The sequence below is a fragment of the Leuciscus leuciscus genome (genome assembly GCF_965113295.1).
Source record: "Leuciscus leuciscus genome assembly, chromosome: 4".
Lineage (NCBI taxonomy): Eukaryota > Metazoa > Chordata > Actinopteri > Cypriniformes > Leuciscidae > Leuciscus > Leuciscus leuciscus.
In genome coordinates this window covers 23,814,028-23,929,695 of record NC_138728.1, presented here as the reverse complement: position 1 = coordinate 23,929,695, position 115,668 = coordinate 23,814,028, and the positions used below count along the sequence as shown (strand labels likewise).

The following is a 115,668-nucleotide window of genomic DNA, read 5'->3' as shown; positions in this document are numbered from 1 at the left end:
CCAAAATGAATGGGAGTCAATGGGATGCTAACAGCAGGTGAAGTTCTGCTACAAGATGGTGGCACGCGGCCGGCTTCAACTTCCGGTCGACTTCCTTCCCGCTTGGTGGAATCCAACTCCGATATTCGCTCAGAATTTCCGGTCCAAACCTTAATGGCCAAGTCCCGTTCGGCAATGAACACAAGTATGAAATATCGCCAGGTCACGGCAGGTTGGAACACACAACAAAACAAACAAACAAAAAACTCCTTCGAGGCACAAAATTAACTTTAAATGGACTCTTTACTTATTCTTCTTGTTTTCCTCTGTTTTCAGCAGCAGCTCTACAACGACTGTCTGCGTTTCTCCCTCGTTAACAAGCAGGAAAAAACAAAACAACCTGATTGGCTGTGGCTAGTCTCAGGAGTCACGCTGCAACGTGACTCTTCAAAATAAGAGTCTGAACACATTTTAAACCAGGTTAAATGAAGAAAATAAATAAATAAATAAAATGAATTCACATATTTTTAACCCTTTTTCTATGTTCTTAAACCTAAATGAAACGTATGAAATAAAGCATTTGACTATTTTAATGCATTTTAAATTTCTTTTAACCTATTTGTTGCCTATTCATTGCTTGCAATGCATTTCTTTATGACTGTTTTTATTAACAACTTTAGTTTGAAATGGTGCTTTGTAACCAGGGTTACAGTGTCACTACATCCATCTGCTTTTCTAGGCTACCCTGATAGCAATGGTCTCAGGAGTCATTGAAACTTATAGTTGAGTGACCATTTCTTAGTTAAAGTCTTTACTTTACAGTTAGATTTAAAGTATCCTCTCCTTGAGAGAAAGAACATGTTATCTTAATGTTTTGAGAAGACTCTCCTCCTCACCAAATCCAATCTTGAAGAAACTGTGTCTGTGTGTGTTAGTATTCTTGGTTACAGGTTAAGGAACAAGTGGAAATATAGCTGCAAGCAGCGATACGGGGCCAAGCCCCTGAAGCAGCAGCAAGAGCAGGAATAGTAAAAACAGCAGAAATTGAAGAAAAAAGAGCTGGTTTAGAAGTATAGGTGAAAATGAACTCAAAATGAACAGAAGTTCAGATGAGAATTAAAGCTGCAAGCATCGATGAAAGGGCCCTCGCACCCGTGCCATCGTCACTCGTTGGCTTTAGGAAGACAGAGCATGGTTGGGCAATGTGCATGAAAAGTGGGATTTTCGACAGTTACAGCGCTGTAGATTGTCGTGGAAGTTCAGGTTTACGACTGCAAACGGCAATTTACAGGCAACACTGCAAACTGTCGGAAATTGTCGGAAATTGACGTGGGACTTGCTTGCCCCGTGACCCCCCTCCCTCTAATGCTTTAACATGTAAATGAGACTGCTGTGAGCTTTACAAATGCAAATGAGGGTAGCAGGGGGAGTTTTATCCCAGGTGACTAAAAGGTATTAACTTAATTTAAAAAAAAATACAATACAATACAATATTTATTTATAACGCACAATTAAAAACAGCCCAGGCTGACCAAAGTGCTGTGCAGGGCAATAGATAAAATGCAGGGCAGAAACAGGACAATAAAAAGAAAAAAAAGAAAAAAAAAGGCAATAGTTGTATCATAGTCAAGGGGTATTAAAAGCAAGAGAAAATAAATAAGTTTTCAAGGATGTTTTGAAGATGGAAATTGAGGGAGCTAGTCTGATATAGAGGGGTAGACTGTTCCAAAGTTTTGGGCCTGCAGTCGCAAAAGTGCAGTCGCCTCGTTTTTTAAGTCTGGATCTGGGCACGATAAGAAGACAGTGATCACTGGATCTCAAAGTACGAGATGGAGTGTACGGGCAGAGGAGATTGGTCAGATATTGGGGGGCCGGTTTGTTAAGAGCTTTATACACAAATAGTAAAATTTTAAAATCAATCCTGAATGTGACAGGTAGCCAGTGGAGTTTGAATAGCGCTACCACTTTTGGAGCAATGCACAACATGTTACAGACATTTTCACTGCCCTTTTTGTGATAGCAGTATTATTAAACAGACAAAATGGGACAAATTGAATAACCACATTAAAATCCACTTTAAAAGGCTGTTGTTCATGAAGGAACATCTGGACTTACAGTGTACAGTGGCAATATATATTATTTTACATTTATCCATTTGTCAGACGTTATCCAAAGATAGATGGTTTTCTGCATGATTTAGACAAAATATTAAATTATCTTCATTAAGTCAAGTCAAGTCAAGTTTATTTGTATAGCGCTTTTCACAATACAGATTGTATCAAAGCAGCTTCACAGTATTAAATTAAAATAATACAACAAAGTTTGTTTCAAGAGGAATTTATTGATTGATAAAATTAAATTAAATATCCCCAAAATATCCCCAACTGAGCAAGCCAAAGGCAACAGTGGCAAGGAACCGAAAAACTCCATCAAGTGACCTAATGGTGTCCTAAAACTCCATCAGGTGACCTAATGGAGAAAAAAAACCTTGGGAGAACCCAGGCTCAGTAACCATTAATGTCTAAAGGTTACACAAACAATCCACACTGAAACTTAAGCTAACAAAACACAAACAATTATATATTCCTGTATTTTCTGTATTTATTTTAATCAATCGTTTTTGTTTTTTCAGTCTATCATATAATTATGTTGTGTATGATCTATGAAAAAAATGGTTAGTTGTAAAATGGTTGAGTATTAAAAAATATTTTGAATTAAATCAAATGTTCACACTTTGTTTTCATGTTATATATATATATTTTAGTTTTGCTTAATATATATGGTTCATTTGACTCAACAAAAATGGATAAAGTAATTTTAACGGTTAAAACACTTAACATTTGTTAATAGTAGGCCTAGTATATTGTATTTTGTTAATAGGACCAAAGATAGCCTAATTCTTATATTTTACAATATTTTAGATATATATTTTCAATTAAATCGTTTACTTTTGTTTTTATTAACTTTGTTTTAAACTTTGAAACGTTCCAAAACAAAGAAATATAACTAGCGCAATGCCTTGTTGCGCCCACTTCCGGCCTCAGTCAGACTGTCGGGTCTTCTGTTGGTTCCAGGGACGTGCGGTCAGGGTAGGCAGGGTAGGCAGTGCCTCACCAAAGGAAATGTTGACATTACATTTATTAATTCCAAGAGCTTTATTAATTCACCACATTATTAATTGCATTTATTTTATTCCAAATATTAATTTTTGTAACAAAAATTTTCAGGAATACACATATAATATACTCATTTTGCCATTGTTTGCTCCTAAAACCATTGTTTCATGCAGGAAATTCAAGGCCATGGCCATTGAGGCAGAGGTTAGCAGCATAGACATGTAAAGAAAGGCTAGATGGCTCAAGGCGGAGTCAGCTGTGTCGTCACTTGGCGGCCATCTTAGGTCAGGAGACTGCGCTGCTGCTCCCTGCTGCTGTGGACGGAAGGTGAGTGACATACGCCAACTAAAATGCTCATAACTTGCTGAATTCTTGACGGATTTACAAACGGTTTGGTTTATTACAAACCTTATTAACGTGGCTATGATTTGTGCTGATGCCGTTTGTGGCTATAATTTTTCACAAGTATGCAGTTAAATAGCCGCATCCCTGACGTTTATGACACACCAAGCCGTTTGAAAATCGGTTGAAAATTGAGCAAAATATAGTTATTTCAGCACTACATGCACAATAGACTTTAATGTTATAACTGGACGAGCGGTCCTGTCCTAAGATGGCCACCGTGTGACGTCGTCGGGTCCCATTGGCTCTCAGCGCCGGTAAGCTATCTAGCCTTTCTATACATGTCTATGGTTAGCAGTGCCTCTTTGGTCCATAGAACGTAGTTTACGTAGATTTGCGCATGCGCAGTCAGTTCTCATGCTGTCTTGAATTATCAACATTGAGGCAGAGACGTGATCCACTCGCTCTCACTCAATCCGCGCTTCCCGATACTTAGCATCTAGCGGCGCCTAGCGTTGGCTGTCAACAGGCCCGGGGTGGGTAATCGGGAGAATTCCCGGTGGGCCGCTTCACTTTTTGCCCGGTCGAGGATTTATTTATTTTTGTCACATTTCACGTTAGTTACACACGTTCTGCATTCTGACACCGCAGCGCGCAGCCTCTGCATGGGTTGTACCATGTGAGGGAGTTCTCCCCTCCCCTCCCCTCCCCTCCCCTCCCCTCCTATAGAGTTGGTTGGGTCCATAGCCCGTCATGCTACCGCCGCGGCCTACCGATAGAAATATTTGGTTCCAATGGGTGGAGCTACCATGAATATTTACGATACCATAGCGTGCATGGGCGGGGCGACAAATAGTGGAACGGAAAGCGTGAGCGCCTGCTCGTTTTGTTTTATGGATTATTTATTTCAAACAGGTAATAAAGTTGAACGAAGTTAATCTTAAAGTACTCGTATATATTTTATAAATAATTCATCGTTTTGTAGCATGTGTTTCAGTACTCTGAGTTTACCTGAACTGAACTAATTCTGTAGGAAGCGTTGCAAGACCTACAATAAAGGCATATTTCTCCAAATTCTCCCAGATTAGTTGTTGCTGACATTATAGAACTGTTCGTTTCTCTTGAATTACTGAGATTAGGATTTTTAAAGGTGTGTGATTGCTGGTTAAATAAATATTTACAAATATATTCTTGTGTCTTTATTCTGTCTTCCAAAGTTGTCTGCATATTATTAAAATAGCCTTTAAATTATAGCTCAAGACGCCATAAGAACTTGTTGCATGTTGCATGCTTTGGATGTTGCTTTATACTGACTTAACTGAAAATCTTTTTGATACACAACCTTTACTTTATCAAAAGTTATCATAAATGTTAAGCTTCAGATGCATTAACAGTTGTTTTCTCTAGCAATGCTTTAGAACAGAGGTCAAATTAATTTATAATAATGACTAACCATTAATCATAAAAAATAGGCCTACATCTTATCAGTTTAGTAATGTTATCATTCTTATGTAATCTTTTTGTAAACAAGTGAACAGAAAAACACACTGGTGTAGAAGGCATGGGTATACCAAAATATTAAAGAAAGATATATTTATAAATACATATTTGAATAATATAGTAAATATTTTATTAGTCCTGCTGTATTAATTTTGTCCTTTATCCCTTTTTTTCGCTTGTCTAACATTCTTGTTTTTACAGCTGAATATGAATAAAATATGTAATTTTAAGACACTGTATCTTACTATAAAAATAATTTCGAGAATGAATGCTTTAAAAAACTCAATTTTTACACAGAAATATGTTGAGGCAGATGTTTTTGTTTATCAGTTTTAAACAGTCTAGATCATATTTAGGATAGGTAGATAACTTTATGCATATAGTTTTATATTATACAAATTATATGTATTATATTCTTTAAATGAGAATACTTTTTAATTATATGTCCATATCCCACCACACCTGAGAAACTGACCTCTATTTCTGTGCAATTTACTATTGTACACAGCTTTGGCCAATAAATAATTGGTTCAGTACATATAGTTTGTGAAGCATTCAACATCCAATTAGCTATATGTTTTAAAATAATAACGAGTCTCAACCACAATTCATATAAATAAACCTACCCATCTTTGTTGAATTTGTCACGTGGGCTGTCAATATAGATAAGGAAATGTTTAAAACCTTGTATGAATTGAAAAAATCTGGAAAGGTTCCTCATGGTGTTTCTAAAAATATGTCCTTCTTAGAAGGGCACAGAACTTCACAATCAGAGGTGAGTTAAGTAACACTTAGTGATTTCTGTCTCTTCATGATCAAAACATACTACTTTTAGATGAGGTCTTATACTGTATTATACAGTGAGGTTTTTATTTGCCCTAGATGCAAACACCCTTAATGTTGTACTCCCATGCATGATATCAATGAAAGAAAATTGGAAATTTGGCGTTGCCAAATAAAAAACTAAATTAAATGAATCAATTTGCTAGAGTTTTGTCTCGGTTTTATTACAATTAAGTGCATTTACCTTTGGAATGGTACATTCAAAACTACAAATTGCACAAACTGAGTATAAAATTACTTTAGTTGGGCCTTGTATACATCAATACAATTGAAATAATTATCACTTAATTTGACCAATGTTCTAAAGCATTGCTAGAGAAAACAACTGTTAAAGCAACTGAAGCTTAAAATTTATGATAACCTTTGCCAGTTGTGTATCAAAAAGATTTTCAGTTGAGTGTAAAGCAACATTCAAAGCATGCAACACCATGCAACTCCAAGTAGCCTATGTTGTCTTGAGCTATCATCCTATAAAAGCTATTTCAATAGCCTACAGACAACTTTGGGAGACAGAATCAAAACACAATAATATATTTGTAAATATTTATTTAAACATGCAATAATAGACATTTAAAAAGCTTAATCTCAGTCATTCGTGAGAAACGAAAAGTTAGGAGTAGTTTAGGACAAAACGCTATCTGAGGCGCTCACGCTAATAATTTCTGTTCCACTTGCTTGTATACGCCCCGCCCATGCACGCTATGGTCTCGTGAATATTCATGGTAGCTCCACCCATTGGAACCAAATATATCAGGAACCGAAAATATTGTAACACCGGCCCTACCGTAACGGTACGCGTCAGGGAGGATGGATGGGAGGTATAAGCTTGTTTCCGCCACAGAATAAAACATTTTAAAAGATAATTGTGACTTTTTATCTCGCAATTCTGTCATTATTTCTCAGAATTGCAAGATATAAAGTCGCAATTGCGTGTTATAATTGCGAGATATAAAGTCAGAATTGCGTGAAATAAAGTCGCAATTGCATGTTATAAAGTCAGAATTGCAAGCCTACCCATGACAAGATATCACTGCACGTTACTTGGTTCAAACATTCCTAAATGACGGTACAGAGACTGCATTGCTGGTGAACCGTGGTGAACTCATCGTTTCCTCTAAATTGAATGTAAGTTCGGTCAACCTAATGAATTCAATGTCATTGTGTACGTATAGTCTTAGGTAGTTTAGCGTTATTGTCTTAAACTTCAACTTTTAAATCTTTTATGGTTACAGCAGCCGCGAATGGGCAATGGTGTCTTCACGGCAATCATGGCGTTAGCTTTTGGCGCTTTTTTTTTATTTTTTTAGTTAGCTTGCTGCTCATGGTTCATGTTCAGTTTCCATGTTATTTTAGCTGTACACGAGATAATATGTCAATTTGGGATACTAAACTGCACGTAAACCGATAGCAGCATGGCATAGAGTTCTGAGTCTGACTGGCTAACTTAGCTCTTTGCTAATTAAGTTAGCTTGTCCATATAGCAGCTTGCTACGGGGTTCACGGATGATGCAAGGTGGGTTTGAAGGTGAATTGTCTAATTTATAAATGTGCGTCGTGAATGTGACACCTAACGTAACAACGTTACCAGGCAGAGGAGAAGGACGATGAGGTGATTAGATCTAACGTTAACTTAACGTTACGAGGATCCATACAGAAATGTAATATATGTCAATATATGTAAATTACATATATAATGTTAGTGCCCATGTATGTCTGCTGCATATATGAGAATATATGCAAAATTCATATATGTAAAACACATAGACATATATGAAACATATATTTCAAAATATAGCAAAAATGGCCGTTTTCATGTAAGTGCCATATATTTTCCCGTATATGCACATAAATGTGAAATATATGTAAGACGCATATATGTATACATGCATATATGACGCATATATGTATACATGCATATATGACGCATATATGTATACATGCATATATGACTCATATATGTATACATGCATATATGACGCATATATGTATACATGCATATATGACGCATATATGTATACATGCATATATGACGCATATATGTATACATGCATATATGACGCATATATGTATACATGCATATATGACGCATATATGTATACATGCATATATGTACTTATTTCTATAGTACATACTTTCACATATATTAGGGATACAAATCTTATATCTGAATGCCTTGAAATTAAATGCCTATAGTTGGAGATTTTGTCTATTGTGTAAATACCAAATATAGTATTTTAATACAATAATGCAGTGTTTTCTTTGTCATTTTTGACAAATACATCCACAAAGTACCATAACCATATGCCACAGCTTTAAAAATGCATCAGTATCACATGCATGTACACTGTAAAACTTTTCACTGTAAATTTACAGTAAAATACTGGCAGCTGGGTTGCCATCCACATACTGTATTTTTTACAACATACTTACATACATTTTACATACAGTAAACAGCATTACAGTACTCCACTGTAATTACCAATTATACCACATTTTACATTATTAAACTTGTCGACAGCAATAAATTGTATTTTTACAGGGAATACTGCTTTTATTATTACATAATTAAAATATTATACTTTAAGGTTTCATAAGAGTAGTCACACTAGGAAAAAGAAAACAACATTTTCTGGGTTTTAAAACATTTATTTAGTTAAAATGCCATCTGTGAACATGTTGGCTGAATTACTTTTTAAACATAAAATGCAATTTTAACACTTAACAACAAACAGGTAACAGTTAGCACTTAAAGGAATAGTTCACCCAAAAATTTAAATTAGCACATGATTTACTCACCCTCAAGTCATCCTAGGTGTATATGACATTCTTCTTTCAGACGAATACAATCAGAGTTCTATTAAAAAATGTCCTGGCTCTTCCAAGCTTTATAACGACAGTGAAATGCTGTTTCTTTTTTGAAGTCCATAAAAGTGCAAACGAAATCCCATTCAAAGTCTGCAAGATTTTGCAAAAGTGAGGACACCTGTAGGCTTACAGTGGTGTTCTTGTTTTGCACAACTTGGCCAGTTTTCTTTGAAATTACTTGTCCTTTCTTTGTTTTTGATCCACGTTCAGGATTGATGTCAAGAAAGCGTCTAAAAGGCAGAAAAAAACAACAATTAAATATTATTAACTGAGTGTATATATTTTGACAAAGAGAGACAGCACAAAAGCTGTCTAAAACTGAACAACATGAAAAAAAAAAATGCAATTGTGATCAATAACTGATATTTTTTCTGCCCTGGTAAAATACATCAACTCAATGTGTCTGTTTACATGCAACACTGTCAACTAACTAAATTTTTGGAAGTGGGGTTGCCAGATTTAAAGTTTTATTCTACAACTTTTATTCTACAACTTTTGTCTACTCATCGTCCAGCTCATTAACAATATCATCCCCTCATCCGGTGCCATCAGAGTATCAGTGGAAAGGCAGTCTTTAGACTCTCCGTTTATATAGAGCACACACTGCCAGAATACAGCCCAAACATTTGTGACAGAAATAATTGAACTTATATGCAATAAACATTGCAAGGCTTGCAATTATGACAACATGATTTACCAGACTAAAATGCATGTTTGCACCCAAAAATTTAAATTCTGTCATTATTACTCACCCTCAAGACTTTTGTTCATCTTCGGGACACAAATGAAGATATTTTTGATGAAATCCGATAGTTTTGTCCTTCCATTGATAACAATATCATTGCAACTGTCAAAGCCCAGAAAAGTGGTAAACACATTGGTAAATATATAGCTACAGTGGTTCAACCTAAATATTATGAAGCAGGGTTTCTGCACATTTTTTAAAGTCAAATTTAAGGCTTTTTAAGACCTTTTTAAGACCCGAAGAAATAAAAATTAATACCATGCATTAGGGGTGTGCAATATTGACAAAATATGTCTCGATCGATATTTTCAAAGTTTTCTTGATAATAATTAGATAACATTTTACTGATTGTGTTTCTGTGCTTGGTGCCATGGCTTGTTTAGGCCTGTTGACAGCTGACTGACAAAGATATTCATATTTTTCATATTCTATGCAGTGGTCAGTTTACAGCAGTGACAGAAATTAAGGGGTAATATTTGCCACCTTAAATTGATTTCAAGGGGCATTTTCACCTATATATGGACATTTGTAGATGTTTCAACATCTACTGCATTCAGATTCACCCGTGAAGGAATCACTCACATGGCTGGGCACGACACATCAAGGATATTAAGAGGCTAAAAGCAGGTTTAAACATTGCCCCATTGAAGTCAACAGGGTGCAAATTTTAAAAAGAGGATAACACGGTGTTGGCAACACCAATTTTTGTCGTTGTTCTCTGTATTGACAGCACTCCAAATTTACAAAAAAATTAGCTCAATGTTAAAATTGACCGGAGTTCTCCTTTAAGGTTGCACTAGTTACATGGATTATTTAAACAATATTTTTACTAGCTTTCTGGGCCTTAAAAGTTGCAAAGACGTTGCTGTCTATGGGTGGTTCAGAAACCTCTCAGATTTCATCAAAAATATCTTAATTTGTGTTCTGAAGATGAACGAAGGTCTTACAGGTTTGGAACGACATGAGGGTGAGTAATTAATGACAGAATTTTCACTAATCCTTCAACTGAAAACAACTTGCACTGACATATCTTAAAATATATGACTGCCACTGTTTTATCTCAAGATGCACACCAGTAATGTTTTTTTTTTTTATGATACATTATTATAAAAGCTGCTTAAATACCCTAATTTTATTAAGGCCTAGACCTGGCTTAAGCTAAGCCCTGTATGGAAACCAGGGCCATATTGTTCATACCAGTAGTCAACATAATAAATACTGTCAAGTCAAGGTTAGTGACACAATTCAGTCTAATATATATATATATATATATATATATATATATATGAATGGTAAATATGCCAATGACTAACCTCTGAACAAACTCAAGGTGCTGCCTCTTCTTGGTACTGCAAACTGAGCTCATAGGAGGAGGCAAACAGTGCTGCCAGGCCAGTGATGAAGTTAGACTGTGATCCTTCACACACACCTTGACCTTCCAAACTTAATATCCAGCACTGGTTGCTTAGAGATTGACCTGTAATGGAATAAAAAAAAAATTAAAAAAATTATATTAATAATTAAAATAACTACTGTGGGTTCCACTGTGGTTTGATGTAGTTGTCTATTCATAGTTCTATGAATTACATTTTTCAACAAAAAATTTTAATTGGTTAGAATGCTAAAATGCACTGGCATATAATTATGTTTGTTTGAAGCATAAACTCACTTAATTTTGACTTATTCTTTCAGAAAACAAGACAATTTTTACGTGTCTATTAAATGCTTCATGTAAGAATTGTAGATATCTGGACTGGAAACAAAATAAAAACACTAATTAAGAAAAACATATTTTGCAGTGGAGTGAGTAAATGATGGCTTTTCATTTTAGGTTTCATCTACCCCTTTAATGTTTACATACCAGGAAATAAGTCGTGGACTTTCTGGCAGATGTAGATTGCTGGACATCAGCGACACAAATTCCTGAAACAATTTTTAAAAAGGACAGCACAACCTTGATCAACAGAACCATAAAACATATTACAAATTAATGAGATTTGCTTAATAATCTCTACTTATCTACTTGAAGGATAACACCGTCTAACTTCTTTGAATTAGGGAGTAGTTGTAGGACCATGGGATGGCAATCAGGAATAGGCCCACTACATTTGAAAACAGCATTAGGAACATGGATTTTCATGTGCTAGCAAAATTCTGACAACGATTCAAAAGCACGATTACAGACCTGACAGAATTTGACAGCATTTTTTTTTACCACATAGACTATAACTGTAACACTACTTAAAAGCACTTACATTAACAATGGCCATCAGATTACAAAGCCTAAAACGAAAAAAAGATATATCAAATGCACGTCATGCAAATAGCATGGTAAAGGTTGCCTATTATATGAAATGTCGAAGTTAACGTTACTTGGTAAACAGGTGAACAGAGTCAGTGAATTGCTTGCGCGGCCACGGTAGTAAACGTACTTGGTTACTTACGTAACCTCGGTTCCCTTAGAGATAAGGGAACGAGTACTGCGTTGCAAACGCTGTGGGAAAACTCCTTTTCTCGAGAATATTGAAGCCTTTATTTTAAAACGCATTGCTGCAGCACAGGCGAGAGCATCAGGCTCGCGCGAGCGTGCTGATAGGCTGTGCTGTGGGCAACTGCACGAACCAATGGCGGATAGGCAGAGGCGCGCGAACCAATCAGGGCGCTTGGCACACTGCCAAAGTCAAGCGCGCGAAACTACACGTGACCATAGAATATAAATACAGATAAAATCCGCCATTTGACAGGTACAATCGACTGAAGCGAAAACACCTGACACAAGATAAATAGCACGGCAAGGCAACGCAGTACTCGTTCCCTTATCTCTAAGGGAACCGAGGTTACGTAAGTAACCAAGTACGTTCCCTTACGAGAACGTTCTCTCGTACTGTGTTGCAAACGCTGTGGGAACACTATTTAAAACGCCGTGCTATAATCTTGTGGCCGCTCTGACTCACCAAGTACCGGGAAGTTACAGAATTGGCCAAGATAAACGAGACCGAAACATCGGGCCCAGAAATTTAAACCATAAGAAATGGCCAAGGGCCAGGATAGGAACACCACTCGACCAAGCCCACGAAGAGGCGACACCTCTCGTAGAGTGAGCTCTAACACCTATGGGACAGGATAGGCCCAGTGAGGTGTAAGCCAGAGCAATGGCATCAACTATCCATCTGGACAGCGTGAGCTTAGTGACCGGAAGGCCTTTGGTTCGGCCCCCGAAACAAACAAAGAGCTGTTCAGACTGTCTGAAAGAGGCCGAACGCTCTAGATAAATTCTCAAAGCTCTGACAGGGCAGAGCGTGAGAGAATCACTGTCCTCCTCAGTGGGAAGAGCTGACAGAGAAATAACCTGGGCTCTGAACGGAGTTGAGAGCACCTTAGGAACATATCCATGTCTTGGCCTAAGAATGACCTTGGAGTCATTAGGGCCAAACTCCAGACAGGAGGCGCTAGTAGAAAGCGCCTGCAGGTCCCCTACTCTCTTCACTGACGCCAGTGCCAGGAGCAGGGCGGTTTTCAGAGAGAGGGGCTTAAGATCAGCTGACTGAAGTGGTTCAAAGGGAGGCCCCTTAAGAGCCCGCAGGACCAGTGAAAGGTCCCAGGCCGGTACAGACGGCGGCCGAGGCGGGTTAAGCCTTCTGGCGCCCTTAAGGAAACGAACTATAAGGTCGCTTTTACCTAAGGAGGCTCCGGCTTCCAATACGTGATAAGCAGCAATGGCTGCCACATACACTTTGAGAGTGGAGGGGGAACGACCCGCGTCCAACATCTCCTGCAGAAAGGAAAGCACTTTTGGTACTTCACACGTGTGTGGGTCGAGGCCTCGAGCTAAACACCAGCTGGAGAACACTGACCATTTAAGGTGATAGAGGCGTCTGGTAGACAGAGCTCTAGCCTCCTTAATAGTGTTCAGGACACCTTCTGGGAGATCCTGGGGTACCCGTTGAGTGGCCATACATGCAGGGCCCACAAGTCGGGACGGGGATGCCAGATTGTCCTGTTGGCCTGAGCCAGAAGGTCGCACCTCACTGGGATTGGCCATGGGTCTGTTACAGACAGTTGCATCAGCTCTGGAAACCAAATCTGGGTTCGCCAGAGAGGAGCTACTAAGAGAACTGCGCTTTTCGTATTCCTGATCCGTTCGATGACCTGAGGGAGCATCGAGACTGGAGGAAACGCATAGAGAGGAAGGTTGGGCCAATCGTGGGCCAACGCATCCCTGTTCTTTGAAAAGAAGATTGGGCAGTGACAGTTGTCTTCTGAGGCGAAAAGATCTACTTCTGCCTTCCCGAAGACCTCCCAAAGCAGGAGAACTGTCTGAGGGTGGAGAGACCATTCCTCTGGGGGAACTCTGCCCCGAGAGAGCATGTCTGCTCCTATGTTCATCGTGCCTGGCACGTGAGCTGCCCTGAGCGAGCGCAGGTTGGTGTGAGCCCATAGCAGGAGCTGAGAGGCTATGGCAAACAGGTTGCGGGACCTGAGGCCGCCCTGGCGATTTATGTAAGAGACCACCGACATATTGTCCGTCCGGACCAACACGTGGTGACCAGCCAGGTATGGGAGGAAGGCTTTCAGGGCTAGAAAAACTGCTCTCATTTCGAGGCAGTTGATGTGTAGGCGTTTCTCCGAGCTCGACCAGAGGCCGGAGGCAGGCCTGCCCTCGTACAGAGCTCCCCAACCCAAGTTGGAAGCGTCTGCTGAAATCATCCTCCTCTCCGAAACCACCCCCATGCTTACGCCCTGCTGGTACCAGCTGGCGTCTTTCCAAGGGGCCAGGGCTTGAACACAGCGCTGGTCCACCTTGATAACCAAGTGGCCTGAGTGCCAGGCGTGGGGTGGCACCAGAGGTGCTAGCCACAGCTGAAGAGGACGCATACGCAGTAGGCCTAGTTGGAGTACTGATGATGCAGAGGCCATCAGGCCAAGGATCCTCTGAAACGTTCTGAGGGGTACATGAGAGCCCTCTAAGAACGATGCCGCGAGCTGCTGAATCGTTAAATCACGGGCCGGTGTGGGCCATGCTTTCATAAGTCGAGAACTGTTCCCAGGAACGTGATGCGTTGGCTGGGCAACAGAATACTCTTGGAAAAATTGACCCTGAGCCCCAGACATTCCAAATGGCTGAGGAGCCAGGCTCTGTGAGTATGTGACTCCGCCTCTGACTGAGTCAGTATGAGCCAGTCGTCGAGGTAGTTCAGGATGCGCATGCCCCGCTGTCTCAGGGGGGAGAGAGCTGCATCCATGCACTTCGTGAAAGTGCGAGGTGCCAGTGCCAGTCCAAATGGTAGAACTGTGTACTGGTATGTCTGCCCCTCGAAGGCGAATCTCAAGAATGGCCTGTGGTGGGGGTTCACTTGAATGTGAAAGTAAGCGTCTTTCAGATCTACTGAGAAAAACCAGTCGCCTGGGCGAATTTGCGCCAGGATATGTCTGGTCGTGAGCATTCTGAACGGCCGTGACATGAGAGCCTTGTTCAGATGTCTGAGATCTAAAATGGGTCTCAGGCCGCCGTCTTTCTTTGGAACAAGAAAGTAACGGCTGTAAAAACCTGACTCGCTCTGAGAAGGGGGGATCTTCTCGATGGCCCCTTTTGTCAGCAGACCTAACACTTCGGTGCGGAGGACATGACTCAATGTGCTCCTTACCGTGGTTTGTATAACCGCACGAAAACGCGGTGGTCTGCGGGCGAACTGAAGCGAGTAACCGCGCTTTATGATGTTCATAACCCAATCTGAGATTCCGGGGATAGCTTGCCAAGCTAGAACCCGCAGAGCCAGAGGCATTATCATATCTGGAACGCCCAGTGTCGGGGGCTCGAACTGACATGTATGTAGGTGAGAAATTTTGCTCGATTTGTGCTTTTTGTGGGTCGCTGTTAAAACAGCGTTTGTGTGCAGGGGTGCGTGACAGGTGACGGGCCCATGTACTGCATTTAAAACTGCTCCAACCGCCTGAACTGAAGAGGGGGCTGAGAGTAGCACTCGAGCAACTTTTGGGGCTGGTCCGGCCGCGGCGGGACAATGACCCCTCTTTATGCCAGTTAGGACGGCTTCTTGGGCTCGTGATCGAGCGTGAGCTTAGGCCGCGGGCCCTGGCGCTTCGGGAACGGGAACCGTTTAGCAGGCTTCGGGTGCTGGCTGGTCTCAGCCGCTGGGCGGGGCTGGAGGACCTGTGAAACCACCCTCTCAGGTCGCGGCGTGCTCTTGGGGCGCCGTTGGACCGAGCTAGAGCGTTTGGGCAGAAAGTGCTTCATAGCGCTGGAAGCTTTCTGAGCCTCGGTGAAGCGTTCTGCGAAGCCGCTGACAGACGGGCCGAAGAGACCGGATGGTGTAACTGGAGAGTCGAGGAAGGCGGTCTTGTCTGCGTCCCTGATCTCAGTTAAATTTAGCCACAGGTGGCGCTCTAAAACCACCAGGCTGGCCATGTTGCGGCCCAGGGCTTGAGCAGTGGTCTTTGTGGCCCACAGCGCCAAATCCGTTGCACTTCTGAGGTCCTTAAAGGCGTCTGGGTCAGGGCCTGACTCATCCATGGAGCGGAGGAGCTTAGCCTGGAAGACTTGAAGGGTCGCCATGGCGTGAAGTGCAGAGGCGGCTTGACCAGCGGCAGCATAAGCGCGGCTGGCGATGGCCGATGAGGTCCTGCACGGCTTAGATGGGTGCACAGTCTTAGACCTCCAACTACCTGCAGTGGGAGGGCATAAGTGTGCGGCGACCGCTTCCTCTAGTGGAGGGAGAGACACATAACCTTTTTCTTAAGCGCCGTCAACAGTGGAGAGCGTTGAAGAAGCAAATGAGCGTGTTCGCGCTGAAAAGGGCGCGCGCCAGCTCTTAGTGAGCTCTTCGTGGACCTCAGGCAGAAAGGGGGCGGCGCGCTGACGAGGGGCCTGATGGCGCCCCGGCAGGAACCATTCGTCGAGGCGGCTTCTGGGAGGCTCAGCTGGAGAAACCCAGTCGAGTCCCAGCTCGTTGACAGCGCGAGACATGACGTGGAAGAGTTCGGCGTCGATGTTCGCTCGAGTGTCAGAAGGATCCAACTGAGAGGGGGGGACGGGGTCCGCGGAGCCCGACCAATCCTCGCTCTCAGATGCCGCCACGGAAACTGCGTCATCCATTCCCTCAGCAGATCCGCCAAAAGAGACGAGTCCCGCCGCATCAGACGAGGGGCGTTGGTCGCTCCGAGAAAACAGAACTGGAGAAGAGGGCGTGGGCGAAGCACGTGGAGAAAGGCCCGGCGTGCATTCGCTAAACTCACTGCATTCAGGACGCCTCTGCTCGCGTCGCTTCTTCCTACGGGGCTCGCGGGGCGCCGAAGACGGAAGATGGGCGGGATCACTCACCGACGAAGCGAGGGCGAGTCTCGAGCGGAGAGTAGAAACAGGCATCCCGTCGCAGAAAAGGCAGCCGTCTTTAGTGAGCGCTGACTCGGCCTACTCAGGGCCGAGACAGGCAGCACACTGTGTGTGTCTGTCAGACACATGCAGGGGAACCCCGCAGGATTGACAGAGAGAGAGAGGCATTTGAAACAACGCCTGTGCGCTGTGAAAACAGCGATTTTGCTCTTTTAGAGAGAGGAGAGAAAAAAAGGATACTCGTCGGATGCCACAGGGAAACGCTCAGCTGGCAGATGCCGAGATGCGAAGCTGTTCCGCTGGAAGGCTTTTCAGACGACGAGCAGCTTCTATCCGGAGAAGATCAGCGACGAGGTGAGTCGAGCTGAAGGAGATTAAATCTGTCAAATGGCGGATTTTATCTGTATTTATATTCTATGGTCACGTGTAGTTTCGCGCGCTTGACTTTGGCAGTGTGCCAAGCGCCCTGATTGGTTCGCGCGCCTCTGCCTATCCGCCATTGGTTCGTGCAGTTGCCCACAGCACAGCCTATCAGCACGCTCGCGCGAGCCTGATGCTCTCGCCTGTGCTGCAGCAATGCGTTTTAAAATAAAGGCTTCAATATTCTCGAGAAAAGGAGTTTTCCCACAGCGTTTGCAACGCAGTACGAGAGAACGTTCTCGTAAGGGAACCGCGTTCGCCAAATCAAACCAAATAACGTTACGTGAAAACAATGTAGAAATGCGAACGCAAAAAAAATAAAAAAATAACATATATTGGCTTACCGTATCACTCAGTTGAACAATTCTCCATCTTCTCAAACTCTAAATCCCACTTATCGTCACGCGCAGATTATTCAATGACAAATTCTTCCATCCGTCCTCAGGGTGCTGCTGCTACCTTTAACGTCGTCCATTTTCTGCTGCGTCACAGGCAACTAATGTTTGAAACACGAACCGAACCGAACCGAACCTCAAAAAAGCTTTAAAATTGCTCACAGATTCGCAGACATTGTTTATCAGGAATGATTATTTGTTCAGTTGAATCCCGCTGACAAAACAAGTTTGCCTGTTGTAGCTGCCTAACGTTACTGTCTGCTCGCATGACGCGTCACATTTGAACTGAATTGAGCGCGAAAGAAATCAATCCGACAATGCAATGCCTTTTCAGTCAGTATGATGGTATGCTCCTATATAACGAATTTATCAGGACGAAAACAGAAATGTGCTGTATATTTACAGCTGTTCTGTAAAAGATACAGCTTAATACTGTATTATGGAAATACAGTACAATTCTGTAAGAAATTCGTTGTAAATTTACAGTAAAGGGTTACAGTGTATGTTTACATACATTTATTAAATATGTGGAAAACAAATATGTATGTCACATATTTATAATTAATGTTGTCCATATATGCGAGAAACCAATACTATACTGTAATATATGCAGATATATGGTATCATATATGGATGAACTCAAATATTTTCTTCACATGTTTGTTCATATATGTTGCAGGCAGTGGTTAAATTGGGCCTGGGCTCTCCGGGGCTCAGCCCCGGCACATAAGCCTGCTCGTTTGTGTCCTGATGTGCCTGTTTACAGTCAGTTGCCTAATGGAAATTATGTCACATCAAATTTGATGAAAGTAATGCTTTTGAAAACATATTTCTGACAATAAATGAAAGATTTTTTAAATGGCATGTCTATTTTGTCTCGGCGGAACTAAGATGAGAACAATCGGAACACGGCCGTATTCTTGTTCAGCTGCTTAATCTCGTTGTCAGTCGATCATGATCGCGCACCGCTCGCGCATGCCATGCGCATCTTAGGCTACTACTCAAAACTCCGACACGGATAAATGTACGCAGCAATATATAATGAATGTTCCTGGGAGATCCGTAGTTGCGCGGGATGTGGAAGCGCGCAAAAGTTCCAGAACCTTCAACCTCCTTAAACAATAAATAAATAAAAACTCACGAGCTGCTGTTTTCACAGAATTGTAAATGCAACGCATATGTTTGTTCATTAAAATGTATACATTTTTAGCATTTAGTCATTTATTTGTAATAAACACTTTAAGTGGGCTATTTAAAAATGGTTATTTATATGTTAAATTATGTTTTTAAAACATAAGCGCAGAGTGTTACGTAGTCTATTGTGTGTATGTCGAATGAATTTGTCCGCAGCTGCTCCAAAAAAACAAAAAACTGTCAGTGTTTTGTAAGGAACAGGCAAATATGTAAAATATAGCAGGAGACATTTTAATTGTTTACTATTAAAACAGTTATTTTTTATGTCAGTGTCGGCTAGACAGATGAAGTTGACAACTCGCGATCTTCGCAGCGCCAGAGGGAAATGCACATTTGAATTACATAAGCAACGCAGTCTGTTTTCTTTCGTTTTGAATTGTTCTGCTTAAAAGTAGACATTTCAAGCTATCTATATGTCTCAGGTCTGTGAGGCAATAGGCTACCTTATAGGCCCACGCTGAGTTTCGGTTCATTTATGAGACGAGCTCCAGCCCAGCAAACACAGAACGTTCCCCTAACGTTCCCGTTTGGTTCCCATTTGGTTATTTTTTTGGGAACCAAACAAGAACGTTCTGGGAACGTTCCCTGTAGGTTATTTTTAGGATCTATGTTTATAACATTAAGGGAACGTTCCCAGAACGTTCCCTGTAGGTTATTTTTAGGTTTAAATTTATAACCTAAAGAGAACGTTCTGGGAACATTCCCTGTAGGTTATTTTTAGGATCTATTTTTATAACTTTAAGGGAACGTTCCCAGAACGTTCCCTGTAGGTTATTTTTAGGTTTAATTTTATAACCTAAAGAGAACGTTCTGGGAACGTTCCCTGTAGGTTATTTTTAGGTTCTATCTGCATAACTTTAAGAGAACGTTCCCAGAACGTTCCCTGTAGGTTATTTTTTAGGTTTAATTTTATAACCTAAAGAGAACGTTCTGGGAACGTTCCCTGCAGGTTATTTTTAAGTTCTATTTTTATAACTTTTTATAACCTCCAAATCCGAGACCATGGTCCTCAGTCGGAAAAGGGTGGTTTGCCCACTTCAGGTTGGTTCAGTTCCTGCCTCAAGTGGAGGAGTTTAAGTATCTTGGGGTCTTGTTCGCGAGTGAGGGAAGGATGGAACGGGAGATTGACAGACGGATCGGTGCAGCTTCTGCAGTAATGCGGTCGATGTACCGGTCTGTCGTGGTGACGTCCAACCAAGTTTTATAACTTTAAGGGAACGTTCCCAGAACGTTCCCTGTAGGTTATTTTTAGGTTTAATTTAATTTTAATTTTAATTTAATTTAATTTCTTAAACCAATTGAATGGTTTGCAATGTTTTGTGCTTTAACACCATTTATCAAATGCTTAATTAAATGACCATTATCAGGCAGTAGATAATGCCTAAGTAATCAATAACTTTGCTCATTGGTAGGCAGTCTTTTTTAGTTAATTATTTTTAGGTTTTATTTGTATAACCTAAAGAGAACGTTCTGGGAACGTTCTCTGCAGGTTATTATTTTAATATCACTTAACAGGCAGATTACCAACTGACAACGTCGTCAGTACGGTCCCCTAAGGTTATAAGATAACCAACAACGTTCAGATCTATTCGCAATAACTTTTTATTAATGATATTTTAAATTATGTTATACATTTTAATTCTATATGTTTATTTAAATGCTGCGTGACTTTGAAGTGTTTTAATGCGCATGCGCGGAATCAAACACTGGAGTGCGCACGTGTGCTGCGCGAGAGCAGATGGAAACCAGAAACGTCATCAACAACTGACAAACAACAAAACTCCCGTCTGTCGCGGTTGGTTTCACTGCTTTCAGGTAAGTTTAGTCAACAAAATCTCACAAATAATACACACAAACGTCCCTGACACATTTCTTACGTGTAATTGACACGCTTCTGTTGAATATTTACTTTAAAGAAATGGTTTTGTGTCTTTGAAAAAGTCCGTTAGCATCTAAGCTAACCGGTTTCAGAAGAGAACGTTAGGCCTAAGTTACGTTAAGTTAAGGTCTTATTTATGAAAGTTTGGGTTCTCTTACGAGAGTCCTCTCGTACTGCGTTTTGTAAAAACGCTACGGGAAAAGTCTCTTTTCACGAAATACTGAAGCAAAAAATTATCCTTAATTTTCATACATGTAAAGCGCGTTGCGGCAGTGCTTAGCTATGGCGAGACGGCTCGCTCGCTCATTGGCTGCTCTGCAGCAACTGCATAAGCCTATCGAGCGAGGCCTGAGGTGACGTCAGGCCAATGAGGACGCTTCGCGCCCTCCAAGCCATTTCCCGCCGAGACGGGTGTGGCTAGCCTCTATATAAGGAGCTCGAGAAGGCTGATTCACTTGATTTTCATCTCTTCAGCGAAGCTCTCGCATCGCTGGATCACGAGGAAGCAAGCGTCGTTTGAGGCAAGCACTTCAGCGGGACGAGCCACTCGAAGCTGCTGGCAACGCCGCCTTCTACAGCCGTACCTGCTGCGCTTTCCGGCGCTATATCCTTTATTACTCTGTTCTTGTGTGTGTGTGTGTGTGTTCGCCCCGCGACACTCACCCCCTAAAAGAGCTGCGTCTTTTTCAAGATGCCTTCATGTGGCTCGTGCCGAGCCCCACTCGCCCAGGGAGACCAACATATCATCTGCGTTTCCTGTTTGGGTGAGAGCCATGCAGCACTCGCGCTCGCTGACGGCGGCTGCCCTCACTGCGACCTTTTGCCGATGGTGACTCTGCGGACTCGCCTGGCATCCTTCTCAGAGTCTGCATTCCCCGCCGCGCTGCCGCGCCGTAAGAAGCGCCGCTCGCAGCGGGCCCCGGAACCCGCTCCAGCCCGACCAAGCTCGCCGGTTCGCCCGCCTGCTTCACCGGCTTCTCCTGTTTCACTTCCTGATGCTCAGCGCCCGCAGTCTGCCGCCGCTTCATCAGAGGAAGTCGTTTCCGAGGCCGCGTCGGGAGAGAAGGATTCCTGCTCTCCGCCAGCTTCAGGCAGCGAGGACTGGGCGAGCTCTGAGGACCTCGCGCCTCCTGCCCGCAAGCCCACTGGCCTCGAGTGGTCTGCACCGGAACTCCCCTCTCGTACCCGGCTGGATGGTAGCTTCCTCCCTGGTGAGCGCACTTCTCCGGAATCTAAGCCCGCCCCCTTTCTTCCTGAGCTTCATGAAGAAGTGGCGAAGGCTTGGAATGCGCCTTACTCTGCGCGAACGCGCTCGTCTGTGTCGCCAGCATTTTCCTCCCTGGATAATGCGAAGGAACGAGGCTACCTTTCACTTCCGCCGGTGGAACAGGCGATAGCGACCCACCTTTGCCCGCCCTCTGCTGGACGGCGGACTAAACCGGTGTTGCCTTCCAAAGCCTGCCGCATGACGTCGACGCTGCTCGCGCGAATTTTCTCCGCCGCTGGGCAGGCTGCGTCAGCACTACACACCATGGCTACGCTGCAGATATTCCAGGGTGATCTCCTCCGTAAGTTGGATGAGATGGGACCGGAAGCTATCTGCATCGCGGATCTGAGGAGCGCTTCGGATCTAACACTCCGCGCTACCAAGTCTGCTGCACAGGCCATGGGAAGATGTATGGCTTCCGCCACTGTTGCTGAGAGACATCTATGGCTTACGCTCACGGAGATGGCTGATTCCGAGCGCAACGCGTTTCTCGACGCCCCGCTGTCTTCCACTGGCCTTTTCGGTTCTTCTCTCTCCGAGTTTGTGGAGAGATTTACCGAGGCCCAGAAAGCGTCTCAGGCCTTCAAGCACTTCCTGCCGAAGCGCTCCGGTTCTGCAGCGAGTCGCGAAAAACAGACTCCGCGGAGCTCTCAGCATCAACCCCCGCCTTCCGCCACATCTTCACAGCAGCGACAGCAGCGACAGCAGCACAGCTCTAGGTCCCGCTCTCGCTCTACCAGCCGACGCCCCGCTCAGCGCGGGCCACGACCGAGGATTGTGGTGAAGCCGGAAGCCCCGAAGAAGTCCTAGCACTCCTAGGGAAGCGCAGGTGTGTGAGTCCCGCTGCGGCCGGTCTCTCACCCAAGCGCACCGCTGTTTCAGTCCCAAGACTCGCGACTGTTCCAGCGTTTTCTGCAAGACACAAGCCTGCACAGTTGCCCGCTCGCCTGCACACAAAAGCCGTTTTCACGGCTACCCAGATATATCCCGAAAAGAGTGTATTTTCTGGTGTCCCGGCCACGGCCGATGGTGCTATAAATGTAGTGTCGATGCCCACTCCTCAGTGCCCATCCCTACACACAAGCACAGCCCTTCACTTAGGGCTCGCGCACATAAAATCGACTCAGGTCGATTGCGCTTCCAATATAGTGAAAGTGCCCACTTCCCAGTGCCCACATACACTATGTCTCACAGACCACAGGCTCTCTGTAAAAACGAAACCTGTGCGCGCTCGCTCTGCTCAGGCAGGCAGCGCGTCCAAAGCAGTGAATGTGCCCGCTCCCCGCCCACAGTTACTCGCAGACATGAGTCCCGCGGGGCTCGCTCAGCCCTCCCTCACTCAGTTAAGCACTGTAGTAAGGCCGAGGACGAGCAGAGCGCTGCCCGCTGTATTAAGCGCGCCCCTCGCCTCGAATGCCACAGGCATAACGCCTATGTTATCGCACCTCGAAGCACCTCTGTCGCACGGCGAACAGAGCGCGCTTCGCATCCAGCCCTTAGCCAGCCATGCAGAAGCATGGGCAGCGCTTCCAGGGGTTTCGGACTGGGTGCTAGGCATTATAAAGAGAGGCTTCTCGCTACAGTTTTGTCGACGCCCTCCCCGCTTCACAGCGCGCGTCGAGACTACGGTGAATTTAGAAGTAGCACACCTACTTCGCGCCGAAATATCAAAACTGATATGCAAGGGGGCGATAGAGCATGTACCCCTAGCTCAAAGCGAAGGGGGACTATACAGCAGATACTTTCTAGTCCCCAAAAAGGACGGTGGTATCAGACCCATACTGGATCTAAGACGGCTGAACAAAGCATTAGTGAAACGCAGTTTCAGAATGCTCACGACCAGGAAAATCCTCGCGCAGGTTCGCCGAGGAGACTGGTTCATGTCAATAGATCTGAAGGACGCGTATTTTCAAATACAGATAGCGTCACATCACAGGCGATACTTGAGATTCGCCTTCGAGGGTCAGATATACCAGTATACAGTCCTTCCGTTCGGCTTGTCCCTGGCACCTCGTACATTTACGAAATGCATGGACGCGGCGCTCGCTCCTCTCAGACTCAGAGGCATGCGAGAGCTGAACTATTTGGACGACTGGCTGATCCTAGCTCAATCACGATCACAGCTCGTGGAGCACAGAACCATTTTACTCGATCACCTCGAGAATCTTGGTATCACGGTCAATTGGACGAAGAGTTCACTGAACCCCAGTCAAACGATTTCGTTTCTGGGTACCATTCTGGACTCACAGTCTATGACAGCGCGGCTGTCGCCACAGCGCGTGCTGCACATTCAGCGCGTGGCGAGATCTTTCCGCTGCGGCGCGTCTACCCCGCTCAGGACGTTTCAAAGGATGCTAGGTCTCATGGCCTCAGCATCACCGGTTCTCCAGCTGGGCTTGCTCCGCATGCGCCCTCTGCAGTTCTGGTTGAAAGTGCGAGTTCCGCGCGGAGCGTGGGTGTCCGGCCGGTTGCGTCTCAAGGTCAATCAGAGCTGTGTCACAGCCCTGATACCTTGGTTGGCGGACGACTGGTACCGATCAGGTGTAAGCCTGGGGACTTCCTCGGGAGTGAGGATGGTGTCGACCGACGCATCCACCTCGGGATGGGGAGCGCTGCTCGAGGGCAGACCGTTCTTCGGCCTGTGGTCGAAACGAGAAAAGCTCCAACACATCAACTGCCTGGAAATGCTGGCAGTGCACAATGCGCTAACGCGCTTTTATCCCCAAATCAAGGACCAACACGTTGTAGTCCGTTCGGACAACACGGCCGTGGTGTCCTATATAAATCGCCAGGGCGGTCTGAGATCCACATCCCTGTACAGGCTGGCGAAACGCCTCCTAATATGGGCTCAGCACAATTTGCGCTCGCTGAGAGCAGTGCATGTGCCTGGGCTCCAGAATGTGGGCCCAGACAGACTGTCCAGGAACAACATTCCCCTGGGCGAATGGTCTCTACACCCACAAACAGTCCGGCTGTTGTGGGAGAGATTCGGCAGAGCGGAGGTGGACCTATTCGCGTCCCGCGAAAACGCTCATTGCCCCGTGTTCTTTTCCAAGAACGACAGCGCGCTGTCCCACATGTGGCCGCGCTGCCCGCTTTATGCCTTTCCCCCCGTCTCCCTCCTGCCTCAGGTGTTAGAGCGAGTCAAGGAAACGAAATGCTCAATGCTGCTTGTAGCACCGTTCTGGAAGAACCAAGCATGGTTCCCAGTCCTGATGCAGCTAGCAGACATCGCTCCATGGCCAGTGCCATTGAGGAGAGATCTCCTCTCGCAGGCCGGGGGCTCGATTTGGCACCCGCACCCGGAGCTGTGGTCGCTTCACGTGTGGGCGCTCAACGGTTATCCGTTGACCTCGCAGAGGGAGTGATAAACACCATCACTCAGGCCAGAGCGCCGTCGACTCGGCGGCTTAATGCCTCGAAGTGGTCGGTTTTCTCCGGCTGGTGTACAGCTCGGAGCATATCACCTCTCGATTGTGAGGTGACGGAGGTTCTCTCCTTCCTACAGGAGCTGTTGGATAAGGGCAGATCCCCTTCCACGCTCAAAGTTTATGTGGCGGCTATTACAGCGTTCTCTGGAACAACGCTGGGGCAGTCTCTAGGAAGGAACGATTTAGTCATCCGCTTCCTCAGGGGAGCTAGGAGGCTAAATCCTCCCAGACCTCCTTCAGTCCCTATGTGGGACCTTTCTACGGTTTTGGCGGCCATGAAAGGTGCCCCTTTCGAGCCTATCCAATCTATTAGCCTCAAACATTTGTCTTTCAAAACAGTGTTCTTGATGGCTCTCGCTTCAGTGAAGCGCATAGGCGACCTGCACGCGCTCTCTGTGAGCCCAGCGTGCTTAGAGTTTGGACCTAACGACTCTAAAGTCATACTCAAACCTAAGCATGGCTATGTGCCAAAATCCCTCAACACACCATTTCGGGCTCAGGTTATCTCCCTGTCTGCCCTGCCGGGATCAAGTGAGGAAGGGGACTCAAGTTTTCTTTGCCCCATTAGGGCTTTAAGAGCTTACGTGTCCCGCTCTGCTGTCTTCAGACAGACTGAGCAGCTCTTTGTCTCGTTCAGTGGACGTTCCAAGGGAATGGCTGTTTCGAAACAGAGCTTATCCAGATGGATAGTTGACGCCATAGCGCTGGCTTATACTGCCAAGGGCCTCCAGTGCCCGTTGGGAGTTAGAGCGCACTCCACAAGGGGTGTTGCCTCCTCGTGGGCTTGGTCCAGCGGGATTTCCTTACAGGATATATGTACGGCGGCGGGCTGGGCCTCGCCGTCTACATTTATTAGGTTTTACAACCTAGAGGTTCCCGCCTTGCAGGCTAAGCTACTATCGGTGTAGCCGATTCAGCTGTCTAACTAGAACACTGAAATCGCATGCGCAACGCACTGCCGACTGTCTTATGGGCAGAACTGTGTAAGACCCACATTTCCCACATTTAGCTCAGGTTTCCCCACCCTGTCTATGTGATGTCATATTCGCGTCTGCTGACGCAACCTTATAAGGACAGAGGAATCCCCTCTTGTCTCTAGACTCTCTCCGTGAGGTCATGTTTTACGTCCGCGGACGTCACAATATAGGGAATTATGTAGTCCCAGACTCTTTGTGAGTCTATCTGGTGATTATGCACTGTACACCTGGTTTGCTTCCAGTGATCGGTGTCTTTATCCCAGCACGCACGGCGTTTTACAAGGGGTTCCCGTAGCGTTTTTACAAAACGCAGTACGAGAGGACTCTCGTAAGAGAACGTACTCGGTTACTAACGTAACCTCGGTTCTTTCTAGAAGAGGGAACGAGTACTGCGTTCTCTGCCGTGCGTACGGTTCACTCTGGTTCGCTTCGGCGATGAAAATCAAGTGAATCAGCCTTCTCGAGCTCCTTATATAGAGGCTAGCCACACCCGTCTCGGCGGGAAATGGCTAGGAGGGCGCGAAGCGTCCTCATTGGCCTGACGTCACCTCAGGCCTCGCTCGATAGGCTTATGCAGTTGCTGCAGAGCAGCCAATGAGCGAGCGAGCCGTCTCGCCATAGCTAAGCACTGCCGCAACGCGCTTTACATGTATGAAAATTAAGGATAATTTTTTGCTTCAGTATTTCGTGAAAAGAGACTTTTCCCGTAGCGTTTTTACAAAACGCAGTACTCGTTCCCTCTTCTAGAGAGAACCGAGGTTACGTTAGTAACCGAGTACGTTTTTAAACACATATTTAGTGTAGATAACAGTTTTTTTTATAGTTTTGCTGGTAATTTGTCAATGGGTGATTGGAAGTAAGCTAATTTATTTAACCTAAAAGAATGCACTGTATTGTTAACTTAATCAGTGACGTCACTTACCAATATTGCTAAAATGTGATTTCAGAATAGCGAGAGTGAAAAAAAATCCTCTACAACAAGGGGTGAGTTATTGTTTAATCATGATAATAATTCCATATGCATTTATTTCACAATATATTATCTTAAGATTTTTATATATTTATCTTTTCTGCATTTCACCTCTGTTCTAGCTTGGTTCCTTTTATTAAACCAATCCCATGTAATATTGTTGGCTCTGTGACAAATAGCTTATTATGTTCCTAGATCATCATGCTGTGATGGCCTGCTGCACCCCCTGTCCAAGACAATCTCCACGGCTATGAACCATATGACTAGTAAGCAAAACCACCTCAAACATACAGTGCACTACTGTTCAAAGGTTTGGGGTCTGTAAGATTTATGCTTATGAAATAAGTCTCACATTTTAAAATCATTAACCCCAGGGTTTTTCAGTGAGATTGTCCTTGAGAAGCCTGTAGGCTAAATAATCAGCTAAATAATAGGCGACTAATACAATATTATAATGGTCATAGTTATAATAATAATTCATTTAACTATTATGATAACATGATATCCTGATCATTAGTATATTTTATTTTATTTCTTTAGGTCTGTTTTGAATTATGTTGGCCAATGAGACTGACACCATACTGTCCAACTCAAAGGTATTTATGTATTTGTATGTTTTTTTTTTATTGATCAATACTGAAATTCTTTGTACTTTTAAATGCTGAATGTGGTTCAGGGGGTCGACAACTTTAGGCAGTTATTTTTCACAGATATCTTGGGCAGCTGTGGCTCATACTCTTAGCCTTTAAAAATGTTTGAATTGATCTCCCCAATGCAATATCAGGGGGTAAATATATCATTAGAGTTCTTAAAGTTATGGCTTTGCTCTTGTTACCAGATGAGATATAATCCCTATTGTTTGGCCCTGTGATTCTTCAGGACAAGACCTTGATGCCATCCATAGTCAGTAGATGAAGAAGGTAAGTTTAGCCCATCTTGTCAAAATGCCCATCTTGGCGAGTTTCCTCGTAAACAGTCTTGTGTGTTTTAAACAGAAAGAAAACAGATGCGTGTCATTTATATTAGGTCTGCGCATTCGTCTTAAAGGGACAGTAGCCTAACGTACCCGCAGCTGTTTGTGTCGCCAATGGTGATCAAACATCAAAAGAGAAAATGACTTGTAGCTTTAGCAAAGATACATTTAATTAATTTATAGTTATTTTATTTTTACAGTGAAGACTTATTTTACATTTTGATAATTCAATTTCTGTACCTGATGTTTTCAGATTTAACTGAAAAACATAATGCACTGCTTATTTCAACTGTATTTTTCTTCTATTGTATTTATCAATGCTTGTTATCTATTGTAATTTTCTATGCAGGTTCACTCCTCTACAAAATCCCCCCAATAGGGGTTATGCGGAGCGCCCAGCGGTCGAACCGGAAAGAGGTCTAAGCATTTCTGCTTTTCACTTCCGTACACATCTGCAGCGGTAGGTGATCTCGGTTTACTGTTAATTTTCGCTTATTACACTAAAATTCTTATTTCTGTTTTAATTAAAATGTCACGAATGCTAAAATATCAGAAAAGGGAACATCCGAACAGCAGTTTTTGTTGTGTGCCGATCTGCTCTATGTCGGGGAAAATGAGTAGTACAGAAGTACAAATGGGTTCTGTACTCATCAAGTGACATCAACATTCGCGTCAGCAGTAGCATTCGCCATCAGGCAAATGTTATTTAAATAAACTCCTGATGTACTTACAAACTTTCCAATGCCTGGTTTAATGAGTACAGAACCTATTTGTACTACTGTAGAAGTTTGGTACCATTCTGGGCATTATTAGTGGGGTAATTTACCAGATACAAACCTGGAGCCGCGCATGCACTAAACCATACGGCTGATATCTCTAAATAAACTCTACATTTTTCAATATTGTGGAGCCCTAATATTGAGCATATCTTAAAGTGAACTTGGAATGATAATTTGTGATACCAGATGAGATGTATGTATGATAGATTTTGAACTGTAATATATATATATATTTTTTCAGGTTTTCTGGGATCCCAGCGGAAGGCATCAAGGCATCAGATGTTGGCCTGGACAGATGTTCCTGTAAACTACACCGACCTTTGCTTTTGCATGGATGGCTGATTATTACCATGTTCTGTGAGGGCATTATTATAGCAAAACTGAGCACCTGTGACAGTGGAATTTGTAGGTGTAAAGTCACAAAAAAAAAAAAAATTGATAGTAGTTTCAAACTTTTTTTCTCTTTCTCTCTCATAAACAACACAGCAGTTACAGGTTTTCAAATTCTTCATTGGAGGTGAGACTTATACGTTATATGTAGAGCGAATTCGCAGGTCAGAGTTCACTAGACTTGAATATTATTTTCTCTATTTTTTATTTGACTTCAGAGTCGAAAGTGGGCTTAAAGGGTACATAGGCTTAATGGGTATCCTTACCCCTATATAAAACATTCCTTTTTTGATTTGTAGTCTGAAATAATAAATAGTGCAATATAAATAAATGCAATGTAGTGTTTTCAAATATATACATTTTTCTATACACATTGATGCTGAAATATCTGAATAAATACACGATACACGTACACTCGACGCAGAAGTATAAATTGTATACCCCCGGACCCCCCTAGGGAGAGCCCCCCCACATAATAAATCCCAATTTAACCCCTGGTTGCAGGCATATATTGTGTTCTCAGATAAGTCAAATATATGTATAGATATATGTCATGCTATTCAAAATATAAGTACATATATGGCCATATATTACATTTTTGTATGGGGAAGCACACACAAAAAAAAAAAAAAAAAAAATCGGAGGGTTCTGTTAGAAATGGTATTCTCATTTTCAGTTATTTTATACATTTGAAATATAAAATCGGTTGATACAAATTGGGCCTGAAATTTTATACAAATGATTGATTTTTATTTTATTTTGCAGTATTATTGGATTCGGATGAGAATATCAGGGGTAATCGTTTTCTCTTAATTTATAATTGCAGTTTAAAAATTAAATTCTTTAAATTTATATATTTTATTTTACATTACCTCTGTATAAGCGTCAAGATATAACGTTACCCCCTTCAATAATGTACGAAGGAAGCTGCAGCCCATTGAGGACACCAGCATGTTGCACAATACTGGTGAGTACTGATGACAACTTAAACATAATATTGTGTTGTGTACAACATAAGTCACAGGCTTATTCATGTGTTTTATCTAATAAAGATTGTGCCATGTCTAGCCAAGTGGAGCATCCTGGCAGTGAAATGTCCACTCCTGGTAAGTACTTTTCCCCCTGCACAAAACATTGCTCTGCACAAAGTCACACTCCATTCAAGACAAGTAGTTTTTTACTGCTTGTGAATAATCTATTTTAAATATATACAGTGCTGGTCAGAGTTATTTAAGCCGCTTAATTAAGAGTGAGAACCTACTCATCTTGAATGGACAAAAAAGCTAAAGTTTTAGTTTCATCTTTCCATAGAACATTTGAAAAGTAACTGACACTACTGGAACTTCAAACGGGCAGCGTTCTATGGTCAGAGTCTGGTCGTCCCTGCCCGTTTGAAGTTCCAGTAGTGTCAGTTACTTTTCAAACGTTCTATGGAAAGATGAATTTCGACCAGGAACTAATGTGGAGGTACTATCTGCAATGGAAAACGGAGCGAAAAGCGAGCCGAGCTGAGTCGAGTCGAGTCGAGGCGAGCCGAGGTGAGCTGGTACTTTGTAGTGGAAAAGCGCCATATCTGCAATGGAAAACGGAGCGAAAAGCGAGCCGAGTTGAGCTGGTACTGGTAATGGAAAAGCGCCAAAACATTCGCTCGACTCGAGCTGGTACTGGTAATGGAAAAGCGCCATAAAACATTCGCTTTTTTTAGTCCATTCAAGATGAGTAGCCAGGTTCTTCTCACTCTTAATTAAGCGTAGTAATGACTCCAGTATTTCATTATTAATTTAGTATAGGCAACATGACCGTACTTACTGGCTGACTCATGTGTTTCAGACTCTAAGTCAAACTTTGAATGTCTTGTTGAAGCCTTCTCTGACCCGGAGAAATGTGCAGCCAGATTTCAGCGCAAGGAAATTTCCAGTGAGTATTCACTTTATCTGTTGCCCCAACCTTTATTTCTTTTTTCAGTGGAAAATAAATTTAGTTTTGAGGAATAACATTTCAGTATTTTTCTACAGAGATTGGACTTTAATGGCAACCAACAATCCCAATGTTCAAAGAAGGTTCAAATGTCTGTAATGCCAGCAGACTAGCACAAGACAAACAATTGTTTAAAAAATACATAAATGTGTATATATAATTTTAGAAAATGACAGATGGTTTTGCTAGATAAGAACCTGATTTCTCGACTGGGATTGTGTAGAGACTCTGAAGCTGCATTGAGAAGGACATTTGAACCGTCTTGGAACATTGAGATCTTTGGTTGCCATTAAAGTATATGCCATTAAAAATATGGAAATGTTTTCCTTAAACTTAATTTATTTTCCACTGAGGAAAGACAGACATGGATATCTTGTCACTCAGTGTGAGTAAATTATCAGGAAATTTTCATTTTGAGGTGAACTAATCCTTTAAGGCTGATTTATACTTTTGCGTCAGACCGAAGCCCGAGCCTCTACGCTATAGGCTACACTGTTTCATTTATACTTCTGCATTGTTGTCCCTGTTGACGCACAATTACACATGCAGAAAGAAGCCTGTGAAACCCGAGGGAGGCGTTCTAGACCAATCACAGCGCTTCCGTCCACGTAAAATTTACGCATTGTTACATTTTGGGAGAGGTGCCCATCAGGGTGTGCTAAAGGGTACGCTATGTACACAGCCTACTCTGTAGCTACAGCGGGAGGTCGACGCATAACTATAAATTGGTCTTTACTTACTGCTTGAGAATCAAGTTTGGTAACAGTTTATTTTATTGGCTTAATGACATGTTTCAGACAGTCTTGCTTAGAAGAGCAGAGTGTGGCAATTCTTACCTTTTTGTTTGATTTCAATAATTGTACATTTTTGAATATTTGTTTTTTTCGCCCTTAAGATGCTATCGCACCTCTGAGCAAAGACCTGTTGACACCCAGTAAGTATTCATCTCATCGGTCACTTTTGTATTTTGTCAGGCCTAAAATAGATCCGTTATAGATACCGATCTTAATCATACATTTTGTTTTCAGAGTAACCTTGCCTCATAACGAGGGCGTAACCTCACATTTACTCGGAGCTATGTCTGCAAGTCCAGATTTTCATGACGCTGATCATGACAACATTGTGTGTAAGTAACTTTTACTATTTTCTTCTTGTTTCATTTTACTGTGACTTGCTGTAGACATACTACGAGACAGTACGCAGGAACTTCAGGTACAAACAACCAGATGTTGACACCCAGTAAGTATTCATCTCATCGGTCACTTTTGTATTTTGTCAGGCCTTGTGAAATGTAAGAATATTCTGTTTTTCATGATTTCATCATAAAGCAAGAGGTCATGGGATTGATGGCTATTATTTGTTTAATAATTGTAAATAATCCTGTAATTTACAGGAAGCAGTATATGCCATCTTCACAACTCTGAGACAAATTGTGGGCGCTACGAACTGGATCAAGGTAAAAAAAAAAAAAAAAAGAATCTTAAATTCTTTTATTTTTTTACTTTCATAAAAACTTAAACATTTTAAAGGTAAGATTCAAAGAATATGCTTTCATTCTCTTGTATAAGAAAATAGATCCGTTATAGTTTACGATCTTAATCATACATTTTGTTTCCATAGAGTAACCTCGCCTCATAACGAGGGCGTAACCTCACATTTACTCAGAGCTATGTCTGCAAGTCCAGATTTTCATGACGCTGATCATGACGACATTGTAAGTAACTTTTACTATTTTCTCCTTGTTTCATTTTACTGTGACTTGCGTTGTTTTTATTCATATCACTCTCATTTAATTGTTTTCCAGCTGCCTGTAAGACGTACTACGAGACAGTACGCAGGAGCTTCAGGTACAAACAACCAGATCTGGCATTGCAGAAGCTGTGAAGAGTTCAGCTCGGAGTCAAGCGAGAAGAAAGAGGGTACGATTTTTTGTCAATGTGACACTTTTTCACGTGCATTAATAGATGTTTTGTGTCCATACACAGTGCATCACAGTACTGATTGTCTGTATTGGTTGTTTTTACAGCTGCTAGAAGCGAGACGGTGTGCTAGGTGAGGATGACGTGGGCATTTGGAAGTGCGCCACCATAGATCTGATGTCCGATGAAGTTCAACCACCAGCCAGGAGCTCACAGAGCTCTGTGCTACGCTGCAGTCGAGATTAGAGGTGACTCCTAAATACAGGGCAACACACCACAGACGTTTTCAAAGTGGATCGAATTCAGAGAGAACGCCGCTAGTCACCTACAGCTCCGAAGATGAAAACAAATTTTCCTTTCCTTTATAAATTCATGTCCTTGATGGTAATAATAGTGTAGTCCATAGGTTAACAATGACATGAATATACCACAGAATAGCATATTATGAATATAAAAAAACAATTTATATATCATAATTTATATAAATATTATAATTTTTTGAATTTATGAATATAAAAAAATAATTTATATATTATTATTTATATGAATATTATAATTTTTTGAATTTATAATGAGCGAGGGTGACCAATAGTAACAGATCTGCCAACCAATCACGAGTGATTTTTCTTGTTTAAACCACGTGGGTTCAACCAATAGTGAGTGAGGAAATTCAAGCCTTTCTCTGGCGGGAGCTGCTATTCATATGGTAATTAGAGCCATTCACACCTCCGGCGCGAGCGCTCTGCATACGTCATGGTTTGTTTCCGACAATATTCGGCACAGACGAACGCGACGTTCACAGGCTGTAAATTGTCGTTAACTGCCGAAAATTAGGGAGATTTACGGCCGTTTACGGGGTCGGTGGTAGGCCTCAATTTGGGGACAACCTATCAGAGTATGACACCGATTGGCCCATAGGTGGCGCTACAGCAACCAAAAGTTAAAAATTGCTCCTAACTCTTAGACCGTTTGTCCCAGGATCAAGTGTCTTATATCGTTGGAATCCTTGGCTCAAGGCAGACAAAATGGCTATCTCCGATTTGGATGTAGGCAGGGAAAATGTTCTGTTATGTCGAATTTTGTCCAAAACCTACTTTTGCAAACTAGTCCCTGGTTTTTCGCCCGATCGGAACCAAACCAGTCTAGGACAATTCTCTGGACTCTCTAGATCAATAATTATCGAAAAAAAGTTGAACTTTGGCATTTGGGTGGCTGTAACAGGGTCATTTAGAAAAGGGGGCGTGGCAAAATACACTCAAAAGCCTATAAATCCCAAAGGAAAACTCAGAACTTCACAAAAATTGATGAGCATATGTGTCAGAACATGGTGAGGAAGCATGCAGAGTTTCATGGAGATCGGACCATAGGTGGCGCTATAACTGGCAAAAAGCCTTCATTCTTATTAGGGGTTCAAGCATGAAATGCTGAAACCCTATTGTAATTGTAAGCATTTGTAAAACGCATCGTGCAGGACAAACCGTAAGGCCTGGAGACTTGAAACCCGGCCAAGATGGTAGGCCTCAATTTGGGGACAACCTATCAGAGTATGACACCGATTGGCCCATAGGTGGCGCTACAGCAACCAAAAGTACAAAATCGCCCATAACTCTTAGACCGTTTGTCTCAGGATCAAGTGTCTTATATCGTTGGAATCCTTGGCTCAAGGCGGACACACACATGCACACCACACACGCAAACACACACGCACACACACGCACACATAACATTCACAAACACACGCACGCACGCACACGAGCACACACACACACGAGCACACACACATAACATTCACACACACACACACGCACACACACACGCACACACGAGCACAAGCACGCACACACGAGCACACGCACGCACACACACGCGCACACGCACACACACACGAGCACACACACAAACATGTGTGTGTGTGCGTGCGTGCGTGTGTGTGCGTGCGTGTGTGCGTGTTATGTGTGTGTGTGCATGTGTGTGCGTGCGTGTGTTTGTGTGCGTGCGTGCGTGTGTGTGCATGTGTGTGCGTGTGTCTGTGTGTGCGTGAGTGCGTGTATGTGTGTATGTGTGCGTGTGTGTTGTTGCGCGTGTGTGTGTGTGCGCGTGCGTGCGAATGCGTGCGTGCGTGTGCGTGCGTGTGTCTGTGTGCATGTGTGAGTGCGTGTGCGTGTGTTTTTGCGCGTGCGCGAGTGTGTATGCGTGTCCTTGTGTGCGTGCGTGCTTGTGTGCGTGTGTGTGTGCGTGCGTGTGCATTTCATGCTTGAACCCCTAATAAGAATGAAGGCTTTTTGCCAGTTATAGCGCCACCTATAGTCCGATCTCCATGAAACTCTGCATGCTTCCTCACCATGTTCTGACACATATGCTCATAAATTTTTGTGAAGTTCTGAGTTTGCCTTTGGGATTTATAGGCTTTTGAGTGTATTTTGCCACGCCCCCTTTTCTAAATGACCCTGTTACAGCCACCCAAATGCCAAAGTTCAACTTTTTTTCGATAATTATTGATCTAGAGAGTCCAGAGTCTTGTCCTAGACTGGTTTGGTTCCGATCGGGCGAAAAACCAGGGACTAGTTTGCAAAAGTAGGTTTTGGACAAAATTCGACATAGCAGAACATTTTCCCTGCCTACATCCAAATCGGAGATAGCCATTTTGTCCGTCTTGAGCCAAGGATTCCAACGATATAAGACACTTGATCCTGGGACAAACGGTCTAAGAGTTATGAGCAATTTTGTACTTTTGGTTGCTGTAGCGCCACCTATGGGCCAATCGGTGTCATACTCTAATAGGTTGTCCCCAAATTGAGGCCTACCATCTTGGCCAGGTTTCAAGTCTCTAGGCCTTACAGTTTGTCCTGCACGATGCGTTTTACAAATGCTTACAATTACAATAGGGTTTCAGCATTTCATGCTTGAACCCCTAATAAGAATGAAGGATTTTTGCCAGTTATAGCGCCACCTATGGTCTGATCTCCATGAAACTCTGCAGGCTTCCTCACCATGTTCTGACACATATGCTCATAATTTTTTCTGAAGTTCTGAGTTTTCCTTTGGGATTTATAGGCTTTTGAGTGTATTTTGCCACGCCCCCTTTTTTAATTGACCCTGTTACAGCCACCCAAATGCCAAAGTTCAACTTTTTTTCGATAATTATTGATCTAGAGAGTCCAGAGACTTGTCCTACACTGGTTTGGTTCCGATCGGGCGAAAAAACAGGGACTAGTTTGCAAAAGTAGGTTTTGGACAAAATTCGACATAGCAGAACATTTTCCCTGCCTACATCCAAATCGGAGATAGCAATTTTGTCCGCCTTGAGCCAAGGATTCCGACGATATAAGACACTTGATCCTGGGACAAACGGTCTAAGAGTTATGAGCAATTTTGAACTTTTGGTTGCTGTAGGGCAGAGTTTCTTCAGAAAGTAAAAAAAAAAAAAAAAAAAAAAAAAAAACGCCCTATCTCGTCTGATCTCGGAAGCTAAGCAGTGTCGGGCCTGGTTGGATGGGAGACCGCCTGGGAATACCTGGTGCTGGAAGCATTTTTGGTTAAAAAAAAAAAAAAAAAAAAAAAATATGAGTCTAAAGCCCTATTCGCACGGGACTAGTATTATCTAGGGACCTCCGGTAATTTGTAATAATTGCAGAGGTCGTCTGTGATTTTTATCCCGTGCGAATCTGCCATGTCTGTAAAAATGTCTGTAAAAATTCCCCCGAAAATTACCTACCGTATTTCGGCCAACACAGGGGTCCTCTGATAATACCAGTCCCGTGCGAATCCCCATGTCTGTGATTTGGGCTGTTTTTCTGTGAGCCTATCGTTTCCTAAAGAATGTAATAACCATTATGGGCCGTTTAACAGTCCATTTTACGTCTGTATTAAAACTATATTAACAATAAAATCTCTCGATATGCTCTACTCCAATCCGATTATAGTTTTTCTCCAATAAAAACTATGAAGTGCTGCAAAAGAGAAAACAAACTACAGAAGACGTGATCTGGAAGCTCAACTCGGACCGTTGTCATGGAAACGTGAAATTAAGTATTTTGGCGCAACATGGAAGCTCTTTTGGAAAGTTTGGACGCTTTTTGTGGTAGTGTAATTTAGTAGTCTGTATCGTGGAGCATTTCTTTGTCTCACACGGCCTCTAAAGACGTCCATCCTGTAAGTATCTCAAGAAATCAAAGTGTGAAAGAGTAAAAATTATATAAAATGAAATAAACCAAATAAAATGAATAGAAAAACATGCCTATCGCGACGTTTCGGTATTTATAATACCTTCTTCAGGCAGGCTTGTTGTAAATATGGACAAAGAATAAAAGAAAAAGAAGATATATTATATATTTATACAATAATATCATATTCTATAATATATATAATATATTTCTCTAATAAATTGGTTTTAAATAAGTTCTTTTTTTTTAATTGCAATACTGCAGCGCGATCTTCGTTTCAGCACGTTCAGCTAGTGAAGTGTGAATGGGTGGGCGCACGCTGTAAAGTCCGTAAACTCGAGGGAATTACGAACATTTATTTGCCCGTGTGAATGAGCCACCAAAAACACAGAGGTCAGGGGGTAATTTCTTAATTACAGAGGTCCAGGGGTAATACTAATCCCGTGCGAATAGGGCTTAAGTCTGAGTTCAAAAAAACTGAAATAGTCTTAGTTTCTTCAAAAAGCCCAGTCTTGGGAGCAGAGTTTCTTCAGAAAGTCAAAAAAAAAAAAAGAACGCCCGATTTCGTCTGATCTCGGAAGCTAAGCAGTGTCGGGCCTGGTTGGATGGGAGACTGCCTGGGAATACCAGGTGCTGGAAGCATTTTTGGTAAAAAAAAATTAATAAAAAAAACGCCCGATCTCGGAAGCTAAGCAGTGTCGGGCCTGGTTGGATGGGAGACCGCCTGGGAATACCAGGTTCTGGAAGCATTTTTGGTAAAAAAAAAAATAAAAATAAATATGAGTCTAAGTCTGAGTTCAAAAAACGTCTCAGGTTACGTATGTAACCCTGGTTCCCTGAGAGGGAACGAGACGCTGCGTCGAGACGCGGTGGGAACGCTCTGCGTGATTGCGTCGTGAAGCACGTGTATAATCAGTCCAATTGAAAGACGAGACGTCATAGGCGGGTGACGTCATCGACCAGGAAGCTATAAAGCACCCCTGCGACAGACCGTGGCAGCTTCTGTAAGCCGAAGCAAGTCGATCACAGGCATGCAGGGAGTATGGCAAGGCGACGCAGCGTCTCGTTCCCTCTCAGGGAACCAGGGTTACATACATAACCTGAGACGTTCCCTTTCAAGGGAACTTCGAGCTGCGTCGAGACGCGGTGGGAACCCTATACAAATGCCTGTTCTGTATGAAGACCATGCGCATACTAGGAAACAAGCACCCTAGACCCTGGAGTGGAGCCTAGGTCCAAGTCATAAAATCTAACAAATGTATGCGGTGAGGACCTGCCTGCCGCATTACAGATGTCAGAGTGAAACTCCTGATAATAAAGCCTTAGAGGCAGCCATACTCCTGGTAGAATGGGCCGGGACAGCCAAAGGTGAAGGCTGTCCGGCCGCTTCATAAGCAAGTGAGATAGCCTCAACTACTCACTTGCTCATTATCTGTTTAGATGCAGGGCAACCTATCTTAGGTAACCTGAAGCAGACAAATAACTGCTCTTATATATATGCCACAGGTTGCAGCTCTGTGGACATAAGCATCCAAGAGCCCGGACAGGGCAAAACAGATTAAGTTCTTCCTGATCTGGCTTGTATTAAGGTGGAGCACAGAAGGCCTGCAGCACAAATGACCCACAAATTTAGTAGGAATACAACCCGGCAAGGGGTGAGGAAGACTATCACCATACCAGGTGCAAATCCAAGTACGTGCAGGCCCCAGCCTCAAGTACCACGGAGAAGATGAAATAAGGATCTCTCCTCAGAGATAACCCAGCAAAGAAACATTCATTGCAGAAATCAAGTACTGTACCATAGGGCAGATAGCAAGATTCAGAAGGCATTCTCCACACCAGGCAGAGAACAGTTTCCATTTCAATGCATATTCAGTCTTCTCGTGGAGGGAGCTCTAGACTGGAGTATGGTCTCCACGACCTCAGTCGAGAGACCTGAATCTATGAGCTGGGCCCCCTCAGAGGCCGAGCCCATAGTATCCATAACTCCGGAAGAGAGTAACTCCCAGGAGCAAAGATATCAGGAAATGCGTACAGGTGTAGCCTCAACCACACCTAATACGTTGCATCCAGTTCAAGCAGAGCTGGATGCATCAGGGAGCACCAAATGGGCAATGCGTTGTATAAACGATGCGAAAGGTAGACTTGAGTTTTGACCGAAGTTCTCCTAAAGGAGCTCCACCACCTTGGGGTGAAGTCCCCATTCCCCGGGCCTCAGCCCCTGCCTCAACAGGATATCTGCTCTGATATACGAGACCATCAGTGTGTTGTCCGGAAGGACAAGCACATGGTGACCTCTCAGGTCTGGCAGGAAGTATTTGAGAGCTCGAAATACCGCCATCATTTCTAGCCGATTTATGTGGCAAGAACGTTGATGGTCCTGCAAAGACCTTTCGCTGAGCGGCCACTCATGACCGCCCCCCATCCTGTGAGGGAAGCATCCGTCGAAAGCGTTACGCGTCGACAAGAAGCCCCCAGCACTGGGCCCTGGGCGAGGAACCAAGGTTTCTTCCACATGACCAAGGCACGAAGGCATCGCCGCGTGACCTTGATCGTGCGAAATGGATTTCCCCTCGGAGAAAACCCCTTGATCCTGAGCCACTGCAAAGGTCTCATGTACAAAAGGCCAAAAGTGATTACGTTGGACGCAGCTGCCATGAGCCCCAACAGTCTCTGAAACTGTTTCACAGTGAGTGACTGGCCTAGTTTTATCCCCTTTACGGCTGTGAGAATCGCAGAAATACGTGCAGGAGACAGATGTGCTTGCATTATTGTCGAATCCCATAAAACACCCAGAAAAGTGGTCCTCTGAGCTGGGAGGAGCACACTCTTCTTGGCGTTGAGCCACAACCCCAACCTCTTTATGTGAGACAGAACGACATCTCGATGCCGAACCGCCAACTGCTCGGACTGAGCTAAAATCAACCAATCGTAGATAAAGTATAATACGCGAATGCCCTGGAGTCTCAAAGGAGCCAGAGTTGCATCCACGCTTTTTTTAAAGATGCGGGGTGATAAACCTAGGCCGAAGGGAAGAACCCAATACTGGTATGCTTCGCCCCCGAAAGCAAACCTCAGGAACCTCCTGTGATATGAGGATGGATAGATAAGTAAGCGTCCTTGAAGTCTATTGTGACAAACCAGTCCTCGGACTGAATCTGTGACAATCATTTTAGCGTATAGCATACTTTGAACTTGAGATTCTGAAACCTGCTGTTTAATTGACGCAGGTCTAGAATAGGACGCAACCCCTCATCCTCTTTCGGAACAATGAAGTAACGGCTGTAAAACCCTGACTGTCTGCTGGGAGGAGAAACCCCTTCTATAGCTCCTTTTGCAGAAGTGTCAGTACTTCCTGCTCCATAACCAGAGCCTGCTCGGGGTCCACCACTGTGGGGAGGACCTCTAGAAATCTGTGCGGACGAGAACCGAACTGAATTCTGAAACCCTTTTCTAAAGTGTGCAGGACCCACTGAGAAATATATGGCAGTAGTTTCCACGCTGCCAGAAATTCTACTAGGAGAACCAGTCTCTCGAGACTGGCCTCTGGATTTGGTTGAACAGTCACTTTGGTGCCCTGAAGCGGCGAACCGGCAGGGAACAACCAAACTGACCGTTCTACGCCCCTCCTCGGAGGATCGTATGGGGACGCTGACACCTCGGTGCCCTGAACGGAGAACCGGCAGGGAACAACCGAACTGGCAGCGCTGCGACCCTCCTCAGAGAGTCGCACCCCAGAGGGTGCCGAGGAGAAACGATTTCTCAAAACCGTCCCTGCCCCGGGGAAACCTTCAGAAGCCTGATAGCCTCAGCGTCAGGACTTCTTGTCTAAGTTTTAATAGAGATAACGACAGTCCTCAGATCTTGCCTACCTCTAACTAGCTTTGTTCCGACGACCCTCCTCGGAGGATCGCTGGAAAAAAGCAGGCACCTCGGCGCCCTGAAACGGCGAACCGGCAGGGAAACCGAAATGACTGCTCTACGACCCTCCTCAGAGGATCGTTTGGGGACGCTGACACCTCGGTGTCCTGAAACGGCGAACCGGCAGAAAAACCGAACAGCCAGCGTTGCGACCCTCCTCAGAGGCGTCAGGGCTTCTTCCATTTTTAGCTATTTTAGAGATAAAACAGTCCTCAGATCTTGCATATCTCTAACTGGCTAGACTGTGACCGCCACCCAGGTCCCCATCGATTGTGGATGAGCCCGAATGGCGAATCTTTGTTTTACCGCACTCTATGCTGCGAGGAGCTTAAGTATGCTGAGACTGCTCCCGCCCAGCAGTCTCAGGAACGTTAGATCGGTGAGGAAGAAACCTTTGGAACGCCACTGAAGAGTTTATTTCTTCGTCTTCGAGCGTCCAGAAGAAAAGACATATTTTATCTTAATTTTTCTTTACATCAGAAAAACTATATATATATATATATATATATATATATATATATATAAATATAACACTCCGTGGCCACCAGCAGGAAACAACCGAACTGGCAGCGCTGCGACCCTCCTCAGAGAGTCGCCCAAGAGGACGCCGAGGAGAAACGATTTCTCGAAACTGTCCCTCCCCGGTATAGTTTATCTGTTGCGCGACGGAATTCTCAAATAGCGTCAGTGCTGTTACATCCTCACATTAATCCATGCTTATACATTTTACCCACCAGTGCTGCCTAATAATATTTATCTATTATTTATGGTGGCTAGTGGGTAACGTCGGGGTTATTATGACACCAACACGGGAGAGAGATAGCTCGCAAGCGTCTCTTTAACCCGAGGCACTGTCATACCATAATACTTAATACCCATAACATTACTATAGTAGAAGTTTAGGGATAAAATACATAAACAGAAACCGGTTTATTCCACGATCTCGACACCTCAGTGTGGAGATAGGGAAAAAACGGCACTCCCCGACGAGGAGGCTGAGATATAGAGTTTTCCTTATACTTTCACTCTCATATATATATGTTCGGCTGGCCAGTAATATTTAACTTAGCAACAGCATTATATAAAACCTCCTTTTATAAGCTCCTCTTTATTCAACAGAGTTATGAGCTGACTTGTTTATTTATTTATTGAAAACTCATAAACATCTGCCTTATCTTTTTATTTATTTATTTATTTTTAAACAAAAACACTAACGATACCAATTCCTCGGAACTGGAAATCGCAGCATGAGTGCCTCATCCCGGGGAGGAGAAACCGCAGAGCATGCTTCTCCCCGAGATAAGGCACGTGGATCGAACAGGTGTTTGTTATTTGCGATCCCCAAGATGCGCGTCGACGCCGTGCCTCGGCAGCAGCGGGACCCGCGCCTCGGGGCTTCTCGCAATGCTCACAGTCAACCCCCTCGAGAACTGACTGTTGGCATGCTCCACTCCCAAACAAGCAACACAAAGCTGAAGTGTGTGTCCCCACCCGTGATATAACGTGGGGAGGGAACAACACAACACTTGCTTGTTCTCTTTTGCCATAATAAATATATATATTGCAACTTGACAGACAACAATAAATATGACAAGGACAGAATACACAGATCGCTTGCTGAAGGCACAGAAAGCTGCCACGGTCTGTCGCAGGGGTGCTTTATAGCTTCCTGGTCGATGACGTCACCCGCCTATGACGTCTCGTCTTTCCATTGGACTGATTATACACGTGCTTCACGACGCAATCACGCAGAGCGTTCCCACCGCGTCTCGACGCAGCTCGAAGTTCCCTTGAAAGGGAACCTGAAATAGTCTTAGTTTCTTCAAAAAGCCCAGTCTTGGGAGCAGAGTTTTTTCAGAAAGTCCAAAAAAAAAAAAGAAAAAAAAAAAAGAACGCCCGATCTCGTCTGATCTCGGAAGCTAAGCAGTGTCGGGCCTGGTTGGATGGGAGACCGCCTGGGAATACCAGGTGCTGGAAGCATTTTTGGTAAAAAAGAAAAGAAAAAAAAAAGCCCGATCTTGTCTGATCTCGGAAGCTAAGCAGTGTCGGGCCTGGTTGGATGGGAGACCGCCTGGGAATACCAGGTGCTGGAAGCATTTTTGGTAAAAAAAAAAAAAAAAGAAAAAAAAATGAGTCTAAGAATGTGTTCACAAAGCCTAAAATAGTCTTAGTTTCTTCAAAAAGGCCAGTCTTGGGAGCAGAGTTTCTTCAGAGAGTCAAAAAAAAAAAAAAAAAAAGAACGCCCGATTTCGTCTGATCTCGGAAGCTAAGCAGTGTCGGGCCTGGTTGGATGGGAGACCGCCTGGGAATACCAGGTGCTGGAAGCATTTTTGGTAAAAAAGAAAAAAGAAAAAAAAAAGCCCGATTTCGTCTGATCTCGGAAGCTAAGCATGGTCGGGTCTTGTTGGATGGGAGACCGCCTGGGAATACCAGGTGCTGGAAGCATTTTTGAAAAAAAAAAAAGAAAAAAAAAAAAAAAGAAAGCCCGATCTTGTCTGATCTCGGAAGCTAAGCAGTGTCGGGCCTGGTTGGATGGGAGACCGCCTGGGAATACCAGGTTCTGGAAGCATTTTTGGTAAAAAAAAACATAAAAAAACGCCCGATCTCGTCTGATCTCGGAAGCTAAGCAGTGTCGGGCCTGGTTGGATGGGAGACCGCCTGGGAATACCAGGTGCTGGAAGCATTTTTGGTAAAAAAAAGAAGAAAAAAAAAAGAAAAAAAAAGAAAGCCCTATCTTGTCTGATCTCGGAAGCTAAGCAGTGTCGGGCCTGGTTGGATGGGAGACCGCCTGGGAATACCAGGTTCTGGAAGCATTTTTGGTAAAAAAAAAAAAAAGAAAGCCCGATCTTGTCTGATCTCGGAAGCTAAGCAGTGTCGGGCCTGGTTGGATGGGAGACCGCCTGGGAATACCAGGTGCTGGAAGCATTTTTGGTAAAAAATAAATTTAAAAAGTCTATGAATTTGTTAAAAAAGCCTGAAATAGTCTTAGTTTCTTCAAGAAGCCCAGTCTTGGGAGCAGAGTTTCTTCAGAAAGTCAAAAAATAAAATTAAATAAAATTTAAAAAAGAACGCCCGATTTCGTCTGATCTCGGAAGCTAAGCAGTGTCGGGCCTGGTTGGATGGGAGACCGCCTGGGAATACCAGGTGCTGGAAGCATTTTCGGTAAAAAAAAAAAAAAAAAAAAATCTAAGAATTTGTTCAAAAAGCCTGAAATAGTCTTAGTTTCTTCAAGAAGCCCAGTCTTGGGAGCAGAGTTTCTTCAGAAAGTCAAAAAAAAAAAAAGAAAAAAAAAAAAGAACGCCCGATCTCGTCTGATCTCGGAAGCTAAGCAGTGTCGGGCCTGGTTGGATGGGAGACCGCCTGGGAATACCAGGTGCTGGAAGCATTTAAAAAAAAAAAAAAAAAAAAAACGCCCGATCTCGTCTGATCTCGGAAGCTAAGCATGGTCGGGCCTGGTTGGATGGGAGACCGCCTGGAAATACCAGGTGCTGGAAGCATTTTTGGTAAAAAAAGAAAAAGAAAAAAAAAAAGAACGCCCGATCTCGTCTGATCTCGGAAGCTAAGCAGGGTCGGGCCTGGTTGGATGGGAGACCGCCTGGGAATACCAGGTGCTGGAAGCATTTTTGGTAAAAAAAAAATAAAAAATAAAAGAGTCTAAGAATGTGTTCAAAAAGCCTGAAATGGTCTTAGTTTCTTCAAAAAGCCCAGTCTTGGGAGCAGAGTTTCTTCAGAAAGTAAAAAAAAAAAAAGAACGCCCGATCTCGTCTGATCTCGGAAGCTAAGCAGTGTCGGGCCTGGTTGGATGGGAGACCGCCTGGGAATACCAGGTGCTGGAAGCATTTTAGGTAAAAAATAAAAATAAAAAGAGTCCAAGAATTTGTTCAAAAAGCCTGAAATAGTCTTAGTTTCTTCAAAAAGCCCAGTCTTGGACAGCCAGGTATACAGTATAGGACTTTGGCAGTTAATTATTAAATAATAAAACAGTAAAACAACATGATAATCACCACAGTGGTAGTCTGTGAGATGTAGAACAAGAATCTGGTTGAATTTGCAGAAAACAATTTGATTTGCATTTTTTATGAATTTATTAAATATGCCTATATGCCAGGTATACAGTATAGGACTTTGGCAGTTAATTATTAAATAATAAAACAGTAAAACAACATGAAAATCACCACAGTGGTAGTCTGTGAGATGTAGAACAAGAATCTGGTGGAGTTTGTAGAAAACAATTTGATTTGCATTTTTTATGAATTTATTAAATATTGCTGTATAACAAGGTATACAGTATAGGACTTTTGACAGTTAATTATTAAATAATAAAACAGTAAATCAACATGATAATCACCACATTGGTAGTCTGTGAGATGTAGAACAAGAATCTGGTGGAGTTTGCAGAAAACAATTTGATTTGCATTTTTTATGAATTTATTAAATATTGCTGTATCAAGGTATACTTTGACAGTTAATTATTAAATAATAAAACAGTAAAACAACATTATAATCACCACAGTGGTAGTCTGTGAGATGTAGAACAAGAAGCTGGTGGAATTTGCAGAAAACAATTTGATTTGCATTTTTTATGAATTTATTAAATATGCCTATATGCCAGGTATACAGTATAGGACTTTGACAGTTAATTATTAAATAATAAAACAGTAAAACAACATGAAAATCACCACAGTGGTAGTCTGTGAGATGTAGAACAAGAATCTGGTGGAGTTTGCAGAAAACAATTTGATTTGCATTTTCTATGAATTTATTAAATATGCCTATACAGCCAGGTATACAGTATAGGACTTTGGCAGTTAATTATTAAATAATAAAACAGTAAAACAACATGTAAATCACCACAGTGGTAGTCTGTGAGATGTAGAACAAGAATCTGGTGGAGTTTGCAGAAAACAATTTGATTTGCATTTTTTTATGAATTTATTAAATATTGCTGTATAACAAGGTATACAGTATAGGACTTTTGACAGTTAATTATTAAATAATAAAACAGTAAAACAACATGTAAATCACCACAGTGGTAGTCTGTGAGATGTAGAACAAGAATCTGGTGGAGTTTGCAGAAAACAATTTGATTAGCATTTTTTATGAATTTATTAAATATGCCTATATGCCAGGTATACAGTATAGGACTTTGGCAGTTAATTATTAAATAATAAAACCGTAAAACAACATGAAAATCACCACAGTGGTAGTCTGTGAGATGTAGAACAAGAATCTGGTGGAGTTTGCAGAAGACAATTTGATTTGCATTTTTTATGAATTTATTAAATATTGCTGTATAACAAGGTATACTTTGACAGTTAATTATTAAATAATAAAACAGTAAAACAACATGAAAATCACCACAGTGGTAGTCTGTGAGATGTAGAACAAGAACCTGGTGGAGTTTGCAGAAAAAAATTTGATTTGCATTTTTTATGAATTTATTAAATATTGCTATATAGCCAGGTATACAGTATAGGACTTTGGCAGTAAATTATTAAATGATAAAACAGTAAAACAACATGAAAAGCACCACAGTGGTAGTCTGTGAGATGTAGAAAAAGAATCTGGTGGAGTTCGCAGAAAACAATTTGATTTGCATTTTTTATGAATTTATTAAATATGCCTATATGCCAGGTATACAGTATAGGACTTTGACAGTTAATTATTAAATAATAAAACAATAAAACTACATGAAAATCACCACAGTGGTAGTCTGTGAGATGTAGAAAAAGAATCTGGTGGAGTTTGCAGAAAACAATTTGATTTGCATTTTTTATGAATTTATTAAATATGCCTATACAGCCAGGTATACAGTATAGGACTTTGGCAGTTAATTATTAAATAATAAAACAGTAAAACAACATGATAATCACCACAGTGGTAGTCTGTGAGATGTAGAACAAGAATCTGGTGGCGTTTGCAGAAAACAATTTGATTTGCATTTTCTATGAATTTATTAAATATGCCTGTACAGCCAGGTATACAGTATAGGACTTTGGCAGTTAATTATTAAATAATAAAACAGTAAAACAACATGAAAATCACCACAGTGGTAGTCTGTGAGATGTAGAAAAAGAATCTGGTGGAGTTTGCAGAAAACAATTTGATTTGCATTTTTTATGAATTTATTAAATATGCCTATACAGCCAGGTATACAGTATAGGACTTTGGCAGTTAATTATTAAATAATAAAACAGTAAAACAACATGTAAATCACCACAGTGGTAGTCTGTGAGATGTAGAACAAGAATCTGGTGGAGTTTGCAGAAAACAATTTGATTAGCATTTTTTATGAATTTATTAAATATTGCTATATAGCCAGGTATACAGTATAGGACTTTGGCAGTTAATTATTAAATAATAAAACAGTAAAACAACATGAAAATCACCACAGTGGTAGTCTGTGAGATGTAGAAAAAGAATCTGGTGGAGTTTGCAGAAAACAATTTGATTTGCATTTTTTATGAATTTATTAAATATTGCTGTATAACAAGGTATACTTTGGCAGTTAATTATTAAATAATAAAACAGTAAAACAACATGAAAATCACCACAGTGGTAGTCTGTGAGATGTAGAAAAAGAATCTGGTGGAGTTTGCAGAAAACAATTTGATTTGCATTTTTTATGAATTTATTAAATATGCCTAAACAGCCAGGTATACAGTATAGGACTTTGGCAGTTAATTATTAAATAATAAAACAGTAAAACAACATGTAAATTACCACAGTGGTAGTCTGTGAGATGTAGAACAGGAATCTGGTGGAGTTTGCAGAAAACAATTCGATTACCATTTTTTATGAATTTATTAAATATTGCTGTATAACAAGGTATACAGTATAGGACTTTTGACAGTTAATTATTAAATAATTAAACAGTAAAACAACATGATAATCACCACAGTGGTAGTCTGTGAGATGTAGAACAAGAATCTGGTGGAATTTGCGGAAAACAATTTGATTTGCATTTTTTATGAATTTATTAAATATGCCTATATGCCAGGTATACAGTATAGGACTTTGGCAGTTAATTATTAAATAATAAAACAGTAAAACAACACGATAATCACCACAGTGGTAGTCTGTGAGATGTAGAACAAGAATCTGGTGGAGTTTGCAGAAAACAATTTGATTTGCATTTTTTATGAATTTATTAAATATTGCTGTATAACAAGGTATACTTTGACAGTTAATTATTAAATAATAAAACAGTAAAACAACATGATAATCACCACAGTGGTAGTCTGTGAGATGTAGAACAAGAATCTGGTGGAATTTGCAGAAAACAATTTGATTTGCATTTTTTATGAATTTATTAAATATGCCTATATGCCAGGTATACAGTATAGGACTTTGACAGTTAATTATTAAATAATAAAACAGTAAAACAACATGAAAATCACCACAGTGGCAGTCTGTGAGATGTAGAACAAGAATCTGGTGGAGTTTGCAGAAAACAATTTGATTTGCATTTTCTATGAATTTATTAAATATGCCTATACAGCCAGGTATACAGTATAGGACTTTGGCAGTTAATTATTAAATAATAAAACAGTAAAACAACATGTAAATCACCACAGTGGTAGTCTGTGAGATGTAGAACAAGAATCTGGTGGAGTTTGCAGAAAACAATTTGATTTGCATTTTTTATGAATTTATTAAATATTGCTGTATAACAAGGTATACAGTATAGGACTTTTGACAGTTAATTATTAAATAATAAAACAGTAAAACAACATGTAAATCACCACAGTGGTAGTCTGTGAGATGTAGAACAAGAATCTGGTGGAGTTTGCAGAAAACAATTTGATTAGCATTTTTTATGAATTTATTAAATATGCCTATATGCCAGGTATACAGTATAGGACTTTGGCAGTTAATTATTAAATAATAAAACAGTAAAACAACATGAGAATCACCACAGTGGTAGTCTGTGAGATGTAGAACAAGAATCTGGTGGAGTTTGTAGAAAACAATTTGATTTGCATTTTTTATGAATTTATTAAATATGCCTATATGCCAGGTATACAGTATAGGACTTTGGCAGTCAATTATTAAATAATAAAACAGTAAAACAACATGAAAATCACCTCAGTGGTAGTCTGTGAGATGTAGAACAATAATCTGGTGGAGTTTGCAGAAAACAATTTGATTTGCATTTTCTATGAATTTATTAAATATTGCTGTATAACAAGGTATACTTTGACAGTTAATTATTAAATAATTAAACAGTAAAACAACATGATAATCACCACAGTGGTAGTCTGTGAGATGTAGAACAAGAATCTGGTGGAATTTGCAGAAAACAATTTGATTTGCATTTTTTATGAATTTATTAAATATGCCTATATGCCAGGTATACAGTATAGGACTTTGGCAGTTAATTATTAAATAATAAAACAGTAAAACAACATGTAAATCACCACAGTGGTAGTCTGTGAGATATAGAACAAGAATCTGGTGGAGTTTGCAGAAAACAATTTGATTTTCATTTTTTATGAATTTATTAAATATTGCTGTATAACAAGCTATACAGTATAGGACTTTGACAGTTAATTATTAAATAATAAAACAGTAAAACAACATGTAAATCACCACAGTGGTAGTCTGTGAGATGTAGAACAAGAATCTGGTTGAATTTGCAGAAAACAATTTGATTTGCATTTTTTATGAATTTATTAAATATGCCTATATGCCAGGTATACAGTATAGGACTTTGGCAGTTAATTATTAAATAATAAAACAGTAAAACAACATGAAAATCACCACAGTGGTAGTCTGTGAGATGTAGAACAAGAATCTGGTGGATTTTGTAGAAAACAATTTGATTTGCATTTTTTATGAATTTATTAAATATGCCTAAATGCCAGGTATACAGTATAGGACTTTGGCAGTTAATTATTAAATAATAAAACAGTAAAACAACATGTAAATCACCACAGTGGTAGTCTGTGAGATGTAGAACAAGAATCTGGTGGAGTTTGCAGAAAACAATTTGATTTGCATTTTTTATGAATTTATTAAATATGCCTATACAGCCAGGTATACAGTATAGGACTTTGGCAGTTAATTATTAAATAATAAAACAGTAAAACAACATGAAAATCACCACAGTGGTAGTCTTTAAGATGTAGAACAAGAATCTGGTGGAGTTTGCAGAAAACAATTTGATTTGCATTTTTTATGAATTTATTAAATATGCCTATATGCCAGGTATACAGTATAGGACTTTGGCAGTTAATTATTAAATAATAAAACAGTAAAACAACATGTAAATCACCACAGTTGTAGTCTGTGAGATGTAGAACAAGAATCTGGTGGAGTTTGCAGAAAACAATTTGATTTGCATTTTTTATGAATTTATTAAATATTGCTATATAGCCAGGTATACAGTAGAGGACTTTGGCAGTTAATTATTAAATAAGGATGTAGAAAAAGAATCTGGTGGAGTTTGCAGAAAACAATTTGATTTGCATTTTTTATGAATTTATTAAATATGCCTATGCAGCCAGGTATACAGTATAGGACTTTGGCAGTTAATTATTGAATAATAAAACAGTAAAACAACATGTAAATCACCACAGTGGTAGTCTGTGAGATGTAGAACAAGAATCTGGTGGAGTTTGCAGAAAACAATTTGATTAGCATTTTTTATGAATATATTAAACATTGCTATATAGCCAGGTATACAGTATAGGACTTTGGCAGTTAATTATTAAATAATAAAACAGTAAAACAACATGTAAATCACCACAGTGGTAGTCTGTGAGATGTAGAAAAAGAATCTGGTGGAGTTTGCAGAAAACAATTTTATTTGCATTTTTTATGAATTTATTAAATATGCCTATACAGCCAGGTATACAGTATTGGACTTTGGCAGTTAATTATTAAATAATAAAACAGTAAAACAACATGATAATCACCACAGTGGTAGTCTGTGAGATGTAGAACAAGAATCTGGTGGAATTTGCAGAAAACAATTTGATTTGCATTTTTTATGAATTTATTAAATATGCCTATATGCCAGGTATACAGTATAGGACTTTGACAGTTAATTATTAAATAATAAAACAGTAAAACAACATGAAAATCACCACAGTGGTAGTCTGTGAGATGTAGAAAAAGAATCTGGTGGAGTTTGCAGAAAACAATTTGATTTGCATTTTTTATGAATTTATTAAATATGCCTACACAGCCAGGTATACAGTATAGGACTTTGGCAGTTAATTATTAAATAATAAAACAGTAAAACAACATGTAAATCACCACAGTGGTAGTCTGTGAGATGTAGAACAAGAATCTGGTGGAGTTTGCAGAAAACAATTTGATTTGCATTTTTTATGAATTTATTAAATATGCCTATATGCCAGGTATACAGTATAGGACTTTGGCAGTTAATTATTAAATAATAAAACAGTAAAACAACATGTAAATCACCACAGTGGTAGTCTGTGAGATGTAGAACAAGAATCTGGTGGAGTTTGCAGAAAACAATTTGATTTGCATTTTTTATGAATTTATTAAATATGCCTATATGCCAGGTATACAGTATAGGACTTTGACAGTTAATTATTAAATAATAAAACAGTAAAACAACATGAAAATCACCACAGTGGTAGTCTGTGAGATTTAGAACAAGAACCTGGTGGAGTTTGCAGAAAACAATTTGATTTGCATTTTTTATGAATTTATTAAATATTGCTATATAGCCAGGTATGCAGTATAGGACTTTGGCAGTTAATTATTAAATAATAAAACAGTAAAACAACATGAAAATCACCACAGTGGTAGTCTGTGAGATGTAGAAAAAGAATCTGGTGGAGTTTGCAGAAAACAATTTGATTTGCATTTTTTATGAATTTATTAAATATTGCTGTATAACAAGGTATACTTTGACAGTTAATTATTAAATAATAAAACAGTAAAACAACATGATAATCACCACAGTGGTAGTCTGTGAGATGTAGAACAAGAACCTGGTGGAGTTTGCAGAAAACAATTTGATTTGCATTTTTTATGAATTTATTAAATATTGCTATATAGCCAGGTATACAGTATAGGACTTTGGCAGTTAATTATTAAATAATAAAACAGTAAAACAACATGAAAATCACCACAGTGGTAGTCTGTGAGATGTAGAAAAAGAATCTGGTGGAGTTTGCAGAAAACAATTTGATTTGCATTTTTTATGAATTTATTAAATATGCCTAAACAGCCAGGTATACAGTATAGGACTTTGGCAGTTAATTATTAAATAATAAAACAGTAAAACAACATGTAAATCACCACAGTGGTAGTCTGTGAGATGTAGAACAGGAATCTGGTGGAGTTTGCAGAAAACAATTCGATTACCATTTTTTATGAATTTATTAAATATTGCTGTATAACAAGGTATACAGTATAGGACTTTTGACAGTTAATTATTAAATAATAAAACAGTAAAACAACACGATAATCACCACAGTGGTAGTCTGTGAGATGTAGAACAAGAATCTGGTGGAGTTTGCAGAAAACAATTTGATTTGCATTTTTTATGAATTTATTAAATATTGCTGTATAACAAGGTATACTTTGACAGTTAATTATTAAATAATAAAACAGTAAAACAACATGATAATCACCACAGTGGTAGTCTGTGAGATGTAGAACAAGAATCTGGTGGAATTTGCAGAAAACAATTTGATTTGCATTTTTTATGAATTTATTAAATATGCCTATATGCCAGGTATACAGTATAGGACTTTGACAGTTAATTATTAAATAATAAAACAGTAAAACAACATGAAAATCACCACAGTGGTAGTCTGTGAGATGTAGAACAAGAATCTGGTGGAGTTTGCAGAAAACAATTTGATTTGCATTTTCTATGAATTTATTAAATATGCCTATACAGCCAGGTATACAGTATAGGACTTTGGCAGTTAATTATTAAATAATAAAACAGTAAAACAACATGTAAATAACCACAGTGCTAGTCTGTGAGATGTAGAACAAGAATCTGGTGGAGTTTGCAGAAAACAATTTGATTTGCATTTTTTATGAATTTATTAAATATTGCTGTATAACAAGGTATACAGTATAGGACTTTTGACAGTTAATTATTAAATAATAAAACAGTAAAACAACATGTAAATCACCACAGTGGTAGTCTGTGAGATGTAGAACAAGAATCTGGTGGAGTTTGCAGAAAACAATTTGATTAGCATTTTTTATGAATTTATTAAATATGCCTATATGCCAGGTATACAGTATAGGACTTTGGCAGTTAATTATTAAATAATAAAACAGTAAAACAACATGAGAATCACCACAGTGGTAGTCTGTGAGATGTAGAACAAGAATCTGGTGGAGTTTGTAGAAAACAATTTGACTTGCATTTTTTATGAATTTATTAAATATGCCTATATGCCAGGTATACAGTATAGGACTTTGGCAGTCAATTATTAAATAATAAAACAGTAAAACAACATGAAAATCACCTCAGTGGTAGTCTGTGAGATGTAGAACAATAATCTGGTGGAGTTTGCAGAAAACAATTTGATTTGCATTTTCTATGAATTTATTAAATATTGCTGTATAACAAGGTATACTTTGACAGTTAATTATTAAATAATAAAACAGTAAAACAACATGAAAAGCACCACAGTGGTAGTCTGTGAGATGTAGAAAAAGAATCTGGTGGAGTTTGCAGAAAACAATTTGATTTGCATTTTTTATGAATTTATTAAATATGCCTATATGCCAGGTATACAGTATAGGACTTTGACAGTTAATTATTAAATAATAAAACAATAAAACTACATGAAAATCACCACAGTGGTAGTCTGTGAGATGTAGAAAAAGAATCTGGTGGAGTTTGCAGAAAACAATTTGATTTGCATTTTTTATGAATTTATTAAATATGCCTATACAGCCAGGTATACAGTATAGGACTTTGGCAGTTAATTATTAAATAATAAAACAGTAAAACAACATGATAATCACCACAGTGGTAGTCTGTGAGATGTAGAACAAGAATCTGGTGGAATTTGCAGAAAACAATTTGATTTGCATTTTTTATGAATTTATTAAATATGCCTATATGCCAGGTATACAGTATAGGACTTTGGCAGTTAATTATTAAATAATAAAACAGTAAAACAACATGATAATCACCACAGTGGTAGTCTGTGAGATGTAGAATAAGAATCTGGTGGAGTTTGCAGAAAACAATTTGATTTGCATTTTTTATGAATTTATTAAATATGCCTATACAGCCAGGTATACAGTATAGGACTTTGGCAGTTAATTATTAAATAATAAAACAGTAAAACAACATGATAATCACCACAGTGGTAGTCTGTGAGATGTAGAACAAGAATCTGGTGGCGTTTGCAGAAAACAATTTGATTTGCATTTTCTATGAATTTATTAAATATGCCTGTACAGCCAGGTATACAGTATAGGACTTTGGCAGTTAATTATTAAATAATAAAACAGTAAAACAACATGAAAATCACCACAGTGGTAGTCTGTGAGATGTAGAAAAAGAATCTGGTGGAGTTTGCAGAAAACAATTTGATTTGCATTTTTTATGAATATATTAAATATTGCTATATAGCCAGGTATACAGTATAGGACTTTGGCAGTTAATTATTAAATAATAAAACAGTAAAACAACATGTAAATCACCACAGTGGTAGTCTGTGAGATGTAGAACAGGAATCTGGTGGAGTTTGCAGAAAACAATTTGATTTGCATTTTCTATGAATTTATTAAATATTGCTGTATAACAAGGTATACTTTGACAGTTAATTATTAAATAATTCAACAGTAAAACAACATGATAATCACCACAGTGGTAGTCTGTGAGATGTAGAACAAGAATCTGGTGGAATTTGCAGAAAACAATTTGATTTGCATTTTTTATGAATTTATTAAATATGCCTATATGCCAGGTATACAGTATAGGACTTTGGCAGTTAATTATTAAATAATAAAACAGTAAAACAACATGTAAATCACCACAGTGGTAGTCTGTGAGATATAGAACAAGAATCTGGTGGAGTTTGCAGAAAACAATTTGATTTGCATTTTTTATGAATTTATTAAATATTGCTGTATAACAAGGTATACAGTATAGGACTTTGACAGTTAATTATTAAATAATAAAACAGTAAAACAACATGTAAATCACCACAGTGGTAGTCTGTGAGATGTAGAACAAGAATCTGGTTGAATTTGCAGAAAACAATTTGATTTGCATTTTTTATGAATTTATTAAATATGCCTATATGCCAGGTATACAGTATAGGACTTTGGCAGTTAATTATTAAATAATAAAACAGTAAAACAACATGAAAATCACCACAGTGGTAGTCTGTGAGATGTAGAACAAGAATCTGGTGGATTTTGTAGAAAACAATTTGATTTGCATTTTTTATGAATTTATTAAATATGCCTATATGCCAGGTATACAGTATAGGACTTTGGCAGTTAATTATTAAATAATAAAACAGTAAAACAACATGTAAATCACCACAGTGGTAGTCTGTGAGATGTAGAACAAGAATCTGGTGGAGTTTGCAGAAAACAATTTGATTTGCATTTTTTATGAATTTATTAAATATGCCTATACAGCCAGGTATACAGTATAGGACTTTGGCAGTTAATTATTAAATAATAAAACAGTAAAACAACATGAAAATCACCACAGTGGTAGTCTTTAAGATGTAGAACAAGAATCTGGTGGAGTTTGCAGAAAACAATTTGATTTGCATTTTTTATGAATTTATTAAATATGCCTATATGCCAGGTATACAGTATAGGACTTTGGCAGTTAATTATTAAATAATAAAACAGTAAAACAACATGTAAATCACCACAGTTGTAGTCTGTGAGATGTAGAACAAGAATCTGGTGGAGTTTGCAGAAAACAATTTGATTTGCATTTTTTATGAATTTATTAAATATTGCTATATAGCCAGGTATACAGTAGAGGACTTTGGCAGTTAATTATTAAATAATGATGTAGAAAAAGAATCTGGTGGAGTTTGCAGAAAACAATTTGATTTGCATTTTTTATGAATTTATTAAATATGCCTATACAGCCAGGTATACAGTATAGGACTTTGGCAGTTAATTATTGAATAATAAAACAGTAAAACAACATGTAAATCACCACAGTGGTAGTCTGTGAGATGTAGAACAAGAATCTGGTGGAGTTTGCAGAAAACAATTTGATTAGCATTTTTTATGAATATATTAAATATTGCTATATAGCCAGGTATACAGTATAGGACTTTGGCAGTTAATTATTAAATAATAAAACAGTAAAACAACATGAGAATCACCACAGTGGTAGTCTGTGAGATGTAGAACAAGAATCTGGTGGAGTTTGTAGAAAACAATTTGATTTGCATTTTTTATGAATTTATTAAATATGCCTATATGCCAGGTATACAGTATAGGACTTTGGCAGTCAATTATTAAATAATAAAACAGTAAAACAACATGAAAATCACCTCAGTGGTAGTCTGTGAGATGTAGAACAATAATCTGGTGGAGTTTGCAGAAAACAATTTGATTTGCATTTTCTATGAATTTATTAAATATTGCTGTATAACAAGGTATACTTTGACAGTTAATTATTAAATAATTAAACAGTAAAACAACATGATAATCACCACAGTGGTAGTCTGTGAGATATAGAACAAGAATCTGGTGGAGTTTGCAGAAAACAATTTGATTTGCATTTTTTATGAATTTATTAAATATTGCTGTATAACAAGGTATACAGTATAGGACTTTGACAGTTAATTATTAAATAATAAAACAGTAAAACAACATGTAAATCACCACAGTGGTAGTCTGTGAGATGTAGAACAAGAATCTGGTTGAATTTGCAGAAAACAATTTGATTTGCATTTTTTATGAATTTATTAAATATGCCTATATGCCAGGTATACAGTATAGGACTTTGGCAGTTAATTATTAAATAATAAAACAGTAAAACAACATGAAAATCACCACAGTGGTAGTCTGTGAGATGTAGAACAAGAACCTGGTGGAGTTTGCAGAAAACAATTTGATTTGCATTTTTTATGAATTTATTAAATATTGCTATATAGCCAGGTATACAGTAGAGGACTTTGGCAGTTAATTATTAAATAATAAAACAGTAAAACAACATGAAAATCACCACAGTGGTAGTCTGTGAGATGTAGAAAAAGAATCTGGTGGAGTTTGCAGAAAACAATTTGATTAGCATTTTTTATGAATATATTAAATATTGCTATATAGCCAGGTATACAGAATAGGACTTTGGCAGTTAATTATTAAATAATAAAACAATAAAACAGCAAAACAACATGAAAATCACCACAGTGGTAGTCTTTGAGATGTAGAAAAAGAATCTGGTGGAGTTTGCAGAAAACAATTTGAATTGTTTTTTTTTATGAATTTATTAAATATGCCTATACAGCCAGGTATACAGTATAGGACTTTGACAGTTAATTATTAAATAATAAAACAGTAAAACAACATGTAAATCACCACAGTGGTAGTCTGTGAGATGTAGAACAAGAATCTGGTGGAGTTTGCAGAAAACAATTTGATTAGCATTTTTTATGAATTTATTAAATATTGCTGTATAACAAGGTATACAGTATAGGACTTTTGACAGTTAATTATTAAATAATAAAACAGTAAAACAACATGAAAATCACCACAGTGGTAGTCTGTGAGATGTAGAACAAGAATCTGGTGGAGTTTGCAGAAGACAATTTGATTTGCATTTTTTATGAATTTATTAAATATTGCTGTATAACAAGGTATACTTTGACAGTTAATTATTAAATAATAAAACAGTAAAACAACATGATAATCACCACAGTGGTAGTCTGTGAGATGTAGAACAAGAACCTGGTGGAGATTGCAGAAGACAATTTGATTTGCATTTTTTATGAATTTATTAAATATTGCTGTATAACAAGGTATACTTTGACAGTTAATTATTAAATAATAAAACAGTAAAACAACATGATAATCACCACAGTGGTAGTCTGTGAGATGTAGAACAAGAATCTGGTGGAATTTGCAGAAAACAATTTGATTTGCATTTTTTATGAATTTATTAAATATTGCTGTATAACAAGGTATACAGTATAGGACTTTTGACAGTTAATTATTAAATAATAAAACAGTAAAACAACATGTAAATCACCACAGTGGTAGTCTTTGAGATGTAGAACAAGAATCTGGTGGAGTTTGCAGAAAACAATTTGATTAGCATTTTTTATGAATTTATTAAATATTGCTGTATAACAAGGTATACAGTATAGGACTTTTGACAGTTAATTATGAAATAATAAAACAGTAAAACAACATGAAAATCACCACAGTGGTAGTCTGTGAGATGTAGAACAAGAATCTGGTGGAGTTTGCAGAAGACAATTTGATTTCCATTTTTTATGAATTTATTAAATATTGCTGTATAACAAGGTATACTTTGACAGTTAATTATTAAATAATAAAACAGTAAAACAACATGATAATCACCACAGTGGTAGTCTGTGAGATGTAGAACAAGAACCTGGTGGAGATTGCAGAAGACAATTTGATTTGCATTTTTTATGAATTTATTAAATATTGCTGTATAACAAGGTATACTTTGACAGTTAATTATTAAATAATAAAACAGTAAAACAACATGATAATCACCACAGTGGTAGTCTGTGAGATGTAGAACAAGAATCTGGTGGAATTTGCAGAAAACAATTTGATTTGCATTTTTTATGAATTTATTAAATATTGCTGTATAACAAGGTATACAGTATAGGACTTTTGACAGTTAATTATTAAATAATAAAACAGTAAAACAACATGATAATCACCACAGTGGTAGTCTGTGAGATGTAGAACACGAATCTGGTGGAGTTTGCAGAAAACAATTTGATTAGCATTTTTTATGAATTTATTAAATATTGCTATATAGCCAGGTATACAGTATAGGACTTTGGCAGTTAATTATTAAATAATAAAACAGTAAAACAACATGAAAATCACCACAGTGGTAGTCTGTGAGATGTAGAAAAAGAATCTGGTGGAGTTTGCAGAAAACAATTTGATTTGCATTTTTTATGAATTTATTAAATATGCCTATATGCCAGGTATACAGTATAGGACTTTGGCAGTTAATTATTAAATAATAAAACAGTAAAACAACATGATAATCACCACAGTGGTAGTTTGTGAGATGTAGAATAAGAATCTGGTGGAGTTTGCAGAAAACAATTTGATTTGCATTTTTTATGAATTTATTCAATATTGCTGTATAACAAGGTATACAGTATAGGACTTTGACAGTTAATTATTAAATAATAAAACAGTAAAACAACATGTAAATCACCACAGTGGTAGTCTGTGAGATGTAGAACAAGAATATGGTGGAGTTTGTAGAAAACAATTTGATTTGCATTTTTTATGAATTTATTAAATATGCCTATATGCCAGGTATACAGTATAGGACTTTGGCAGTTAATTATTAAATAATAAAACAGTAAAACAACATGAAAATCACCACAGTGGTAGTCTGTGAGATGTAGAAAAAGAATCTGGTGGAGTTTGCAGAAAACAATTTGATTTGCATTTTTTATGAATTTATTAAATATGCCTATATGCCAGGTATACAGTATAGGACTTTGGCAGTTAATTATTAAATAATAAAACAGTAAAACAACATGAAAATCACCACAGTGGTAGTCTGTGAGACGTAGAACAAGAATCTGGTGGAGTTTGTAGAAAACAATTTGATTTGCATTTTTTATGAATTTATTAAATATTGCTGTATAACAAGGTATACAGTATAGGACTTTTGACAGTTAATTATTAAATAATAAAACAGTAAAACAACATGATAATCACCACAGTGGTAGTCTGTGAGATGTAGAACAAGAATCTGGTGGAGTTTGCAGAAAACAATTTGATTTGCATTTTTTATTAATTTATTAAATATTGCTGTATAACAAGGTATACTTTGACAGTTAATTATTAAATAATAAAACAGTAAAACAACATGATAATCACCACAGTGGTAGTCTGTGAGATGTAGAACAAGAATCTGGTGGAATTTGCAGAAAACAATTTGATTTGCATTTTTTATGAATTTATTAAATATGCCTATATGCCAGGTATACAGTATAGGACTTTGACAGTTAATTATTAAATAATAAAACAGTAAAACAACATGAAAATCACCACAGTGGTAGTCTGTGAGATGTAGAACAAGAATCTGGTGGAGTTTGCAGAAAACAATTTGATTTGCATTTTCTATGAATTTATTAAATATGCCTATACAGCCAGGTATACAGTATAGGACTTTGGCAGTTAATTATTAAATAATAAAACAGTAAAACAACATGTAAATCACCACAGTGGTAGTCTGTGAGATGTAGAACAAGAATCTGGTGGAGTTTGCAGAAAACAATTTGATTTGCATTTTTTATGAATTTATTAAATATTGCTGTATAACAAGGTATACAGTATAGGACTTTTGACAGTTAATTATTAAATAATAAAACAGTAAAACAACATGTAAATCACCACAGTGGTAGTCTGTGAGATGTAGAACAAGAATCTGGTGGAGTTTGCAGAAAACAATTTGATTAGCATTTTTTATGAATTTATTAAATATTGCTTTATAACAAGGTATACAGTTGTAACAGTATAAAACGTTACCTGTGTTTTTTATTGGTTTTCCACTGACTATTGAATAAAAATGAGTATCTGGGTTTAAGGAAATACCACTACAAGCCGCTAGAGGGCACTAGTGCAAGAGGGCTACCAGATATAAACCTGAGCAAATCCATGAACAAGTCAGTTCAGTTTGGTAGAAGGGAACCTCATGGTTAACTTTTATGCTACCTGCTAGCTGTTGGAAGTCCGTTTTTGAGAACTCGTAGAGTTTATGCTCAAATGTGAGTATTGTTTAACCGTATATTGATGTATTTGAAATGAATAATGTCTGATGTTATGTTTTGCTTTCTTTGGTAGCAAGGACTTTTCATTATCAGTCATTATCATCATTGGACCAACACAACTCTTGTGTGCTCTATTGCACTATGTTTGGATGATCCGCTATACATCTCTGGGGAACGAGAGTTAGGGATCTGGGGGTTACCATACTGTAGCCATTGACTAACTTCACCTCATCTTCATTTTGGATTATTGGAGTATATCATTGCGTCGCTCTCAAATAACCTTGTGGATTTAAACTCATCTCATCTCATCTCATCATCATCAATCATCATCATCATCATCATCATCATCATCATCATTATTATTATCATCATCTCTGCTCATCTAAAGACTGGTCATTGACGTTAAGTTTCATTTATTATTTTGTCACACCAACTCAGAGATAAGGACTTTTTGTTTCAGTATATTTGTTTATTGTTGGAGGAATTATATAGTATGCACTTATGGAATAAAAAAGGGAAAAAGGAATATTTGTTGAATGAAGTGGTTTTATTTTTCAGTACTGGTCACATTTCTGTTGAACCTCCTCAGTGTAACACCTAAACAAAAAAGGGGTTGTTACAGAATCAGTGGTATCATTTTGCTGTACGGTACAGAAGAGGACAATGTAATGTAGTACCTGACGTATTGTCCAGAAGGTATGCAGTTGAGGCACCAGCGGTGGTGTTACATACACCAGCTAAGGGCGGTTTTAATCCTGTCACGTGTGATCTGCCAGTGGATTTGTCACAAATTGCAGCAGAACAGAAACTAGACCCAGAGTGCCAAGAATTGATGGTTAAAGCAGAGAACCAGAAATCCACTGACTTGAAGAGAACGCACTATGTTTTCAAGAACGCAGTTTTGTTTAGGAGTGTACCAGACTCCAAAGAAGGCCAGAGATTCCAAGTTGTCATTCCTACAAAGTTGAAGGAAGCAATTTTAACTTATGCACATGACAATCCCTTGAGTGGACATTTGGGTAAATTTAAGACACTGATGAGACTTTTAGAGTTCGCCTATTGGCCCTCAATTCGCACAGATGTATGGCAACACTGTAGGAATTGTCAGAAATGTCAGCAATACAAGCCGACTAACTTAAAACCAGCTGGGAGCCTACAAAGTGTACCTCTAGTCGAGCCCGGTTATATGCTGGGAATGGACATCATGGGACCATTTCCCCGAAGTACCCGACAGAACGAATATCTGCTGGTTATAGTGGACTACTTCTCAAAATGGGTAGAAGTATTTCCCATGAGGGCTGCCAAGTCTGCTACCATTGTGCGAGTCTTAAGAGAGGAAATCTTCACGAGATGGGGAACACCAGCTTTTATTGTGTCTGACAGAGGTACGCAATTCACCTCCAACATTCTTGACCAAGTATGTAAGCAATGGCATGTAACCCAAAAACTCACAACAGCATACCATCCTCAGTCCAACCTCACAGAAAGAGTCATCCGGAACCTAAAAACGATGATTGCCACATATGTTGAGCAAAACCACCGTACCTGGGATCATTGGATTTATGAGTTCAGATTCGCTCTAAATACTATGTAATAATATTAGCTCAAAGGGGAAATATTAATAATAATCCATAATTACCAATTATGATTAATTATTAATATTTGGGTCAGTTAATTAGATTAACTTTGAGGTAAGCCAAATTAATATTACAATCAATTAATCAGTTCCAACAAACTCTTTGATTATTCATTTATTCTAAGGAAAATGTATTGTTCATGGTCACTGAAAAATAATTATTCCTTATGTACAGCAATTAGCATGTAGCAAGATCAAAATCGTAAAAGGGACTTTGTATGCAAACAGAGGATCAGAAACCAAATTCATAATTGTGCACAAGTTTTATTAACTAAATCACAAACATAACTAACACTAAACAAACATAAATACATTCATACATCCATACATACATGCATAGGTAAAGGGGTGAGTTATGTGGAACCGGAAACAGGAAATAGAACTATGGAATACGATCTATTTCAGTATGGAAAGAAATGAAAGAACCATCAGCTTATTTCATAGCAATCTCATCAAAGAATACTTGCATGGCAGTTGCAATCGTGGAAAATTCTTGAAGTGGATGAAGATTGGATATCATTGATGGGTCTATGGCCTTGAAGAAAAGCATGGTGGCTTCGAGCACATGGCTGTTGTGAGTCGAAACCTGCTGTCCTGGCTTGAAGACCAGGAGTGGATCGTTGAGTCAGTGATGGTAAAGTTGCAGTTGTTTTCTAGATTGAAGAAAAGTCTGACTCCGTTTTTGGAGTATGAAAGCATGGCAGGCATTGCTCAGGCCTGTTTGGGCCCAGGGAGCTGGGCCCAAGTGGGGGGGAAGGGGTCCAGCCCCTCCCCCAGTAACAGCAGAAGCTGCCTTGTTGTCGGATGAGAAGCGTTGAGAAGAGAAGGCGGTCACTGTGGTCAGTCTCTAATAAAGCCTGAGAATGGCCACCCCTCTCTGGGTTTGCTGTACCAATGAGAAGGGTGGACTGTCTGGCGGGAGTTTCTTCTGTCACCAGGATTTACAAGCCTTTGTCTTAAGCGTGCTCACTCGGACTGGCATGCTGGATTGGTGTTTAATGACACTACTAAGGAAGATTCTTAGTAATTCTAATGTGTTGCACAGCTATTGGCATATCATGTACACAATCATTTCGATCTTCAAAGTACCAATTTATCGAGACCAAACATGGTATAAGTGGGGTTACATAGACAGTTTGTCCTGTAATAACTACATAGTATCAAAGAGATCATAGTATCAACAGAATTATTAAAAGACAAAACACACAACAGTAAATCATTCTCAAAATGTTCTGGAATGCCTGTTCATTTCATGTCAGTCAGTTCATCAATAAATGAATGCAGGAGAGTTTGTTCTGATATCTGTGGCAGAGTTAGTTACTTGTTAGCATTCTTGAGAGTCATAAAACATCCTATCTGATCGCGGCCATGGCAACCAGGCCCCTTTCGCCCCGCCCGGGGGGGTTGGGACCCTGCTCTCGGATGGAAGTTTTTAAAGATTTGTGTGTGCATATGGCAAATAATTGTGTCTGATTTGTCTCAGTCGCTACAACTGCATGGCACGAAAGCACAGATTATTCTCCTGCAGAGATAGCTTTAGGCAGACAGCTGAAAGGTCCTCTGCAGCGAGCTTTACAGATTCCTCCAGACCCTGAGCAACTGTCGTACAGTACTCTTGAACGCCAAAAAAGTTTGTATGAGTCAGTAAGGGAGAATGTTGAGAAGGCTCAAGCTAGACAAAGAAGGTATTATGACTTAAGAAGAAGGACTCAGAATTTCGATGAGGGAGATTTAGTATGGGTAAAAACTCATCCCCTCTCTCGAGCAGATGATGCCTTTATGGCAAAAATTTCTCCTAAATGGAAGGGCCCAGCAAGAGTGGAAAAAAAGTTAGGACCTGTTAATTACAAGGTGGCTATGTTGTCTGATCCGACTCAGATAGATACTTACCATACCCAGAATTTAAAAAAATTCCATGGGAAAATTTAAGGTCACGGGGAGGGGTATGTAAGAGTATAAAACGTTACCTGTGTTTTTTATTGGTTTTCCACTGACTATTGAATAAAAATGAGTATCTGGGTTTAAGGAAATACCACTACAAGCCGCTAGAGGGCACTAGTGCAAGAGGGCTACCAGATATAAACCTGAGCAAATCCATGAACAAGTCAGTTCAGTTTGGTAGAAGGGAACCTCATGGTTAACTTTTATGCTACCTGCTAGCTGTTGGAAGTCCGTTTTTGAGAACTCGTAGAGTTTATGCTCAAATGTGAGTATTGTTTAACCGTATATTGATGTATTTGAAATGAATAATGTCTGATGTTATGTTTTGCTTTCTTTGGTAGCAAGGACTTTTCATTATCAGTCATTATCATCATTGGACCAACACAACTCTTGTGTGCTCTATTGCACTATGTTTGGATGATCCGCTATACATCTCTGGGGAACGAGAGTTAGGGATCTGGGGGTTACCATACTGTAGCCATTGACTAACTTCACCTCATCTTCATTTTGGATTATTGGAGTATATCATTGCGTCGCTCTCAAATAACCTTGTGGATTTAAACTCATCTCATCTCATCCCATCATCATCATCATCATCATCATCATTAGGGCCCAAGCCCTGAAAGGGCGAAGGCCCTATTGTTTCCGGTAGGATTATTTATTATTATTATTAGGGCCCAAGCCCTGAAAGGGCGAAGGCCCTATTGTTTTCGGTAGGATTATTAGGGCCCAAGCCCTGAAAGGGCGAAGGCCCTATTGTTTCCGGTAGGATTATTTATTAGGGCCCAAGCCCTGAAAGGGCGAAGGCCCTATTGTTTCCGGTAGGATTATTTATTATTATTATTATTATTATTATTATTATTAGGGCCCAAGCCCTGAAAGGGCGAAGGCCCTATTGTTTTCGGTAGGATTATTAGGGCCCAAGCCCTGAAAGGGCGAAGGCCCTATTGTTTTCGGTAGGATTATTAGGGCCCAAGCCCTGAAAGGGCGAAGGCCCTATTGTTTTCGGTAGGATTATTTATTAGGGCCCAAGCCCTGAAAGGGCGAAGGCCCTATTGTTTCCGGTAGGATTATTTATTATTATTATTATTATTATTATTATTATTATTATTCTTATTTTTCTGTCAACCTTTCGGGCATTTTTGGGGCCTTTAACATGCTCGAAAACTCTTGAAATTTTGCACACAGGTCAGAACCTGCGGCCATCAGGGCCGGGCTGAAGCTGGTACCCGGGCGTGGCAGGGGGGCTCAACAGCGCCCCCTTGAACGGGGTCCAAAAACTTGGTCCATAAATCAGACACGCTTGCATGTAATAATATGAAACTCGGTACATATATAGATCTCATCGGGCCGAACAACTTTCGTACTTTTACTTTTTACGCCAGCCCAACAGGAAGTCGGCTATTATGGGTTGTTTGGAAACGCATGCTGTGGAATTTAATGTACTCCTCCTAGGGAATTCATCCATTCGCCTCCAAACTCAGTCAGCATGAAGTCAAGACATTGAGGATGATAAATTGCGGACAGATTTTTGATATCTCGAACGGTTTGGCCGTGGCGAGGACACGAATTGATGGCGAATAATGGAAACAGGAAGTGTGTTATAACTTCTGCATACATTAACTGATCTTGATTAAACTTCAGCAGTGTGTTCGTTGTAAGAGGCCGATCACATGGATGTGACTATTGTGAGTAAAAGTTATAGCGCCACCAACTGGCAGCAGGAAGTGTGTCCCTTTCAAAATGCTTTGAAATCACCCTCTTATTTTCACCCGATTTGCTTCAAAGTTTATGTGTATAATGTAAACACACGGCAGATGTAGACCTGTGAAAGGATTTTTGATATCTTTAATACTGTTGCCATGGCAACGCTTCAAACTTTAATATTCTTTTTTGATGCTTTTGAGACTCTTAACATACTTGAAATTGGATGAAACTCGACAGACACATCACATTTATTAGCCCGTAGACATGTGCAAAGTTTCAGAAACGGGCGTGGTGAGGGGCTCAGTAGCGCCACCTTTAGTCATAAGTGGGGGGGTTAGTTTTATCAACAGCAACAAAACTTGGTATGTGTATTGTTCTCATCAAGACGGACAACTTTCTAATTTACATTAACGATCTCCGACCAACAGGAAGAGAGATATTTTGGTTTGAATGTGGATTTTCTTAAGAATTTTCTCTCCCTCTCTCTGTGTTTCTGTGTGTGTGAGGGGAGGGGGGATTTGACTATTGCTTTTATATTGTTAATCAAGGTTTCAGGGGCTTTTGGGGTCCTTAACATGCTCAAAAACTCTTGAAACTTTACATACAAGTCGGAACCTGCGGCCATCAGGGCCTGGCTGAAGCTGGTACCCGGGCGTGGCAGGGGGGCTCAACAGCGCCCCCTGGAATGGGGTCCGAAAAATTGCTCCATAGATCAAACTAGCTTGCATGAATTAATATGAAACTCGGCACACACATAGATCTCATCGGGCCGAACAACTTTCGTGCTCTAAGTTTTGCGCCAGCCCAACAGGAAGTCGGCTATTATGGGTTGTTTGGAAAACGCTTGCTGTGGAATGCGAAGTACTCCTCCTAGAGAATTCATCCAATCCCCACCAAACTCGGTGTGCATGAAGTCAAGACATTGAGGATTCTAAATTGCGGACGGATTTTTGATATCTCGAACGGTTTGGCCGTGGCGAGGAAACGAATTTATGGCGAGAAAAGAGAAACACGAAGTGGAATAACTTCTGCATACATTAACTGATCTTGATGAAACTTCAGCAGTGTGTTCGTGGTAAGAGGCCGATCAGATGGATGTAACTATTGTGAGTCAAAGTTATAGCGCCACCAACTGGCAGCAGGAAGTGTGTCACTTTCAACATGCTTTTGACAAAAGTGGGCGGGTTAGTTTTAACTACAGTAAAAAAAAAATAGTTTGTATATTGTACTCATCAAGCCGGAAAACTTTCTAATTTACATTCATTAGCTCCGGCCATCAGGAAGTCAGATATTTTGGTCTGAATGTGGATTTTTTTGCAAAATCAGCCTCTGAATTTTTAGCCACTCCTCTTAAACTATTTATTTTATTCCCACCAAACTTTTTCAACATGATGAAAATACATTAAATATGCTAAATTGTGAACGGATAATAAATATCTCAAACGGTTTTGCTATGGCGAGGGATTAAAGTAATGTCCAAAAAGGAAACACTAAAAGCTTAAAATCTTCTAAAAATGTAATTATATACCATTTATTTATATATAAAAGTATACAAATATTACAACTGAACCCATTTTTTTCTGTTTTTAAAAAGAATTTTATTCTAATTTTAATCTAAAATTAAAAACAGTAAAGTAAAAAAAAAAAAATAAAAAAAAAAAGTCATACATAGGGCTATTCTGCCCTCTTGTGTCCAAAAGGACATCAAAATAGTATATAAAACTTTTTACCAGGTAGGCCAATATTGTATTTAAATATACATTTATTAGGTATGTGTCTGAGGATATTTTCCCACCGGTTAATCGACGTGTGACACGAGCGGGTGCTTTTAAATTGCTAATATAAAAGTGAAAGAAAAATACGGACGTCCGCACGGACATTGATAATGTTGCACACACAAATCACACACACGTTGGAAAGAATGATACTTTTAAACATAACAATAAACCGCCATTAAGTGTCGCCAGGCGACCGTCTTAATGAGTGAGTCATTGATTCATTCGTTCAAACGATTCATTTGAATGACTGAGTCATTCATGATTAAGACATATGTTTATGGATTGATCATTCAATCTTTGAGTCAACCGATTCGTTCAAAATGCTGAATCATTCAGAAATGAGAAAACACATTGCTGAGAGATGCGCGTGATGATTCTGCTGTGATCTTTTTGTTTAACTATTTTCGCTGCTGAAACAGAACAAAAACAGTCAATATTGCATCTAAAATGTAAGTGACTTGATTGTAACTGTTTTTTAACCTGTTGTATGAAATCAATGTCACAGTTTCAATCGTGATTGTATTCAGGAAACAGCCTTCTCGTCAAGTGAGGTTGCTTAACTGTTATAAAATATATCAAAACTCCATATTTATCATTTTTATAGTCAGTAAGTTGTTAACTGAGTTTGTTTTTTGTGTGCTGATCTCATTTGTTTACATTTCTCCTGGAGAAGCTGCATGAGCCTCAGCAGCGCAACCTTGTTACCATTGATCAACTGATTACTGGTAATCCATTTATTAACAACTGTTGATTGCAACTTAAAATGAATGTAATAAAATTAGAATAATCTCTCGTTTTAGTGATTCCCAAGTTATTTTTTTGTCATTGACGTTCTAATCAGGCTACTCTGGTCGGGCAAGTAAAATTCTCTTTCAGGTTGGCCTATTGTATTTATATATAAATATATTAGGGATGTGACTGTGGGAAAATTTTCCCACCGGTTAATCGATGTGTGACACCGCTGGGGGCTTTTGAATCGGTAACTTAAAAACGAAAGTAAAATATGTTCGTCCGCACGGACATTGATAATGGTGCAGAGCGAGCGCATTGCAATCTTGATATCGCAGTCTGTTCATTATAGCCTTTATAAAATATAATAATAAAATAGTCAACCTAACATATAAAAATTACACTGCTCTGAATAGTATGAATTGTACTGACTATTTAAACACAGTAATCACCGCTAAACTGTGATGTTTCCAAGCACATATTTGCGCATGTGAAGAGGATAATTTTTCCCTTCAATAGTGGAACGTGAGTGAAGTACAAAGCGTATAATAAACAAATGTTTAGCATCCAAAAAATTTAATATATATATATATATATATATATATATAAACACACTTAAAAAAATATATATATATATTGTTTTTGTTTTTTTTGTTTTTATATATATATTTATATATTTTGTTTTTGTTATAAATATAGCTGCGAGCAGCGATGGAGGGCCCAAGCCGGTGAAACCGCCACCCCGGTGCCTTTAGTGTAACTAAAGGCACCAGGGTGGCGGTGCCACCGGCTTGGGCCCGCAATCGCTGCTCGCAGCTATATTTTATTATTATTATTATTATTATTATTATTATTATTCTTATTTTTCTGTCAACCTTTCGGGCACTTTTGAGACCCTTAACGTGCTCGAAAACTCTTGAAACTTTGCACACGGGTCAGAACCCGCGGCCATCAGGGCTGGGCTGAAGCTGGTACCCGGGCGTGGCAGGGGGGCTCGACAGCGCCACCTTGAACGGGGTCCGAAAACTTGGTCCATACATCAGACACGCTTGCATGTAATAATATGAAACTCGGTACACATATAGATCTCATCGGGCCGAACAACTTTCGTACTTTTACTTTTTACGCCAGCCCAACAGGAAGTCGGCTATTATGGGTTGTTTGGAAACGCATGCTGTGGAATTTAATGTACTCCTCCTAGGGAATTCATCCATTCGCCTCCAAACTCGGTCAGCATGAAGTCAAGACATTGAGGATGATAAATTGCGGACGGATTTTTGATATCTCAAACGGTTTGGCTGTGGCGAGGAAGCAAATTTATGGCGAATAATGGAAACAGGAAGTGTGTTATAACTTCTGCATACATTAACTGATCTTGATTAAACTTCAGCAGTGTGTTCGTTGTAAGAGGCCGATCACATGGATGTGACTATTGTGAGTCAAAGTTATAGCGCCACCAACTGGCAGTAGGAAGTGTGTCCCTTTCAAAATGCTTTGAAATCACCCTCTTATTTTTACCCGATTTGCTTCAAACTTTATGTGTATAATGTAAACACACGGCAGATGTAGACCTGTGAAAGGATTTTTGATATCTTTAATACTGTTGCCATGGCAACGCTTCAAACTTTAATATTCTTTTTTGATGCTTTTGAGACTCTTAACATACTTGAAATTGGATGAAACTCGACAGACACATCACATTTATTAGCCCGTAGACATGTGCAAAGTTTCAGAAACGGGCGTGGTGAGGGGCTCAGTAGCGCCACCTTTAGTCATAAGTGGGGGCTTAGTTTTAAGTAGAGTCACAAAAATCGTTATGTATATTGTTCTCATCAAGCCGGACAACTTTCTAATTTACATTCATTAGCTCCGGCCATCAGGAAGTCAGATATTTTGGTCTGAATGTGGATTTTTTTGCTAAATCAGCCTCTGAATTTTTAGCCACTCCTCTTAAACTATTTATTTTATTCCCACCAAACTTTTTCAACATGATGAAAATACATTAAATATGCTAAATTGTGAACGGATAATAAATATCTCAAACGGTTTTGCTATGGCGAGGGATTAATGTCCAAAAAGGAAACACTAAAAAGCCTCAAATCTTCTAAAAATGTAATTCTATACCATTTATTTCTATATAAAAGTATACAAATATTACAACTAAACCCATTTTTTTCTGTTTTTAAAAAGAATTTTATTCAAATTTTATTCTAAAATTAAAAACAGTAAAGTAAAAAAAAAAGAAAAAAGTAATGCATAGGGCTATTCTGCCCTCTTGTGTCCAAAAGGACATCACAATATATATTTCCATTTTTTTCTAGGTAGGCCAATATTGTATTTAAATATACATTTATTAGGTATGTGTCTGAGGATATTTTCCCACCGATTAATCGACGTGTGACACGAGCGGGTGCTTTTAAATTGCTAATATAAATGTGAAAGAAAAATACGGACGTCTGCACGGACATTGATAATGTTGCACACACAAATCACACACACGTTGGAAAGAATGATACTTTTAAACATAACACTAAACCGCCATTAAGTGTCGCCAGGCGACCGTCTTAATGAGTGAGTCATTGATTCATTCGTTCAAACGATTCGTTTGAATGACTGAGTCATTCATGATTAAGACATGTTTATGGATTGATCATTCAATCTTTGAGTCAACCGATTCGTTCAAAATGCTGAATCATTCAGAAATGAGAAAACACATTGCTGAGAGATGCGCGTGATGATTCTGCTGTGATCTTTTTGTTTAACTATTTTCGCTGCTGAAACAGAACAAAAACAGTCAATATTGCATCTAAAATGTAAGTGACTTGATTGTAACTGTTTTTTAACCTGTTGTATGAAATCAATGTCACAGTTTCAATCGTGATTGTATTCAGGAAACAGCCTTCTCGTCAAGTGAGGTTGCTTAACTGTTATAAAATATATCAAAACTCCATATTTATCATTTTTATAGTCAGTAAGTTGTTAACTGAGTTTGTTTTTTGTGTGCTGATCTCATTTGTTTACATTTCTCCTGGAGAAGCTGCATGAGCCTCAGCAGCGCAACCTTGTTACCATTGATCAACTGATTACTGGTAATCCATTTATTAACAACTGTTGATTGCAACTTAAAATGAATGTAATAAAATTAGAATAATCTCTTGTTTTAGTGATTCCCAAGTAATTTTTTTAGGTCATGTTCCAAGAACATTTAAACTGGCAGTTATAAAACCTCTCATTAAGAAACCACAATTAGATCATAATAATCTAGCAAATTATAGACCCATTTCAAATCTTCCATTTATGTCTAAAATATTAGAAAAAGTGGTGTCCGCTCAACTGGGCTCTTTCTTGCAACAAAATGAGATCTATGAAAAGTTTCAGTCTGGATTCAGACCGCATCATAGCACTGAAACTGCGCTCGTTAAAATCACAAATGATTTACTTTTAGCTTCTGACCAAGGCTGTATCTCAATACTAGTTTTACTTGATCTTAGTGCTGCGTTCGATACTATAGATCATACATTACTCTTAGATCGACTACAAAATTATACTGGTGTTCAAGGACAAGCACTAAGCTGGTTCAAATCATACCTATCTGACCGCTACCATTTTGTCTATTTAAATGGAGAAAAATCGATCATAACTCCAGTAAACTATGGAGTGCCGCAGGGATCTGTATTAGGCCCTCTGTTATTTTCAATATATATGATGCCACTTGGAAATATTATAAGGAAACATGGAATTAGTTTCCATTGTTATGCTGATGACACTCAAATATATATTTCATCACGGCCGGATGAAAACGCAAAATTTTCCAAATTGACAGAGTGTGTTAAAGATATAAAAGATTGGATGACCCGTAATTTTCTTTTATTAAATCCAGACAAGACAGAGGTAATACTTATCGGTTCAAAAAACCGCCCACAAAACCTCGCACAATACAACTTTAACATCATAGGATGTCCTGTTACTTTATCCTCTACAGTAAAAGACCTGGGTGTTATACTCGATTGCAACCTGTCTTTTGAAAATCATATTTCATGTTACAAAAACAGCATTTTTCCACCTTAGAAACATTGCTAAGCTACGTAATATGCTATCAGTTTCTGATGCAGAAAAGTTAGTTCATGCATTCATGACCTCAAGACTGGATTACTGTAATGCCTTATTAGCTGGTTGTCCTGCATCCTCAATAAACAAGCTACAGTTAGTCCAAAATGCCGCCGCTAGAGTTCTTACTAGATCAAGAAAATATGATCATATAACACCGATTTTATCATCACTGCATTGGTTACCTATAAAGTTCCGTATTAATTACAAGGTATTGCTACTGACCTATAAAGCCCTAAACGGCTTAGCTCCGGTCTATTTAACGGATCTTTTATCACCCTATAATCCATCGCGCTCTTTAAGATCACTAAATTCAAGGCTTTTGGTCATACCTAGGATATCCAGAACCACCAAAGGAGGGAGAGCATTCTCACATTTGGCTCCAAAACTCTGGAATAGTCTTCCTGATACTGTTCGTTGCTCAGACTCGCTCTCCCAGTTTAAAACTAGATTAAAGTCGCATCTCTTCAGCCAGGCATTCATATAATCCTACAGTTCAAACTACAATCCGGCCTCTAGCTCATAAATGCCAGAGGAGAACTGGCCCCCGACTGAGCCTGGGTTCTCCCAAGGTTTTTTTTTCTCCATTAGGTCACCTGATGGAGTTTTAGGACACCATTAGGTCACTTGATGAAGTTTTTCGGTTCCTTGCCACTGTTGCCTTTGGCTTGCTCAGTTGGGGATATTTTGGGGATATTTAATTTAATTTTATCAATCAATAAATTCCTCTTGAAACAAACTTTGTTGTATTATTTTAATTTAATACTGTGAAGCTGCTTTGATACAATCTGTATTGTGAAAAGCGCTATACAAATAAACTTGACTTGACTTGACTTGACTTATTGACGTTCTAATCAGGCTACTCTGGTCGGGCAAGTAAAATTCTCTTTCAGGTTGGCCTATTGTATTTATATATAAATATATTAGGGATGTGACTGTGATACAATTTTCCCACCGGTTAATCGACGTGTGACACCGCTGAGGGCTTTTAAATCGCTAACTTAAAAGCGAAAGTAAAATACAGACGTCCGCACAGACATTGATAATGGTGCGGAGTAGAGCGAGCATTTTCAATGTATTCCTATGGAAGTAGGAATAAACTAATACATTTTATTTATGTTTTTATGTGTCCACTGTTCAACCGCAACAGCGTCACACACACACACACACACACATTCCAGAATTGCAATCTTGACATCGCAGCCTGTTCATTATAGCCCTAATACAATATAATAATAAAAATAGTCAACATAAGATATACGAATTACACTGCTCTGTTTAAATAGTCAGTAGTACAATTTGTACCATTCACATTATGCAGAGCTCCGCTGTGATGTTTCCAAGCACATTTTTGCGCGTGTGAAGAGGATGATTTTTTCCATCGATATTGGAACACGAGTGAAGTACAAAGCCTATAATAAAGAATAGTTTAGCATCCAAATACATCACAAATATTGAAACATTTTGATTCTACTGAGAGGGTTACGTGAGACCAACACGGCTTACTTTCGTTTTTATTTTTACATTAAATTTAAGGATTTGTTGTGGAATATTTTGAGTGTATCATAAAATCAGAGACAAGTAATATTTTCTGTCTTGTATATATATATATATATATATATATATATGTGTGTGTGTGTGTATGTGTATATATATATATATATATATATATATATATATATAAATATAGCTGCGAGCAGCGATGGAGGGCCAAAGCCGGCGGCACCGCCACCCCGGTGCCTTTAGGTAACTAAAGGCACCGGGGTTGCGGTGCCACCGGCTTGGGCCCGCAATCGCTGCTCGCAGCTATATTTATTATTATTCTTCTTCTTATTCTTATTTTTCTGTCAACCTTTCGGGCACTTTTGAGACCCCTAACGTGCTCGAAAACTCTTGAAACTTTGCACACGGGTCAGAACCCGCGGCCATCAGGGCCGGGCTGAAGCTGGTACCCGGGCGTGGCAGGGGGGCTCGACAGCGCCCCCTTGAACGGGGTCCGAAAACTTGGTCCATAAATCAGACACGCTTGCATGTAATAATATGAAACTCGGTACACATATAGATCTCATCGGGCCGAACAACTTTCGTACTTTTACTTTTTACACCAGCCCAACAGGAAGTCAGCTATTATGGGTTGTTTGGAAAACGCTTGCTGTGGAATGCGAAGTACTCCTCCTAGAGAATTCATCCAATCCCCACCAAACTCGGTGTGCATGAAGTCAAGACTTTGAGGATGCTAAATTGCGGACGGATTTTTGATATCTCGAACGGTTTGGCCGTGGCAAGGAAACGAATTTATGGCGAGAAAAGAGAAACACGAAGTGGAATAACTTCTGCATACATTAACTGATCTTGATGAAACTTCAGCAGTGTGTTCGTGGTAAGAGGCCGATCAGATGGATGTAACTATTGTGAGTCAAAGTTATAGCGCCACCAACTGGCAGCAGGAAGTGTGTCACTTTCAACATGCTTTTGACAAAAGTGGGGGGGGTTACTTTTAACTACAGTAAAGAAAAAATAGTTTCTATATTGTTCTCATCAAGCCGGACAACTTTCTAATTTACATTCAATAGCTCTGGCCATCAGGAAGTCAGATATTTTGGTCTGAATGTGAATTTTTTTGCAAAATCAGCCTCTGAATTTTTAGCCACTCCTCTTAAACTATTTATTTTATTCGTACCAAACTTTTTCAACATGATGAAACTACATTAAATATGCTAAATTGTGAATGGATAATAAATATCTCAAACGGTTTTGCTATGGCGAGGGATTAAAGTAAAAATCTTCTAAAAATGTAATTATATACCATTTATTTCTATATAAAAGTATACAAATATCACAACTAAACCCATTTTATTCTGTTTTTGCAATTCAAGAAGAATGAAAAAGTTAAAAACAGGCTATTTAGTGCTATTTGGTTCAACAAAAAAGCAAACATAGGGCTATACTGCCCTCTTGTGTCCAAAAGGACATCAAAATAGTATATAAAACTTTTTACCAGGTAGGCCAATATTGTATTTAAATATACATTTATTAGGTATGTGTCTGAGGATATTTTCCCACCGGTTAATCGACGTGTGACACGAGTGGGTGCTTTTAAATCGCTAATATAATAGTGAAAGAAAAATAATGATAATGTTGCACACACAAATCACACACATGTGGGAAAGAATGATGCTTTTAAACAACACTAAACCGCCATTAGGTGTCGCCAGGCATCCATCTTAATAAGCGAGTCATTGATTCATTCGTTCAAACGATTCGTTCGAATGAGTCGATCATGATTAAGACAGATGTTTATGGATTGATCATTCAATCTTTGAGTCAACCGATTCGTTAAAAATGCTGAATCGTTCAGTTATGAGAAAACACGTGATGCGTGATGGTTCTGCCGTGATCTTTGTTTAACTATTTTCGCTGCTGAAACAGAACAAAAACAGTCAACATTGCATCTAAAATGTAAGTGACTTAATTGTAACTGTTTATTAACCTGTTGTATGAAATCTAGGGGTGGGAGAAAAAATTGATTCTTAGATGCATCGCGATGCGGACGTGGACGATTCTGAATCGATTCACAAATGTCAAAAAATCGATTCTCTAAAAAAATATTTTTCTAATAACGTAATATTGACGGAAGGCAAAAGGCGGAACTCTAAGCGGACGTGCGTGCAGTCTGTGGCGCGCACATAACAGAGAAGTTTCTTCTGCTCACCAAGGCTGCATTTATTTGATTAAAAATACAAACAAAAACAGTAATATTGTAAAATAGTATTCCAATTTAAAACAGCTGCTTTCTATTTTAATATATTTTAAACTGTTATTTATTCCTGTGATCAAAGCTGAGTTTTCAGCATCATTACTCCAGTCGTCACTGTCACATGATCCTTCAGAAATTATTCTAATATGATGATTGATACTCAAGAAACATTCATTATTATTTTAAATGTCGAAAACAGTTGTGTACAGTCTTTGATGAATAGAAAGTTCAAAAGAACAGCATTTATCTGAAATCTAAAGCTTTTGTAACGTTAAACACTACCGCTCAAAAGTTTGTGGTTAGTAATAATTAAAATTTTATTTTTGGGGGAAATAAATAAAAATAAATCAGTACTTTTATTTATGAAGGATGAGTTAAACTGATCAACAGTTACAGTAAAGACATTTATAATGTTAAAAATATATATATTTGAAATATATGCTGTTCTTTTGAACTTTACATTCATCAAAGCATTTTGAAAAAAAAAAAATCTGTACACAACTGTTTTCAACATTGAAAATAATAATGAATATTTATTGAGCATCAATCATCATATTAGTATGATTTCTGAAGGATCATGTGACACTGAAGACTGGAGTAATGATGCTGAAAACTCAACTTTGATCACAGAAATGAATTACTATGTAAAATATTTTAAAATTGAAAACAGCTGTTTTAAATTGGAATAATATTTCACAATATTACTGTTTTTGTTTGTATTTTTAATCAATAAATGCAGCCTTGGTGAGCAGAAGAGACTTCTCCTAAAAACATTAAAAATCTTACTGACCCCAAACTTTTGAACAATAATATATATATATATATATACATATATATGTATGTGTTTGTATGTATGTATGTATATATATATATATATATATATATATATATATATATATATATATATATATATATATATATATATATATATATAAATATAGCTGCGAGCAGCGATGGAGGGCCAAAGCCGGCGGTACCGCCACCCCGGTGCCTTTAGGTAACTAAAGGCACCGGGGTTGCGGTGCCACCGGCTTGGGCCCGTAATCGCTGCTCGCAGCTATATTTTATTATTATTATTCTTCTTATTCTTATTTTTCTGTCAACCTTTCGGGCACTTTTGAGACCCTTAACGTGCTCGAAAACTCTTGAAACTTTGCACACGGGTCAGAACCCGCGGCCATCAGGGCCGGGCTGAAGCTGGTACCCGGGCGTGGCAAGGGGGCTCGACAGCGCCCCCTTGAACGGGGTCCGAAAACTTGGTCAATACATCAGACACGCTTGCATGTAATAATATGAAACTCGGTACACATATAGATCTCATCGGGCCGAACAACTTTCGTACTTTTACTTTTTACGCCAGCCCAACAGGAAGTCGGCTATTATGGGTTGTTTGGAAACGCATGCTGTGGAATTTAATGTACTTCTCCTAGGGAATTCATCCATTCGCCTCCAAACTCGGTCAGCATGAAGTCAAGACATTGAGGATGATAAATTGCAGACGGATTTTTGATATCTCAAACGGTTTGGCTGTGGCGAGGAAGCAAATTTATGGCGAATAATGGAAACAGGAAGTGTGTTATATCTTCTGCATACATTAACTGATCTTGATTAAACTTCAGCAGTGTGTTCGTTGTAAGAGGCCGATCACATGGATGTGACTATTGTGAGTCAAAGTTATAGCGCCACCAACTGGCAGCAGGAAGTGTGTCCCTTTCAAAATGCTTTGAAATCACCCTCTTACTTTTACCCGATTTGCTTCAAACTTTATGTGTATAATGTAAACACACGGCAGATGTAGACCTGTGAAAGGATTTTTGATATCTTTAATACTGTTGCCATGGCAACGCTTCAAACTTTAATATTCTTTTTTGATGCTTTTGAGACTCTTAACATACTTGAAATTGGATGAAACTCGACAGACACATCACATTTATTAGCCCGTAGACATGTGCAAAGTTTCAGAAACGGGCGTGGTGAGGGGCTCAGTAGCGCCACCTTTAGTCATAAGTGGGGGCTTAGTTTTAAGTAGAGTCACAAAAATCGTTATGTATATTGTTCTCATCAAGCCGGACAACTTTCTAATTTATAGTCATAAGCTGTGACCAACAGGAAGTGAGATATTTTGGTTTGAATGTGATTTTTTGGAGAATTCTCTCCCTCTCTCTCTCTGCCTCTGCGTCTCTGTGTGTGTGAGGGGTGGGGGGATTTGTCTTTTGAGTGAGATTTGTTTAAAATTCCTGTTTTTCAAGGTTTCAGGGGCTTTTGGGGCCTTAAACGTGCTCAAACTCTTGAAACTTTGCACTCAGGTCAGAACGTGCGGCCATCAGGGCCGGGCTGAAGCTGGTACCCGGGCGTGGCAGGGGGGCTCAACAGCGCCCCCTGGAACGGGATCCGAACACTTGTCCATAAATCAAACACACTTGCATGTAATTATATGAAACTCGGTACACATATAGATCTCATCGGGCCGAACAACTTTCGTGCTCTAAGTTTTACGCCAGCCCAACAGGAAGTCGGCTATTATGGGTTGTTTGGAAAACGCTTGCTGTGGAATGCGAAGTACTCCTCCTAGAGAATTCATCCAATCCCCACCAAACTCGGTGTGCATGAAGTCAAGACATTGAGGATTCTAAATTGCGGACGGATTTTTGATATCTCGAACGGTTTGGCCGTGGCGAGGAAACGAATTTATGGCGAGAAAAGAGAAACACGAAGTGGAATAACTTCTGCATACATTAACTGATCTTGATGAAACTTCAGCAGTGTGTTCGTGGTAAGAGGCCGATCAGATGGATGTAACTATTGTGAGTCAAAGTTATAGCGCCACCAACTGGCAGCAGGAAGTGTGTCACTTTCAACATGCTTTTGACAAAAGTGGGCGGGTTAGTTTTAACTACAGTAAAAAAAAAATTGTTTGTATATTGTACTCATCAAGCCGGACAACTTTCTAATTTACATTCATTAGCTCCGGCCATCAGGAAGTCAGATATTTTGGTCTGAATGTGGATTTTTTTGCAAAATCATCCTCTGAATTTTTAGCCACTCCTCTTAAACTATTTATTTTATTCCCACCAAACTTTTTCAACATGATGAAAATACCTTAAAGATTCTAAATTATGAACGGATATTGAATATCTCAAACGGTTTTGATATGGCGAGGGATTAAAGTAATGTCAAAAAAGGAATCAGAAAACATCTCATATCTTCTACAAATGTAATTATACACCGTTTATTTTTATATCAAATTATACAAATATTAGAACTAAACCCATTTTATTCTGTTATTCTGTTTTGCAATTCAAGAAGTATAAAAAAAGTTAAAAACAGGCTATTTAGTGCTATTTGGTTCAACAAAAAAGCAAACATAGGGCTATACTGCCCTCTTGTGTCCAAAAGGATATCAAAATAGTATATAAAACGTTTTACTAGGTAGGCCTATTGTATTTAAATATAAATGTATTAGGTATATGACTGTGAGGATATTTTCCCATCGGTTAATCGACGTGTGACACGAGCGGGTGCTTTTAAATCGCTAATATAAAAGTGAAAGTAAAAAACGGACGTCCGCACTGACATTGATAATGGTGCACGTTGGAAAGAATGATACTTTTAAACATAACACTAAACCGCCATTAGGTGTCGCCAGGCGACCATCTTAATGAGCGAGTCATTGATTCATTCGTTCAAACGATTCATTCGAATGACTGAGTCATTCATGATTGAGACAGATGTTTATGGATTGACCATTGAATCTTTGAGTCAACCGATTCGTTTCAAAATGCTGAATCATTCAGTAATGAGAAAACAAGTTGCTGTGAGATGCGCGATGGTTCGGCTGTGATCTTTGTTTAACTATTTATGCTGCTGAAACAGAACAAAAACAGTCAATATTGCATCTAAAATGTAAGTGACTTAATTGTAACTGTTTATTAACCTGTTGTATGAAATCAATGTCACAGTTTCAATCGTGATTATATTCAGGAAATAGTAGCCTACTCGTCAAGTGAGGTTGCTTAACTCTGTTATAAAATATATAAAAACTCCATATTTGTAATTTTTATAGTCAGTATGTTGTTAACTGGGTTGCTTTTTTGTGTGCTGCGCACATTTGTTTACATTTCTCCTGGAGAAGCTGCATGAGCCTCAGCAGGGCAACCTTGTTACCATTGATCAGTAATACATTTATTATTAACTGCTGATTGGAACTTAAAATGAATGTAATGAAATTAGAATAATCTCTCGTTTTAGTGATTCCCAAGTTATTTTTTTTTGTTCTTGACGTTCTAATCAGGCTTTACTCTGGTCGGGCAAGTAAAATTCTCTTTCAGGTAGGCCTATTGTATTTATATATAAATATATTAGGGATGTGACTGTGATAACATTTTCCCACCTATGGAAGTAGGAATAAACTAATACATTTTATTTATGTTTTTATGTGTCCACTGTTCAACTGCAACCGCGTCACACACACACACACACATTCCAGAATTGCAATCTTGTCATCGCAGCCTGTTCAGTATAGCCCTAATACAATATAATAATAAAAATAGTCAACATAACATATACGAATTACACTGCTCTGTTTAAATAGTAAGTAGTACAATTTGTACCATTCACAGTAAGCAGAGCTCCACTGTGATGTTTCCAAGCACATTTTTGCGCGTGTGAAGAGGATGATTTTTTCCATCGATATTGGAACACGAGTGAAGTACAAAGCCTATAATAAAGAATAGTTTAGCATCCAAATACATCACAACTGTTGAAACGTTTTGATTCTAATGATAGGGTTACGTGAGCCCAACACTTACTTTCGTTTTTTGTGTGTGTGTGTGTGTGTGTGTATATATATATATATATAGAGAGATATAGATATAGATAGATAGATATTATATATATATATATATATATATATATATATATATATATATATATATATATATATATATATATATATATATATATATATATATATGTGTATGTGTGTGTGTGTGTGTATATATATATATATATATAGCTGCGAGCAGCGATGGAGGGCCAAAGCCGGCGGCACCGCCACCCCGGTGCCGGCTTGGGCCCGCAATCGCTGCTCGCAGCTATATTTAGGGCCCAAGCCCTGAAAGGGCGAAGGCCCTATTGTTTTCGGTAGGATTATTAGGGCCCAAGCCCTGAAGGGGCGAAGGCCCTATTGTTTTCGTTAGGATTATTATTATTATTATTATTATTATTGTTGTTGTTCAAGGGTTCGGGGGCTTTTGGGGCCTTTAACGTGCTCAAAAACTCATGAAACTTTGCACACAGGTCAGAACCTGCGGCCATCAGGGCCGGGCTGAAGCTGGTACCCGGGCGTGGCAGGGGGGCTCAACAGCGCCCCCTGGAACGGAATCCGAACACTTGTCCATAAATCAAACACACTTGCATGTAATAATATGAAACTCGGAACAGATATAGATCTCATCGGGCCGAACAACTTTCGTGCTCTAAGTTTTACGCCAGCCCAACAGGAAGTCGGCTATTATGGGTTGTTTGGAAACGCATGCTGTGGAATTTAATGTACTCCTCCTAGGGAATTCATCCAATCGGCTCCAAACTCGGTCAGCATGAAGTCAAGACATTGAGGATGCTAAATTGCGGACGGATTTTTGATATCTCGAACGGTTTGGCCGTGGCGAGGAAACGAATTTATGGCGAATAATGGAAACAGGAAGTGTGTTATAACTTCTGCATACATTAACTGATCTTGATTAAACTTCAGCAGTGTGTTCGTTGTAAGAGGCCGATCACATGGATGTGACTATTGTGAGTCAAAGTTATAGCGCCACCAACTGGCAGCAGGAAGTATGTCCCTTTCAAAATGCTTTGAAATCACCCTCTTATTTTTACCCGATTTGCTTCAAACTTTATGTGTATAATGTAAACACACGGCAGATGTAGACCTGTGAAAGGATTATTGATATCTTTAATAATGTTGCCGTGGCAACGCATCAAACTTTAATATTCTTTTCGGATGCTTTTGAGACTCTTCACATACTTGAAAATGCATGAAACTCAACAGACACATCACATTTATTATCCAGTAGACATGTGCAAAGTTTCAGAAACGGGCGTGGTGGAATGGCTCAGTAGCGCCACCTTTAGTAAAAAATGGGGGCTTAGTTTTACAAAGAGTCACAAAACTCGCTACGTATATTGTTCTCATCGAGCCGGACAACTTTCTAATTTACACTCATTAGCTAAAAGCAACAGGAAGTCAGATATTTTTGTTTGAATGTGATTTTTTGGAGAATTTTCTCTCTCTCTCTCTGTCTCTGTGTGTGTGAGGGGTGGGGGTGATTTGTCTGTTCAGTGAGATTTACTTTTTCATTTGTTTTTCAAGGTTTCAGGGGCTTTTGGGGTCCTTAACGTGCTCAAAAACTCTTGAAACTTTACATACAAGTCGGAACCCCCTGCCATCAGGGACGGGTTGAAGCTGGTACCCGGGCGTGGCAGGGGGGCTCAACAGCGCCCCCTTGAACGGGGTCCCAAAACTTGGTCCATAGATCAAACACGCTTGCATGAATTAATTTGAAACTCAGTACACATATAGATATCATCGGGCCGAACAACTTTCGTGCTCTAAGTTTTACGCCAGCCCAACAGGAAGTCGGCTATTATGGGTTGTTTGGAAAACGCTTGCTGTGGAATGCGAAGTACTCCTCCTAGAGAATTCATCCAATCCCCACCAAACTCGGTGTGCATGAAGTCAAGACATTGAGGATTCTAAATTGCGGACGGATTTTTGATATCTCGAACGGTTTGGCCGTGGCGAGGAAACGAATTTATGGCGAGAAAAGAGAAACACGAAGTGGAATAACTTCTGCATACATTAACTGATCTTGATGAAACTTCAGCAGTGTGTTCGTGGTAAGAGGCCGATCAGATGGATGTAACTATTGTGAGTCAAAGTTATAGCGCCACCAACTGGCAGCAGGAAGTGTGTCACTTTCAACATGCTTTTGACAAAAGTGGGCGGGTTAGTTTTAACTACAGTAAAAAAAAATTTGTTTGTATATTGTACTCATCAAGCCGGACAACTTTCTAATTTACATTCATTAGCTCCGGCCATCAGGAAGTCAGATATTTTGGTCTGAATGTGGATTTTTTTTGCAAAATCAGCCTCTGAATTTTTAGCCACTCCTCTTAAACTATTTATTTTATTCCCACCAAACTTTTTCAACATGATACAAATATATTAATGATGCTAAATTGTAAACGGATATTGAATATCTCAAACGGTTTTGCTATGGCGAGGGATTAAATTAATGTCAAAAAGGAAGCAGGAAACATCTCATAACTTCTAAAAATGTAATTATACACCATTTATTTTTATATAAAATTATACAAATATTAGAACTAAACCCATTTTATTCTGTTTTTGCTATTCAAGGAGTATGAAAAAGTTAAAAACAGGCTATTTAGTGCTATTTGGTTCAACAAAAAAGCAAACATAGGGCTATACTGCCCTCTTGTGTCCAAAAGGAAATCAAAATAGTATATAAAACGTTTTACTAGGTAGGCCTATTGTATTTAAATATAAATGTATTAGGTATATGACTGTGAGGATATTTTCCCATCGGTTAATCGACGTGTGACACGAGCGGGTGCTTTTAAATCGCTAATATAAAAGTGAAAGTAAAAAACGGACGTCCGCACTGACATTGATAATGGTGCACGTTGGAAAGAATGATACTTTTAAACACTAAACCGCCATTAGGTGTCGCCAGGCGACCATCTTAATGAGCGAGTCATTGATTCATTCGTTCAAACGATTCGTTCGAATGACTGAGTCATTCATGATTGAGACAGATGTTTATGGATTGACCATTGAATCTTTGAGTCAACCGATTCGTTTCAAAATGCTGAATCATTCAGTAATGAGAAAACAAGTTGCTGTGAGATGCGCGATGGTTCTGCTGTGATCTTTGTTTAACTATTTTTGCTGCTGAAACAGAACAAAAACAGTCAATATTGCATCTAAAATGTAAGTGACTTAATTGTAACTGTTTATTAACCTGTTGTATGAAATCAATGTCACAGTTTCAATCGTGATTGTATTCAGGAAATAGTAGCCTACTCGTCAAGTGAGGTTGCTTATATGTTATAAAATATAATAAAACTCCATATTTGTCATTTTTATAGTCAGTATGTTGTTAACTGGGTTGCTTTTTTGTGTGCTGCGCTCATTTGTTTACAATTCTCCTGGAGAAGCTGCATGAGCCTCAGCAGGGCAACCTTGTTACCATTGATCAGTAAGACATTTATTATTAACTGCTGATTGCAACTTAAAATGAATGTAATGAAATTAGAATAATCTCTCATTTTAGTGATTCCCAAGTAATTTGTTTTGTTATTGACGTTCTAATCAGGCTATACTCTGGTCGGGCAAGTAAAATTCTCTTACAGGTAGGCCTATTGTATTTATATATTAGGGATGTGACTGTGATAACATTTTCCCACCGGTTAATCGACGTGTGACACCGCTGAGGGCTTTTAAATCGCTAACTTAAAAGCGAAAATAAAATACAGATGTCCGCACAGACATTGATAATGGTGCAGAGTAGAGCGAGCATTTTTTTATGTGTCCACTGTTCAACCGCAACCGCGTCACACACACACACACACACACACACACACACACATTCCAGAATTGCAATCTTGACATCGCAGCCTGTTCATTATAGCCCTAATACAATATAATAATAAAAATAGTCAACATAACATATACGAATTACACTGCTCTGTTTAAATAGTCAGTAGTACAATTTGTACCATTCACAGTAAGCAGAGCTCCACTGTTATGTGTCCAAGCACATTTTTGCGCGTGTGAAGAGGATGATTTTTTCCATCGATATTGGAACACGAGTGAAGTACAAAGCCTATAATAAAAAATAGTTTAGCATCCAAATACATCGCAAATATTGAAACATTTTGATTCTAATGAGAGGGTTACGTGAGACCAACACGGCTTACTTTCGTTTTTATTTTTACATTAAATTTAAAGGATTTGTTGTGGAATATTTTGAGTGTATCATAAAATCAGAATAAGGTAAGACAAGTAAAATTTCCCGTCTTTATTATATATATATATATATATAAATATAGCTGCGAGCAGCGATGGAGGGCCCAAGCCGGTGACACCGCCACCCCGGTGCCTTTAGTGTAACTAAAGGCACCAGGGTGGCGGTGCCACCGGCTTGGGCCCGCAATCGCTGCTCGCAGCTATATTTTATTATTCTTATTCTTATTTTTCTGTCAACCTTTCGGGCACTTTTGAGACCCTTAACGTGCTCGAAAACTCTTGAAACTTTGCACACGGGTCAGAACCCGCGGCCATCAGGGCCGGGCTGAAGCTGGTACCCGGGCGTGGCAGGGGGGCTCGACAGCGCCCCCTTGAACGGGGTCCGAAAACTTGGTCCATAAATCAGACACGCTTGCATGTAATAATATGAAACTCGGTACACATATAGATCTCATCGGGCCGAACAACTTTCGTACTTTTACTTTTTACGCCAGCCCAACAGGAAGTCGGCTATTATGGGTTGTTTGGAAACGCATGCTGTGGAATTTAATGTACTCCTCCTAGGGAATTCATCCATTCGCCTCCAAACTCAGTCAGCATGAAGTCAAGACATTGAGGATGCTAAATTGCGGACAGATTTTTGATATCTCGAACGGTTTGGCCGTGGCGAGGACACGAATTGATGGCGAATAATGGAAACAGGAAGTGTGTTGTAACTTCTGCATACATTAACTGATCTTGATTAAACTTCAGCAGTGTGTTCGTTGTAAGAGGCCGATCACATGGATGTGACTATTGTGAGTCAAAGTTATAGCGCCACCAACTGGCAGCAGGAAGTGTGTCCCTTTCAAAATGCTTTGAAATCACCCTCTTATTTTTACCCGATTTGCTTCAAAGTTTATGTGTATAATGTAAACACACGGCAGATGTAGACCTGTGAAAGGATTTTTGATATCTTTAATACTGTTGCCATGGCAACGCTTCAAACTTTAATATTTTTTTTTGATGCTTTTGAGACTCTTAACATACTTGAAATTGGATGAAACTCGACAGACACATCACATTTATTAGCCCGTAGACATGTGCAAAGTTTCAGAAACGGGCGTGGTGAGGGGCTCAGTAGCGCCACCTTTAGTCATAAGTGGGGGGGTTAGTTTTATCAACAACAACAAAACTTGGTATGTGTATTGTTCTCATCAAGACGGACAACTTTCTAATTGACATTAACGATCTCCGACCAACAGGAAGAGAGATATTTTGATTTGAATGTGGATTTTCTGAAGAATTTTCTCTCCCTCTCTCTGTGTCTCTGTGTGTGTGAGGGGAGGGGGGATTTGACTATTGCTTTTATATTGTTAATCAAGGTTTCAGGGGCTTTTGGGGTCCTTAACGTGCTCAAAAACTCTTGAAACTTTGCACACAAGTCAGAACCCCCTGCCATCAGGGACGGGCTGAAGCTGGTACCCGGGCGTGGCTGGGGGGCTCAACAGCGCCCCCTTGAACGGGGTTCTAAAACTTGGTCCATATATCAAACACGCTTGCATGAATTAATATGAAACTCGGTACACATATAGATCTCATTGTGCCGAACAACTTTCCCCTGGTCAAGTTTTACGCCAGCCCAACAGGAAGTCGGCTATTATGGGTTGTTTGGAAAACGCTTGCTGTGGAATGTGAAATACTCCTCCTAGAAAATTCACCGTGTCCCCTCCAAACTCGGTGTGCATGTAGTCAAGACTTTGAGGATGCTAAATTGCGGACGGATTTTTGATATCTCGAACGGTTTGGCTGTGGCGAGGAATCGAATTTATGGCGAGAAAAGAGAAACACGAAGTGGAATAACTTCTGCATGCATTAACTGATCTTGATGAAACTTCAGCAGTGTGTTCGTGGTAAGAGGCCGATCAGATGGATGTAACTATTGTGAGTCAAAGTTATAGCGCCACCAACTGGCAGCAGGAAGTGTGTCACTTTCAAAATGTTTTTGACAAAAGTGGGGGGGTTAGTTTTACCCACAATTACAAAAATCAGTACGTATATTGGTCTCATCGAGCCGGACAACTTTCTAATTTAAAGTCATTAGCTCTGACCATCAGGAAGTCAGATATTTTGGTCTGAATGTGGATTTTTTTGCTAAATCAGCCTCTGAATTTTTAGCCACCTTTATCTAAGTGGTTTATCTTATTCCCACCAAACTTTTTCAACATGATAAAAATATATTAATGATGCTAAATTGTGAACGGATAATAAATATCTCAAACGGTTTTGCTATGGCGAGGGATTAAAGTATTGTCTAAAAAGGAAACACTCAAAGGCTCATATATTCTAAAAATGTAATTATACACCATTTATTACTATATAAAAGTATACAAATATCAGAACTTAACTCATTTTATTCTTTTTTTTCAATTTAAGAATGTTTAAGTTTAAAAACTGCCAGAATGGTTGTTTAGTCTAAACAATAAATAAATAAAGTCAAACATAGTGCTATACTGCCCTCTTGTGTTCAAAATCAGGTAGGCCTATTATATCTATATAAAAATATACTAGGTATGTGACGGTGAGAATATTTTACCACTGGTTAACTGACGTGTGACACCGCTGGGGGCTTTTTAATCGCTAACTTAAAAACAAAGTAAAATATGTTCGTCCGCACGGACATTGATAATGGTGCGGAGCAGAGCGAGCGTTTTCAATAAATTCCTATGGAAGGAGGAATGACCTAAAAAACGTTGACTCTGTTCTGCTCGTTCCTCGCTGAGGACGCGCACCATTATGAATGCCTGTGCAGCCGTGAGCATTTTAGTTTCATTTTCGGGGCGGATTGCTTGAATGTATTTTAAAAAAGCACAATGTTGTGTTTTATTGCTACTGTACAAAACTATAAGTTAACACTTTGTCATTTTGTTCAGAACATCATTCAAACTGCAGAGTATGTTTTTATGTGTCCACTGCTCAATCGCGCCCCCGTTTTATTGATTCCCAAGTTATTTTTTCATTTAAATTTTTTTCATTGTTCTAATCAGGTCAGGCAAGTAAAATTATCTGTGTCTTATCCCTTACATTTTTATATAATATATATACACTACTGTTCAAAAATTTGGCGTCAGTAAGATTTTTAAGCGAAGTTTCTTCTGCTCACCAAGGCTGCATTTATTTGATTAAAAATACAAACAAAAACAGTAATATTGTAAAATATTATTCCAATTTAAAACAGCTGCTTTCTATTTTAATATATTTTAAACTGTTATTTATTCCTGTGATCAAAGCTGAGTTTTCAGCATCATTACTCCAGTCGTCACTGTCACATGATCCTTCAGAAATTATTCTAATATGATGATTGATGCTCAAGAAACATTCATTATTATTTTAAATGTCGAAAACAGTTGTGTACAGTCTTTGATGAATAGAAAGTTCAAAAGAACAGCATTTATCTGAAATCTAAAGCTTTTGTAACATTAAACACTACCGTTCAGAAGTTTGGGGTCAGTAATCATTTTAATTTTATTTTTGGGGAAAATAAATAAAATAAATCAATACTTTTATTCATCGAGAATGAGTTAAGCTGATTAAAAGTTACAGTACAGACATTTATAATGTTAAAAAAATTATATTTGAAATAAATGCTGTTCTTTTGAACTTTACATTCATCAACGCATTTTGAAAAAAAATCTGTACACAACTGTTTTCAACATTGAAAATAATAATTAATATTTATTGACCATCAATCATCATATTAGAATGGTTTCTGAAGGATCATGTGACACTGAAGACGGGAGTAATGATGCTGAAAACTCAGCTTTGATCACATAAATTAATTACAGTGTAAAATATTTTAAAATAGAAAACAGCTGTTGTAAATTGGAATAATATTTCACAATATTACTGTTTTTGTTTGTATTTTTAATCAAATAAATGCAGCCTTGGTGAGCAGAAGAGACTTCTCCTAAAAACATTAAAAATCTTCCTGACCCCAAACTTTTGAACGGTGTATATATATATATATATATATATATACACATATATAAATACATATATATATATATATATATATGTATGTTTGTATAATATATATATATATATATATATATATATATATGTATATGTTTGTATAATATATATATATATATATATATATATATATATATATTAGTGTTGTCACGGTACCAAAATTTCAGTATTCGGTACCGATACCAGTGAAAATCCACGGTTCTCGGTACCAATTTCGGTACCAAAGCTTAATTTAGATTAAATTTACATAATTATATTAAAGTGTACATCACAAAGATGGAAACTGTAGTATTAAAAACACTTTACAATAAGATTCCATTTGTTAGATAACATTAGATCAAATGACCTAACAAAAAAAAAACAATAGTTATATACTGTCGCAATTATTCTCCTTTAGGGGTTAATTTAAAAATACATTTTTAAAATCAAAAGTTAACATTATTTCTGTTAACATTATTTAATGCACAATGAATGAAGTGAACAAACATGACCAATCAAGTGTTTTGTATTAAATAACATTCACAAACATTAATTAATGTTGTAAAAATATATTGTTCACTCAATGTGTTATGTTAGATAACGCATTAAGTGATGTTAATGAATGGTATCTTATTGTAGCATTACCAAACTATACAGGAGATAAAATATGTTTTATTTGACTTGACTATACTTTTATTTAATCCAAAACTGTATTCATATTTAACTTTAAAAGGGCTTTTTAAACCTGCTAAGAGTTATCCAGCCAAGAATAAGACTAGAACTGCTTTTCTGACGGACTGATATTAATGACGGCTTTTTATTTCTCATCTCCATAAATATATCTAGTAGTAAAGCTAATGCAAGGGCTAGAAATCAATTAATAGGCCTATGTCACACTTCCTCGTCGTCATGGAGAGCGCAGTTCGCACAAGCGTTTGTACTCCCGTGGCGTCTGTCGTTGCTATGCATCCGTGAACGCACATGGAAAAGCGAGCGCGCCGCTTCTATTATGAGCGCGCTTGCCGCGCGCCATTTGAAATAACGTATCTGCACGCGCAAAAACATCAGCACCACATCAGCAGCAGCACCGCCGATCGCCATCAGCGCTTTTATGAAGAGGACGCAACTGCACGCGCTTCGGGCATGCACGCGCATCAAGTACCGGGTTTGAGAAAACCTGGTACCGTGACGTTTAAAAAAAAATGAGTACCGACTTGGTACCGAAGTACCGGGTCTTTTGACAACACTAATATATATATATATATATATATATATATATATATGTTTGTATAATATATATATATATATATATATATATATATATATATATATATACACATATATATGTTTGTATAATAAATATATAAATATAAATATATATATATATATATATATATATATATATATATATATATATATATATAAATATATAAATATAGCTGCGAGCAGCGATGGAGGGCCAAAGCCGGCGGTACCGCCACCCCGGTGCCTTTAGGTAACTAAAGGCACCGGGGTTGCGGTGCCACCGGCTTGGGCCCGTAATCGCTGCTCGCAGCTATATTTATTTATATATATATATATATATATATATATATATATATATATATATATATATATATATATATATATATATATATATATATATATATATATTTATTATTATTATTATTTTGTCAACCTTTCGGGCACTTTTGGGGCCCTTAACATGCTCGAAAACTCTTGAAACTTTGCACACGGGTCAGAACCCGCGGCCATCAGGGCCGGGCTGAAGCTGGTACCCGGGCGTGGCAGGGGGGCTCGACAGCGCCCCCTGGAACGGGATCCGAACACTTGTCCATAAATCAGACACGCTTGCATGTAATAATATGAAACTCGGTACACATATAGATCTCATCGGGCCGAACAACTTTCGTGCTCTAAGTTTTACGTCAGCCCAACAGGAAGTCGGCTATTATGGGTTGTTTGGAAACGCATGCTGTGGAATTTGATCTACTCCTCCTAGGGAATTCACCCGATCACCACAAAACTCGGTCAGCATGAAGTCAAGACATTGAGGATGCTAAATTGCGGACGGATTTTTGATATCTCGAACGGTTTGGCCGTGGCGATGAAACGAATTTATGGCGAATAATGCAAACAGGAAGTGTGTTATAACTTCTGCATACATTAACTGATCTTGATTAAACTTCAGCAGTGTGTTCGTTGTAAGAGGCCGATCACATGGATGTGACTATTGTGAGTCAAAGTTATAGCGCCACCAACTGGCAGCAGGAAGTGTCACTTTCAACATGCTTTTGACAAAAGTGGGCGGGTTAGTTTTAACTACAGTAAAAAAAAAATAGTTTGTATATTGTACTCATCAAGCCGGACAACTTTCTAATTTACATTCATTAGCTCCGGCCATCAGGAAGTCAGATATTTTGGTCTGAATGTGGATTTCTATGCAAAATCAGCCTCTGAATTTTTAGCCACTCCTCTTAAACTATTTATTTTATTCCCACCAAACTTTTTCAACATGATGAAAATACATTAAATATGCTAAATTGTGAACGGATAATACATATCTCAAACGGTTTTGCTATGGCGAGGGATTAAAGTAATGTCCAAAAAGGAATCAGAAAACATCTCATATCTTCTACAAATGTAATTATACACCGTTTATTTTTATATAAAAGTATACAAATATTAGAACTAAACCCATTTTATTCTGTTTTTGCAATTCAAGTATAAAAAAAGTTAAAAACAGGCTATTTAGTGCTATTTGGTTCAACAAAAAAAGCAAATATAGGGCTATACTGCCCTCTTGTGTCCAAAAGGATATAAATATAGTATATAAAACTTTTTACTAGGTAGGCCTATATTGTATTTAAATATAAATGTATTAGGTATATGACTGTGAGGATATTTTCCCAACGGTTAATCGACGTGTGACACGAGCGGGTGCTTTTAAATCGCTAATATAAAAGTGAAAGTAAAAAACGGACGTCCGCACGGACATTGATAATGGTGCACGTTGGAAAGAATGATACTTTTAAACATAACACTAAACCGCCATTAGGTGTCGCCAGGCGACCGTCTTAATGAGCGAGTCATTGATTCATTCGTTCAAACGATTCGTTCGAATGACTGAGTCATTCATGATTGAGACAGATGTTTATGGATTGATCATTGAATCTTTGAGTCAACCGATTCGTTCTAAATGCTGAATCATTCAGTAATGAGAAAACAAGTTGCCGTGAGATGCGCGACGGTTCTGCTGTGATCTTTGTTTAACTATTTTCGCTACTGAAACAGAACAAAAACAGTCAATATTGCATCTAAAATGTAAGTGACTTAATTATAACTGTTTATTAACCTGTTGTATGAAATCAATGTCACAGTTTCAATCGTGATTGTATTCAGAAAACAGTAGCCTACTCGTCAAGTGAGGTTGCTTAACTCTATCATAGGTTATAAAATATATAAAAACTCCATATTTGTAATTTTTATAGTCAGTATGTTGTTAACTGGGTTTCTTTTTTGTGTGCTGCGCTCATTTGTTTACGTTCCTCCTGGAGAAGCTGCACGAGCCTCAGCAGCGCAACCTTGTTACCATTGATCAGTAATACATTTATTATCAACTGTTGATTGCAACTTAAAATGAATGTAATAAAATTAGAATAATCTCTCGTTTTAGTGATTCCCAAGTTATTTTTTGTCATTGACGTTCAAATCAGGCTACTCTGGTCGGGCAAGCCAAATTCTCTTTCAGGTAGGCCTATTGTATATATATAAATATATTAGGGATGTCGGTTAATCGACGTGTGACACCGCTGGGGGCTTTTAAATCGCTAACTTAAAGTAAAATACAGATGTCTGCACAGACTTTAATAATGGTGCTGAGTAGAGCGAGCATTTTCAATGAATTCCTATGGAAGTAGGAATTAACTAAAAAACGTTCGCTCTGTTCTGCTCGTTCCTCGCCGTGGGCGCTCACAGTTATGAATGCCTGTTTAGCCAAGAGCTTTTAGTTTAATTTTAAAATGAACGCCATTTCGGGGGGTGGATTGCTTGAATTTATTTTACAAAAGCACAATGTTGTGTTTTATTGCGAGTGTATATAAATATAAGTAAACACTTTGCAGTTTGAATGTCCTGTATGAACAAAATTATGTGCCAATTATGTTTTTATGTGTCTACTGTTAAATCACACACACATTCCAGCATTGCAAACTTGACATCGCAGCCTGTTCATTATAGCCTTAATAAAATATAATAAAATAGTAAACCTAACATATACACACTGCTCTGTTTAAATATATGCAGTAGTACAGTTCGTACATTCACAGTAAGCACTGCTCCACTGTGATTTTTCCAAGCACATTTTTGCGCGTGTGAAGAGGATGATTTTTTCCGTCGATATTGGAACACGAGTGAAGTACAAAGCCTATAATAAAGAATAGTTTAGCATCCAAATACATCGCTAATATTGAAACATTTTGATTCTAATGAGAGGGTTACGTGAGACCAACACGGCTTACTTTCGTTTTTATTTTTACATTAAATTTAAAGGATTTGTTGTGGAATATTTTGAGTGTATCATAAAATCTGAATAAGGTAAGACAAGTAAAATTTCCCGTCTTTATTATATATATATATATATATAAATATAGCTGCGAGCAGCGATGGAGGGCCCAAGCCGGTGACACCGCCACCCCGGTGCCTTTAGTGTAACTAAAGGCACCAGGGTGGCGGTGCCACCGGCTTGGGCCCGCAATCGCTGCTCGCAGCTATATTTTATTATTATTATTATTCTTATTTTTCTGTCAACCTTTCGGGCACTTTTGAGACCCTTAACGTGCTCGAAAACTCTTGAAACTTTGCACACAGGTCAGAACCCGCGGCCATCAGGGCCGGGCTGAAGCTGGTACCCGGGCGTGGCAGGGGGGCTCAACAGCGCCCCCTTGAACGGGGTCCAAAAACTTGGTCCATAAATCGGACACGCTTGCATGTAATATGAAACTCGGTACATATATAGATCTCATCGGGCCGAACAACTTTCGTACTTTTACTTTTTACGCCAGCCCAACAGGAAGTCGGCTATTATGGGTTGTTTGGAAACGCATGCTGTGGAATTTAATGTACTCCTCCTAGGGAATTCATCCATTCGCCTCCAAACTCAGTCAGCATGAAGTCAAGACATTGAGGATGCTAAATTGCGGACAGATTTTTGATATCTCGAACGGTTTGGCCGTGGCGAGGACACGAATTGATGGCGAATAATGGAAACAGGAAGTGTGTTATAACTTCTGCATAAATTAACTGATCTTGATTAAACTTCAGCAGTGTGTTCGTTGTAAGAGGCCGATCACATGGATGTGACTATTGTGAGTCAAAGTTATAGCGCCACCAACTGGCAGCAGGAAGTGTGTCCCTTTCAAAATGCTTTGAAATCACCCTCTTATTTTTACCCGATTTGCTTCAAAGTTTATGTGTATAATGTAAACACACGGCAGATGTAGACCTGTGAAAGGATTTTTGATATCTTTAATACTGTTGCCATGGCAACGCTTCAAACTTTAATATTCTTTTTTGATGCTTTTGAGACTCTTAACATACTTGAAATTGGATGAAACTCGACAGACACATCACATTTATTAGCCCGTAGACATGTGCAAAGTTTCAGAAACGGGCGTGGTGAGGGGCTCAGTAGCGCCACCTTTAGTCATAAGTGGGGGTGTTCGTTTTATCAACAGCAACAAAACTTGGTATGTGTATTGTTCTCATCAAGACGGACAACTTTCTAATTTACATTAACGATCTCCGACCAACAGGAAGAGAGATATTTTGGTTTGAATGTGGATTTTCTGAAGAATTTTCTCTCCCTCTCTCTGTGTCTCTGTGTGTGTGAGGGGAGGGGGGATTTGACTATTGCTTTTATATTGTTAATCAAGGTTTCAGGGGCTTTTGGGGTCCTTAACGTGCTCAAAAACTCTTGAAACTTTACATACAAGTCGGAACCCCCTGCCATCAGGGACGGGTTGAAGCTGGTACCCGGGCGTGGCAGGGGGGCTCAACAGCGCCCCCTTGAACGGGGTCCCAAAACTTGGTCCATAGATCAAACACGCTTGCATGAATTAATTTGAAACTCGGTACACATATAGATATCATCGGGCCGAACAACTTTCCCCCGGTCAAGTTTTACGCCAGCCCAACAGGAAGTCGGCTATTATGGGTTGTTTGGAAAACACTTGCTGTGGAATGCGAAGTACTCCTCCTAGAGAATTCATCCAATCCCCACCAAACTCGGTGTGCATGAAGTCAAGACATTGAGGATTCTAAATTGCGGACGGATTTTTGATATCTCGAACGGTTTGGCCGTGGCGAGGAAACGAATTTATGGCGAGAAAAGAGAAACACGAAGTGGAATAACTTCTGCATACATTAACTGATCTTGATGAAACTTCAGCAGTGTGTTCGTGGTAAGAGGCCGATCAGATGGATGTAACTATTGTGAGTCAAAGTTATAGCGCCACCAACTGGCAGCAGGAAGTGTGTCACTTTCAACATGCTTTTGACAAAAGTGGGCGGGTTAGTTTTAACTACAGTAAAAAAAAAAATAGTTTGTATATTGTACTCATCAAGCCGGACAACTTTCTAATTTACATTCATTAGCTCCGGCCATCAGGAAGTCAGATATTTTGTTCTGAATGTGGATTTTTTTGCAAAATCAGCCTCTGAATTTTTAGCCACTCCTCTTAAACTATTTATTTTATTCCCACCAAACTTTTTCAACATGATGAAAATACATTAAAGATTCTAAATTGTGAACGGATATTGAATATCTCAAACGGTTTTGATATGGCGAGGGATTAAAGTAATGTCAAAAAAGGAATCAGAAAACATCTCATATCTTCTACAAATGTAATTATACACCATTTATTTTTATATAAAATTATACAAATATTAGAACTAAACCCATTTTATTCTGTTTTTGCAATTCAAGAAGTATAAAAAAAGTTAAAAACAGGCTATTTAGTGCTATTTGGTTCAACAAAAAAGCAAATATAGGGCTATACTGCCCTCTTGTGTCCAAAAGGATATAGATATAGTATATAAAACTTTTGACTAGGTAGGCCTATATTGTATTTAAATATAAATGTATTAGGTATATGACTGTGAGGATATTTTCCCAACGGTTAATCGACGTGTGACACGAGCGGGTGCTTTTAAATCGCTAATATAAAAGTGAAAGTAAAATTCGGACGTCCGCACGGACATTGATTATGGTGCACACACGTTGGAAAGAATGATACTTTTAAACGTAACACTAAACCGCCATTAGGTGTCGCCAGGCGACCGTCTTAATGAGCGAGTCATTGATTCATTCGTTCAAACGATTCGTTCGAATGACTGAGTCATTCATGATTGAGACAGATGTTTATGGATTGATCATTGAATCTTTGAGTCAACCGATTCGTTCTAAATGCTGAATCATTCAGTAATGAGAAAACAAGTTGCTGTGAGATGCGCGACGGTTCTGCTGTGATCTTTGTTTAACTATTTTTGCTGCTGAAACAGAACAAAAACAGTCAATATTGCATCTAAAATGTAAGTGACTTAATTAAAACTGTTTATTAACCTGTTGTATGAAATCAATGTCACAGTTTCAATCGTGATTGTATTCAGGAAATAGTAGCCTACTCGTCAAGTGAGGTTGCTTAACTCTATCATAGGTTATAAAATATATAAAAACTCCATATTTGTAATTTTTATAGTCAGTATGTTGTTAACTGGGTTTCTTTTTTGTGTGCTGCGCTCATTTGTTTACGTTTCTCCTGGAGAAGCTGCACGAGCCTCAGCAGCGCAACCTTGTTACCATTGATCAGTAGGCTAATACATTTATTATCAACTGTTGATTGCAACTTAAAATGAATGTAATAAAATTAGAATAATCTCTCGTTTTTTTTGTGATTCCCAAGTTATTTTTTGTCATTGACGTTCTAATCAGGCTACTCTGGTCGGGCAAGCTAAATTCTCTTTCAGGTAGGCCTATTGTATATATATAAATATATTAGGGATGTCGGTTAATCGACGTGTGACACCGCTGGGGGCTTTTAAATCGCTAACTTAAAGTAAAATACAGATGTCTGCACAGACTTCAATAATGGTGCTGAGTAGAGCGAGCATTTTCAATGAATTCCTATGGAAGTAGGAATTAACTAAAAAACGTTCACTCTGTTTTGCTCGTTCCTCGCCGTGGGCGCTCACAGTTATGAATGCCTGTTTAGCCAAGAGCTTTTAGTTTAATTTTAAAATGAACGCCATTTCGGGGGGTGGATTGCTTGAATTTATTTTACAAAAGCACCATGTTGTGTTTCATTGCGAGTGTACATAAATATAAGTAAACACTTTGCAGTTTGAATGATATCCTGTATGAACAAAATGATGTGCCAATTATGTTTTTATGTGTCTACTGTTAAATCACACACACATTCCAGCATTGCAAACTTGACATCGCAGCCTGTTCATTATAGCCTTAATAAAATATAATAAAATAGTAAACCTAACATATACACACTGCTCTGTTTAAATAGTCAGTAGTACAATTCGTACATTAACAGTAAGCACTGCTCCACTGTGATTTTTCCAAGCACATTTTTGCGCGTGTGAAGAGGATGATTTTTTCCGTCGATATTGGAAACCGAGTGAAGTACAAAGCCTATAATAAAGAATAGTTTAGCATCCAAATACATCACAACTGTTGAAACGTTTTGATTCTAATGATAGGGTTACGTGAGCCCAACACTTACTTTCGTTTTTATTTTTACATTCAATTTAAAGGATTTGTTGTGGAATATTTTGAGTGTATCATAAAATCAGAATAAGGTAAGACAAGTAATATTTTCTGTCTTTTATATACATATATATATATATATATATATATATATATGTATGTATATGTGTATATATGTATATATATATATATATATATATATATATATATATATATATATATATATATATATATATATATATATATATATATATATATGTAAATATAGCTGCGAGCAGCGATGGAGGGCCCAAGCCGGTGGAACCGCCACCCCGGTGCCTTTAGTGTAACTAAAGGCACCAGGGTGGCGGTGCCACCGGCTTGGGCCCGCAATCGCTGCTCGCAGCTATATTTATTATTATTATTAGGGCCCAAGCCCTGAAAGGGCGAAGGCCCTATTGTTTTCGGTAGAATTATTTATTATTATTCTTATTCTTATTTTTCTGTCAACCTTTCGGGCACTTCTGAGACCCTTAACGTGCTCGAAAACTCTTGAAACTTTGCACACGGGTCAGAACCCGCGGCCATCAGGGCGGGGCTGAAGCTGGTACCCGGGCGTGGCAGGGGGGCTCGACAGCGCCCCCTTGAACGGGGTCCGAAAACTTGGTCCATAAATCAGACACGCTTGCATGTAATAATATGAAACTCGGTACACATATAGATCTCATCGGGCCGAACAACTTTCGTACTTTTACTTTTTACGCCAGCCCAACAGGAAGTCGGCCATTATGGGTTGTTTGGAAACGCATGCTGTGGAATTTAATGTACTCCTCCTAGGGAATTCATCCATTCGCCTCCAAACTCAGTCAGCATGAAGTTAAGACATTGAAGATGCTAAATTGCGGACAGATTTTTGATATCTCGAACGGTTTGGCCGTGGCGAGGACACGAATTGATGGCGAATAATGGAAACAGGAAGTGTGTTATAACTTCTGCATACATTAACTGATCTTGATTAAACTATAGCAGTGTGTTCGTTGTAAGAGGCCGATCACATGGATGTGACTATTGTGAGTCAAAGTTATAGCGCCACCAACTGGCAGCAGGAAGTGTGTCCCTTTCAAAATGCTTTGAAATCACCCTCTTATTTTTACCCGATTTGCTTCAAAGTTTATGTGTATAATGTAAACACACGGCAGATGTAGACCTGTGAAAGGATTTTTGATATCTTTAATACTGTTGCCATGGCAACGCTTCAAACTTTAATATTCTTTTTTGATGCTTTTGAGACTCTTAACATACTTGAAATTGGATGAAACTCGACAGACACATCACATTTATTAGCCCGTAGACATGTGCAAAGTTTCAGAAACGGGCGTGGTGAGGGGCTCAGTAGCGCCACCTTTAGTCATAAGTGGGGGGGTTAGTTTTATCAACAGCAACAAAACTTGGTATGTGTATTGTTCTCATCAAGACGGACAACTTTCTAATTTACATTAACGATCTCCGACCAACAGGAAGAGAGATATTTTGGTTTGAATGTGGATTTTCTGAAGAATTTTCTCTCCCTCTCTCTATGTCTCTGTGTGTGTGAGGGGAGGGGGGATTTGACTATTGCTTTTATATTGTTAATCAAGGTTTCAGGGGCTTTTGGGGTCCTTAACGTGCTCAAAAACTCTTGAAACTTTACATACAAGTCGGAACCCCCTGCCATCAGGGACGGGTTGAAGCTGGTACCCGGGCGTGGCAGGGGGGCTCAACAGCGCCCCCTTGAACGGGGTCCCAAAACTTGGTCCATAGATCAAACACGCTTGCATGAATTAATTTGAAACTCAGTACACATATAGATATCATCGGGCCGAACAACTTTCGTGCTCTAAGTTTTACGCCAGCCCAACAGGAAGTCGGCTATTATGGGTTGTTTGGAAAACGCTTGCTGTGGAATGCGAAGTACTCCTCCTAGAGAATTCATCCAATCCCCACCAAACTCGGTGTGCATGAAGTCAAGACATTGAGGATTCTAAATTGCGGACGGATTTTTGATATCTCGAACGGTTTGGCCGTGGCGAGGAAACGAATTTATGGCAAGAAAAGAGAAACACGAAGTGGAATAACTTCTGCATACATTAACTGATCTTGATGAAACTTCAGCAGTGTGTTCGTGGTAAGAGGCCGATCAGATGGATGTAACTATTGTGAGTCAAAGTTATAGCGCCACCAACTGGCAGCAGGAAGTGTGTCACTTTCAACATGCTTTTGACAAAAGTGGGCGGGTTAGTTTTAACTACAGTAAAAAAAAAAATTTTTGTATATTGTACTCATCAAGCCGGACAACTTTCTAATTTACATTCATTAGCTCCGGCCATCAGGAAGTCAGATATTTTGGTCTGAATGTGGATTTCTTTGCAAAATCAGCCTCTGAATTTTTAGCCACTCCTCTTAAACTATTTATTTTATTCCCACCAAACTTTTTCAACATGATGAAAATACATTAAATATGCTAAATTGTGAACGGATAATAAATATCTCAAACGGTTTTGCTATGGCGAGGGATTAAAGTAATGTCCAAAAAGGAATCAGAAAACATCTCATATCTTCTACAAATGTAATTATACACCGTTTATTTTTATATAAAATTATACAAATATTTGAACTAAACCCATTTTATTCTGTTTTTGCAATTCAAGAAGTATAAAAAAGTTAAAAACAGGCTATTTAGTGCTATTTGGTTCAACAAAAAAAGCAAATATAGGGCTATACTGCCCTCTTGTGTCCAAAAGGATATAAATATAGTATATAAAACGTTTTACTAGGTAGGCCTATATTGTATTTAAATATAAATGTATTAGGTATATGACTGTGAGGATATTTTCCCAACGGTTAATCGACGTGTGACACGAGCGGGTGCTTTTAAATCGCTAATATAAAAGTGAAAGTAAAAAACGGACGTCCGCACGGACATTGATAATGTTGCACACACAAATCACACACACGTTGGAAAGAATGATACTTTTAAACATAACACTAAACCGCCATTAAGTGTCGCCAGGCGACCGTCTTAATGAGTGAGTCATTGATTCATTCGTTCAAACGATTCGTTTGAATGACTGAGTCATTCATGATTAAGACATATGTTTATGGATTGATCATTCAATCTTTGAGTCAACCGATTCGTTCAAAATGCTGAAACATTCAGAAATGAGAAAACACATTGCTGAGAGATGCGCGTGATGATTCTGCTGTGATCTTTTTGTTTAACTATTTTCGCTGCTGAAACAGAACAAAAACAGTCAATATTGCATCTAAAATGTAAGTGACTTGATTGTAACTGTTTTTTAACCTGTTGTATGAAATCAATGTCACAGTTTCAATCGTGATTGTATTCAGGAAACAGCCTTCTCGTCAAGTGAGGTTGCTTAACTGTTATAAAATATATCAAAACTCCATATTTATAATTTTTATAGTCAGTAAGTTGTTAACTGAGTTTGTTTTTTGTGTGCTGATCTCATTTGTTTACATATCTTCTGGAGAAGCTGCATGAGCCTCAGCAGCGCAACCTTGTTACCATTGATCAACTGATTACTGGTAATCCATTTATTAACAACTGTTGATTGCAACTTAAAATGAATGTAATAAAATTAGAATAATCTCTCGTTTTAGTGATTTCCAAGTTATTTTTTTGTCATTGACGTTCTAATCAGGCTACTCTGGTCGGGCAAGTAAAACTCTCTTTCAGGTTGGCCTATTGTATTTATATATAAATATATTAGGGATGTGACTGTGGGAAAATTTTCCCACCGGTTAATCGATGTGTGACACTGCTGGGGGCTTTTGAATCGGTAACTTAAAAACGAAAGTAAAATATGTTCGTCCGCACGGACATTGATAATGGTGCAGAGCGAGCGCATTGCAATCTTGATATCGCAGTCTGTTCATTATAGCCTTTATAAAATATAATAATAAAATAGTCAACCTAACATATAAAAATTACACTGCTCTGAATAGTATGAATTGTACTGACTATTTAAACACAGTAATCACCGCTAAACTGTGATGTTTCCAAGCACATATTTGCGCATGTGAAGAGGATAATTTTTCCCTTCAATAGTGGAACGTGAGTGAAGTACAAAGCCTATAATAAACAAATGTTTAGCATCCAAAAAATGTAATATATATATATATATATAACAAAACAAAAAAAACAAAAAATAACAAAAAATATATATATATATATATATATATACACACTTAAAAAAAAAAAGTATATATATATATATTTTGTTTTTGTTTTTTTTGTTATATATATATATATATATATATATATATATATATATATATATATATATATATATATATATATATATATATATATATATAAATATAGCTGCGAGCAGCGATGGAGGGCCCAAGCCGGTGAAACCGCCACCCCGGTGCCTTTAGTGTAACTAAAGGCACCAGGGTGGCGGTGCCACCGGCTTGGGCCCGCAATCGCTGCTCGCAGCTATATTTATATATATATATATTTATTATTAGGGCCCAAGCCCTGAAAGGGCGAAGGCCCTATTGTTTCCGGTAGGATTATTTATTATTATTATTATTATTATTATTATTCTTATTTTTCTGTCAACCTTTCGGGCATTTTTGGGGCCTTTAACATGCTCGAAAACTCTTGAAATTTTGCACACAGGTCAGAACCTGCGGCCATCAGGGCCGGGCTGAAGCTGGTACCCGGGCGTGGCAGGGGGGCTCAACAGCGCCCCCTTGAACGGGGTCCGAAAGTTTGGTCCATAAATCAGACACGCTTGCATGTAATAATATGAAACTCAATACACATATAGATCTCATCGGGCCAAACAACTTTCGTACTTTTACTTTTTACGCCAGCCCAACAGGAAGTCGGCTATTATGGGTTGTTTGGAAACGCATGCTGTGGAATTTAATGGACTCCTCCTAGGAAATTCATCCATTCGCCTCCAAACTCAGTCAGCATGAAGTCAAGACATTGAGGATGATAAATTGCGGACAGATTTTTGATATCTCGAACAGTTTGGCCGTGGCGAGGACACGAATTGATGGCGAATAATGGAAACAGGAAGTGTGTTATAACTTCTGCATACATTAACTGATCTTGATTAAACTTCAGCAGTGTGTTCGTTGTAAGAGGCCGATCACATGGATGTGACTATTGCGAGTCAAAGTTATAGCGCCACCAACTGGCAGCAGGAAGTGTGTCCCTTTCAAAATGCTTTGAAATCACCCTCTTATTTTTACCCGATTTGCTTCAAAGTTTATGTGTATAATGTAAACACACGGCAGATGTAGACCTGTGAAAGGATTTTTGATATCTTTAATACTGTTGCCATGGCAACGCTTCAAACTTTAATATTCTTTTTTGATGCTTTTGAGACTCTTAACATACTTGAAATTGGATGAAACTCGACAGACACATCACATTTATTAGCCCGTAGACATGTGCAAAGTTTCAGAAACGGGCGTGGTGAGGGGCTCAGTAGCGCCACCTTTAGTCATAAGTGGGGGGGTTAGTTTTATCAACAACAACAAAACTTGGTATGTGTATTGTTCTCATCAAGACGGACAACTTTCTAATTTACATTAACGATCTCCGACCAACAGGAAGAGAGATATTTTGGTTTGAATGTGGATTTTCTGAAGAATTTTCTCTCCCTCTCTCTGTGTCTCTGTGTGTGTGAGGGGAGGGGGGATTTGACTATTGCTTTTATATTGTTAATCAAGGTTTCAGGGGCTTTTGGGGTCCTTAACGTGCTCAAAAACTCTTGAAACTTTACATACAAGTCGGAACCTGCGGCCATCAGGGCCTGGCTGAAGCTGGTACCCGGGCGTGGCAGGGGGGCTCAACAGCGCCCCCTGGAATGGGGTCTGAAAACTTGCTCCATAGATCAAACTAGCTTGCATGAATTAATATGAAACTCGGCACACACATAGATCTCATCGGGCCGAACAACTTTCGTGCTCTAAGTTTTGCGCCAGCCCAACAGGAAGTCGACTATTATGGGTTGTTTGGAAAACGCTTGCTGTGGAATGCGAAGTACTCCTCCTAGAGAATTCATCCAATCCCCACCAAACTCGGTGTGCATGAAGTCAAGACATTGAGGATTCTAAATTGCGGACGGATTTTTGATATCTCGAACGGTTTGGCCGTGGCGAGGAAACGAATTTATGGCGAGAAAAGAGAAACACGAAGTGGAATAACTTCTGCATACATTAACTGATCTTGATGAAACTTCAGCAGTGTGTTCGTGGTAAGAGGCCGATCAGATGGATGTAACTATTGTGAGTCAAAGTTATAGCGCCACCAACTGGCAGCAGGAAGTGTGTCACTTTCAACATGCTTTTGACAAAAGTGGGCAGGTTAGTTTTAACTACAGTAAAAAAAAAATAGTTTGTATATTGTACTCATCAAGCCGGACAACTTTCTAATTTACATTCATTAGCTCCGGCCATCAGGAAGTGAGATATTTTGGTCTGAATGTGGATTTTTTTGCAAAATCAGCCTCTGAATTTTTAGCCACTCCTAAAACTATTTATTTTATTCCCACCAAACTTTTTCAACATGATAAAAATATATTAATGATGCTAAATTGTGAACGGATAATAAATATCTCAAACGGTTTTGCTATGGCGAGGGATTAAAGTATTGTCTAAAAAGGAAACACTCAAAGGCTCATATATTCTAAAAATGTAATTATACACCATTTATTACTATATAAAAGTATACAAATATCAGAACTTAACTCATTTTATTCTTTTTTTTCAATTTAAGAATGTTTAAGTTTAAAAACTGCCAGAATGGTTGTTTAGTCTAAACAATAAATAAATAAAGTCAAACATAGTGCTATACTGCCCTCTTGTGTTCAAAATCAGGTAGGCCTATTATATCTATATAAAAATATACTAGGTATGTGACGGTGAGAATATTTTACCACTGGTTAACTGACGTGTGACACCGCTGGGGGCTTTTTAATCGCTAACTTAAAAACGAAAGTAAAATATGTTCGTCCGCACGGACATTGATAATGGTGCGGAGCAGAGCGAGCGTTTTCAATAAATTCCTATGGAAGGAGGAATGACCTAAAAAACGTTGACTCTGTTCTGCTCGTTCCTCGCTGAGGACGCGCACCATTATGAATGCCTGTGCAGCCGTGAGCATTTTAGTTTCATTTTCGGGGCGGATTGCTTGAATGTATTTAAAAAAAGCACAATGTTGTGTTTTATTGCTACTGTACAAAAATATAAGTTAACACTTTGCAGTTTGAATGATGTTCTGAACAAAATGACAGAGTATGTTTTTATGTGTCCACTGTTCAATCGCGCCCCCGTTTTATTGATTCCCAAGTTATTTTTTCATTTAAGTTTTTTTCATTGTTCTAATCAGGTCAGGCAAGTAAAATTATCTGTGTCTTATCCCTTACATTTTTATATAATATATATACACTACTGTTCAAAAATTTGGCGTCAGTAAGATTTTTAAGCGAAGTTTCTTCTGCTCACCAAGGCTGCATTTATTTGATTAAAAATACAAACAAAAACAGTAATATTGTAAAATATTATTCCAATTTAAAACAGCTGCTTTCTATTTTAATATATTTTAAACTGTTATTTATTCCTGTGATCAAAGCTGAGTTTTCAGCATCATTACTCCAGTCGTCACTGTCACATGATCCTTCAGAAATGATTCTAATATGATGATTGATGCTCAAGAAACATTCATTATTATTTTAAATGTCGAAAACAGTTGTGTACAGTCTTTGATGAATAGAAAGTTCAAAAGAACAGCATTTATCTGAAATCTAAAGCTTTTGTAACATTAAACACTACCGTTCAGAAGTTTGGGGTTAGTAATCATTTTAATTTTATTTTTGGGGAAAAGAAATAAAATAAATCAATACTTTTATTCATCGAGAATGAGTTAAACTGATTAAAAGTTACAGTACAGACATTTATAATGTTAGAAAAATTATATTTGAAATAAATGCTGTTCTTTTGAACTTTACATTCATCAACGCATTTTGAAAAAAAATCTGTACACAACTGTTTTCAACAATGAAAATAATAATTAATATTTATTGACCATCAATCATCATATTAGAATGGTTTCTGAAGGATCATATGACACTGAAGACGGGAGTAATGATGCTGAAAACTCAGCTTTGATCACATAAATTAATTACAGTGTAAAATATTTTAAAATAGAAAACAGCTGTTGTAAATTGGAATAATATTTCACAATATTACTGTTTTTGTTTGTATTTTTAATCAAATAAATGCAGCCTTGGTGAGCAGAAGAGACTTCTCCTAAAAACATAAAAAATCTTCCTGACCCCAAACTTTTGAACGGTGTATATATATATATATATATATATATATACACATATATAAATACATATATATATATATATATATATATATATATATATATATATATACACACACATATATAAATACACATATATATATATATATATATATATATATATATATATATATACACACACATATATAAATACATATATATATATATATATATATATATATATATATGTTTGTATAATATATATATATATATATATATATATATATATAAATATAGCTGCGAGCAGCGATGGAGGGCCAAAGCCGGCGGTACCGCCACCCCGGTGCCTTTAGGTAACTAAAGGCACCGGGGTTGCGGTGCCACCGGCTTGGGCCCGTAATCGCTGCTCGCAGCTATATTTATTATTATTTTTCTGTCAACCTTTCGGGCATTTTTGGGGCCTTTAACATGCTCGAAAACTCTTGAAATTTTGCACACAGGTCAGAACCTGCGGCCATCAGGGCCGGGCTGAAGCTGGTACCCGGGCGTGGCAGGGGGGCTCAACAGCGCCCCCTTGAACGGGGTCCGAATGTTTGGTCCATAAATCAGACATGCTTGCATGTAATAATATGAAACTCAATACACATATAGATCTCATCGGGCCAAACAACTTTCGTACTTTTACTTTTTACGCCAGCCCAACAGGAAGTCGGCTATTATGGGTTGTTTGGAAACGCATGCTGTGGAATTTAATGTACTCCTCCTAGGGAATTCATCCATTCGCCTCCAAACTCAGTCAGCATGAAGTCAAGACATTGAGGATGCTAAATTGCGGACAGATTTTTGATATCTCGAACGGTTTGGCCGTGGCGAGGAAACGAATTTATGGCGAATAATGCAAACAGGAAGTGTGTTATAACTTCTGCATACATTAACTGATCTTGATTAAACTTCAGCAGTGTGTTCGTTGTAAGAGGCCGAACACATGGATGTGACTATTGTGAGTAAAAGTTATAGCGCCACCAACTGGCAGCAGGAAGTGTGTCCCTTTCAAAATGCTTTGAAATCACCCTCTTATTTTTACCCGATTTGCTTCAAAGTTTATGTGTATAATGTAAACACACGGCAGATGTAGACCTGTGAAAGGATTTTTGATATCTTTAATACTGTTGCCATGGCAACGCTTCAAACTTTAATATTCTTTTTTGATGCTTTTGAGACTCTTAACATACTTGAAATTGGATGAAACTCGACAGACACATCACATTTATTAGCCCGTAGACATGTGCAAAGTTTCAGAAACGGGCGTGGTGAGGGGCTCAGTAGCGCCACCTTTAGTCATAAGTGGGGGGGTTAGTTTTATCAACAACAACAAAACTTGGTATGTGTATTGTTCTCATCAAGACGGACAACTTTCTAATTTACATTAACGATCTCCGACCAACAGGAAGAGAGATATTTTGGTTTGAATGTGCCACCAACTGGCAGCAGGAAGTGTGTCACTTTCAACATGCTTTTGACAAAAGTGGGGGGGTTAGTTTTAACTACAGTAAAAAAAAAAATAGTTTGTATATTGTACTCATCAAGCCGGACAACTTTCTAATTTACATTCATTAGCTCCGGCCATCAGGAAGTCAGATATTTTGGTCTGAATGTAGATTTTTTTGCTAAATCAGCCTCTGAATTTTTAGCCACTCCTCTTAAACTATTTATTTTATTCCCACCAAACTTTTTCAACATGATGAAAATACATTAAATATGCTAAATTGTGAACGGATAATAAATATCTCAAACGGTTTTGCTATGGCGAGGGATTAATGTCCAAAAAGGAAACACTAAAAAGCCTCAAATCTTCTAAAAATGTAATTATATACCATTTATTTCTATATAAAAGTATACAAATATTACAACTAAACCCATTTTTTTCTGTTTTTAAAAAGAATTTTATTCTAATTTTATTCTAAAATTAAAAACAGTAAAGTAAAAAATAAAAATAAAAGTCATGCATAGGGCTATTCTGCCCTCTTGTGTCCAAAAGGACATCAAAATAGCAGAGTTTCCGCTAGAAAAAAATGGTGCCGGTCAAAGTGACCGGCAGAGGTTTCGTTTTCCGGACATTTTGATGATTTGCCGGTCAAATATCGCCTCTTAATTAGTCAAGTTGAGGAAAACTGGAGGCAGGCTATTTAACTTAAGAAATGACATAATCAGGCCGTATAGAATGCAACATGTTTATAACTTTCAAATAGACGGAAAAAAACATGAACGTCCGATTGGCGTCAATCAACGGCAATTATTTTTACTATGGTTTCACATTCATAGTTTAACAACCCAATCCCCCTTCCCCACATAAAATATCTGAATAGTAGCCTATTGTTTTTATTCAAGCGAACTTAATTATACACTCATTTAGCTGGTAACATTTAAATTGGCCACCGTGAAATGACTCCTTGTCAAATGAACTGGAACAAACAAATGACTAGGCCTATAACATCGCGTCATTTTCGGCTACTTTTTACGCTGTTTTGCAGTGCTGAATTGTGCAGCTGCCGACTTAAAATCAAAACTTCCCTTTAGCCGCGTTTCCATTAGCCTACAGATGTGCGCAAATGTTTTGCGCTATTATCTAAATATCTATAAAAAAACTATTGCGAAATGACGGCGTTTCCATTAACCGATGTTATGCGACTAAAACGTCCTTTTTTCTCTCAAGATAAGTCATTTAAAAAATCACGGCAACGGACGTTGGTTTATATAATATCACAGCCACCGCATTAGACATTATTATTATTATTAAAGGAAGGAGACGTGGCGTGTTATCCAAGCATTAATGGCTGGGAAAGACCCTTATACTGCGAACGACACATATAAGGAGCTTCTGGGTGTTTCGCCCTCATTTCTGCTCCGAGGTTTTGATTGTGGCATTTCTTTGAGATTTAGAATCCTCTGTATTCTGTCCAAACGATCCATGTAGGCTACTTTTGTGTCCATTCGTTTTTCCTTTTTTAACCCGTAATTGAAAAACGAAAAATGAACGGTTGTCTTTTTAAAACGTAAAGTTGAACACCAAAATTTTTTACTTGAACTGGCTACACCAACTGCTGCGCAAAAAAGTAAATATCGACGAATTTTCTGATTTTTGTTTATGACTTTTTGCCCCTTTATTAAACATTTAAAATATTCACAAATTAATATGGAAAACATATGTCGATTTTACTGGTTTTCTAAGGCCAAATTAGAACCTGGAATTGATGTTTTTCCCGCAGTGCTGAATGAGAAGAGCCATTCATATTATTAATAAACTATTGTTTTCTAAGTGTCGGCTAAAATCATATCTCCATCTCCGCTGTTAAGCAGATGCGCTTTTAGAGAGAAATGCATTTTTCGGATTACATAATCAGAAGGTATTAGCTTTCGATTCGAATTTGTTCGTTTTAAAGTGGACATTTCAAGCTTTAGCCTAGGCTATATTTTGTTTCAGTTCTCGCGCTCCAGTTTATGGAGATCATGAAAGTGCGTCTGATTGTTTTATTTTATTTTACAAAAGCACAACGTTTTCTTGTTATTGTGAGTTTACACAAATAAAAGTAGTTGAGAATAATGTATGATTATTTTCTAATGATAGAGTATTTTAAGTTGTTTCCACTGCTGATAGGAAAATGCAAGTGTTCGCGTCCGCGCCTCCGTGCCATGCAGTGCGTGCTCCACACTCAGCTTTGTTCCTTTTTTGCATAAAAGCGTCTTCTAAATATAGCCTATTAAATGTTATAATATAGCCTAATAAAATAATATAAAATTATTATTATTTGCGTAGCTATACATGTAGGCTACCTCACACACACCGCGTCTTCTAAGTCAGGTGACTGTAAATGCGCAAAAACTGTTTCCATTGCAGTTTTGCGAAATATTCCTTTTTCGAATTGCCTGAAAAACCACCTCATGCGAGCGTAAAAACTTTTTTGCGATAAACGGGAGTTTTTGCGAAATTGACGTGTTTCCATTGTGCATATTTTTAATTCGCAATTTCAATTAGCGCAATTTGAAGGGTAATGGAAACGCGGCCCAACTTGCAATGCGCATAAGCCGCGTAACCTTGTTCTCCGCAAGGCGACTTCGCTGCTTCGTTTTGATCTGATTCTGCTGTTTCTCCGGTGGTGGTGGAGCTGTCTGGACATCTGAGGCTTCAGGCGTTCCTGATTCACCATCGTCCGTCGCGTCTGGCCTCTGAAAAAAGCTTTTAAGGCTAGTCTGCCTGGGCCTGGCCATATTTGAAACGTCTCACTCATTCGTTCGTTGTTTAGGTCTATATTACAGCCGTTTTAGGCGTGCGCTTTATTTGAAATGCAGCATGCGATGTTGTTTAATAACTTTCAAACGGTAGAGCCTGTTCCTTTATAACATAGCCAAAGGTCGGTGTATTTTTGCTTTATACATTTATAGGCGTATTCTCAAATTCAGATTAGGGGGGCGGGATTATTAGGCAAATTTTAATCGGACAATTTGACCGGAGAGATTTAATTTTGTCGGACATTTAATTTTTTTTTCGGCCAATGTCCGGCAATTACCGGACAACGGAAACCCTGCAAAATAGTATATACAACTTTTTACTAGGTAGGCCAATATTGTATTTAAATATACATTTATTAGGTATGTGTCTGAGGATATTTTCCCACCGGTTAATCGACGTGTGACACGAGCGGGTGCTTTTAAATTGCTAATATAAATGTGAAAGAAAAATACGGACGTCCGCACGGACATTGATAATGTTGCACACACAAATCACACACAAGTTGGAAAGAATGATACTTTTAAACATAACACTAAACCGCCATTAAGTGTCGCCAGGTGACCGTCTTAATGAGTGAGTCATTGATTCATTCGTTCAAACGATTCGTTTGAATGACTGAGTCATTCATGATTAAGACATATGTTTATGGATTGATCATTCAATCTTTGAGTCAACCGATTCGTTCAAAATGCTGAATCATTCAGAAATGAGAAAACACATTGCTGAGAGATGCGCGTGATGATTCTGCTGTGATATTTTTGTTTAACTATTTTCGCTGCTGAAACAGAACAAAAACAGTCAATATTGCATCTAAAATGTAAGTGACTTGATTGTAACTGTTTTTTAACCTGTTGTATGAAATCAATGTCACAGTTTCAATCGTGATTGTATTCAGGAAACAGCCTTCTCGTCAAGTGAGGTTGCTTAACTGTTATAAAATATATCAAAACTCCATATTTATAATTTTTATAGTCAGTAAGTTGTTAACTGAGTTTGTTTTTTGTGTGCTGATCTCATTTGTTTTCATTTCTCCTGGAGAAGCTGCATGAGCCTCAGCAGCGCAACCTTGTTACCATTGATCAACTGATTACTGGTAATCCATTTATTAACAACTGTTGATTGCAACTTAAAATGAATGTAATAAAATTAGAATAATCTCTCGTTTTAGTGATTCCCAAGTTATTTTTTTGTCATTGACGTTCTAATCAGGCTACTCTGGTCGGGCAAGTAAAATTCTCTTTCAGGTTGGCCTATTGTATTTATATATAAATATATTAGGGATGTGACTGTGGGAAAATTTTCCCACCGGTTAATCGATGTGTGACATCGCTGGGGGCTTTTGAATCGGTAACTTAAAAACGAAAGTAAAATATGTTCGTCCGCACGGACATTGATAATGGTGCAGAGCGAGCGCATTGCAATCTTGATATTGCAGTCTGTTCATTATAGCCTTTATAAAATATAATAATAAAATAGTCAACCTAACATATAAAAATTACACTGCTCTGAATAGTATGAATTGTACTGACTATTTAAACACAGTAATCACCGCTAAACTGTGATGTTTCCAAGCACATATTTGCGCATGTGAAGAGGATAATTTTTCCCTTCAATAGTGGAACGTGAGTGAAGTACAAAGCCTATAATAAACAAATGTTTAGCATCCAAAAAATGTAATATATATATATATATATATATATATATATATATATATATAACAAAAAAAAAATATATATATAGATATATATATATATATATATATATATATATATATATATATATATATATAAACACACTTAAAAAAAAAAAAAAAAAATATATATATATATATATATATATATATATATATATATATATATATATATATTTTGTTTTTGTTTTTGTTGTTATATATATATATACAGTGAGGAAAATAAGTATTTGAACACCCTGCTATTTTGCAAGTTCTCCCACTTGGAAATCATGGAGGGGTCTGAAATTGTCATCGTAGGTGCATGTCCACTATGAGCGACATAATCAAAAAAAAAAAAATCCAGAAATCACAATATATGATTTTTTAACTATTTATTTGTATGATACAGCTGCAAATAAGTATTTGAACACCTGTCTATCAGCTAGAATTCTGACCATCAAAGACCTGTTAGTCTGCCTTTAAAATGTCCACCTCCACTCCATTTATTACCCTAAATTAGATGCACCTGTTTGAGGTCGTTAGCTGCATAAAGACACCTGTCCACCCCATACAATCAGTAAGAATCCAACTACTAACATGGCCAAGACCAAAGAGCTGTCCAAAGACACTAGAGACAAAATTGTACACCTCCACAAGGCTGGAAAGGGCTACGGGGAAATTGCCAAGCAGCTTGGTGAAAAAAGGTCCACTGTTGGAGCAATCATTAGAAAATGGAAGAAGCTAAACATGACTGTCAATCTCCCTCGGACTGGGGCTCCATGCAAGATCTCACCTCGTGGGGGCTCAATGATCCTAAGAAAGGTGAGAAATCAGCCCAGAACTACACGGGAGGAGCTGGTCAATGACCTGAAAAGAGCTGGGACCACCGTTTCCAAGGTTACTGTTGGTAATACACTAAGACGTCATGGTTTGAAATCATGCATGGCACGGAAGGTTCCCCTGCTTAAACCAGCAGATGTCAAGGCCTGTCTTAAGTTTGCCAATGACCATTTGGATGATCCAGAGGAGTCATGGGAGAAAGTCATGTGGTCAGATGAGACCAAAATAGAACTTTTTGGTCATAATTCCACTAAATGTGTTTGGAGGAAGAAGAATGATGAGTACCATACCAAGAACACCATCCCTACTGTGAAGCATGGGGGTGGTAGCATCATGCTTTGGGGGTGTTTTTCTGCACATGGGACAGGGCGACTGCACTGTATTAAGGAGAGGATGACCGCAGCCATGTATTGCGAGATTTTGGGGAACAACCTCCTTCCCTCAGTTAGAGCATTGAAGATGGGTCGAGGCTGGGTCTTCCAACATGACAATGACCCGAAGCACACAGCCAGGATAACCAAGGAGTGGCTCTGTAAGAAGCATATCAAGGTTCTGGCGTGGCCTAGCCAGTCTCCAGACCTAAACCCAATAGAGAATCTTTGGAGGGAGCTCAAACTCCGTGTTTCTCAGCGACAGCCCAGAAACCTGACTGATCTAGAGAAGATCTGTGTGGAGGAGTGGGCCAAAATCCCTCCTGCAGTGTGTGCAAACCTGGTGAAAAACTACAGGAAACGTTTGAACTCTGTAATTGCAAACAAAGGCTACTGTACCAAATATTAACATTGATTTTCTCAGGTGTTCAAATACTTATTTGCAGCTGTATCATACAAATAAATAGTTAAAAAAATCATACATTGTGATTTCTGGATTTTTTTTTTTAGATTATGTTTATATATTTTTATATATATTTATATATTTTATATATATAATTATATATATAAATATAGCTGCGAGCAGCGATTGCGGGCCCAAGCCGGTGGCACCGCCACCCTGGTGCCTTTAGTTACACTAAAGGCACCGGGGTGGCGGTTTCACCGGCTTGGGCCCTCCATCGCTGCTCGCAGTACAAAGCCTATAATAAAGAATAGTTTAGCATCCAAATACATCACAACTGTTGAAACGTTTTGATTCTAATGAAAGGGTTACGTGAGCCCAACACTTACTTTCGTTTTTATTTTTACATTAAATTTAAAGGATTTGTTGTGGAATATTTTGAGTGCATCATAAAATCAGAATAAGGTAAGACAAGTAAAATTTCCCATCTTTATTATATATATATATATATATATATATATATATATATATATATATATATATATATATATAAATATAGCTGCGAGCAGCGATTGCGGGCCCAAGCCGGTGACACCGCCACCCCGGTGCCTTTAGTGTAACTAAAGGCACCAGGGTGGCGGTGCCACCGGCTTGGGCCCGCAATCGCTGCTCGCAGCTATATTTATATTTATATATATATATATATATATATATTTATATATTTATTATTATCATCATCTCTGCTCATCTAAAGACTGGTCATTGACGTTAAGTTTCATTTATTATTTTGTCACACCAACTCAGAGATAAAGACTGTTTGTTTCAGTATATTTGTTTATTGTTGGAGGAATTATATAGTATGCACTTATGGAATAAAAAAGGGAAAAAGGAATATTTGTTGAATGAAGTGGTTTTATTTTTCAGTACTGGTCAAATTTCTGTTGAACCTCCTCAGTGTA

General features: G+C 38.8%; 1 protein-coding gene and 2 long non-coding RNA genes across 4 annotated transcripts; 2 read left to right on the top strand and 1 right to left on the bottom strand.

Annotated features, from left to right (window-relative positions):
- Positions 1-7,070: 7,070 nt before the first annotated feature.
- LOC309497214 (uncharacterized protein) lies at positions 7,071-61,929 on the top strand. Its single transcript, XM_082167466.1, has 10 exons — positions 7,071-7,415; positions 30,025-30,208; positions 30,297-30,380; positions 30,466-30,519; positions 31,244-31,330; positions 32,784-32,846; positions 33,011-33,108; positions 33,195-33,309; positions 33,417-33,557; positions 61,422-61,929. Exons 2-7 carry the CDS (start codon positions 30,152-30,154, stop codon positions 33,026-33,028), a joined length of 363 nt encoding a protein of 120 aa, XP_082023592.1. The 5' UTR covers positions 7,071-7,415; positions 30,025-30,151; the 3' UTR covers positions 33,029-33,108; positions 33,195-33,309; positions 33,417-33,557; positions 61,422-61,929.
- On the bottom strand, positions 8,246-18,714 carry LOC309496931. 2 transcript variants are annotated; one of them, XR_014205276.1, is made up of 6 exons: positions 17,503-18,714; positions 11,646-11,673; positions 11,252-11,492; positions 10,704-10,867; positions 9,398-9,492; positions 8,246-8,875 (listed from the first exon to the last, which is right to left on the bottom strand). It is a non-coding gene; the product is annotated as an uncharacterized lncRNA (long non-coding RNA). The 2 variants fall into 2 exon arrangements; XR_014205277.1 differs by lacking the exon at positions 11,646-11,673.
- LOC309497826 lies at positions 27,091-29,814 on the top strand. The gene is made up of 6 exons (XR_014205721.1): positions 27,091-27,285; positions 27,467-27,537; positions 27,812-27,867; positions 28,110-28,191; positions 28,594-28,704; positions 29,265-29,814. It is a non-coding gene; the product is annotated as an uncharacterized lncRNA (long non-coding RNA).
- Positions 61,930-115,668: the final 53,739 nt, after the last annotated feature.

Excerpts from the sequence above, each read along its gene's own strand:
- LOC309497214 (XM_082167466.1), top strand. The coding sequence starts at position 30,152 with ATGATTGATTTTTATTTTATTTTGCAGTATTATTGGATTCGGATGAGA. Across the intron at positions 30,209-30,296 it reads TTCGGATGAGAATATCAGGG|CGTCAAGATATAACGTTACC; the intron begins GTAATCGTTTTC and ends CCTCTGTATAAG. Across the intron at positions 30,520-31,243 it reads CAGTGAAATGTCCACTCCTG|ACTCTAAGTCAAACTTTGAA; the intron begins GTAAGTACTTTT and ends CATGTGTTTCAG.